This window comes from Gorilla gorilla, chromosome 12 (assembly GCF_029281585.2).
Source record: "Gorilla gorilla gorilla isolate KB3781 chromosome 12, NHGRI_mGorGor1-v2.1_pri, whole genome shotgun sequence".
Lineage (NCBI taxonomy): Eukaryota > Metazoa > Chordata > Mammalia > Primates > Hominidae > Gorilla > Gorilla gorilla.
This window is the reverse complement of record NC_073236.2, coordinates 91,055,962-91,172,394: the sequence shown is the minus strand read 5'-3', so window position 1 is coordinate 91,172,394 and position 116,433 is coordinate 91,055,962. Positions and strand designations below refer to the sequence as shown.

The 116,433-nt window shown below is 40.6% G+C and overlaps 1 protein-coding gene across 5 annotated transcripts; it reads right to left on the bottom strand.

The window, feature by feature from the left end:
- Window positions 1-1,654: 1,654 nt before the first annotated feature.
- LHCGR (luteinizing hormone/choriogonadotropin receptor) lies at window positions 1,655-75,047 on the bottom strand. Of its 5 annotated transcripts, none has more exons than XM_004029219.4 (11): window positions 74,792-75,047; window positions 50,516-50,587; window positions 48,442-48,516; window positions 44,969-45,043; window positions 42,915-42,989; window positions 42,749-42,826; window positions 31,997-32,065; window positions 26,959-27,033; window positions 16,623-16,808; window positions 12,232-12,312; window positions 1,655-6,827 (listed from the first exon to the last, which is right to left on the bottom strand). In XM_004029219.4, exons 1-11 carry the CDS (start codon window positions 74,956-74,958, stop codon window positions 5,675-5,677), a joined length of 2,106 nt encoding a protein of 701 aa, XP_004029268.2. In that variant the 5' UTR covers window positions 74,959-75,047; the 3' UTR covers window positions 1,655-5,674. The 5 variants fall into 5 exon arrangements, with proteins under 5 accessions (XP_004029268.2, XP_055233839.2, XP_055233838.2 ...); XM_055377864.2 differs by lacking the exon at window positions 16,623-16,808 and adding an exon at window positions 45,441-45,515 and having other exon boundaries at window positions 74,792-74,988; XM_055377863.2 differs by lacking the exon at window positions 48,442-48,516.
- Between the last annotated feature and the right edge of the window lie 41,386 nt (window positions 75,048-116,433).

Sequence of the window (116,433 nt, the reverse complement as noted above, 5' to 3'; positions counted from 1 at the left end):
TTTAAAAGCCCTGTAAGTCAGGAGAGTTTACCTGAGACTTGGCTTTGATATCATATTACTTTTACTTTCAGGAACCTCTTTATTATGTCCGAGGTAAACATATCCTATTGCATTTTTATAACAAAATACTCTAAGTTTCTTAAGTTCTTATAAAGACAGTCTCTTGGCAAATGTCATTTCTAAGCTCTTTTATAGGTAGAGAAATTTCTATGTCAGTATACTCTGAGAATTTCTCAAGTATTTTTGTTAGCATGCTGTAGTTCTTTCTTCCCTCCCTCTCTTCCTCCTTCTTTTCCTCCTCTCCTCTCCTCTCCCCTCCCCTCCCCTCTGTTTCTCCTCCCTTCCCTTTCTCCTCCCTTCCCTTTCTCCTCCCCTTCTCCTCCCCTCCCTTTCTCCTCCTCTTCTCTTTTTTTGAGACAAGGTCTGGCTCTATCACCCAGGCTGGAGTGCAGTGGTGCTATCTTGGCTTACTGCAACCTCCACTTCCCAGGCTCAAGAGATCCTCATGCCTCAACCTCCCAAGTAGTTGGGATTACAGGCATGCACTACCATGCCCGGCTAATTTTTGTATTTTTTGTAAAGACAGGGTTTTGCCATGTTGCCCAGGCCTGTCTTGAACTTGGGAGCTCAAGTGATTTGCCTGCCTTGGCCTCCCAAGGTACCAGGATTACAGGTGTGAGCCACCACACCTGGCCTATGCTATAGCTCTTTCTTACATACTTTCTTCTTTTCTCTGTAGACTAAGAAGATCTTGCCGAGTTCGTACAGTTAGTCTCTCAGGGACTGACCAACTGACCTTGTATGGTACATTTACCTATTTTATTTGATGTGCAGAACACCTCAGTCATGGCTATAATATATGTAAATAATCACCTCTGTAGCTCAGTCTCCATAGAGCAGCAAGAAATCTATTGACATACTCAGTTTCAGTCACTTAGGTTGTGTAGGAAAAAGAATAACTTTTAGAGTGAATAGCATCAGTTAATTGTGGTGGGTAAAAAGGGAGGGGATTTAGTGGGAGATTTTATTTTGACTCATATTAGTAGGTTAATATTATCCTCGTTTTCATGTAAATACACACTAAGCCAGGTGAGAATGTTGTGATTTATAACTAGAAAGCTAAATTATAAGTAGAAAGCCCTAGGTAATAACTCTTAGGGGGAAAAAGATAAAAATATTGCTCATTTTGAGGAAAACATTATTTCTAATTATAAACACATTTATTGAAATATTTGTGACAGAGATTCTTAATTTACATGTGGACTTACTACAATTTGAGGAAACCAAAATCATGCCTTTTACAGCAAATGTTATAAATGGAGGAAAAAATACCATTGCCCTTTAAAATCATTTTGTAAATTTAGATGAGTTATTCCAGATGAATTAACCCCTCTTAGCCATTTTGCAACCTACTAGTGATAATATCAAATGTTGGTTAAAAAATACAAAATAGAAATATAAATTTATCAAGTATTGCATTTTTACGATTTAGGTATGAGAGATTATACAGAATAAGGATACACATGTTTTCTATGAGACCATCTCATATAGGAAATGCTTCTTAACTAGGACAATTTTATTTTCAGTTATAAAAGTGAATCAGCTAAAAAATTATTAATCATCTATGATGTGTAAGACTCTAGATATAGTCGGAAACAGAGATGAGTGTATCACTAAAAAAACTCCTATCATAGGTGAATAAGCGGTGTGCTTGTAAAGATAATTAATAATACCCAGCAGTGTAGGGTAAGAGACAAATGAGTGATGCAGAGGACAAATGCTAAAGAAGTCCAAAGAGAGAGACCACTGTGGGTTATACATTATTTATGCCCTACTTTATTTTGTATAAAGGAAGAGTCTTGACTATAGTAGATTAAGGAGAAAGTAAAGAGAGTTTAATTTTTAAAAAATAAAAAAGACCGGGCACGGTGGCTCATGCCTGTAATCTCAGCACTTTGGGAAGCCAAGGTAGGAGGATTTCTTGAAGACTGGAGTTCAAGACCAGCCTGGGCAACATGGCTAAACCCCATCTCTACAAGAAAAAAAAAAAAGCCAGGCATGGTGGTGCATGCCTGTATTTCCAGCTACTTGGGAGGCCAAGGAGGGAGGATCACTTGAGCCCAGGAGGTAGAGGCTGCAGTGAGCCTTAATCACACCACTGTCCTCCAGCCTGGCTTACAGAGTGAGACTGGTTGTTTTGTTTTGTTTTGTTTTTCTTTAAGAAAAAAGGTTAAAAAGATGAACCTGTGGTTGTTTTAGGGCCTTAAAGGATGGAGGGAAGGACAGGTAAGGGGTAAGATATTCAGACAGTGAGAATGGCATGGGCTCCAGCATGGATATTCATAGGGCATGGCTAGGGAAAAGTGACTAGAACAGTTTGTTTCATGTAGAAAATCAGCAGGAAATAAAGTTAGTAGATTTAAAGTAGATCAGTAGAAATAAAGTTAGAGCTCTTTGAATGTTAGGCTAAGCTCTAAAATTTAAATTTATAGGTCTGATGAATTGCTCAGGATTTTTTTTGCAGGTATATAATAAGGTGAAATAGGATTTTATGACAATCAGTGGTAGTGGGTATGAGAGTATGGACATGGGAAAGATTGGATAGGAATAAAAATTAGGGAGATACTCCAGGAGTAAGGGGAAAAATGATCTGAGATGTGGGTGTGGCAATAGGAATACAATATTTTTTTCAGTTTACATTTACATGGGAAGTTTTTTTTTCTTTTTTGAGACAGGGTCTCACTTTGTTGCCCAGGCTAGAGTACAATGAGATGATCATAGCTCACTGTAACCTCGAATTCCTGGGTTATGTGATTCTCCTGCCTCAGCCTCCCAAGTAGCTGGTACTACAGGCATGTTGCCACCACACCTGGCTAATTTTTTAATTTTAATTTTTGTAGAGATGGGGTCTCGCTATGTTGTCCAGGCTGATCTTGAACTTTTGGCCTCAAGTGATCCTCCTGCCTTGTCCTTTCAAAGTGCTGGGATTACAGGCATGAGCCACCATGCCTGGCCCTGGAATATTAACTGGTGTAGAAGACAATTCAAAAGAATAACTGGTAGATCTTAGCAACTGAAGAATATGGGAATGAGAATGAGGGAGACAATAAACTGTAACTCCATGTGTTAAAACTTATAATGTAGAAAATAAACATCAGTTTTTGTGCAAAGGTCATGAAAGTTATTCAGAGTATGTGTACAAGTAGCTTGGTCTCAAACTGCATTTGAGTGTGTAATTTAAAGTTTCTCCACAAGAATAGATTTTATTTCCCTTTTTTTCCTTTGTGCTTTTTTTGCTTACTTAGCTGTTTTGGTTCTGGGATTTATATATGAAACAGAAAGTTTGTGTTAGGTATACAGCAACATGACTAATTAGTATTCAGTTATATTGCTGAGACAAATTTTAGAACACTAGCTTATGAGAGAGGCCTGCATCTGAATAAAGACAAGTAACTTGTTATGCAGCAGAAAAGTCAGAAATGTGAAAAACACAGTACAGAGAAGAGATTTTATAAAATTTATAATGTTATGATCTCTTTGAATCACTTTGCACAGTGGCATAAGGATTGAAAACAGATTGGATGTGTAGAGTGTCTAGTTATGTCTATACATTTATATAATAAAATCTCAAAGCTAAAAATTGGAAATAACACAGATATTCATTAATAGAAGAATAGAAACAATATTCTATTCATACAATGTAATACTAATCAGCAATATTCAAGCAGTAACATGGATAAGTAGCAAACACATTGGGTTGAGTCAAAGAAGCCTTATACAAAAGAGTATATACTATATGATTCTGTTTATATGAAGTTCTAGAACAGACAAACTAATTGGTGGGAGAAAAATAAAAAACCATCCTTCCCTGTGGGGCTGGGGGTCAGGAATTAACTGGGAAGGGGCATGAGGGAACTTTCTGAGGGTGATGATATTATATTACTATGCATTGATAGAAGTTTGGGTCAGAAGTTTGGGTCACATGGTGTATGCATTTCTCAAAACTCATTAAATGGTATGCTTAAGACTTGTCCATTTCATTATATGTAAATTTTATCTAGAAATGTAAATATCTTGGTTAGTAATAAAAGTGCCAAAATGTTTAGGGCCAAGTACTGATGTCTACAAATTACTCTGAAATGCATCAAAAATAAGATGAATTGATAAATAATGGATAATTATATACATATGTAATGAAGCTAATATGGTAAAATATTGTTGAACTTAAGTGGTGCTGTATGGGTGTTCACTGTACAATTCTTTCAATTTTTCTGCACATTTGAAAACATAATAAAACGTTGTGGAAAATTTAAGGAACTTTGAATGCATATTAAACCTTTAGATGACTGTTTTACCAATATGGGAGTCAGTAAAATACAGTGATTAAGAGGCTGGGGTCCTGAATCAGAACTTTGAGTTTAAATTCTATTAGTTGGATCTTTTATTCGTTTTGAGAACTTTGACAAATTGTAGGTTTTGCTCTCCTATAAAATGTGAATAATATCTACATCATAGAGTTTTATGAAGATTAAATGGGTTAAATTATATAACGTTTTTCAAGATGTTTGGTATAGAATTAGCTTTCAATAAGAGTTACTTTAAAAAAGTTAAAGGAGCATATAAAAAACACTGTAGTTAAAAGCATAGTTTTGTTGTCCTATAAGAGACAATTCTAGTAAGTAAAAATATCTTCCAGCAAATATTGAATGTCTTTTCCTATACTCTCCAAAGGATAGAAACGATGAAACTTAATTATTTTTAAATATTTAAACATTTTATTTCATTCAAATAAAAATATAAGCTCTAGAAAAAATTGTTTTCATTATATGTTTCATAACTTCAGAGTAATTCTAACTCAACACATTTGTAGTGTACCATTGCCAAGATCTTGAGGTAGGGAGCAGGAAAACAAAATGCACTGAGACAGGGTTCCTACTCATGAGGAGTTTACAGTCTACAGCTTAATGTTTCACTAAGCAAATAGGCTGAAATGTGCTTTCAGATGTTTACCTTAAATTATAAATAAGTAGAATCCAGATAGGGGATAGATAAAAGTCTCTATAATAGAACAGATAGAACTTTCTGTGGTGATGAAAATATTCTGTGTCTGTGCTGTCCAGTATGGTAAGCACTAGTCACACGTAGCCATTGAGAACTTGAAACGTAGCTAGTGCAACTGAGAAACTACATTTTTCATTTTATTTAATTTTAATTTAGCCCCATGTGGCTAGTGGCTACCGGATTGGACAGTGCATCTCTAGAGTGTGTTTTTCAAGCTACCTGAGGAAAAAGGCCAGTTATTTTAAATTTCTGATCTGTTATGAACTAATATTTTTATAGAATGCAATACAAATTACGAAAATGAAAAAAAAGATATGCAAAATACCTCCTCAGTTTTTTAAAAGATTCATCAAACAAAATTACTGTGTCAAAATTTCTATAAAAATTTCTAAACACTCTCAACTTCAGTATTTATGCCATGTAACAATGACAAATAGTTTTTAGTATGACAGTGGTCATAGACTACACTTTCTACTAGGTAGAGGTCTCTTGCCTAATGTACCTAAAAATAAATAATTTCCTAAATCCAACCCTTTATGTTAAAATTACTGGTACAGGTAATTTTTTTTACAGGTTTAAGAACAATTCAATAATGCAGTTACTGATGTAACAGTTAACACTCTGTGTAGCAAGTCTTGTCTAGGAGAGCTGTACCTTGACAGTGCAATGTGGACAACTTCAAGGTGGATTGAGAAGGCTTATTTGATCCAGTGAAGCCATTTTTGCAGTTGGAGGTATAAGCTGAAAAATCTTTCCTTCTATAAAGTTCAGCCCGACGTTTACAGCAGCCAAATTTGCTCAGCAACAGAAAGAAATCTCTTTGGAATGTCTTAGTGAATATTGCATACAGAAATGGATTGGCACAAGAATTGATGGGATAAAAAAGAACCAGTAAAACTTTAGAGTTGGTTACTGTGATAAGAGGTACTTTGAAGGCAGCTGAGATGGCAAAAAAAGAGATAGGTGCCATGCAGGTGAAATCGGTGAAGATGAGGATTGCCATTTTCTTAGCAATCTTTGTATCTTTATTGGTAGCCATTAATTCTGGGTTTCGAACTGCAAAATAAATTTTAATGTAGCAAGCACAAATTATGAAGAAGGCCACCACATTGAGAATCAGGATGGTTAATATATAGACTTGTGAGAGAGTGGTTTCCACATCCATGGGGAAGCAAATACTGACCTTCATGTAATTGCTGACACCGACAAGGGGCAACATAGCAATTAGAGAAGAAAAGAGCCATCCTCCAAGCATAATCAGAATGGCATGTCTTAATCGCAGCTTTTGGTCCAGGTGAATAGCATAGGTGATGGTGTGCCATCTTTCTAGAGTGATGACGGTGAGGGTGTAGACAGAAAGTTCACTTGCGAATACAGTGAAAAAGCCAGCAGTGCTGCACCCACTCCCTGTCTGCCAGTCTATGGCATGGTTATAGTACTGGCCCTTGGTTTGGGAATCAACTGAGGCTATGAGCAGCAGATAGAGCCCCATGCAAAAGTCTGCAAAGGAGAGATTGCACATGAGAAAACGAGGCACTGTAAGTTTGTAACGACTTGTCAGGAGAACAAAAAGAACAGTCATGTTTCCCATGATGGCTAGAATATTAATCAGCCAAATCAGGACCCTAAGGAAGTCATAGCCCATAATATCTTCACAGGGATTAAAAGCATCTGGTTCAGGAGCACATCGGGGTGTCTTGGGTAAGCAGAAACCATATTCATAGTCCCAGCCACTCAGTTCACTCTCAGCAAGCATGGAAGAATAACTGTAAGAAGAATTATTGGCTTGAGGTAAGGGATTTTCTCTGAGTATTAAAAAATTCAAGAATTATGTTTCTTTAAAGCCAAAGAAACAAAAGGAAACAAAGCCATAATAGCCTCAGCCTTACATTTATTTGTTAAATTATTTGAGAACTCTGATTTGATGTAGGAGTACCTTAAGAAGGGAATGAAAAGCCATTTAGACTATATATACACACACATATATACACACATATATACACATATATACACATATATACGTATGTACACACACATATACGCATATACACACATATATACATATATACACATATATATACTATACATACATACATATATATATATAACATTGATACAAAAACTTAATGAAGCTGTTTACAAAGGATGACTTTCTTTGGAAAACAAGTTTAGAAAGACAATCTATGCTTGGTAAATCTAAAATAATCCTTTCTTGGCGTTTTCTTAACTATTTATCTCTCATTTAGTTGCCAACCAAACTGCTACCAAGCTGTTCGTATGTAGTAGAACACAAATGGAATTGGAAGGCTTATGTTGTTGAAAGTCATTAGCTACTGGTGGACTTGTTTGCATTTAAGTCCCTAGCTAATCAAATAGTCCAATCAAGAAATAGAAACCAAGGATAGATTATTAGAAATTTAGGAGCAGAGGAAGAATATAGTTGTGGACAATAGGAAGAGATGATGAAAACATTGCTCTTTAGGGGTATGAGTCAAAGACAGAGGGAGGCTTAAGAGGTACTTTGTCCCTAGTGAAAGAACAGTCCTTCCTTTGCCACTCCTTTCCAACCCCACTGATACTTCCTGAGTTTAGGGTCTTTTCCTCTCTCTCTCTCTTTTTTTTTTTTTTTTTTTTTTTTTTTTTTTTTTGAGACGGACTCTTGCTCTGTCACCAGGCTGGAGTGCAGTGGCACAATCTTGGCTCACTGCAACCTCTGCCTCCCAGTTTCAAACGATTCCCCTGCCTCAGCCTCCTGAGTAGCTGGGACTACAGGCGCATGCCACCACACCCAGCTAATTTTTTGCATTTTTAGTAGAAACGGGGTTTCACCGTGTTGGCCAGGATGGTCTCCATCTCCTGACCTCGTGATCTGCCTGCCTCAGCCTCCAAAGTGCTGGCATTACAGGCATGAGCCACCACGCCTGGCCCAGGTTTTTGTCCTCTCTTATGGAGCAATTAGTTTTCTTCCTGATATCCTTTCTCCAATTTTAGCTCTCTCCCTAGTCCATTCTGTATGTTCCTTCTAGAATGGCCTTTCCCAAATACAAAGTTACTAATTTCACTTATCGAATTCAAACCTGCCCCAGGCTCTTATTGGCTATGAGATAAAATCCAAACTCATTGTGATGACTTCCAAGGCCCTCCTTGGTCTGGGTTCTGCCTATCTCTCCAACCTCATCTCTAAGAAGCAGTAGTGCTGCAGAATTCAGAGAATGGGCTCTGGAGCAAGACTGACAGGATCCATTCCTAGCATGGCTCGTACAGGCTGTGTAATCCCAGGAGAGTTAATTAATATCCGTGTGCCTCAAGTTCTTTATTTGCCAAGTAGGGATAATAATCATACCTTCTATGTTAGAGTTGTGCTAAGAGTTGAATGCATTCATACATGTAGAATGTTTAGAATAATTCTTGAAGCAATCAATATTAGGGATTCTTAAAATTAGCTCTTGCAGATCCCTTGAGCAACCTTCCCTTTGGTCACATAAAATGACTCATAGTTCTCTGAATAAGTTCTACTGTTTCACTCCTCTGTCTTTGTACGTACTTCTGCCTAGAATTTTCTTCCTTTCCTTATCTCTCTGGTGAATTCCTCCTCATCTGTAAAGATAAGCTCTTCTATGAAGGCTTTCTTGATTATAGTACCCAAGTATTATTTATCCTCCTGCCAGAGCTGCACTTAATACAATTGCAATTATCAAAACCTATTGCAATTAAGTGATGATGCATATCTATCTTCTTTAATTGTCTATTCACTTCTTGAAAACAGAGGACTAGGTTTTACTTATTTCTGAAATCCCAGTGCCTAGCACAGTTTTGGCTCAGAGTGTTCATTCAATACATGTTTGTAGAGTGAATAATTCTAAACCAGGATGATTCTAGCTCTGAAAGGAACTGAGAAGATACAGGGACAATGAGCACACAGCATGATGCATGTAGGCTCAACAAACATTTTTGTTTTTACCCATCTTCTGCTAATACAATCTTAGGAACTGGAGAAATGGGCATAATTTTGCTGTCAAGGCCATTACATATATGTATTTATAATACATTTTTGTATAATACGTGAGGAACCTTATGGTTCCTACATATTATTAAAAGCATATTTTTCTCTGCTTTCAAAAGCTAACTTCCCATGTTTTGTATTTTAAGTGCATACCTAGTTCAGTGAGTGGAGGAGATAATAAATTGGAAGAATACAATACTGAAGGGAAAGAACACAGATTTTTAAAAAGAAAAAAAATCTGTGACCTGGGACTCCGAAAATATGTTAGAGTATTGTGGAGCCCAGTTTGGAACCAGAGAAGGGCTGCTGCTATGTACAGAAGACCACATAGGAACCTCTCGTGTTTTATTATTAAATATTGTTATAACCAGCACATTTGTTTGTCCTCTTCTCACAGACATCAATATAATTATCATTTTTTTAATCTTTAAAGGGAGGAGATGGTTATAAAGAACTATTAAAGAAAATAGATCATAAATTTCTTAGCATTAGAAAGGTTTTAAGGCCGGGCGCGGTGGCTCATGCCTGTAATCCCAGCACTTTGGGAGGCTGAGGCTGGCAGATCACCTGAGGTCAGGAGTTTGAGACCAGCCTGGCCAACATGGCAAAACCCTGTCTCTACTAAAAATACAAAAATTAGCTAGGCGTGGTGGTATGCCCCTGTAATCCCAGCTACTTGGGAGGTTGAGGCAGGAGAATCACTTGAACCCGGGAGGTGGAGGTTGCAGTGAGCTGAGATCGTGCCGCTGCACTCCAACCTAGGTGACAGACTGAGATTCTGTCTCAAAAAAAAAAAAAAAAAAAAAAGGGTTTTAAAGGCCATCTCATTGAATCCTTTCATTTTATTGGTAACGAAACCAAGATTAAAGGAGGCAAGTGACTTGTCCAAGGTCTCTTGGGGATAGTGACAGTGGCAGCATGCGGTCTTCATAATCACAGTTCAGAGACCTTTCCCCTAACTTCACTCTCTCTCATTGTTTTTCAAAGTGTGGTCCTTGGATCAGCTCCATCAGAATCACCAGGGTGTTTGTTAAAATGCAGACCCCTGGCTTTACCCCAAACCCTGAATAAAAAATCTCTAGAGACACCGCCCAAGAATTTGCATTTTAAGTAAGTTCTCTGGATGATTCATACAAAATAATAGCCCTTGTTAAATTAGATGAAAACTGTCCAGCTATTCCTGATTTCCTTTACTCCTTTGCCCTTATCAAAACTACTTCAGCTGTTAGAAGCACTATTGTAAAACTTCTAAAAATTCTGCCATGATTTCTGATTAAATTTATATCAACAAGAGGTCAAACATGTTTTCTCACTTCCTCTCGCTGTCTGGTCCTTCGTCCTTTCTTTTTTTGCCCTTCTGGGCATATGTCTAGCAATTTTTCTCCCTGGTGATTTGTCTTCGGACTAAATGCCCACCTGCTGTTACTGATATTTGTGTCCTGGGATGGCTCCTGAGGGCAGCATCATGCTTATTGACAAAGCCCAGCACAGAGCTGTCTTTAGTATTAGAGGCTATGTGGGGAGTATGAATGGACTCACATGGGCTTAGTAATATTGAATCAGAGGAATGAGAGCTGTAGCACCGCTGCTCCAGTCACAAGAAAGAAAGGAGAAAAGGTGGGAATTTTAGGAGGACAATAGGGCCAACCATAGAGGTAAGGACACATTATCTTGGGGAGAATAGGTAAGCCTTAGTGGCTGGCTCTAGAATTTCTAAACTCTAGGGACTGAGGAATGGCTATCTGGTGGGAAGTAGGAGGTAGGAGGTTTATCATAAAATGCTTTCACAAGGAGAATGTTCTTTTTACTTAGATTTTATGTTAATTTCAGTTAGTTTTGGAGATGCTAGAGATTAGGGACCTGTCTTAAAGCAGTGATAGCATAGGAAACTTAAGGTTGTATATGCTCATTTGAGAAGGTTTATGGTGAGGACTGGTGAGGATTATATTGAGGATGGTTTAAAGTCTTCCTTCCCCTCAAACCACTCCTTGGTGCTATTATTAACTATATCCATAAATGTTTTCTTGATGATAAGAATAAAGTCATGTGGTTGCAAAAGAGTTACATAGAAGGTTGCTGATAGAATACTGAGCAAGAAGAGAGGGAAGGGTGAAGAAAAGGCCACTGGAGGATATGGGTGCCAGACCTACTGCGAGAAAAGGAAAAGAAGGAGACAGTAATACTTATTTACCCTTGGTGTTGTCGCATTGCTTAGCAACTTCCTTCATTCTCATGGTTCTGAAAGCCAAATGGTATTTCTGCTGTTCCTTACAGATGAGGAGAAAGGTCTCAAAAGGGATAAATTTTGCCAGCGATACTGTGTTACAGGAAGGTTACTTCCAAAGATTCATATACTTGGAATGGAACCCCAAAGTCCAGGGTCATTCCACCGTACCAACCTGAAGCATCTGTCTAACTTGGAGATTGATAGGAAAAGAAAAGAAGAGAAAATTTCAGAAAGAGATTGGCAAAGTATCTTAGAGGGACATCTAGTTTTGTAGTCTGGAGGACTCATGGGGGCATAATAAAACTTCTAAATCTTAGTAAATGTGCCGTAGGGACACTGGGATTATCTTTTGAGGCATGCTCTTTTGCAGTTGAAGATAAGTGAAATGCCAAGGCAGCCAGCATTTATAGCAGAAAAGTGTTATAAGTTAGTCAGTAAAACAGAGATGTAGCTTCCATCCAGTGTATGTGGTAGCGATAGCATTAAGACTCATTTTAAGCTCAGGAGCATAGTTGTCGAGGTAGCCTAAGTCTCCTTTAAGGGAAGTGGCTACTTTTAAGCTATGTTTGCAATTAGTTAATCTTTGTGGAATGTTGACCATGTGCATAGGGAAAATTCTTACAAATGAAGCTATCAGTTATATCAGCCTTTGGTGACATCAACATACCTGCAAAGTTTTAATTTTTGAGGAGGCTTTAATATAATTGTAGAATAAATATTAAGGAACATTTTAAAATAGTTTTTTTAAACAGTTGAAAGACATACCTGATCAACTTGACGCCAATTGCAAAGAAAAAATTCCCATTTTAAAACTATTAAAAGTTGCTTTGCAACAGCTCCCCAACCAAGACTTGTATCAAAAGAAAATAATTGATGCTGATAATAAGGTGCACACAGAACAAGATACGACTTCTGAGTTTCCTTGCATGCAAATACTTACAGTGTTTTATTATTCAGTTTCCTTACTGTGCTTTCACATTGTTTGGAAAAGTTTTCAGAAATGGAATGTGAAAAATTCTGTCTGAAAGAGAAGAGGTTAAAAAAAGCACTTGAGCTTTTGGTCTTCAGGCTAAATCTGATTGTGAGTCTATTTATGCTTTGTTCATGCAAATTCTTTACCTATTACACCAGCATCTTGTTCTGCACCACTGTCCTAACTGAAATGCTTCCTGAGGAGAGAGTAAAGGCTTCTGAATTGTCATTAGAGTGCTTCCAGCTTAGATAAAATGCTTCTGAATACTAAGCGTTTTGTGTGGGCACTAGAGATGAAAAAACTTAAATTTGTCATATTGAATCAAGGATTTTCCAATGATTACTAAAAGCTACTTTTATGATATATTAAGGTTTGCTCCTTACCACTCTCCTTTCCACATTGGCCTTAACAGTCATTCTGTGTTGATGGTTTTGAATTGTAACTGGGCATCTTTTTTGTAAGGATTTGAAGATGTTGGACCTGACATTATGATGTGAATTTCAGGTTATTTTTTCTTATGTGCAGAAACATACGTGGGTGCTCCCTACTCCTCCATCTTTCCCTCTAAGAAGTTTAGCCTGTGGAAAGAAGAGAAATACCAGTAAAATAAAATGAGGCCTGTTCTCACCTGGGGGAGCACTTACCTAGAGATGAAATTTAAGGGAGATACAAATGAATAAAGAAATAGGGTATAAGCATTCCCTTTTCTTCCACAGCCTTGCCAGCATCTGTTGTTTTTCTCATTGTGGTTTTGATTTGCATTTCTCTGATGATTAGTGATGATGAGCATTTTTTCTTTAGAAGACATACAAGCAACCAATAAGCATATGAAAAAATGCTGTTCTATTCATGCTGTTTGCCCATTTTTTAATGGGATTATTTATTTTTTTGCTTGTTGATGCGTTTAATTTCATTATAGATTCTGGATATTAGACCTTTGTCAAATGCATAGTTTGTGAATATTGTTTCCCATCCTGTAGGTTGTCTGTTTACTCTGTTGATAGTTTCTTTTGCCGTGTGGAAGCTCTGTAGTCTAATTATGTCCCACTCATCAATTTATGTTTTTGTTGCAATTGCTTTTGAGGACTTAGCTAAAAATTCTTTGCCAAGGCTGATGTCAAGAAGGGTATTTCCTAGGTTTTCGTTTAGGACTTTTACAGTTTGAGAAAAGGGAATTCTCATACACTGTTGGTGGGAGTGTAAATTATTTCATCCACTGTGGAAATCAGTTTGGAGATTTCTAAAAGAACTTAAAACAGAGCTACTATTCAACTCAGCAATCTCATTACTCGGTATATACCCAATGAAATAGATCATTATACCAAAAAGACACGTGTACTTGTATGGTCATTGCTATGCTATTCACAAAAACAAAGATGTGGAATCAACCTGGGTGCCTGGATTGGATAAAGAAAATGTGGTACATATATACAATGTAATTCTATGCAGCCATAAAAAATCATGTCTTTTGCAGTAACATGGATGGAGCTGGAAGCCATAATCTTAAGTAAATTTATTCAAGATTAAAAAACCAAATACTGCATCTTCTCACTTATAAGAGGGAGCTAAACACTGGGAACATATGAACATAAACATGGGAACAACAGGCACTGCAGAATACTAGAGGGGTCAGGGAAGGAGGGAGGCATGGGTTGAAAACTACCTATCGAGTATTATGCTCACTTTCTGGATGCAATATACTCATGTAACAAACTGGTACATGTACCCTCTGTATCTAAAATAAAAGTTGAATCAAAAAAATAGTGGTTGTCCACAGAGGAGGTCTACAGAAAAAAAACAACAACAGTGGTTTCTTCATAATTACAAATGCCCCTGATTGTCTCTTATTTCTTCTCTCCTCATATTCAGTGCCCTGATGGCATTCTCATGACAGTCCATCTTTGTTTTCATAGAGAATGAAATTTGCATCTTCTCTGATGAGACAATGCATTGTTTCTACACAGTTCATGCATATTCTATGAAAGAAGTATCATGCTGTTGACACATTATTACAAGGTTTATCAACTGCATTCATTAAGAATTTGGACATTATGGAAAAGGACAGGCTCAGAAGGGACTACTTCCAAAAGGTTGCTTGGTGAAGTCAAATCAAGTTTCCCTGAGGGAAGTAGGGTGCAAGGCCGCAACCAGAAAAGATATGTGACATTTGCCTATTTTCCTTTTCATAAGTTTCAAATAGACTTATATTGTAATAGCAATTTGTAAAACATCAGAAAATTGAATTGTAACACACAGAAAGCAGGTAAAACATGAATGTATAGCTCAATGATTTCTTACAGAATGATCACCTACGTACCCATTACTCAGGACAATAAATGAAAATAAGCCACACCTCCTCCCTGCCCCCGCCAAGAAAAAAGAAAAATGGGAAAAGAGAGCAGGCTGTGAGGGCCTCAACTTTTACTGATGAGGAAGGATAAATGAGGCAATTCAAATTGGACATTTCTATGTATTATTCTTCTACAATACTTATGAGACAATTCCTTGCAGGAATACTTTGTTTCTTTCACCTACTGGAATAAAAATCCCTGAACTAAAATTTTCACATGCCAGTGATTTCAGAAGGGGTGTGATTTCTTTGCCAAAAAATGTGGGTATCCAGAATCAGCTTTATCATAAACCAGTATCTCTGTCATTTTCCTAATTGTTCTCTCACCAGCTTTGCTCACCTCCAAACCATCCTCTACCTTGCTGCAAAGTGGTATTTTATAAAAGCAAATTTGAGTCATCTTGCTTAAAAGTCTTCATGGTTCCCCATCCTCTAAACAACCGGGCCTGGCACTCAGACCATCATGGCCCACATCTCCTTGGCTTCCTCTTCTGACTCATCGTCTTCCATGTGTCCATGTTTCAATTTTTCTGAGTGAGTTTCATCTACTGTCTCTTGCCTTTGTGTCTTCACATGAGCTATTCTATCTTCTTTGTCTGCTTTTTCTCACTCTGTCTAGACAACTCCTGCCTGTTCTTCAAGACTCAGCATAAATCACTTCCCTCAGGAAGCCTTCCATAATCCCTGCTGCCATTAGCAAACTCTTCTTCAGTGCTCCCAGAACACTCTGTTCTGTTCTCAGATCTGTCATAACATTTGCTGTGTTGGACTTAAATATTGGCTCTCTTGTGTGTTGCTCCCATACAGCTGTCTGTGACTTATCTTTGTAACCTCAGGCTTTCACACAGTATTTGAAACATAGTAAGTGCTCAGTTAATGTTCTGGAAGATCAGTTAATGGCGCATGACTCTGTGAATACAGCAAGTGTTTTGTCTTCTCACCTACCCAAAAAGCCTCAGGTGGAGCTGAACCTCCTATATGCAAGGTACAAATAATGCATACTGGTTGATTAATTATAAATAATTCATTTTGGTTGATTCCAAACAAAGACAGCAGCATCTGGTGTCACTCTCTCAGTGCCTTATCTAATTAATTGAATGGAGCCTATCTCCTTAGGCTGCAATAATAACCCTTTAGGGCAGTGTTGTTCCAACTGTGAGTTGTGTGACCCATTGGTGGGTCATGAAAGCAATAGAGTGCATCAAGACTGGCATTAAAAATAAAAAAAGCATAAAATAAAATAGAGTAAAATAAGAAAATATCAGCATATTACATATTAAAAAGTTAAGTATCACTCTGCTTTATTTCTGTTACATATCTGACATGTACTGGGTTGCAATACAAAAGTATTTGTTACTATGCATCTCAGTCAAAAAAGTCTGGAAAACAGTGCTCTGAGGAAAGAACGAAATTCTGCCACCGTGTACCCCACCCTGGACTAAACGGAATCAGATACCCACTACTGGCTGCAAACCATGCAGGAGCTCCTTCCCTTTCTGTTCCCATGCTAAGCTTATCTTTAGCTGTAATTCTATTCTGAAATAGAAGATGCTCGTCTACTAGGAGAGAAATAGTTTTGAAAACTTTCTGTAATATTTTGTGTCCATTTTTAAATTAAAGATTTAAACATTAGGTAAATTTTGCCCTCCTGAGGCTTCTTCCTTCACTTAAAAAAATGATGCTCTCTGATAAGGATTAGAACAAATCCTTTGAGATGCCAGTTTTGTACTCCATTCTGCAAATGCTAAAATGGCCTCTAATTCAGTTTATCCAGAATTGGCTACAAAGGTCTTCTAGCTGCAGGGCGAATCAACTATTTGGTAGCAGTTTCCACAAGGAAACAGAACAGTTTGTTTTCTTCTTGTCTATTTGAAAGTGACCCCATGTCTACGGAGCTGGCCAAGAAGGCAGGGAGTGAAGGGGAGTGGAGCTGTCTACTCATTGACTATTTTGAAATCTGAATTTCTGCCACAGCTTGGGTAGGCTTTACCTTTTGGTTTTTACTTACTCTTTTGTTGGCAAGTTTCTAAAAGCACAGCAGTGGCTGGGGTAAGTCAACGTGGCCTCCAGGAGATTGACAAATGTTTCTCTTGATGGCAATTTTTTTAGAGAATAGGATGACGTGGCAATTAGCCTCTGAATGGACTCTAGGCCATAGCTCGGCAGGGCCTGCAATTTGGTGGAAGAAATATCCCTGAACAATAAAGGGGAGAAATGCTTTTTATTTATTTATTTTATACATTTTTTTTTTTTTTTGAGACGGAGTCTCGCTCCGTCGCCCAGGCTGGAGTGCAGTGGCACGACCTCGGCTCACTGCAAGCTCCGCCTCCTGGGTTCACGCCATTCTCCTGCCACAGCCTCCCGAGTTGCTGGGACTACAGGTGCCCGCCACCACGCCCGGCTAAGAGACGGGGGTTTCACCGTGTTAGCCAGGATGGTCTCGATCTCCTGACCTCGTCATCCGCCCACCTCGGCCCCTCAAAGTGCTGGGATTACAGGCATGAGCCACCGCGCCCGGCCATATTTTATACATTTTATTCAGAGAATGAAACCTCCCCTCAACAATATTATCATTATAGGCTCTGAGGAATCTTTTCTCCATCTTGCTTTCCCCTTAATTCTCCATTTCAATTACTCTCACTAAGATCTGAATTCAGAAAAGCGAGTCCGTATTTTTTCTCATGTGCGCCTCATTATTCTTTTCAAGGTTAAGTATAACTCCTTGCACCTACCATAAATTTATTAGCATTTCTCTCTCTCTCCCCTCTTCCAACTCCTTTTCCCTACCCTCTCTCTTCCTCCCCACCCTCTCTCTTCCTCCACTTCTCTCCACTTAGCAGAAGTGAAATAACCACTTGCTTTATGCGGCAGCCAGCACATGCAGTTACATCAGCTTTTGTGCTCTACCCCAGGGGAAATTATTCAGGACTTCAGATGCCTCAGTCTTTGATTGATTAAGCCCTGCAGGAGAGGTTTTCATGAAGCATAGCCTGGTTACTTATTAAGAGCTGCTGTGTGGCATTAGCCATCATCTACCTAGGAAGCAGAATGCATGTTCTCTAATGCATGTTCTCTAATGCATTCTCTAATGCAGAATGCATGTTCTCTAATGATTCATCTGTTCAAAGCAAGCGAACACTCAGCCTTGCAAGCCGAACTGTGTGAAAAGCTCAGGCTTTGTCAACAAGGTCCTGAACTCTTTGGTTTTACTAGACTTGAGGCAATGCCCAAGAAAATTCCAAACACATTAAGTGTTAGGAGAAAAGAGTCAATGGGAATTAAACAATTCTGCTTATCTTCTAAGTGGCTGCTGCTGGTGCCTCACAAAACTTTTCCAGCAGAACAGCTCCCTTCAGCAATCATTCCCAAGACTTAGTGTTCAGCACATGGGAGGGGACCAATAGGTGATTGATGGAAGATGAACTTGACGACATGGAATGATGATGGTGTAGGCCCTCAGTGGAAAAATTAAGGCAGCAAAATTTGTCTCAGGGGCTTCAGACTTTCCTGCTTTTGTGTCCCTGTTGATTTAGGTAACCAGGGTTCTCATTCTGCTTTATAGGGTTTTTATCTCACACATGTCAGGGATTGAGCTCTTTGAAGATCTGGTGGCTTTTTTGTTTGTCTTTTGAGTGGGTACATTTAAAATTAGGCTCTTAGAAACAGTAAGGCCTCGTTACAAGGGAGTGAACCTCTGATAGTGGGTTTTCAGTCTTAGTAACAGACTAGTGGGAGAAATACTTTTTGAGTAAGGGTGGAGTGGATGCTTTTAGATACGATTCAAGTCCTAGGGGTATAATGAGAACAACCCCTTGGGAAGGAAGAGACCTAGGTCTGGTGCTAGTGTTTTGGACATGAGAGTGTAGGGGTCTGTAGTGCCCACAGTCACTTCTAAGGAGCTAACCAAGCAGCTCTTCAAGAAAATACTGTCATGCAGGGGTCTTGGGAACGCAGTGGGTTGGTTGTGTTTTGCACCTGAGCCAGAGGCAGCTCTCTTTGTTTGCCTAGTGACCAAGTAGATGGCCAGCTTGCTGTAACAGCTCTGCCTACAGTATGTGCTAAACTGGAGAGTATTCAGCCAACTTACAAGATTCGGAGTCTGCTATGCTTTGCATATGAGACGTGCAGAAAAAGACCCCTAGGATAAGGTTGCCAGAAGTTGAGAGCAGAGAAAGCAGCGGGCAGGAGCCACAAGGTAGTGGAAGTCATAAGTAAACAGAAGTTATGGGGTTGAGTGGATATTAGAGGGAGTTAGGATTGACAATGACAGAAGTTAGGAAGCAGAAAGATGTAGGAATTTTAGTGGTGGGAGTTAGGAAGTAGAGTCAGAAGTCGATAGTGGCAGGACTTACGAAGTAGACAGAGTGAGAACTGGACAGTGGCAGGAGCTAGGAAATAGGTGAAGTCAGGAGTTGACAGTGGGAGCTAGGAACTAGCACAGTCAGGGCTCAACAGTGGCAGGAATGGGAAGTAGAGAGTCAAAAGTGGATAGCAGGAAGGAGTTAGGAAATAGAGAGTGAGGGGCTGAGGGGCAGGAGCTAGGAAGTAGACAGACTTTGGGTTTTATAATGGTGGAAACAGAAAATAGACAGAGCCATGAGTTGATCTTGGCGGGATCTACAGTATGAAGAATAACCAGGACAGCTCATTTCCTTCCCTTGCTCAGAACCCCAAAGCCTCCCCATCTCATTAAAAAAAGACAAAGTCCATGTAAGTGACCACAGGCCCCGCCATGATCCAGCTCTCTGCCACATCTCTGTCCTTATATTCTGTGATTCCCTTCTTTGCTCACTCTGCCATAATGGCCTCCTTGCTGTTCTTCAAATACACAAGGCAAGATTCTATCTCAGGCCTTTGCTTTTGCTGTTCCCCCTCCTGGAACACTTTTCCTGCAGATAATCACGTAACTTGCTCTCTTAGTTCCTTTAGGTGTTTGTTCAAACGACACTTTTTCAGGATAGTCTTCCCTCACCATCCCCTTTAAAATAGTAATTCCCCCTCTCCAGAACTCCTTTCCCCCCAACCAAATGAGTTTTCTCCTCTACAACCAATAGCATTTGGACAACTACATATTTTATTTACTTATTCAATCCTTGTCTGTCTTCCCCATCCTATGAAGGCAGAAGTGTTTGTCCCTTCTTATTCTCTGCCATTTCCCTTATGCCTAATCCAGTGACTACCACATAGTATGGGTTCATAAGAGTTAGTGAATAAACGGATGAATAAACAAACAAATGAACTGGGTTACCCTGCTCACCATTTTTCTAGAACTTTTCTTGTTGTAAAATGACATGCCTGTTTATTGCTTTGCATTTGTTGTTGTCTCCCTTATGTGACTGTCATCTCGTTAAGGGCAAGGACCAGGGCTATTTTACTTACTACTGTCTGTTCACCATGGTGCCTGGTACACAAGATAGGTTCAATCAATGTTTGTTGAATAAATAACATCTGCTAGAGTAAGGTGTCGTGGACTGCCGCCTCTATGATGGGATAATTGGTCGCCCTGTGTGAGAGCAGCACAGTATCTGGAACTCTGTTGCATTTCTCCCTGAAGCCTGACTGCAGCTTCAGCTCTCTGCAGGATGTTGGATGTTTCACGTTGGATGTTTCAGGCTTTGTCAGATTCAATGTTCTATTCCTCCTAGCTTTCTCATGTATCTTTTTTTTTTTTTTAATACTTTAAGTTCTAGGGTACATGTGCAAAACGTGTAGGTTTGTTACATAGGTATACATATGCCATGTTGGTTTGCTGCACCCATCAACTTGTCATTTACATTAGGTATTTCTCCTAATGCTATCCCTCCCCCAGCTGCCCACCCCCTGACAGGCCCTGGTGTGTGATGTTCCCCCCCCGTGTCGATGTGTTCTCATTGATCAACTCCCACTTATGAGTGAGAACATGCGGTGTTTAGTTTTCTGTCCTTGTGATAGTTTGCTGAGAATGATGCTTTCCAGCTTCATCCATGTCCCTGCAAAGGACATGAACTTATCCTTTTTTATGGCTGCATAGTATTTCATGGTGTATATGTGCCGCATTTTCTTTATCCAGTCTAATATTGATGGACATTTGGGTTGGTTCCAAGTCTTTGCTATTGTGAATAGTGCCGCAATAAACATACGTGTGCATGTGTCTTTATAGTAGCATGATCCTTTAATAGTACAATCCTTTGCGTATATACCCAGTAATGGGATCGCTCGGTCAAATGGTATTTCTAGTTCTAGATCCTTGAGGAATCACCACACTGTCTTCCACAATGATTGAACTAGTTTACAGTCCCACCAACAGTGTAAAAGTGTTCCTATTTCTCCACATCCTCTCCAGCATCTGTTGTGTCCTGACTTTTTAATGATTGCCATTCTAACTGGCATGAGATGGTATCTCATTGTGGTTTTGATTTGCATTTCTCTCATGACCAGTGATGATGAGCATTTTTTCCCAGGTCTGTTGGCTGAACAAATGTCTTCTTTTGAGAAGTGTCTGTTCATATCCTTCGCCCATTTTTTGATGGGTTTGTTTGTGTTTTTCTTGTAAATTTGTTTAAGTTCTTTGTAGATTCTGGATATTAGCCCTTTGTCAAGATGGATAGATTACAAAAATTTTCTCCCATTCTCTAGGTTTCCTGTTTACTCTGCTGATAGTTTCTTTTGCTGTGCAGAAGCTCTTTAGTTTAATTAGATCTCATTTGTCAATTTTGGCTTTTGTTGCCATTGCTTTTGGTGTTTTAGTCATGTAGTCTTTGCCCATGCCTATGTCCTGAATGGTAATGCCTAGGTTTTCTTCTAGGTTTTTATGTTTTTAGGTCTTACATTTAAGTCTTTAATCCATCTTGAGTTAATTTTTGTATAAGGTTTAAGGAAGGGATCCAGTTTCAGCTTTCTGCGTATGGCTAGCGAGTTTTCCCGACACCATTTATTAAATGGGGAATGCCATTTGTTTGTGTCCTCTTTTATTTTGTTGACCAGTGGTTTGTAGTTCTCCTTGAAGAGGTCCTTCCCATCCTTTGTAAGCTGGATTCCCAGGTATTTTATTCTCTTTGTAGTAATTGTGAATGGGAGTTCACTCATGGTTTGGCTCTCCGTTCATTTCTTATTGGTGAATAGGAATGCTTGTGATTTTTGCACATTGATCTTGTATCCCAAGACTTCGCTGAAGTTGCTTATCAGCTTAAGGAGATTTTGGGCGGAGATGATAGGGTTTTCTAAATATACAATGATGTCATCTGCAAACAGAGACAATTTGACTTCCTCTTTTCTTAAATGAATACCCTTTATTTCTTTCTCTTGCCTGATTGCCCTGGCCAGAACTTCCAGTACTATGTTGAATAGGAGTGGTGAGAGAGGGCATCCTTGTCTTGTGCCAGTTTTCAAAGGGAATGCTTCCAGTTTTTGCCTATTCGGTATGATATTGGCTGTGGGTTTGTCATAGATAGCTCTTATTATTTTGAGATACATTCCATAAATACCTAGTTTATTGAGTGTTTTTAGCATGAAGGGCTGTTGAATTTTGTCGAACGCCTTTTCTGCATCTATTGAGATAATCATTTTTTTTTGTCATTGGTTCTGTTTATGTGATGGATTACATTTATTGATTTGCATATGTTGAAACAGCGTTGCATCCCAGGGATGAAGCCGACTTGATCGTGGTGGATAAGCTTTTTCATGTGCTGCTGGATTTGGTTTGCCAGTATTTTATTGAGGATTTTTGCATCGACGTTCATCAGGGATATTGACTTAAAATTCCCTCTTTTTGTCGTGTACTCTGCCAGGTTTAGTATCAGGATGATGCTGGCCTCATAGAATGAGTTAGGGAGGATTCCCTCTCTTTCTGTTGATTGGAATAGTTTCAGAAGGAATGGTACCAGCTCCTCTTTGTACCTCTGGTAGAATTCAGCTGTGAATCTGCGTGGTCCTGGACTCTTTTTGGTTGGTAGGCTATTAACTATTGCCTCAATTTCAGGACCTGTTATTGGTCTATTCAGAGATTTGACTTCTTCCTGGTTTAGTCTTGGGAGGGTGTATGTGTCCAGGAATTTATCCATTTCTTCTAGACTTTCTAGTTTATTTGCATAGAGGTGTTTATAGTATTCTCTGATGGTAGTTTGTATTTCTGTGGGATCAGTGGTGATATCCCCTTTATCATTTTTTATTGCGTCTATTTGATTCTTCTCTCTTTTCTTCTTTATTAGTCTTCCTAGCAGTGTATCTATTTTGTTGATCTATTCAAAAAACCAGCTCCTGGATTCATTGATTTTTTGAAGGGTTTTTTGTGTCTCTATCTCCTTCAGTTCTGCTCTGCTCTTAGTTATTTCTTGCCTTCTGCTAGCTTTTGAATGTGTTTGCTCTTCCTTCTCTAGTTCTTTTAATTGTGATGTTAGGGTGTCGATTTTAGATCTTTCCTGCCTTTCCTTGTGGGCATTTAGTGCTATAAATTTCCCTCTACACACTGCTTTAAATGTGTCCCAGAGATTCTGGTACATTGTGTCTTTGTTCTCATTGGTTTCAAAGAACATCTTTATTTTTGCCTTCCTCTTGTTATTTACCCAGTAGTCATTCAGGAGCAGGTTGTTCAGTTTCTATGTAGTTGTGCGGTTTTGAGTGAGTTTCTTAATCCTGAGTTCTAATTTGATGGCACTGTGGTCTGAGAGACAGTTTGTTGTGATTTCTGTTCTTTTACATTTGGTGAGGAGTGTTTTACTTCCAATTATGTGGTCAATTTTAGAATAAATGCGATATGGTGCTGAGAAGAATGTATATTCTGCTGATTTGGAGTGGAGAGTTCTGTAGATGTCTATTAGGTCTGCTTGGTCCATAGCTGAGTTCAAGTCCTGGATATCCTTGTTAATTTTGTGTCTCACTGATCTGCTTAGTATTGACAGTTGGATGTTAAAGTCTCCCATTATTATTGTGGGGGAGTCTAAGTCTGTTCGTAGGTCTCTAAGAACTTGCTTTATGAATCTGGATGCTCCTGTGTTGGGTGCATATATATTTAGGAGAGTTAGCTCTTCTTATTGAATTGATCCCTTTACCATTATGTAATGGCCTTCTTTGTCTCTTTTGATCTTTTTTGGTTTAAAGTCTATTTTATCAGAGACTAGGATTGCAACCCCTGCTTTTTTTTTGCTTTCCCTTTGCTTGGTAGATCATCCTCCAGCCCTTTAGTTTGAGCCTATGTGTGTCTTTGCATGTGAGATGGGTCTCCTGAATACAGCACACTGATGGGTCTTGACTTGTTATCCAATTTTCCAGTCTGTGTCTTTTATTTGGGGCATTTAGCCCGTTTACATTTAAGATTAATATTGTTATGTGTGAATTTGATCCTGTCATTATGATGCTAGCTGGTTATTTTGCCTGTTAGTTGATGCAGTTTCTTCATAGCATCGATGGCCTTTACAATTTGGTATGTTTTCGTAGTGGCTGGCACTGGTTGTTCCTTTCCATGTTTAGTGCTTCCTTTAGGAGGTCTTGTATGGCAGGCCTGGTGGTGACAAAATCTCTCAGCATTTGCTTGTCTGTAAAGGATTTTATTTCTCCTTCACTTAAGAAGCTTAATTTGGCTGGATATGAAATTCTGGGTTGAAAATTCTTTTCTTTAAGAATGTTGAATTTTGGCCCCCACTCTCCTCTGGCTTGTAGGGTTTCTGCTGAGAGATCAGCTGTTAGTCTGGTGGGCTTCCCTCTGTGGGTAACCCAACCCTTCTCTCTGGCTGCCCTTAACATTTTTTCCTTCATTTCAACCTTGGTGAATCTTACAATTATGTGTCTTGGGATGGCTCTTCTAGAGGAGTATCTTTGTGGTGTTCTCTGTATTTCCTGAATTTGAATGTTGGCCTGCCTTGCCGGGTTGGGGAAGTTCTGGATAATATCCAGGAGTGTTTTCTAACTTGGTTCCATTCTCCCCATCACTTTCAGGTACACCAATCAAACGTAGATATGGTCTTTTAACATAGTGCCATATTTCTTGAGACTTTGTTCGTTTGTTTTCACTTTTTTTCTCTTGTCTTCTTGCTTTATTTCATTAATTTGATCTTCAATGACTGATATCGTTTCTTCCACTTGATCTAATTGGTTATTGAAGCTTGTGTATGCTTCACGAAGTTCTCATGCTGTGTTTTTCAGCTCCGTCACGTCATTTATGTTCTTTTCTACACTGATTATTCTAGTTAGCCATTCGCCTAACCTTTTTTCATGGTTTTTTAGCTTCCTTGTGATGGGTTAGAACATGCTCCTTTGGCTTGGAGAAGTTTGTTATTACCCACCTTCTGAAGCCTACCTCTGTCAACTCATCAAACTCATTCTCCGACTAGTTTTGTTCCCTTGCTGGTGAGGAGTGGTGATCCTTTGGAGGAGAAGCAATGTTCTGGTTTTTGGAATTTTCAGCCTTTCTGCTCTGGTTTCTCCCCATCTTTGTGGTTTTATCTACCTTTGGTCATTGGTGTTGGTGAGCTACAGATGGGGTTTTGGTATGGATGCCCTTTTTGTTGATGTTGATGCTATTCCTTTCTGTTTGTGAGTTTTCCTTCTAACAGTCAGGCCCGTCAGCTGCAGGTCTGTTGGAGTTTGCTGGAGATCCACTCCAGACCCTGTTTGCCTGGATATCACCAGCAGAGTCTGCAGGACAGCAAGTATTGCTGACTGATCCTTCCTCTTGAAGCTTTGTCCCAGAGGGGCACCTGCCAGATGTTGGCCAGAGCTCTCCTGTGTGAGGTGGTTGTCAGCCCCTACTGGGATGTGTCTCCCAGTCAAGCTACATGGGGGTCAGGGACCCCTTGAGGAGGCAGTCTGTCTGTTATCAGAGCATGAGCACTGTGCTGGGAGAACCACTGCTCTCTTCCGAGCTGTCAGGCAGGGAGGTTTAAGTCTGCAGAAGCTGTGCCCACAGCTGCCCCTTCCCCTAGGTGCTCTGTCCCAGAGAGATGAGGGTTTTCTCTGTAATTCCCTGACTGTGGCTGCTGCCTTTGTTCAGATATGTCCTGCCCACAGAGGTGGAATTTAGAGAGGCAGTCAGCCTTGCTGAGCTGTGTTGGGCTCCGCCCAGTTCGAGCTTCCTGGCAGCTTTGTTTACACAGTGTGCATAAAACCACCTACTCAAGCCTCAGCAGTGGCAGATGTCCCTTCCCCCACCAAGCTCCAGCGTCTCAGGTCTGTCTTAGACTGCTCTACTAGCAGCACGAACTTCAAGCCAATGGATCTTAGCTTGCTGGGCTCTGTGAGCATGGGACCCAGCGAGCCAGGCACGGGAGGGAATCTCCTGGTTTGCTGGTTGTGAAGACCATGGGAAAAGCACAGTATTTGGTCAGGAGTGTATTGTTCCTCCAGGTACAGTCTCTCACAGCTTCCCTTGCCTAGGAAAGGGAAATCCCTGGACCTCTTGTGCTCCCTGGGTGAGGTGATGTCCTACCCTGCTTCAGCTGGCCCTCTGTGGGCTGTACCCACTGTCCAGCCAGTCCCAGTGAGATGAACCAGGTACTTCAGTTGGAAATGCAGAAATCACCCGTCTTCTGCATCGATCTCGCTGAGAGCTGCAGACTGGATCTGTTCCTATTCGGCCGTCTTGGAAACAATTTCCCATGTATCCTTTAAAACCCCTTTAACTGAGAGAGCCTTGCCCTAATCCTTGCATCCTCAGAGAGTCTGACAGCAGCTCAGCCCTGTCCAACCAAGTGCCAGGGGCATGCCAGATCTTTGGCCTTAGATTCCCATGAGTGGATTCCAGGTGGGTAGCCAGCCTCTTTGCCAGCACATGAGGCCACCCCCCATATTTGGTGTTAGGGGTTGAATTGTATCCTCCAGCTAAAATTCATATCTTGACGTTCCCAGTACCTCAGACCTTATTTAGAGATAGGGTCTTTACAGAGGTAATGAAGTTAAAATGAGGTTATTAGGGTGGGCTCTAATCCAATATGACTGCTATTCTTATTAAAAGGGGCAATTTGGAGATACCCACACACACACACACACACACACACACATGCACACACATACACAATGTACCATGTGAAGACTGGAATTATGCTGCCACAACCAGAAAGAACTAGCACAAGCTAGGAGAGGCCTGGAATAGATGCTTTCTTCACAGCCCTCAGAGGGAGCCAACCCCTGCTGACACCTTGATTTTGGACATCTAGCTTCCAGAACCATAAGACAAAATTTCTGTTGTGTAAGCCTCTCGGTTTGGGGTACTTTATTATGGCAGCTGTGATACACTTTGTCTTTCCAACAGCAGCCTTTTCAGGTGTAGAGGCTGATGTCTCACATATCAGCTTGGGGATGATGTGGAGGGACACCCTAAGCAGTCCTGTTGGGGTACACTGGGCAGGGAGGGGAGGCAGCACCATTCTACTCACAAGGTTTTCGGCCCTGTGGCCCCACGGAAGGCTCCATTGTGCATCTTCTCCAGATGTACGTTTTCCTTTAGCTCCCTGTGGGGAAGGATATTGCCCTTAGTGGAGTTTGTATCTCATGTGTAAGCATTCATAGCTGCATATACACATGTTTAGACCAACGTATGTGCATGATATATAGGGTTAAAAGGGGGAAAAAGGGTAAGTGGAGGGAAAGTGGGAAAAAGACAAGCTAGTTCTTAATGAAATTATGAAATTACTGGCATGTGTGTTGGCCACACCTTTTTTCTTCCATTCCGCCTTCACTTGGTAGAACTCTGTCCTACAACTTAAAGTACTCACCCCCTCCTATCTTGGAGTTATGAAAGTTTACCACCAGACAGCTGGATAAGGGTGAAAATGCTGCTCCAAGAGGCCAAGACTGAAGGGCTGAAGTGCAGCCTACTCTTTGTTAGCCTCTCAGTCATTGTGACCGTGGAGGTCTCAGAGTGTGCTAATAGTAATATAATGAAGTTTGCAAATACTTGAAAAAGTAGGGTCCATTCAAAGTTATCCCTTTTGTAATGTAATTTGCATTCTTTTTCTTTCAGATATGCATTTCTCTGTGGGTGAGAAAGAGGAGGACTTACAGCCTCTGTAGAAAATTGCCCCATGGGGCTGTGCGGTGTAAATGATCATCGCCAGGTGTATGTGTGTGTCATGGAAAAAGTGTTGAGGGCCTCTACTCTCAAGGCTGTGGAAGAAGCCAAAAGCTGTTATGGAAGTAGCTCCCTGAGGGCTCTGCTGCCTTGAGCTCAAAGTCATTCAGGCTAAACTCCTTAGGAGCAGCACAATCTGGTCCTCCTAGGCAGCCTCCTTTCTGGGCCTTTACACTGGTATCTCTAAGCACAGGCCCTTCTTTGAGTAGTCGAGGGAGCTAGAAGAGGAATCCCTGGGCTCAAGTCTGCCAGCCTTCTTTTGAGCACTTCCTCTCTATAAGAGAATGGTTGTGATTCACAGAGCATCTGGAAAACCATGGATGGTGGGAACAGTGTGCATCTATCATTGATGTGATGATTTCAAGCGTGGGAACATGATTCTCTTACCACATTACAGTGTACACAGCAAAACAAACATACTAACACTGATTCCCCGCCTTCATTGCTGTTTAAGAACTGCAAAAACCCCTGCATCTCACTCTGGGTGGCTGTTTTCCACATTTCTACTAAGCATTTTCTTTGGAAACCCTCAGCCCTTTCATCAGAATCCACCTGTCAATCTCACATCGTCCCATCCCCTGGGTGTATTTCTACTTTCAAAGAGATGAGATTGTCAGAATCAACTGCTGTTTAAAATCCAAATCAAAAGAAATTTTTCTTCCTAAACCTCCATGGCTCTTCTTCCTGATTCCGTTTGTTTTAATTATGTTCAGTTATAGTTATAAATCACTGAAACTGGGCTCTGTGAGCAAATTATTCTTGTGTCAGCCCAGTCAGATTAATTGTTCAAATTTCATGACAGAGCATTTCACACGTTTTATTAAAACTCAGATCTTTCTGTATACTGATAACTCTGTATTATGCAACTTGGTCAAAAAAATAAATCAATTTCCCACATTTTCCTGGGGGTCACTTTTGAGAATTCTCCCAATGACGTGACCTTGCGGTGTGAGAAGCACAGGCAGGATGACCTTTTGAAGCACAGGGGAAGAACCCACAAGCTCCGCCAAAGTTTTCCCAGCTTGGGTGCTCTGGGAACAATAGGGACTGACTCCTAGACCCCTCATGTGCCTCAGGGCCACCTTCTGCGGCTGCCCCTGTCTTTCCTGTGCTGCCTTAGTAAGTCAGGTGTTTGCAAACTTTGCAGGACTTCAGTATCGTTGTGTTCTGAACAACTTTGGACAGGTCTATTTATGAGGAAGGGTTGAATGTATCGTTTGAAAATTTTGCTTGACAGTTTTAAAAACTGCTCCTCCCCTGCTACTTAAACTCTTTAATGGGTGACCTTGCCCTTAGAAGAGAATTCAGACTCCTTTCCCATGGCTGCTCAATCCCACTCCATCTCCTTCATCTCCAGTCTCCCCCTTGCTAAAGACCCTCCAGCCACACTGGCCTCCCCTCAATTCCTGGGACTTACCAACTTAGTTCCTTTTCCAGCTCAGGACCTTTGCATATCTGCTCCCTCTTTCTGTAACGTGCTTCCCTCACTGCTGACACAGTGGAATCCTTGTCATCCTTCAGGCTCAGCCTAAATATCACGTCCTCAGTGAGGCCATCCTGGGTACCTTGCCTAAATTGGTCACCCCTCATACTCTCTCAGATCTCAGTAACAGGTTATTTCGTTCATAGTATATATTACCCTTGTAATAATTTTATCTATTATTTGCTTTTTTTTGTCTGTCTTTTCTGATAGAACAGAAACTTCATAAGGGCAGGGACTGTGACCTCTCTACCATCGCAGACTCAGTACCTAACATGGTGCTTAGTATATCAGTGGTGCTTAATAAATGTTTGTTGAATGAAATTAAGTTTGTTCTTGGCAAACTGACTCATGTTCTTGATTTCCTCTTTCTTGAAACAGTGAGATACAGGGTATACAGGATGTTGACTAATTGAACTTTTCATAGTTCATGTCCATTTTGGCATCTCTGTAACAGCTGAAATGCTGCTGACCATCTGAAATCTTCCCTCCTAAATTTCTGTTTTTCCTGACCTCACACAGACATACTGTGTTGGTTTTTCTCCCATCTGTTTTATTTTGCTCTTGCTTCTCTTGCTCATCTTGTTTCCCTTTAATTTAATATTCAGTTCTTTTATTTTCCCCCCTGTTCAGGTGACCTCAGCCACACAGGACTTCAGCTATCACCTCTATTCAGATGATCCTGGCATTTGTGTCTCTAGCCCTGCCCTACCCCTTCCAGCCTTCCGTCCTTCCTGCTAACAGATGAACCTTCTTTAAGCACTCATCTCATACTTCCATCTCAGAACTTTCAATGGCTTCTCACTTTCTGGAGAAGAGAGTCTAAACTCTTTACTATGGCATCTAAGGCCCTTCCTGTTTTGTCCCTAACTCGTATCTAGAAAGTATTATCTGCTGGTCTATGAACACATCTTATAATTCCTCCTCTGGACCATTCTTCTGGCTGTCCTCTGCTTGGAAGGCATTTTTCCTCTTTTTGCCTAAGTGATGCCCAGCTCAAAGCCCACCTTTCTCAGAGGTTTTCTATACTTTCCTTTCCTGCTGCCTTTGAAATCCCAGAGGACTTTACCTCTCTCTGGGGAGGCTTCATGCTTTGCCTTCTGTTTCAGTTAGTAGTCAATGTGCAGTTTATACACTATTTGGAGATGCTTCTTCCTATGCTGTAAGCTCCTGTAGGGCGACACTAGGACTTAATCATCTTCATTCCCCCTCAAAATACAGCATGTTTCTTCAAACACAGCTGATGCTTGGTAAACATTTGTAGAGTGAATAATGAAATGAGGCATCTGAGAGAACTGTGCCAGGAGATGATATAAATGCCTCTGATTTAAGTTTGTCAGAAATCGATTTAATTGGCCAGAGTGAACACTTCATTAACTTAAGGGTTTTTGTTAATGAATCTTTCATTAAGTCATCAAGTCAAAAAGTACATGAGAGCAAATTCACCCCATGATAGGAGAACAACTTTAAAAATTCTACAATTTCTTGAACACTTAGTATGTGCAACTATGCTGTGCTAAGCACACAAAAGTATAATCTTGTTGAATTGTTAACTTATAATTAATTATATTATATAGTATATAATAAATAAGCACCTACTGTATGCCAGGCACAGCGTTAAGTACTGAGGATATGAAATTTTCAAAACAAGCCTATTATTGGATCCATTTTATGAATGAAGACACTGTGGCTTAGATCGGTTAGGTAACTTGCTTAAGGTCATACCAGCTATTAAATAGTGGGACTGGAGTTTGAGTCCCCCTCACTCTGAAGTCTATTCTTTTAGCCACCAAACTATATAGCACATATCAATATAATAGAGGCTTTGGTTACATATCTATAATTAAAAATAAATAGCATATTGTACAGAATTTTGCTACCCAACATTAGACTGTGCTACCCAACTTCAGACTGACAGCATCAGCATCTCCTGAAGCTTGTTAAAATTGCAAATTCTCAGGCCCTACCTAGATCCACTGAATCCAAGTTTCTGGGGGTAGGGCCCAGGAATCTGTGTTTTAACAATCTGCAGATTCTTCGTAGGTGTGTAAAAATTTGAGAAGCATTAGTATAGATCATGGTTTATACAACTTATTGATTTTAAAAGCCTTTTTTGTTTATTTTCCATAATTTTGGCTTTAATTGAACTTTTCATGTGCTCTTAGTTTTTATTATGCACAAATTGCAGGGTGACTGTGACCTCACTCTGTACTTGCTATGGTTCAAATGTCCCCAGCCCCACAAACTTTGTGAATATGCCACTGTTTTAGAAGAGGATCCATAGAAGGAAAGAGAGGTTGAGAACAGTGAGGGAAACAGTAGCGATGCTCTTCTTGAGTTAAAGGCTGCTAACATCAAGAACTGGGTAGGGTGTGGTGAAAACACAAAGCTCCCTACCTTGTGGAAAATGAGCTTCCTCCCACACTAGCAGTACAGAGATGGGACTCTCTGAATGGGTCTGTTGTGGCTGACAAGACTGGTAAATGGTGGTGTTATCTGATTTCTCTGCAGTGGGGCCAGGGGAAGAATTTCTTTCTGAAATTCTGCTTCCTCTAACACACCATCAACCTGAGTGAGGGGTCTAGAGAGGGAGGCATTGAGGTGCAGGAGGCATAAAGTAGGGTGTTGAATATTGCAGTAAACTGTCAACTTCAATGTATCCAGGCTGCATCTGTCTTTGAAATCAGGGTGCTCTGGGGTTTCTAGCCAGCCAGTTGCCTAGTAACATGCATGAAACACTGAGGGCTAGCCACTTGAAAGTTTATTTTTGCCCTGAGTTAGTTGCTGAAGATTGATTGTGATCTTGTAGCCAGAGTAATATTTCATTTTTATTCGTGAGCTGGGGAAATAAGCAAATACTTACAGTGAAGTCAGTGTCGTCCCATTGAACGCATGACTTTGTACTTCTTCAAATCCATTTCCATATAGTTTGCTGAAGGAGGGAGGAGAGGGTTTAGGAATGGGAAGAAACTGAAAGAAACAGTTTGGAAACACATTTTTCCTCATGTAACATATATTACTAAGGTTATTACAGGCATTCATAATATCTAGTTCTCCATCATCACCACCACCATCAATTTATTAAGTGTCTATTAAGTGCTAGATACTTCATCAGCCACTCTATGTTTATTTTATGATTTGATCCTCATCATCATTTCCATTATACCGACAAGAAGCCTAACCCTCAGTGTGGTTATGTAGCTTGCTTAATGTCAAAGGAAAACAGTGGCATAGCTGGGATCCAAGGCCAGATATGTTTAACACTTAAGCCTTTCCTCTGGTTTTGCAGGCCTCTGTGGGCATATGGGTTTTCTGGGTGTTGAAAGCTGAGGGCAGAGGAAGCCTCCAGCACTGAGCCCACTTTTTTTTTTTTTTTTTCTTGGATGAGTATGTGGTTTTGCTGATGTCAGATTTGGCTCCACAACCAAGAAGATTTCAATGTCTGTAAACAGTTCTTTAAGACCATTAGTGGATAGTGAATCAATTTACTTGGGCATAACCAGCATTTTAAAAATCTACATAGAAAAAATAAAAAGTATTAGAGCATTTTGCAAGTGATTAGAGTATTAATGTTTATGAAATTTTATCCCACCATTTTTTATGGTATATACCTATAAATACACACACACACACACAAACACACACACATACATATATACTTCTACCCAGAATAAGACATAAGAGGATCCTTAGAACACAGATATGGGGAAATGTTTGAGCCACAAAGGAGTCTAGAGGGAATCAAGCAGCACATTTTCATTTTGCAAAGAAGGAAATAGGCTCAGTGAGGGAAAGTGACTTGTCTAAAGCCTACAACTGGCATAAACGGGACTAGGATATGCTTTGTCTGGGGCTACATCCAGCACATCAATTTTGCTGATTCTTTTTACTTTTCCTCCACTGATAACCTCATGGGCTACCCATCCTCTTCCTGCAGGATTGTATTTCGTGTCATGTTCTCAGTGGGGCCTTTGCTGGCTGCCCTATTTAAAACACCAATTTCCTGTTTCCCCCTACTTTCCCTATATTCCTTCCCTGATTTGCTTTGCCTCCATTTCTTTATCATCATCTGACCCATGATTACATTTTATGTTTTTATTGTTTACCTCCTCCATGAGAACATATCCTCCTGTATCTAGAACAGTTTGTGGCACCTGGGAGTATTACAGTAAATATATATTAAATAAATTGGATGACCAAATGGGAATTTCTTACCATAAATCATAGCCAAACAAGTTTGAAAGCTACTGCCTTGGATGGAAATATTTGTATAAATTCTTTGTGAATGATGATGTAAAACCCACGTGAGAAAGGGCTGTGGTGTGATGTAAAGTTAAGCTCCTTATATCTGCCAAGACCCTAACTTCCCTTTGCAGGATTGCTGGAAGCTGGCCAGGGACAGGCTGTGGGGTGTGACTTGAGAAATGGTTCAGAAACATGCTTCACTTGTTCCTGCTCTAGGTAGCTGTTGTCTGCAAGGCCTCTCTAGTCTTTTTTAAACAAAATGAGCATGGAGCTTCACTTTGTGGGGTGTGTGTATGTGTGTAACATCAACAGCATGTATGTACTCTGTGTGTATGTATATATGGTCTCCTTCCACCAACCCACAACACAGCTGAGACAAACCAACATATAAATAAAGGTGTGACTCATGTTGAAGTATAATATTTAAGCTCTGAAATTCAGAAATATAACTAGAGATTACAAAATAATTCTGAAGTCTCCTCGTTAGATTCAGTTCAAAGAGGGCAGGGGAGAATATTTAATTCATTTCTTAAACTCCTGGGGCCTCACAGAATGCCTGGTGCCTAGCTCAGTCAATAGCCTGAGTAAAGCAGCGGCTTTGCCCTTCCCCGGGAAGGGGAGGCTTCCATGGTTTCCCAGGCTCTCATATGCTTTCTTCTGAGATTCTTCAGAGTTTACAGCTTCACATACTAGCTCTCCCATATTGGATTACTGGATGCCACTTTCAATAGTTTTCATCCCCTTCTATATTGCAGAATCTGAAGCATGTTTCCGAACCATTTCTCAAGTTACACCCCACAGCTTGTCCCTGGCCAGCTTCCAGCAACCCTGCAAAGAGAAGCTAGGGTCTTGGCAGATACAAGTAGCTTAACTTTACATCACACCACAGGCCTTTCTCAGATAACTTATATTTCCATCTAAGTCAGTAGCCTTCAGAATTGTTTGGTTATGATTTATGGTAAGAAATTCATCTTACATATTCTCATTTGGTCATCCCATTCATTTAATGTATATTTACTGTAATACTCCCAGGTGCCAGGCACTGTTCTAGATACAGGAGGATATGTTTCTCTGGAGGAGGCAAACAATAAAAACATAAAATATAATCATGGGTCAGATGATGACAAAGCAATGGAGGCAAAGCCAATCAGTTTCACATACTAGCTCTACCATGTTGGATTACTGGATGCCACTCTCAGTAGTTTTCTTCCCCTTCTATATTGTGGAATCTGAGAACATAGGTACAGGGTTGATGCCTGTTGTCTTGCATAATTATACACAACCTTGTTGCTTCCTTAGAAGCTCAATTTCACCAGAATTTTTTAAAATTTTACACCTAGGATATTAGTCTTTGGCAGTCTCCTGCCATTTTAGGGGTTGAATTCCTTTATAGCAGTCTCTTTTAGATAAAGGAATCACACTCTTTTTTCTGAACTTCCTTAAGTTTGATTTCTTAGACTCTTGCCTGGTGTTTGTCAAAACTTTCTCCTCCATCCACTGAATTAGAATCACCTGGAGTTGCTTGTCAAAAATGCAGACTCAGACCTACTAAATCAGAAACTAATAGTGGTATCCAAAAATATGCACTTTTATAACAAGCTCTCCCAGTGAGCCTTCAGTATGCCAGTTTGAGAACCTTTGCCCTAGGGTATATCATAGGATGATACTGTTCTCATCATTCCCATGGGGCAAATCAGATGGTCATTGGCTTGGAATTGTGTCCAGAGTCTAGTCCCTGGATTGCTTTCTCTACCTTCTAAGTGATGATCGCACTACACATGTAGTAAATGAAGAAAAGATAGCCCTTGCTTTGTTTTCACCAAAGCTGCTAACAGTTGTCTAGATGCCCATTACTCATCATAGCTGCATGCTGCCCTGATCCTTGTTTGATACATGTTAGGATTTTGTGCTTTTCTGTTAGACTCACAGTGTCACAAGTGTACCCTTGTGGTTAAGTCTGCAGGCACTGAACCCAACTGCTTGAATCCCAGCTCTGCTGCTTACAATCTGAATTACTTTGGGCAAGTTACTTACCATCTCTGTACATTAGTTTCCTAATCTGAAAATATGATAATAGTATCAACCTCATAAAGCTATTGTAAGGACTAAAAATGTAAATATATGTTAAACATTTATAAGTAGGTTCTGGAATACAATAAATGCTTAATGTGTTGATATTATTATTATTATTATTATATTTTTCAGTAGCCTCCAGCCTTCTGACCAGAACAGAGGTAAAGGATCTCCCTTTCCATGCTCTGGACAGGATTTCTGTGAAATACAAGCATTTTGTTTAATTGAACTGTCATCCTTCTCCAATGAAGTAGGGGGTCTTTCTCTTCCTGGACAGAGCAAGTCAGGTCAGTGGCCTGGGCCGCACTAAATGTACTCACACGCTGAAGGCTCTCAAACACCTTTGGTCTGTACTAGCGTCATGGACTTTTTTGCCTTTAGACATTTTCCATGTCTTTTTTTTTTTTTTTTTTTTTTCTGAATAGCCTCATTCCTGCTTGTCTCAACTTTCTAAACAACGTGGCCCAGTGTTTCAGTTGCTCTTGTCTCTTTTCTTACCGGTCACACACAATAGAATGTGCTGCCTTGTTGTGATTAAAAGAGAAGCTTCCTTACTTTGGAGAAATTACAAATGTGAGTGGGAGACCTCATGCTGTCAGTCTTGCACAATGCTTTTAATGCCCTTAAAAAAACATCTGGAGAGTCACTTCAGATAACTTTTTTCCAAAATATCATGGTGTCAGAATTAAATGAGGAAGGCTTCCTTGGCTTTACTTTGAGGATTTTGTCACAGGCACAAAAATGAAGATTTTTCACCTCCCCCAACTTCTCCTCTATGACAATAGCTGTACCTAACTTTAAGGCATTGTCTAGGTTCTCTACTCAAATGTCAGTAACTGTGAATCAGACAGAATTGCACCTTTTTGTTCAAAATAAGATTTGGGCTTTAGATATTAATCACAGATGATACTCTAATTCTGAATGCTGCTTTATAATGAACCCCAAATATTCCTGGGGCTCTAAAAGCACTTCTGGGATTCTAATATTAACAGTATTAGACATTCTTCTATAGTTTCCTTTTGGATCACCTGGTTTCTGGATGATTTCAAAGAAGAAAGCTTAATTTATGTTTACAGATACTTAGGGTCTCAAAAAAATGGACCCATTGCTAAAAGGCAAAGCATACCGTTTTAGAAGATATCTTTTAGAAAATATGGTGGTATATTTGTAAGCAATTTTTTTTTCAAATGACTATACAAACAGCATTCTAAATAAAGGAAGTCCTAAATTCACCACTTTCTTCCCTATGTGGAACTTTGCTGAAGTCCTTTTATAGCTGAATAATTCCTTATGTATGAAGACACTTCTCTAGTAGATGTGCTGGCAGTGGTTAGATGGGTAACTGTGACCTGGTTACTACTATGTGCTGCTGTAACTCTAGTTATGAATCAGGGTCCCCCCATTTCTGGGGGTTCATAGTCTCTATAGCAATGGATCCCTCTCCCTGTATTGCTGTGCCTCCTGCCTCTCAGCAGCACTGAGTTTTCATGTTTCCTTCTACCTCAGCCATGTTCATGTCAACTTATATGTCTTTACTATATGTAATAATAAAAAGGGTGACAGGCATCAGAAAGAATGATAACAATAAAGGATTCTAGGCCGGGCATGGTGGCTTACGCCTGTAATCCCAGCACTTTGGGAGGCTGAGGCGGGCGGATCACGAGGTCAGGAGATCAAGACCATCCTGGCTAACACAGTGAAACTCCGTCTCTATTAAAAATACAAAAAATTAGCCGGGCATGGCGGTGGGCGCCTGTGGTCCCAGCTACTTGGGAGGCTGAGGCAGGAGAATGGTGTGAACCCAGGAGGCAGAGTGTGCAGTGAGCCGAGATAGCGCCACTGCAGTCCAGCCTGGGTGAAAGAGTGAGACTCTGTCTCAAAAAAAAAAAAAAAAAAAAAAAGATTCTAAAATGTTGAATAAGTTTTTTGAAAAATTCACATTCTATAGTGATACTCAAAAACAGACAGACCAAGAGAGAACAGGGAAAGGGGGAAAAAAGTAAGCATCTTCTTTACAGAAAGGTGTTGGCTAATACATGTAGAAGAATGATAGCATGTAAAAACTACCATTTTGTGACTCCCTTTGTAACAACTGAATAATCAGTGGAGGCTGAAACCATTGGATGAAAAGTTGTTGGCCAACTGAATAGTCACACAAACTCAAAGTGTACCACCGTAGTTTACTTATTAATGACAGAGGAAAATGTGCTCTTACAATAGAGATCTGGCAGTCACTGCCTTAAGCAAGCAGCCAAGTAGTGGGACAGTGTGACATAATGTACTTCCTGGTTTGATGTAGTGTGAGAGACACAGCACCCCCTTTGCAGTGTTCTTGTAGGAATATTTTACCTGAATCTAGACATGGCAATATAGTCAGCTGAATCCAGACAACTGTCTTGGGCTCCTCAAAGGATCCTATGTCATACAGAACAGAGGAAGGAAGCTGGACAGTTTGGGAGATGGGGGAAGATGTGGGTAGTGAGGATGGGAGGACAAAGGGAAATAATAGTAAAAATGCAATGCATAAACTTTGATTGGAGTCTTAGTTCAAAAAAATCTATAAAAGATATTTTTATTGGAATATGGACTGTAGGTTAGATAATATCATTCATGTTGATTTTCTTAGGTGTGATGGCATTGTAGTTATGTAGAATGTCCATGTTTTAGGGAGATACATGCTCAAGTATTTAGGGATGAAATATCATGATGTCTATAAACTTCTTTTGGATGGCTTGGCAAAAGGGCAGTGTGTGGTATATACTCACATACATAGAGATGGAGTGGTGTGGCAAGCTGCTAATAGGTGATGAATCTACATAAGGTGCATAGGGGCATTCATCATACTGTTCTTTCCATCTGTCAATTAAAAGACAAATGGAAAGTGCCTCAATTTGTCAGTTAAAAATTTCAAAAAAAAAAAAATTTAAAAGGAGATGATGAGATGTGATGTTTTCAAGATGGTCTGAAACAACTGGCCTGCTCCAGGTTGCTAAGTATGAGCTTTTAACTGTGATTAATTGTAATTGTGGTGATTGTGTAGTTGACACAAAGTGATTTGATTCACACAAGGAGGTAGTAATCCCTTTGAATAAACAGAGACAGAGGTATGTCAAAGTGGGATGACCTGACTAAGGCTGCTTGGCTGGTTAGACACAGAGCCAGGACTGAAGCCCAGACTCCCTGTTTCAACACAGTAGAGAGACCCAGCAGTCTCTCTACTGTGGCTTGTCATGGGTGCAGCCTGGAATCGTCATGCCTTTCCAGACATCACTTCTCTGTAGGGTCTTAGAAAATTAATTGCTATGACCTTTCCATTTCTTTGTGGAGTTAAGATGTGAATCAAGATTGTCTCTTTTTTTGAGACTGGTATGACCAATCACCTAGAATATTTTGAAGGTAGCACAGCTAAATTCTGCTTATTTGGGAAGGAGGGGCATTTAAAGGTGGCCTCTTGAGGAGATTTAATGAACAACCAAAGTGGCTATAAAGGGACATAAAAGCGTAATGCATAGTTTTAGCATTAGCCCCACTGAGTTTCTCCAGCATCAAGTGAAGTGTTTTGTTTTCATTAAATGAGCTCACAGTTGGTAAAGATTTGGATAGGGGGAGGGCAAGACAGGTTCTACAAAAAGCAAAATCTCAAATACCACTAATAATGAAAAGAGAAGGCTTGCTTTCATTATTTTCTAATTAGAGAGTTGAACTTTATAGCTGAGAAAATAAGGCTTTCCTCTTTAAGAGTAATACCCTTTTTCCAGCAGGCTGCTCCACACGATCCTTTGCTTACAGAGGGGCCCATTCAGCAGAGAACAAGTGCCAGGCAAATGACTAATCACTCCCCTTCCAGATGAAGGGCCGAGAATGAGAAGGGGGATGGAACTACAATCTCCCACAGGCTCTCTGGGAGAGATGGAGCCTCAATCTTTATTAACTTCAGCGTGGGGGAAATTACACCCTACTGGCATGCACTCTTTTTCTTAAAATCATGAGCAACATAAGTTAATGTCCCTGTCATAAGAAAACCATGAAGCTCTCTGTGCACATACTGAAGTATGATGTGTGAGAAGGAATCTTTGGTTACTCTCTGAGTCTGGTGCGGTGGCCCAGTCTTGTGAGCTCATAGTTACCTATGGATTATCCCAACATTGATTTTCTTCTTCACCCTCCTCCATGTCTTCTGCCTTTTCGTTCCTACTTCACTCCACTCCCATCATTGTACATTTACCTGGGAGGAATACCTATTGGTCTCTGATTATTTTTAGATTTAGATCAAAGTTGAAGGGAGTCGTGGATATTTGTGATCTTTGAATAAAGCCTACTCTATTGAATAGATTATTTTATTACTTTTTCCAGAGTTACCTCCAAGCCTGTCTCCTTGTCCTGGCACTTAAGGGTCTCCGCAATTCAGTGTCCTCTCCATCTCAGCCAGTTATCTAAACTCACTTTCCATTCCTTAAACAGCATGTTTACTCCCAAGTAGTAGCCTCACCCTGTTCTCCTCCTGCCATGCTTTTGCTCCTGCCATCTCTTCACTTGGATTCCTTACTCTGCGTTTCTCTCTATGTTGTGGTACCACATAATGGTTAAGAACATGACTCTGGAGCCATACTGTCTGGGACGAAATCTTGACCTGAGATAGAGATACTTAACCTCTTGATGCCTTGGTCTCCTCATCTAAAAGTAGGGTTGATAGTTCCTATTTCATAAGGTTGCTATGGGACTTAAAAAGTACTTAAAAACAGTGCAGGTATTTAATAAGGGCTACATACATATTAGCTGCTATTTTCACATTTACCCATATAAATGTTACTGATTCCATGAGGTCTAATTCAAATCTGTTAGCTCTACCATAAAGCCTCTCTGACTTCCCCAGCCCAAAAGGACTTCTCTAAGATCTTATTTCTAGGTACCACACACTCTCATAGTGAATATCTACTAGCTTGTATTATTATTTTATTATTTTATGTTTTCCCACTCATTGAGACTATGAACTTCTCGAGGACATGAATCTAATCCTATGTCCTTTGTGTTCTTGATATAGACATATGGGGAGACCCCAAATCCTAAGGCATGTGATATCACCTCATTCGGAATTTGTTTGTTGAATACCTTGTTTTTGGTGGGGGACATGATGAATGAGTAGTTCCAGATCCATTATGCAATTGTGAGTTGAAAACACTTTATAAGCAGCCGGTAGAGCTGTGGTGTGTGAGGGAAGTGGCAGGAGTGGAGAGACTGTTGAGAAATATTTCTAGGATCAACAGAATCTCTTTCCTGGTGTTCAAGAGTTGCAAGTAAAAAGTATGGGTTATTTTTGAAATTATTTTTGGTTGCTGCTCTGTGTTCTTTTGATTGCAGTAATCTGAGATGAAGCTACATGGTCACAGCTTTGTAACATGACAATTATACATGTAAAATTACACCTACACAAAGTAAAAGTACTATACAAAGGCAGTGCACCAAGGATACCAAATTTTAGAATCCAGTGATATAAAAGAGAGTCCTCTGAGATGATCTCTTCTTTTGCTTCACATCTATCTCTTCATTTCAGAGTCATTCCAATCCATGTTTTCTCTTTTTTCTTTAAGGGTGAGCTCCTTTATTGCCTCATCACAATTTTGCCATGGGCTGTAACCAAAGCAGAAAGAGTGAGAGGGATATGGATTTTAGGAGCAGAATTAAATCAGGGTCACTGGGCTTTAGGTATAAAGAAATGAGGCCGGGAGGTGGTGGCTCATGCCTGTATTCCCAGCACTTTGGGAGGCCGAGGAGGGCAGGTCATGAGGTCAAGAGATGGAGACAATCCTGTCCAACATGGTGAAACCGTGTCTCTACTAAAAATACAAAAATTAGCTGGGTGTGGTGGCACACGCCTGTAGTCCCAGCTACTCGGGAGGCTGAGGCAGGAGAATCACTTGAACCCAGGAGGCAGAGGTTGCAGTGAGCCAAGATTGCGCCACTGCACTCCAGCCTGGTGACAGAGCGAGACTCAGTTTCAATAAAATAAAATATGCTGCCCAGGATGCTGCTTCTGAATGGTACAGCAGTGGAGGGCTCCCATGTGAAGATGTATGGCAGGGATTCCAGAGGGAAGGAAGTCTGGCAAGTGTCCTGTGAAGAACATGGGTTGAGTTATCTTAGTGGAGTGCTCCTCAAACTTTAATGTACATGTGAATCACTTGGGATCTTGTAAAAAGCATATTCTGAGTTAGTAGGTCTGCGGTAAGCTATTTCTAACTAGAGGATATGGTTTAGATCTGTGTTTCCACAAAATTGCATTACAAATTATAATCCCCAATGTTGGAGGTGGGGCCTGGTGGGAGGTGACTGGATCATGGGGGTGGTTTCTCATGAATGGTTTAGCACCATCCCCCTAGTGCTGTTCTTGTGATAGAGTTCTCATGAGATCTGATTGTTTAAAAGTGTGTGACACCTCCCTACTCTCTTCCTACTGCTCCTGGCCATGTGAGGTGCTGACTCACCCTTCACCTTCCATCAGTATTGTAAGTTTCCTGAGACCTCCCCAGAAGCTGAGCAGATGCCAGAATCATGCTTCCTGCAAAGCCTGCAGAATTGTGAGCCAATTAAAACCTCTTTTCTTTATAAATTACCCAGTCTCAGGTAGTTCTTTATAGCAATGTGAGAATGGACTTATACACCAGCTCTCAGAAGATGCTGAAGATGATGGCTCATGCTTTGAATAGTGAGGCCTTAGGAAACACCATGAAAGGGATAGCCTGGTAACCTGATGAGTAACTGTCAAATAAAAACACATTTTTAAGCATTAAGGAATAGAGAGAATGAGCATAGATAGTGTTGCTTCAGAAGCAAAGTGAGAGGGACCCAAGAGGAAGGCGAAAATGAGAGAGACAGAGCAAGGTCCATTGATCAACTACTTTTCCTACTTGGAGAATATCCTTCCAAACTCTTCTCTGTTGAAATCTTGAAATTTCTATGCTCTTTTTAAGCCAGGAAAGCCACTCCTCTCTAGACTGTGTCTTCCCAGCCTTAGAGCATTCTTCATTAATGCAGTGAACAATTTCATAAGTTTGAGACTCAGTCACTAAAAATACTCAGGGCCTGTTTGGTTAAACTGAATTGGTTGGTTGGTTGTCTTGTGAACATATGACCCAGTTGTGATCTAACACAACTCCCTTCACCCTTAGCATTTTAGGTTAAGAAGAATGTCACCAGTGAGTGAGGAATGTGGTAAAACATGAGAAAAAGCTCACCCCAAGCTAGTAGTGAGACTAGCAGGAGGCTGTATGGCAGAACACAAATCTGGGAGTTTACTCACAGTGTTACAGATTCATTATTCATCCCTTGAAAAGCATTTCCTGGTATGGTGGTTATGTGTAAGTTATCACAAATTTCCCTTGAGGAAAGAAATGAGAAATATTTACTTTCTAAATTTTAGCTGCAAATAGGAAACTGTTATGCGTAGCAATCAGCCTGGTACTTACAGAATGAAATTTGATTCAGAGGAGAAGATCTTCGTAACATCTGGAAACTTTCTGATGCCTGTGTTACAGATGCTCCTGTGATTAGGGACAGGGTCGTGGTGTGGGCAGAGAGTGGGTAAAAGTGATTGTCATTAAGACATAAAGATAAAAAGAGAGTACAAAGGCATTTTGCAAATACAACTTTCACATTAAATTTAAAAATATTGAGTTTGGTGTTATCAGGACTACTTTTAGCTGAGAAAGATTGCTGCAATTTAGAAGTCCCTCATGCTATGGGAGAAGATGCTCTAATGACTCCTATTTAGAGACCTGGGGACTGGGGCCAAATTTAAAGGTCTTTTTCATTTATAATTCTAGCCTGTCTTTTCTTATTAAATCAATCACGTTTTCCCGTATTGCATTCCACTTTCTTTTGGTAATGAGTTTATTACATGCTCTTGATAGTTCGAGAAAGCATCCTTAAATTTTGGAGCAGGTTTTGATTCAAATACTTCAAGAAAATTAATCTTTTATGATAAATCCATATTGCTCGTTATTAAAAATCTTCCCTTATTTAGCTACCTTGCAATTCAGGAAGTTCTTCTTTGCATCTCATTGAAATCACTAAACATTGTTTTGGTGTTTGGAACTATTCAAGGCTCTTCTTTTCTTCCCACCTTTTATTTAGCCTCTGAAGAGGAGAGAGGCTTAAGTGATAGGTGAAATTGAAGAATATGTTATTACAAGAATGGGGCTCCCTCAGAGTCTAGGCATCTGGATTTCCACACTGGAGTTTTAGATTCACCAGTCATGGGATCTGGACAACTAATATGAACTGTCTGTCACCCTCGTGACAATGAAACAAAGCCAGGTTTCTCTTCTGGCTCTCTCTGGTTCTCCTTCTTATCCAAAAGCCCAGGTCACACTGGATCTCTGCTCTGTCTACAGCTGGGGACAGCAGTGTGGGATTAGACTGCAATGTGTACTTGGGTTGGGTGAATATCACAGTTTTGGATGAAAATACTATTTAATAAAGACAACAATTCTTAGATAATAAGAGGCTGCAGTGGTCAAATTTGGTTCTGGGAGTTTCTTATGTTTTTTCAAAGTAGTTGATGCTACCGTATGCTTATGTGCCCTATAGACACCCTGGAGGTTTGGAAAAACAGAACACCTGAGTTTGGAATTGTTCAGTGTTAGAGTTAACAAAGGAGCTATGCCAGTTCCAGTAGCAGCTCTTGTAGAAGGCCCCAGAGCAAGACTGATGACGTGAAGTACCAGAAAGATGTCCCTTCTCTCTGTTTTCCTTTTTTTGGGCAGTGATGGGAGGTGGGCTTTACATTCTCTGAGGAGTTTATGAAATTTAAAGAAAAAAGAGGGATGTCTGTTTTAGGGAGACTTAAATTTTTCTTTGTGAATAGGGATGACTTGATATGTGAAAAGATCCGTAGTGATAAATTCATAGCTTTCAGGAATTTTGGTATTGCTGACAAGGCAATGATTGTGGCAGGCTACAGTGGTACTCAATTTCTAACGCTAACTGACAGACATAGTTAGAATTAATGGGAAGTGGAAAATAATGATTTAGTTTATATGGCACAGTGTCTACCTTAAGGCAATACTTAAAAAGTTTTCATTTAATGAACAAATGAAAAAAATGAGATAAAGGAGATCAGAAACTCTTAACCTGTGATGAGAGTCAAATCAGAATTGCCACTCTCACTTTCACCTACTCTCTATTCACCTCAGAGATTCTGATTCACCCTTTTTAAAGTGTTATGACCTCCATCTCCCATACCCACTGTCAACCTTGAAAATCACTGCAGAGGGGTGATGTTCTTCCCAGGTGGTTAGGACTGATAAAATGTTGGGAACCACTTACATGTATGCAAAAGCACCCAGCTCGGTGGCTGACAAGAAATGACAATTAAATTTAAATCAGAAGGCTGAAGAGGAACATGCAAATAGTGCCATGTATATGGTTAAACAAAATCTTTCCAACCTTTTCCTTGTTTTGATTTTCATCAGATGCCCATCTTCCCCTCCCCAATTGCTTAAAAAGGAAAATTTCTCACAAGTATTTTAATCGGGGAAGATTTATAAATGCTCCGGGCTCAATGTATCTCAGATTTTTGGTGTTCTGGATCAGTCTGTAAAGAGAGAGGGAAAAAAAAGCTGCTGTTTAATAGATGTGTATTGTTTGAAATGTGTGAGATCATGGTCACCAGAAGTTGCTGGCTGAAAATGGCATCAGCAAAAGCAGGCGACCTTCATATGCTTGGGAGGACCCCTAGCGACTCTGGGGATGGAAATGGCTTGGTGAGAGCCAGTTCCCTATTTCCAGGAAGCACTGCTCTCAAGCTTCTAAAGAGGTGGGTATAAGGATCAGAGCAGGGAGTCTGTCTCTGCACCCTCCCACCCCTCTCCCCCACCACAGACAGCACTGACATCCAGGGCTCCTGGCCAAGTAGATTCTGCCCCACTGTGGACCCTGTACACTGAGGGTGATGAGAGATTCCTCTCAGGAGAGATGAGCAAATTACCTACTCTCCCTTGTAAGCAAACTCGTCCTCTTCATATTGGCCGGCAATCACATGAGCAGTTATACCGAGGGGCACCAGTCTGTGGAATGGCACAGGGCAAAAGCCAGAGGCTTGAATTTGGGGGATTTTATACTCATGCTGAAGATAATTTGCTGTGTCATGATGTCCAGCCTCCTAACTTCCCTGAGCTAATGTCTCTTCTGTAAAATTGGTATAATAATATTACATAGTCTTCCTGCCTCACAGGTTAGTAGGTTTTAAGTAATAGAACAGGTAGAGATAATATGAGGCAGGGTTTTGCAAAGTATAAAAGTACAGCCATACACCACCGTGATGTTATTGCCCTCCCCGCCCAACTCCCTCATTCCCCTAATTACTGTGACTCTACAAAAAGTAGTCACCATTGCTAAGTCCTGTCTACTTTGTATTCAATAAAAGGCCAGTAAGTGCCTTTGGCTTTCTTAATCCAGGTGACAGCCACCTGAGGAAATAATAATTACCTTGTTCTATAGAGAGAATGTAGTATATTGGTTAGGAGCATGGGCTCTGGAGTCAACTTGGTTTTTCATTCTGATTTTACTAATCATATGGCCTTAGATATATCACTTTAAGTTATCTGTGTCTTGGTTTCCTTATAGTGTTGTTTTTGAGGGATAAATATATGTGTCTGGTTCACAGTAAGGCCTCAACCAGTGTTAACAATAGTTATAATAGTTGCTGAAATTAGGAAGTTGAATGATTTGTCTTCGGTCACACGGCTGAGAAGTAGAAGAACTTGGATGTGACCCAGTTTTTCTGACCCTCAGTTTAGTGCTTGTTCCACCACACTACAGTTACCCACCACTTGTGCCTGTTTCCATCTTCTCAGCCCTTTTGATTCTTCAGATGTGAGTGATATTTTGTTGTAATTATTTCTACAACAACTGAGTCAAACAATCATAGGCCATATAGAGCCTTATGTGGGTGGGATGGAAGGGACTTTTATCTCTAAAGGTCTTTTGGGCTGGGTGTGGTGGCGTGCATCTGTAGTCCCATCTACTTGGCAAGGAGGTGGGAGGATCACTTGAGCCCAGGAATTTGAGGTCAGTCTGGGCAACACAGTGAGACCCTGTATAAAAAAAAAAAGATTAAAATAAATTTAATAAAAGAATTTTGGGGCCTGACCTTAGCCCAGTCATTCATTCATTTAACAAACATTTATTGGGCACCTACATGTGGCAAGCATCGTTCTATGTGCTGGGAATACAGCTGTGAACAAAGCAAAAGAAGCCTTCATGGAGCTAGCATGCTAGTCTTAGGACCTTCTTTGGGAATCCATAAACTTCCCCTGAGAGTGCTTTATGTTTCTTTCTGTTGACGAATGTTGCTTTGCATCACGGGAAGCTTTATTTATCATTAGCTGCCCTGGTGGTTCTCAATATAAGCTGTGTTTTAGCATTACCTGGGAAGTCTGTTAAAACTGCAGCTTTCCAGGTCTGGGATAGGACTGTCGTCTGTAATTGTAATGAGCCCAATGTGTGATTCTGCTTCTCAGCAAAGTCCAGACTATGTCTTTTGCGCTTACTCATTATTTTGGATTTCTCTGTAATTGGTGAGTAGTCTCACTTCCCTGGCTACACTGTCATCTCATGGTGGACATTTATATTTTATCTCTTCTGTATTCCAACAGCATTTGGCCCTGTATTGGACACATGGTAGTTGCTCACGTACTTACCAATTAATTATTCTCTTCAGGTAATTATTCACTGGGTCATTTATAGGGGGACCCTGTGGTATAGTGGAAAATCTGGAGCTTTGAAGAAAGACAGTCTGGGATTGAATCCCAGTCCTGCCATGGTCTAAAGCAAGCTCGTCCAACCCACAGTCTGCATGCCACATGTGGCCCAGGATGGCTTTGAATGCGACCCAATAGAAGTTTGTAAACTTTCTTAAAACATTATGAGTTTTTTTTTTTTTTAAACTCATCAGCTATCGTTAGTGTAAGTGTATTTTATGTGTGACCCAAGACAATTCTTTTTCCAGTGTGGCCCAGGGAAGCCAAAAGATTGGATACCCCTGGTCTGAAGTGTCACATTGGTCAAGTTTCTGTGCCTTTCCAAGCCTCCATTCCTCCCCCTAGACGAAAGGGATAATTACCCCCACTCTGCATGGTAGCTGTGAGGATTAAATGACACAACATAGAAGAAATGCCAAGCACAGAGCTCAAAAAATGTTTGATGCTAATACTTTTCCCCTTCCCTAACTTTTGAAACTCCAAAGTAGGTAAAGTTTGAGTGCTCTTCTGGAAACTCAGGTTTGGACCACACAAAGCAGCAGTAGGGGGCCTGGTGTAGAAGTCACATGCATTGATTTCTAATTTCAGCTCTGGCACTAACTTGCTGTGTGATGTCAGGCAAGTAGGTTAACCTCTTCAGGCCACAGATTCATCACTTGAAAACTGAATTGAACCAGTCTTTTCCTATCCTTTTTGTGATTTTTTGGGGAAATGATACTTTGGCAAGGGTTGTTTCTAAGAGTTAATTCCAAAACATCACAATAACAACAACAAAACCCAATAAACCCAACACACACATGCCTATCACACAACTTTTACACTGTAGGTATTCAAGAAACATTCACTGAATGAGTGAATGTGCCAAAACAGCCCCCAATGAACCAATTTATGATCTCTAAGCTCTTTTCCAAATTTTCCCACTATCCCAAGTACTCCATACCCTCCATAGGCAAGAGCTACTTGGCAGGAGTTCATAATGTCAATTTTAATTTCTATCTTTGTGTTGTGATGTTTCAGAGTTTATACAGCTCCCAGGGAGAAGCAGTTGTCACCATAGCAACCTACAGGCCACTGCAGTGAGAAAAATTAGTGCCTGCCCAGACCTAGTAATTGCTGTAGTCTTTTCCTTTTGGATTCCTAGCAGTGGATGCTTGAATACAAATACCAAGTGGGCTCCAGCCAGTGAGGGTAATAGTGTACAGCAGTAAACTGTCTGTTAGCTGATGCTTACATTTCAGACAAATTGAGGAGGTTGTCAAAGGCATTAGCTTCTATCCTTTCCAGGGAATCAATCTGAGAGATTTCACTAGGGAAGAGAGGAGGGGGAAAAAGAGAAAGAAACATGAAAGAAATGACCGTGTCTGCATGATAATGAGCTATGTGTGTGACCCAACAACTGGGGACACCACTGTGTCCCCCTGAAAAGAACAAGGATGTGCAAGTTGTCCCCAAATCATACAGTGCTAACATCTCCCTTTAGGAGCACTGATGGGCACCTACAACCCAAGTGCAGTTGAAATGCAAGTTTTAGTAGCCCCTGTTTATGTGACAAGTTTTTCTCTTGTTTATCTCTGACTCAGAGCCACTGGTTGTTAGAATTGCATAGGCCCTTTGAGAAAATCTAGTCAGATTCCCTTGTTTTACAGCTCTGGAAATTAAGGCCCTGAGAGGAGAGGCAAATAGTATTTATATTAAGGTTCAAGACTAGGATATGGATCTCTGGGTCCCAATTCTGTCACTCTAGTGAGGCTTTAATATGGATTGAATTGTTTCATAACTCTTAACCCTTAATTTCCCAAAATCTCATGCTGAGGCCGTTGCAAGGTGGTCAACTCCTGCACATGGTATCCGTCCTGAATTACCATTACCTACTTCCTTGACTGTTTTTCTCACTTGTGAGCAAACTGAGGACAAAGAGTATATTGTATTCACTTCTGAATCCTTGGTGGCTTCATGTTGCTTGGCACAGCGTTAAGAGTACAAAATGAATGAATAAGTGAATGCAGTAATGAATAATTGAATTTTTTGAAAACAATACAAAAATAAAGAAACCAGTTTTGTCATATATGATTCGCAAGCATGTAGGTAATGCCAATGTTACCCTAAAATCCCAACATACGCTACCATTTCCTGCCAGTTGAAAAAAAAGTCTCAAATTCACAAACTGTACATTTGCTTATTTCTAAGGTTAAGGCTCACTGAAGGCTTCAGACTGATGAGAGCATTAGCCCACAGAAAGGCAGAGCCTAAGGTAGCTAATGTCTTTTCTTAACAACACAGGAATGGATTGTTCTTGGCTGATTCATCTTATTCCTACCTATTGGTTTGCTTATTTAACTGTAGCTCCTTTTCTCAGTAGGAGGTCTTAATGCATTAAAGGTTATCAAAACTCAACATTCCAACTTGAGAGCAGAAGAGTGTGGGTTAAGCTCAAGTAAACTGACAAGTCCGTAACCTGCAGGGAATTTCCTATAATACGCAGTAATTCTTGAGGAATTATTTTAAATATTCTAATTGCTTACTAATACCCTAAAGGGCAATAGAGGTTCCCAAAGGAGCTAAGATCAATGCTGTAGAATCTTCTTTAGAGATGCAAATCTGCTTCCAAAATCCAGTGGATTGTTAAGATTGGAGATGCACTGTGAGAACTCAATGGCCATGAGGTCCTTTGACTCAGGCTAATATTAAGAAAGATGCTGGAATACTGGGCCCTTGAGAACATTCTCTCTCCAAGTATGGGAACTTTGGTCCTAGAAGCTGAAACCCAGAAACAAATGATCGAAGTTATGTCTGACAAACATGAGATCATACTGCATTGTCCAGGTGCTTTACACTTTTGATAAATGCCTTTCATCAATATAGTTATAAATACTGTGTTTTTGTCATATACTTATATTTTAGATATAAAGATTATCTTCTGATGCACAATAAACTTCCAACACATTTTTTTTCCTATGTGGGTGTTATCTAAAAATGTGACACAAGGGAATAGCTGCTCTAGCAGAAGGAGAATTTTTATGATTGGAATCTATCTTTTTTTCTCCTTAAAAGGTATATCATCACTTATAAAATGCATTCAGTTCTTTGAAGCAAGGTTAATTATCTGGATTTTAATGACTCTTAAAAATCATACCTTTTCTTCAAAGGTCTCTAGTTATTATTTGTATTACAAAGATAAAAATATGCGAGTTTCCTAAACACAATTTCTTTCCTAGAAAAATTATCCCCTTTCAAATGTGTTTTCTCTTAGAAAAAATTCATTATTCCAATTACGAATGTCTTTTGATATGCAGTAACTTACTTACATTTTTATGACCTCATTAAGTCCTCTGAAAGCTTGAGATGGGATCACTTTGACAGGGAGGTAGGCAAGTGATCTAGAAAAGAAAAAATGAAATCCAAGAATTTAAGATTTATGATAGGGTGCCTTTTAAGTTCATGAATAAAATGGGTATGTGTATGTGTGTGAGAGACAGAGACTTCAGAGTTCCCAAGAACTGGATTCAGGCTGAGGATTCTAACTTAAATCAATGAAGAGATGTGCCATGACTTATTCTTGGTCTTTATCAAAGAGTGTGTAATTTTGTGGTTAAGATTGTGAACGTTGAGATTAGGCATACCTGGACTCAAATCTTCGCTGTCCCACTACTTGGCTATGTGATTCTAAGCATGTTATTTAAGCCCTCCAGCTCAGTTTCTTTGTCTGTAAAATTGCAATAATAATTCCTACTTCACAGGGTCATTGTGATAATTAATCAGGATAATCCATGTAAAGAACAGGGCTTGGCACCAAGTACATAGTTAAATAGTTGTAGAGTGATCCTATAGACTTGATTGGGAAGATGGACAAAAACTATGTTGAGTAGAGTGGAGAAATTAATGATGAAAATACAACTGGAAATCATGCAGGCAGGAAAACAGAAGATTCATTAAGAACATGCTCCCATCTTGATCTCTACGGTCTTTCCCAGGTAGCCTATTTCAATATTATTCCAAAGAGACAACTTTGATCCTATGGTTAACTCACATGGGCATCTCATGTCATTTGGGGGGAAAGTCTATGAGATCATTTCCTTCAGGCATTCACTTATACCCACAGGAAAAATCTAAATATTCTTGAAATTGAAATTAAAGCTATGCTGTACTTAAGATTTGAGAAAAGAGTGACACTCAGAAATGCAAAACCAGTATAGGAATGATGTGTGAATGCTAAAGGAACTGGAGGTTAAGATAACTCAGGAGAAAGCAACTGCAAGGCAGGGATGAACATGCAGCCAACATTTATTGAGTATCTACAATGGTTTAATGTTGTGGCCCAAGGACTGGCAGAGAGGAAGGGAGTGGGCAAGGATATTTCAGGTGGGAAGTGAGTATGTGAGTATCAGGAATATGAGAACAAAGGTGAAAGATGCTGTCTTGTTTTTAACATGTCTATGCAGTAGAGACTGCTTTAAGCTGCTAGGAAAGAACACCTCCATGATGGGCAGATGAAAGTAAGATTTCTTACAATCCCAGAAGGGACTTGCTACAGTTGTAAGCTACTGTGTGAGTTATACACACCCATTTGTGACCTTCTTTTACTCACTCAACAATGGTGTGAGGTGGGAATTTCTTTTACATAGCAGAAGAAATTGGGTCACAAAGAGACTAAGTAACCTGAACAAGGTTACAACCAGGCAGAATGACTCCAGACATCCTTTCCCTGTGCAATACTGGCCAAAGCATGTCACTCTTAATCCAATGTCTTGGTGAGCAAGGTGGAGGGACAGACATTGCAACCTTGCTTCTCCTGAGAGGAAGCATGTCACATTCGCTCTATTTCTTCTGCAAAGCAGTTTACCAGCCATTCCTCCCTAGGTGCTAATAGGGAGGAAATTTCATTTCAGAAAAATGTTTTCACTCAATAATCTCTTAGAAATGATATAACCTAGAGAAAGTAATCCAACTTTGGTCTCTGATTCTATTCCCGAAGACATTCCCACCAAGGACATTGTTTAACACCTAAACTCATTTAACAAAGGATCCGAGAAGAACAGGGACAGTGTGGGGAGAAATCTTCTTGTGATGGCATATTTGCTTCCTATATTTCTTCTGGAATCATGTTCGCTTGGCTTCCTGATTAAAAACACAGTTTTATTGCTCTCTGTACTGCCAAACCAATAAATTTACAGAAGAGAAAGCTGTATTCCACTGTACCCCTTGCAGCGTCAATAAAACTGACAGCCAAATTCTGATTCCAGAATCTTTATTGCTGGGGATAATGCAGTGCAGAACATATTTTGGAGAGTGTTTACATAAAAGCTTCAGCAGAACCCTTCAGAGCTGTTTATTCATGCAAATGGAGCCCAGAAGCTGAAGTATCTCAGCAGGCAGCCTCCTTCTCCAAATGGGAGCATGGTGTGACTCCCAGAGGAGCAGTTTTGTTCAGATTTGATCAGGGAGGTTGCCTGAGCTTTTGATTGATGTAGGGAGGAGGGATGAGGAGCAAAGGTTGGACAGAAGTGCAAGAAGCTGTAGATCATGCAATGGCAGTCTCCAGTGGCTACAGAAGCAGCCCTGGTGCAAGCTGAAATTTTGCAGCGTTGATGTTGATGCTGCAGAGCAGGAAAGGCAGCAGTGGGGAGAGTGAAACTAGAGCCTCCCCTATAAAAGAGACACCAAGAGAACAGCAGGTGACTTTGTGGGTACGGCTGGGTCAAGAAAGAGTCCTGGGGGCCAGGGAATGGGGAGAGAGGTGGGGTTAGGCAGGTGCACTGTGCTTTTCACAACAGATGTGTTCCCATGAGGCAACACAGAGAATGTGGTCCTGTGAATCCAAAACCATTTTCCCTACAGACTTATATGGTTTTTTTTCAGAAATGTCACATCTTCATTTCTGATTCGTCTTTGATGGGTAGCAGTTCCTAAGCATTCAAGTATCTGTCTCCAGAATTTATTAATAAAGTTTATGATTTGTTGATAACTGTTTGAATGTACTCCCTTTGAAGGTGCCCCACTGTCTATTGGATGCATTTATGATTCTTTCCATGATGCCAGAAACTTTTAGCAATGTGAACAATGATCTTAATAACCCTGCAATTCCACTCCTGTATACATTGAGAAAAATTCTCAAACTGATACTTAAAGGAATCTTGTACAAACGTTTTCTTCACAGCATTGTGGCATCAGGGGCTTGGAGGCAACCTGGGTGTCCATTACTAGGTGAGGGAGTATGTAAAATTTGGACCGTACACACCTAACTGAATAGGAGAGCCTGTAGAAGTGAGAGTCTAAAGGCATACAGAGTAGCATGGGTGGATCTTCAAATCATGGAACTGAGAGAAACAAGAAATTACTGAGATATAATATACTGTTTGCAGAATTAAAATATATGTAAATGAAACACTAGACATTAACCTCCTCCTGCACATGAGCATACACTAGGATTGTTATCTAAGGTGAGTTGAGAGGAGCAGAAGTGGGAGAAGGAGATAAAATAAATAACTAAAAACAGAGAGGGACTTTGAATGGACTAGTGAAAATGTTACTTGAATGAAGAAATATGATCAACTTAACCCTCTGTACTAGAGAGACAAATGGAAAATAAAAAAGGTTTATTTTGATGTATTGGCAGCCTGCTTGCTTACCTTTCTTCCTCCTCCTTCCTCTCTCCCTTCTTCCCTCCTTCCTTTCCTTTCCTTCATATTTTTTTGGAGTTAGGCATACTTGTATTCCAATATTTTGTGAACTATTGTGGAAAGGTCTAGTCGGTATCATTTGATATAGAGCAGAAGCCAAGGAGAACTGAGGGCAAAAATGCCTAAGGCAAGGACAGTTCAGCAGCTCTGCTGTCCAGGGTCAAAAAAGGAATGAAAGCTATGCATAAAGCAAAGAAAATAAAGGAAGGACAGAGCCCTTTCTGTCTCAGCAAAAGAGAGTGATACACCACAACTATGCAACTCAGATGGGTGGTAAAGAATTAGGGTTACTGGGCAAATATGAGGTTGAACTTGCAGGGTGGAGATTCTCTCTTGAAAGGTGAGACGGCTGTGGAAAAATATGGCTGTAGAACTATGCAGCTACTTAAATTTATTATATTTTCACAGTCTTTTTTGCAGTTTTGAACTTTTGTTTTTAAATAAATTGATGAGGCAACGCAGGTGGCACCTTGCCCAAGTGCCTTTGCCACAGATCTTGAAACAAATGCTTCAAATGGATTACAAAGTCTGCGTTAGCTTCATCAGCTTGGAACTTCCATCTACTCATTAATCTCATCTGCAGGTCCCCAACCCTTCTAGTTGTGTGTTAAAGTTGAAATCGAAACAGTCTGTACTCCTTAGGGCTGGAATTAAGTCATTCGTCCTAGTGCTGGGATCTTGTGATTGGTCATGACTCTGGCGAGGCTTGTGCATCGTCTAAACTGGACCCAATAATATTAATATTTGGAGGGCAGGAGTGCACCTGCAGTGCCTTCCCACATGCTATGCTGGTGTTTGTTTTTGTCTCGATTTCTTATTCTGTAGCTTGCTTGGTCTCCCCAGAATCCATCTAGGAGTAGGGCTTCTCTTAGTTCCTGCCTTCTCTTTTTCTCAATCACCAGATCCTGATCCCTGTATCTCTACCCCTTAGGGAACACTGCTGCCCTAGAACAGTTCCTGGTTGCTGTCTGGTTAGGGTCAAGCTAGTATCTCTTACTGCTTAGTTCTGACTTTCAAACTGGGCCCCTTGGCACAGAGGGTGACCCTGTGTTAGGACAACCCAGTGGAGTTGGGTTACTTTCTGTAGTGGATACTGTGGTGGGCTACCCAAATCACTGTTTAGTACTGATGCACCAATTTCACCAACTGCTAGGAAAGAGTGGGTGGCTGAAGCTCTCAGCTAAGTTGCTCTCCTAGAATTATGCTTATAGACTGATGTGGTTTGGGTCTGTGTCCACCCAAATCTCATGTCAAATTGTAATTCCCAGTGTTGGAGGTGGGGCCTGGTTGGAGGTGATTGGATCAAGGGGGCAGATTTCCCCTTTGCTGCTGCTCTTATGAGAGTGAGTGAGTTATCATGAGATCTGGTTGTTTAAAAGTGTGTAGCACCTCTCCTCTCTCTCTTCCTCCTGCTCTGGCTACATGAAAATGTGCTTGCTTCCCTTTTGCCTTCTGCCATGATTGTAAGTTTCCTGAGGCCTCCCTAGCCATGCTTCCTGTACAGCCTGCAGAACTGTGAGCCAACTAAACCTCTTTTCTTCGTAAATTACCCAGTCTTGGGTATTTCTTTATAGCAGTGTGAGAGTGGACCAATACACAGACCAAGATTGCTACCTTACCCAGGATTATGTCTTCTCTTTTGGGCAGCCCTCATCCAGTGACTGGACAATGTATAGAATAAAGGCCCAGCCCCCTTGCCTCCGGGTGGGACTACTCAGAAGGACCATCCTATCTTTAGACCTTCTTCCTATCAATTCTTACCTGGGCCCTGACTTGATCCCCTTCCCAGCCAAATCCAGTTGCCAAGCACTCAGTGCAGCTGTGTCAGAGTCCAGTGACAGGAAAATCTACAGCATCCAGATAAATCTAATTACCTTAAAGAAGATAACGCCACCTTATCATGTCCTCCCTAGTGGTTTCTAATGTCTCCTGGGTACCCAGGATTGGGGCTTGGGCCCCTCTTCTTTTTTCTTTTGAGTTTAATGACACAGATGGCCTTGGAAGGAGCCAATTTGTCCAGTTTAATTTTTGTTAACTAATCCTCAAAGTAATGTTACCTGGAGAGCTTCAGTCAGGTGGGCTCTAGTGTCCCCCTTTAAGAAAACAGAAGATTTGTTTTGTATGTTATATGTATTAAAAATTAAAAAAAATCTGGAAATCCTTGCTTATAAAAACCTATCAATTGGGAGACATATGCACTATCAAATATTTCTTTGTTCTACAGATGGATTTACTGCAGGGTTGCTTTAAATAGCAAACTCCCTGGGTGAATGGAAAATAGAGTTCAATTGACACACTCTCTCTTTTTAAGGACAGGTATTGCATAAAGCAAATTATAACTGTAGGTTTCTCACCTCCCTTTGGTTTTTCAGAGCTTGAATACAAGATGTTTCCCAGGGCAGGGCAGCCTTCTGATGATCAGGCTGAGGAGGTGCAGAGGGAGAGAAGAGCGAGGGAAGAAATACAGCACCAATCTGGAGTCTCCAAAGACTGTATAGGGTCTTTGGTCACTTGCCAGAGCTTTTACTTTTCCTTCTGCCCAACACATGGCAGAAGTGAAGTGTTTTTATTCACTACCTTCTAATTGTTGTTAAAAATGCCAACTATATTATTGATTTAAGAAAGCTACAAACATCCATTCATTTTCCACAGATAATGAGTTTATTGCTAGAGCTACATCCTGAATTCTGAAACACTACAAAATCAGATGAAGGGAAAAAAGAGAGAAATCAGAGACAGTTAAAGCTTTTTTGCCTAATGAACTTGTTGAAATGGGAAGAGGTTTATTTAATTATTTAAAATCAAAAGAATTTGGTGTTTTTGTATTTATTAAGATCTTGTTCTACACTTAACAGTGCCTTGAGAAGTTCTGTGTTCTTTTCAAAGCTGCTCACAATGATAATAAACTTGCTTTCATCTTAGAATAAAATAAAAATAGCTTTCCTCTTTTGAAATGATTTTAAATCTTCGAGCTTTCAAAGGCATCGGTCTATTTGGTGGCTTCATTACAGGGAATGTCTTCACTTGTTGGCCTATTGTCTTCAGCATTTACCTAGAGGGAGCTGAGGCTTCAGTGTTAACTGAAATATGAAGTCAGTATAGATGAACATCCAATATGTTAAGCTTTACACCAGAAAACTTTGGAACAGTCTTTAAAAATACATCCAGGTGGTTTTGATTATTGTTGACTGCTCCCTGCAGTTATTGTACTAGGCTCAAGGAGTCAGAGAGAAAGGGTTGCTTACAAGTCATTTGGTCCAACCCCTCACTTTACAGAGAAAGAATCTTAACTTAGGAAAAGGGAAATGACTTTTTTGAAACCACATGGCAATTCAGAGGCAGATCTGGACTAAAGCATTAGTTTCTTCCTTCCTGATTTGGTGCTGTTGTCCTCCAACAATCAAGTCACATCAGTACTGTTCATTTGGATGTTTGTCGATACACTCTACTACATGATCCTCTGTTTTTTGTGTGTGAAACCTTAGCCTCCTGAAAAGAGCCATCAGCTTCTTGAGGACATAGCTCAGTTTCAAAATGCAGCTCAAATCCCTGCTTCTCCATGAAGCTTTGGAGCCTACCAGAATGTTTTTTCTCTTCCTCTATCCTCCTCTACACTTAATTACTACACTATTTTTTTCCCTTCAGTATTATTTGAGAATTTACCAGATGCCATGCGTGAACATTTCCTCTGTTCTCCATCGAACACCCAGTCTCTGGTAGATTCTGCTTTCCACATTGTCTCTTGCTTCCAGCCCCTTTACTCCTTACACACTGCTACCCTTGGCCATTCTTTTCTCCATCTGGACTATTCTAGAGTCCCCTAATTGGTTTCCTGTCACTCCATCGTTGCTTTCCCCTGACCAATCTAGATTACTCTTCCTGACAACTCCTGCTATGTCATTCTCATGTCAAGCAGCTTCTGTGCCACCCCCTCGGCCAACCTATCTACAAATGTCTCAGCCTGGCATTCAAGGCTCAATCTTTATTCACCAGTTGTATCACCCACTCTTGCCCTCATGTAACCAATACACTAGACTTGCACCGTCTCATAAGGCAGCCATTAGCCATATGTGGCCACTGGGCAGTTGAAATATAGGCCAGTCTGAATTGAGATGAGCTGTAAGTATAAAATGCATACCAGGTTTTGAAGACTTGGTAAGAAAAAAGAATGTAAAATAGCTCAGTAATTTTTGTATTGATAACATTGAAATGAGAATATTTTATACAAACTAGACTAAATGAAATGTTTTATTCAAGTTAATTTCACATTTTGAAAACTTTTTAAATGTGGGCACTAGAAAATTGAAAATTACTTGTGTGACGCACATTATGTTTCTACTGAACAGCACCTCCCTAGGCAAATCAAACTATTTGTACTTCCTGAACTTGACTCACACTTCCCTGATGTCATTCATGGTTCCTACTGTTTGGCACATCTCCCTTCTCTGCTGGTCAAATTCTACCCTGGATTAAAGGTCCATCTCAGAATGCAAATCAAAACCACAATGAGATACCATCTCATACCAGTTAGAATGGCAATCATTAAAAAGTCAGGAAACAACAGATGCTGGAGAGGATGTGGAGAAATAGGAACACTTTTACACTGTTGGTGGGACTGTAAACTAGTTCAACCATTGTGGAAGTCAGTGTGGCGATTTCTCAGGGATCTAGAACTAGAAATACCATTTGACCCAGCCATCCCATTACTGGGTATATACCCAAAGGATTATAAAACATGCTGCTATAAAGACACATGCACACGTATGTTTATTGCGGCACTATTCACAATAGCAAAGACTTGGAACCAACCCAAATGTCCAACAATGATAGACTGGATTAAGAAAATGTGGCACATATACACCATGGAATACTACGCAGCCATAAAAAAGGATGAGTTCATGTCCTTTGTAGGGACATGGATAAAGCTGGAAACCATCATTCTCAGCAAACTGTCACAAGGACAAAAAAACCAAACACCGCATGTTCTCGCTCATAGGTGGGAAATGAACAATGAGAACACATGGACACAGGAAGGGGAACATCACACACTGGGGCCTGTTGTGGGGTTGGGGGAGTGGGGAGGGATAGCATTAGGAGATATACCTAATGTTAAATGACGAGTTAATGGGCACAGCACACCAACATGGCACATGTATACATATGTAACAAACCTGCACGTAGTGCACATGTACCCTAAAACTTAAAGTATAATTAAGAAAAAAAAAGGTCCGACAATTTGAGAAAGATGGCTGAATAGGAACAGCTCCGGTCTACAGCTCCCAGCGTGAGCGACGCAGAAGACAGGTGATTTCTGCATTTCCATCTGAGGTACCGGGTTCATCTCACTAGGGAGTGCCAGACAGTGGGCGCAGGTCAGTGGGTGCACGCACTGTGTGCGAGCTGAAGCAGGGCGAGGCATTGCCTCACTCGGGAAGCAAAAGGGGTCAGGGAGTTCCCTTTCCTAGTCAAAGAAAGGGGTGACAGATGGCACCTGGAAAATCGGGTCACTCCCACCTGAATACTGCGCTTTTCCAACGGGCTTAAAAAACGGCACACCAGGAGATTATATCCCGCACCTGGCTCGGAGGGTCCTAAGCCCATGGAGTCTCACTGATTGCTAGCACAGCAGTCTGAGATCAAACTGCCAGGTGGCAGCGAGGCTGGGGGAGGGGCGCCCGCCATTGCCCAGGCTTGCTTAGGTAAACAAAGCAGCCAGGAAGCTCGAACTGGGTGGAGCCCACCACAGCTCAAGGAGGCCTGCCTGCCTCTGTAGGCTCCACCTCTGGGGGCAGGGCACAGACAAACAAAAAGACAGCAGTAACCTCTGCAGACTTAAATGTCCCTGTCTGACAGCTTTGAAGAGAGCAGTGGTTCTCACAGCACGCAGCTGGAGATCTGAGAACGGGCAGACTGCCTCCTCAAGTGGGTCCCTGACCCCTGACCCCCGAGCAGCCTAACTGGGAGGCACCCCCCAGTAGGGGCAGACCGACACCTCACATGGCCGGGTACTCCAACAGACCTGCAGCTGAGGGTCCTGTCTGTTAGAAGGAAAACTAACAAACAGAAAGGACATCCACACCAAACACCCATCTATACATCACCATCATCAAAGACCAAAAGTAGATAAAACCACAAAGATGGGGAAAAAACAGAGCAGAAAAACTGGAAACTCTAAAAAGCAGAGCGACTCTCCTCCTCCAAAGGAACGCAGTTCCTCACCAGCAACGGAACAAAGCTGGACGGAGAATGACTTTGACGAGCTGAGAGAAGAAGGCTTCAGACAATCAAATTACTCTGAGCTACAGGAGGACATTCAAACCAAAGGCAAAGAAGTTGAAAACTTTGAAAAAAATTTATAAGAATGTATAACTAGAATAACCAATACAGAGAAGTGCTTAAAGGAGCTGATGGAGCTGAAAACCAAGGCTCGAGAAATACGTGAAGAATGCAGAAGCCTCAGGAGCCGATGAGATCAACTGGAAGAAAGGGTATCAGCGATGGAAGATGAAATGAATGAAATGAAGTGAGAAGGGAAGTTTAGAGAAAAAAGAATAAAAAGAAATGAGCAAAGCCTCCAAGAAATATGGGACTATGTGAAAAGACCAAATCTACGTCTGATTGGTGTACCTGAAAGTGACAGGGAGAATGGAACCAAGTTGGAAAACACTCTGCAGGATATTATCCAGGAGAACTTCCCCAATCTAGCAAGGCAGGCCAACATTCAGATTCAGGAAATGCAGAGAACACCACAAAGATACTCCTCCAGAAGAGCAACTCCAAGACACATAATTGTCAGATTCACCAAAGTTGAAATGAAAGAAAAAATGTTAAGGGCAGCCAGAGAGAAAGGTCGGGTTATCCTCAAAGGGAAGCCCATCAGACTAACTGCGGATCTCTTGGCAGTAACTCTACACACCAGAAGAGAGTGGGGGCCAATATTCAACATTCTTAAAGAGAAGAATTTTCAACCCAGAATTTCATATCCAGCCAACCTAAGCTTCTTAAGTGAAGGAGAAATAAAATACTTTACAGACAAGCAAATGCTGAGAGATTTTGTCACCACCAGGCCTGCCCTAAAAGAGCTCCTGAAGGAAGCACTAAACATGGAAAGGAACAACCGGTACCAGCCGCTGCAAAATCATGCCAAAATGTAAAGACCATCGAGACTAGGAAGAAACTGCATCAACTAACGAGCAAAATAACCAGCTAACATCATAATGACAGGATCAAATTCACACATAACAATATTAACTTTAAATGTAAATGGACTAAATGCTCCAATTAAAAGACACAGACTGGCAAATTGGATAAAGAGTCAAGACCCATCAGTGTGCTGTATTCAGGAAACCCATCTCATGTGCAGAGACACACATAGGTTCAAAATAAAAGGATGGAGGAAGATTTACCAAGCAAATGGAAAACAAAAAAAGGCAGGGGTTGCAATCCTAGTCTCTGATAAAACAGACTCTAAACCAACAAAGATCAAAAGAGACAAAGAAGGCCATTACATAATGGTAAAGGGATCAATTCAACAAGAAGAGCTAACTGTCCTAAATATATATGCACCCAATACAGGAGCACCCAGATTCATAAAGCAAGTCCTGAGTGACCTCCAAAGAGACTTAGACTCCCACACATTAATAATGGGAGACTTTAACACCCCACTGTCAACATTAGACAGATCAATGAGACAGAAAGTCAGCAAGGATACCCAGGAATTGAACTCAGCTCTGCACCAAGCAGACCTAATAGACATCTACAGAACTCTCCACCCCAAATCAACAGAATACACATTTTTTCAGCACCACACCACACCTATTCCAAAATTGACCACATAGTTGGAAGTAAAGCTCTCCTCAGCAAATGTAAAGGAACAGAAATTATAACAAACTATCTCTCAGACCACAGTGCAATCAAACTAGAACTCAGGATTAAGAATCTCACTCAAAACCGCTCAACTACATGGAAACGGAACAACCTGCTCCTGAATGACTACTGGGTACATAACGAAATGAAGGCAGAAATAAAGATGTTCTTTGAAACCAATGAGAACAAAGACACAACATACCAGAATCTCTGGGACGCATTCAAAGCAGTGTGTAGAGGGAAATTTATAGCACTAAATGCCCACAAGAGAAAGCAGGAAAGATCCAAAATTGACACCTTAACATCACAATTAAAAGAACTAGAAAAGCAAGAGCAAACACATTCAAAAGCTAGCAGAAGGCAAGAAATAACTAAAATCAGAGCAGAACTGAAGGACACAGAGACACAAAAAACCCGTCAAAAAATTAATTAATCCAGGAGCTGGTTTTTTGAAAGGATCAACAAAATTGATAAACTGCCAGCAAGACTAATAAAGAAAAAAAGAGAGAAGAATCAAATAGACGCAATAAAAAATGATAAAGGGGATATCATCACCGATCCCACAGAAATACAAACTACCATCAGAGAATACTACAAACACCTCTACGCAAATAAACTAGAAAATCTAGAAGAAGTGGATAAATTCCTCAACACATACACTCTCCCAAGACTAAACCAGGAAGAACTCGAATCTCTGAATAGACCAATAACAGGATCTGAAATTGTGGCAATAACAAATAGCTTACCAACCAAAAAGAGTCCAGGACCAGATGGATTCACAGCCGAATTCTACCAGAGGTACAAGGAGGAACTGGTACCATTCCTTCTGAAACTATTCCAATCAATAGAAAAAGAGACAATCCTCCCTAACTCATTTTATGAGGCCAGCATCATCCTGATACCAAAGCCGGGCAGATACACATCCAAAAAAGAGAATTTTAGACCAATATCCTTGATGAACATTGATGCAAAAATCCTCAATAAAATGCTGGCAAACCGAATCCAGCAGCACATCAAAAAGCTTATCCACCATGATGAAGTGGGTTTCATGCCTGGGATGCAAGGCTGGTTCAATATACGCAAATCAATAAATGTAATCCAGCATATAAACCGAACCAAAGACAAAAACCACATGATTATCTCAATAGATGCAGAAAAGGCCTTTGACAAAATTCAACAGCCCTTCATGCTAAAAACTCTCAATAAATTAGGTATTGATGGGACGTATCTCAAAATAATAAGAGCTATCTATGACAAACCCACAGCCAGTATCATACTGAATGGGCAAAAACTGGAAGCATTCCCTTTGAAAACTGACACAAGACAGGGATGCTCTCTCTCACCACTCCTATTCAACATAGGGTTGGAAGTTCTGGCCAGGGCAATCAGGCAGGAGAAGGAAATAAAGGGTATTCAATTAGGAAAAGAGGAAGTCAAATTGTCCCTGTTTGCAGACGACGTGATTGTATATCTAGAAAACCCCATTGTCTGAGCCCAAAATCTCCTTAAGCTGATAAGCAACTTCAGCAAAATCTCAGGATACAAAATCAATGTACAAAAATCACAAGCATTCTTATACACCAACAACAGACAAACAGAGAGCCAAATCATGAGTGAACTCCCATTCACAATTGCTTCAAAGAGAATAAAATACCTAGGAATCCAACTTACAAGGGAGGTGAAGGACCTCTTCAAGGAGAACTACAAACCACTGCTCAATGAGATAAAAGAGGATACAAAGAAATGGAAGAACATTCCATGCTCATTGGTAGGAAGAATCAATGTCGTGAAAATGGCCATACTGCCCAAGGTAATTTACAGATTCAATGCTATCCCCATCAAGCTACCAATGACTTTCTTCACAGAATTGGAAAAAACTACTTTAAAGTTCATATGGAACCAAAAAAGAGCCCACATCACCAAGTCAATCCTAAGCCAAAAGAACAACGCTGGAGGCATCACACTACCTGACTTCAAACTATACTACAAGGCTACAGTAAGCAAAACAGCATGGTACTGGTACCAAAACAGAGATATAGATCAATGGAACAGAACAGAGCCCTCAGAAATAACACCGCATATCTACAACTATCTGATCTTTGACAAACCTGAGGAAAACAAGCAATGGGGAAAGGATTCCATATTTAATAAATGGTGCTGGGAAAACTGGCTAGCCATATGTAGAAAGCTGAAACTGGATCCCTTCCTTACACCTTATACAAAAATCAATTCAAGATGGATTAAAGACTTAAACGTTAGACCTAAAACCATAAAAACCCTAGAAGAAAACCTAGGCATTACCATTCAGGACATAGGCATGGGCAAGGACTTCATGTCTAAAACACCAAAAGCAATGGCAACAAAAGCCAAAATTGACAAATGGGATCCAATTAAACTAAAGAGCTTCTGCACAGCAAAAGAAACTACCATCAGAGAGAACAGGCAACCTACAAAATGGGAGAAAATTTTCACAACCTACTCATCTGACAAAGGGCTAATATCCAGAATCTACAATGAACTCAAACAAATTTACAAGGAAAAAACAAACAACCCCATCAAAAAGTGGGCAAAGGACATGAACAGACACTTCTCAAAAGAAGACATTTATGCAGCCAAAAAACACATGAAAAAATGCTCACCATCACTGGCCATCAGAGAAATGCAAATCAAAACCACAATGAGATACCATCTCACACCAGTTAGAATGGCAATCATTAAAAAGTCAGGAAACAACAGGTGCTGGAGAGGATGTGGAGAAATAGGAACACTTTTACACTGTTGGTGGGACTGGAAACTAGTTCAACCCTTGTGGAAGTCAGTGTGGCGATTCCTCAGGGATCTAGAACTAGAAATACCACTTGACCCAGCCATCCCATTACTGGGTATATACCCAAAGGACTATAAATCATGCTGCTATAAAGACACATGCACACGTATGTTTATTGCGGCATTATTCACAATAGCAAAGACTTGGAACCAACCCAAATGTCCAACAATGATAGGCTGGATTAAGAAAATGTGGCACATATACACCATGGAATACTATGCAGCCATAAAAAATAATGAGTTCACGTCCTTTGTAGGGACATGGATGAAATTGGAAATCATCATTCTCAGTAAACTATCGCAAGAACAAAAAACCAAACACCGCATATTCTCACTCATAGGTGGGAATTGAAAATGAGAACACGTGGACACAGGAAGGGGAACATCACACTCTGGGGACTGTTGTGGGGTGGGGGGGAGGGGGGAGGGATAGCATTGGGAGATATACCTAATGTTAGATGACGAGTTAGTGGGTGCAGCGCACCAGCATGGCACATGTATACATATGTAACTAACCTGCACGTTGTGCACATGTACCGTAAAACTTAAAGTATAGTAATAATAAACAAATAAAAAATTAAAAATTAAAAAAAAAGGTCCGTCTCAGGTACTACATACTCTATGGAAAGGTTTTCATCACCAGTGGCACTTGCTTTCTCTCTTGAAGTCCCATAGTGTGGTAGTTAAGAGCGCACACTCTGGAGCCAGCCTGGGTTCAAATCAAAATTTCACTTCACATCTATAAAATGGGTATAATCTAAAAAATCTATGTTTACATAATACTAATATAGCATGCAATACAATATGAAGACTCAGTAAGTATTTTTATTAATAATTCACAGCTGCTTACTGTGAAAGATTTAGGCCACCTAGGCTACATTTAATGACATCTCTATTTCCTTGGCAGGGGGTAGGTGTGGATAGGTTCCATACTTAGGAATTGATTCTTCTGTTTGTCATGGGTCAGTCACTTTTAAGTCTATAGCGTGCCTATGGCTTATTCCTAAATCTTGACTTTCCTCTGATTAGGACAACTGAGAGGGAGAATAAATACTCTCAATTGGTATCTTTCTTCTGGGCTCTGTTATCTCTTTTAGGACTCTTCTGATAGCCTTTTTAAGAAGTGATAAAGAACAACCTTCAATTAAATATTTCAACTCTAGAGAGCCACTCTGCAGATTTTGCATTTGAGCATTGATTGTTTTAATGATCAGTCAGTTGAAACTTTCCCATTGGAAAATGCAATTTGAGTGACTCTCCTCTAAGACAGCCATTCCACAGCACCCAAGATGGTGTGAGGAGTTTATGTCTTATCATGTGAACCAAGATGTTAAGAAGATTCCTGGATAATGGATTTTTCATGTCATTTGTGCAACAAGTAAATTAAAAATATAAAGCCTCAGAGGAAAATGGTAAGTATATCTTAGTCCTTACTCAAAACCCATTTAACATTTTCTAAAGAAACAAAGCAAAATAACCCAATCTCTATCTCCTTAAACTAGAATTTGTCTAGCAATAATATAACATGACAAGAATAACTCTGGTAAATAAAACTACATGTTGCGTTCTCCCTGGGGAATGTCTGCCTCACCTGTAATGATTTCTTGAAAATATTTTTCAGAAGCTGAGAATATTATGTTGCCAAGGCAGTGACATTGCAGATATGCTTCACGAAGCTCTTTCATTAAAAGTGCCTCTTTCCCAACACTTAAAACCTTTTTTTAAAGTAAATATGTAAAAGTTGGTTGCAACTGATATACTACATACTTTTATTTATTTTTATTTTTTCTTTTACTTTTTTTTTTCTTTTTATGAGGCAGAGTCTTGCTCTGTTGCCGAGGCTGGAGGGCAGTGGTGCGATCTTGGTTCACTGCAACCTCTGTCTCCTGGTTCAAGGGATTCTCCTGCCTCAGCCTCCCAAGTAGCTGGGACTACAGGCAAGCACCACCAAGCCTGGCTAATTTTTTGGTATTTTTTAGTAGAGACAAGGTTTCACCATGTTGGCCAGGCTGGTCTCAAACTCCTGACCTCAAGTGATCCACCTGCCTCAGCCTCCTGAAGTGTTGGGATTACAGGCGTGAGCCACTGTGCCTGAGAATGGGTTTGAAGTACCTGAAATTATTGGCCTGTGTGCCTTCACTTTTTACTAACTTATCCCCTCTGGTAGCAACCATTATGAGGTTGCCTGTATGAAAAATGCCCCCTTCTCTGGAAGTACCTCAGAGCTCGACACATTATGGTGGAAGAATCTTGCTGACTGAGCAGATTGATTCTATGCTGGGTGTGCTTGGGTCAGTCAGATTCTCTTTTTGGGAATTTGAAATTTATAAAAGAGGGATAGAGAGGAGTCGTTTTTGGAACTGACTCCTTGTAAATCTAGGGAAAAGCTCCCTGAGCTCCTTTTGCTAAGATGCCAGATATTCTCCTTACATCTTCACAGCATACTTCTACCTTCTTATCCTTCTATTAAGTTAATCTCTTATGATTAAAATGGTCAGAATTGATTTCTGGTGCTTGCAAATGAAAAAAGACTTACCCAGAGCCCCACCCAAAGTTTCCAGGTTGAAGTAATCCACTATTCTATGGACAGTCCATAACACAGGGCATATGTTGGTGCTCAGTGAGAGGACCGAAGGCTTTGAATAGCGATTCCTCAGTGGTCTCTCTAAGCTGGCCAGAACTGAGCTTAGGGGATAACCATGTTAGCCCAGCTGCCTCTATAGAGAATGAGCCTTAAAACACTCAGAGGAAGTTCAAATGACACTTCCTCTGAGGCCTCTTTGTTACTCTGGCTAGAAGAGATGATTCCCTGCTCTGAACTCCTATCTTGTTTTTAACCTTTATCTAGCCTTTATCACATTCTCCATTTCCCTGTAGTCATTTGAGAAGAAGATACCTCTTCTACATCTGGAAGACTATAAGCTCCTGGAGGGCAGAGACGGTGTCTTTGGATCCTGCATGCTATCTTGTACATTTCAGTACCTAGTTCCTGAGTGGCCAACAAGTCTCACCTGAAGGCTTTCTGTGTGTCCAGTCTGAGGCTTAGGGATGGGGAAAGGGGGGAGGAAAAGATCCAGAATGGGCTTGGATGCTTTAGCTGGGCAGCCAGGACCAAAAACAGCCAATAATCAGGTATTAGGAGGTATGTGTCAGGGGCAGCTAAGTCTGGGCTGAAAAGGCCAGAAATTAGACTCAAGGCAATAATGAGCTCTGCTATTTTGGGATTCTAACTTATTCACTTTCCAGGTTGAGAAGACCTAGTGGGTCATTTTCTCTAATTAACACCTCCCAGGAACAAAACTGTTCCGTCAGGCTTGCCCCTTGGATGATAGATATTTACTGTTCAACCTCACATATGGGCTGTGGGTTTTTTAGTCTTCTCTGCATCATCAGATTATTACAATAATACCTTGTAGCTATGTGAAAACTTTATTTCCATACTTTTGGTTTTTTTTTTTTTTTGTCTCATTTATCTTCACTATATCTGGTCCCACTCAGGGACAGGAATCATCATGTCCCTTTTACAGACAGCAAAGAGATTTTATCATTGAGCCAATACCTACAGTGCAAATTAGGGAAAGGGGACCTGGTGCTAGAACCCAGTTCTGCCCAGTCTGTCCTGTTGATCAGTTTGAATAATTTGGGGACTGCATTGGGCCCTACCCTGTCACACCACAGCATCCCCACCTCTGTGGGCTCAGAAATGCTGTCTGCTGCTACTCATGAGGTGCAATTAGGAACCCAGGAGTAGCCTAACCTCATTACATCAGAGTCAAGGACAAATGTAACAGCAGCAAGGGATTAAATCTCCATTCTGAAAGTTGAGTTTTATTTATAAATTGTACTTTTCTGAATTTGGCTGAGGTGGCATTAAGGAGCTGAGGTTCAGGGCCACATAGAGAGCAGCTGTGAGTGGTTTGCCAGGAGGTGGTGTCATCTTCCAGTGAGGCAAAAGCTGGGAGTAAATGAGGACCCTGTGGAGAAGCAGCTAGAAGCTGCCCACCAAGTCAGAAAGCCCACCTGCCTGGTGGGAGGGATTATTTTAATTCCTTTCATAAGAAGAAAAGCTGGGTGGGAATTTGCTAAAATCTGCATTAAATATGATTTTTCTGCAGCCAAGGGGAGCTGCCGGAACAAAGCACATATGCTCCCATGGAGCCAGCCCTCTCAGCTGTGGAAGTGAGCAGCAGGGCTTCTCTTCACCACTGTGACTCAACAGGCTTTAAAACCTCAAGTATAAGATCAGAATTACACATGGCCAAGACAACATTTGGTGTAGCCACTCTGGGAGATTATATTTTGGAAAGAGACCTTTGTTGCCTCATTTCAAGACATGAAAAGAAGCCAACTGAGGGGCTTAGGAAGAAGATAGAGGTGGGCAAAAGAGCAGAACTGGAGCCCTGAATTAATGTGATTTACTGCTTTTGAAATAAAAAAAAAAGAGAGAAGAAAAACCCAAGGAATTACTGCTCTCCAAGGAGGGAGCTGGGTCCAATGCCAACGAGATCTGTGTGTGAACCTTTTGGCTCTACACTTGCGTTGAGATTTTGGGAACTCTGTTGCTTGTTTTTTAGTGTCTTGCTAGGGGCTATCATTCACTTTCCCCAGCAGGGTGATTTTTAAACAAATAAAATCTAGTCCTTCCTGAGCTTCTCCCGAGGAGTCTGTGTATCAGCAAGGTCAGGTTTAAGAGTTGCCTTGAAGGCATGGCTGGGAGAGCTGAGTCAGAACTAAGGTTCAAGATTAACCTCAACCTTGGGCCTTTGTTTCTTTAGGGGTGGTTGTGGTGGTGGTGGGGGTAGGCTAGGGAGGTGGGACATAAACTTTCTTAATTCTGAGATTCTTTGGCTGGCCCAGATTTAGGAAAGCTGAGGGTAGGGCCAAGCTGTCTTACTTGCAAGAGTGTGGTAGTCTTCTTTCTGTCTGTGGATTCTTTCCTGGGGGCTGTTACCTTGTGTGCTACACCAGGAGGCCATCTGTCTCAATTCAGGCTGCCTTGGTGGTTTTTGTTTGCTTTCAGTTTGTTTTTATTAAGGAATCTTGGGCTGGGGATTGATTCTTCCCTACTGAGTCTAAAAAAATAAAATGAAAACAATCTAGATGGAATATACTGATATAGGTAAGCTTCAGGTCTTGCTTCCCTGAAGTTGATATGTCTGCTATTTCCCATTCAAATGATAGACTGGAAGCCTACAAATTCTGTTATAGGACCTGGATGCTGACATAACACAAATAACTCCCTTCAGAACCTATAGCATTTTCTCACTTCCCCATTTTCTAAAACAGAGATTTAAAAAATAACATTTAGCTGTAATACATGCTAGCTGATGTAGACATGCTTCTTTTTTGCATGAGTTAATTGTTCCTATTCAGCTATCTCAGTTTAATCATGAAACTCAGTAACACTTTAATTATACTACATGTGAAATTCTGGGAACCCTGAGTTGAATGACATTTCTTCAGGTGGTTCTTACTCTAGCACAATGATTCAAAACCGAGGGGTGGGGAGGAATTTCCCCCTGCCCCCTCCGGGGGTCATTTGCCAAATGCCTAGAGATACTTTTGGTTGTCACAATTTGGGAAGGCAGCGCTCCTGGCCAGGGATGCTGGAAAACATTCTACAAGGTACAAAACAGCTCCCATAACAAAGAATTATCTGGCCCCAATTGTCAATTGTCAATATTGCTAAGATTTAGAAACCTGCTCTGGCAGAAGAGGCACATGTTGAACAAATGATTGCATTATGGTGAGATATGTACAAAAATATATGTAAGCCCAGGATATTGAAGTGAGTATGTGGATGGGGAAGATGGAGGTGGAGTGGGGGTGGGGCAGTGGGCATCAGGGAAGGCTTCATGGGGAAGTGACTCCTAATCATGGTTTTTACTTAATGCCTTTGCAACCAATCATCAAATAATGGCTTTAATTGAAAGCTTATTAGTCAATAACTACATATTGGGATTTTTTTTCTTTTTGCACAACGTCTGAGTAATCAAAGCTCTCTAATAACTTTATGTCTTCTCTTAAGAAATATTTCCCCCCCAGCCTGGGAAGAATTTATTCAACCTTCTTCCTTGCTTCTCAGCAACGAATCTCTAGTCGATTTTAACCTGTGGTTCTTCCACCAGGACCCCTCTTTCCTTCTTCACAGTTCAGCTTCTTAACACTTGGCCCATGAAGCCTTCCCTTGGAGACTTCAGTTCATAGTGATTAATTCATTCTGTGAATTCCTTAGAGCCTTGTTGTCTTTCTCTCTACACCTATACCAGTCTCTTGGGGGTGTGTTTCCACTTAGATTGTGGGCTTCTCAAAGACGCTACGGCACTGAACACTGTTTTGGACCCTGATTTACACTGCAAGTGAGAGGAAGAGGAAGACAAGAAAGGTGTGAGGAAAGAGTAAGGCTGGATTGATATGAACATTGCATTAGGTTGGTGCAAAAGTAATCATGGTTTTTGCCGTTGACAGTAATGGCAATTACTTTTGTACCAAGCCAATATCTTGCCAAGGCCTCTGGATTATGTCTTCAACAAAGTCTAAAAGTTTAATTTCTGTTCAGTAGGTACAACATGCAAAAAATAAATTGCCATAATTATTATTAGCATTTTCTTACTAACAGATTTTTCAAAAGCTGTTTCCATATCAAGCAGATCAACCTTTCTGTAGTCATAGAGACAAAGATCTTTATATAGCCATGGGCAAGGTGAGATTTTTTTCTTCTCCTCTTTCCAGTTGCCTAGAACTAATAAGAAAGGAAAGGAAATTTTTTAAATCAGTTTTTTCTTTCATTTTTTTCCCCAGTTAAAATGAGTGAAATGTGGGAGGTTATTTTTTGTATCACATTTTAGATTTTAAATACCTACGTTTTTCATAAAATATGAAAGGGGAGGAAAAATTTGAACGATGCCATTTTCAAAATTTGTAAGCAGCAGGCTTGTCAGTGATAAGCAGCTATAATCCATGTACCTTGTTTTTTTTCTTCTTCTTAAACCAAATAGTGAACTTCGGATGGAGGTCTTAGAAGGTAAGGTTACTAGGACCCCAAATGACTAAAGCATAAACTAACATCTATTGAGGGACTAATGCTGAATCCTAAGGTGCTCTGTGGTACTTGCCTCCTCCAACCCTGAGAACTTGGAGCGCTCCCCTTCTCTCTGCAGAGGCAAAGTCTATGATAATGTAGTGCAAGACCACATCCTCTCTTCCTGGAAGCCTTACCTCATAATTTAAGCTTTCTTTTTTTTTTTTATGAACTGATAACTTGCCATCATAGCAGTTTTCTGTCTCATAATTACTGTTTATCATTTCATGCATTCATCATCAAGAAAAGAGGATTTCAGTATGAACCTGTCCACTTTTCCTGTACTTTGTCTTAATATTGAGTTATTCCTTTACCCATAGGTCTTCTTCCCTCAGGACTCAAAGCTTCTTATTCTTTCTAAGGTTAATCTTTCCCCCATGTTGTTAGACTGATGCTCTCCTCCTACCCCCACAGAGATCTGACAATTAACATTCCTCCCTCATTCCCTGTATCTTCAGTCTGTCCTCCATGGATTCCTTCCTGCAGTCCTCTTTGAGGAAAAAAAAAAAACTTCCCTCAATTCTGCTTATTTTCCATCTGCCTCTGGGTTTAGGATTTTGATTTTATGCCTTTTTGCAATAAATAGGTGTTATGCCGGTTTTTGGCGGGGGGGGGGGGGGGGGTGGGGGGTGGGGAAGGGAAGTGTATGGCACAAGGACTTTTAAAATGTACTTTTCCCTCTCTAAGACGATACCTCCCTGGAGAGCTGTGCCTTGGTTCTCAAACTTTAGTATGCATCAGAATCACCTGAGGAGCTTGTTAACATGTAGCCTGCTGGACCCCACCCCTGGAGTTTCTGATGCAGAAGGTTGGGGCTGAGGCCTGAGAATATGCAGTCTAACATTTCCCAGGTGATGTTCATACTGCTGGGCTAAGACCATACTTTGAGAAATATCGCCTTGAAGTAACAACCCTCCCTTTGCTTAACATGCACCTCTCTTGTCATGTGGATGTTGGTGTCACTATGTTGTGCCAAAAGTTACCCTGTTTTGGCCTGCATAGGCTCAACCTCCACAGAGTGACAAGGGCATCTCTTGAAAGATGAGGGCATCTCTCAACCATCTGGTGCTCAGGAAATGAAACCTTGTGAGGGTCACCACGCTTGGCTAAGGAGGCTAAATGACTGGCAGAGGATGTTCCTGGTGGTGGATGCTCACGGTCTCTACCCCCAAACCTAGTCAGCCCTATCAGATATTTTTGAGGGGTTCTAGGATTCTTGAAACCCTGCCGAAAGGCAGCAGGAGAAAGTGGGATTTTTAAAAAAATTTACTTCAGCCTTTTCCAGGGAAGGGGGTCCCCTCCTGAGAACAGCATGTGGCAGCAGGAGCCCTTGAGAGATCTTACTGAAAAGCCAAATTGAAAAGGAACTGGGACTTGGCCCACCCATTCATGCCCCCAATGGGAGTTCTCTGTTGAGTACTAATTTTGGAGAAACTGTGTGTGTGTGTTTTATTAAGAAAGCGGTAGTTTTTCTTACAAAGATGAGCAAATTTAAAAAGATAATTAATAGATAAAATCCTGAATTGCTATTCAATAGCTGTGAGACCTTGAGCAAGTTATTCCTTCTCCTTGGATCTCAGTTTCTTCTAATCTGTATGATAAGTAGCAGGCAAGTGAGAAAGTCTGTTAGTAGTACAGTCATTCTTAAGAGCAACATGGCATGCTTGTCAGGGACAGACCAGGGCTGGAACTTGGAAGGCCTGTTGCATGAATTTGTGGATTGATTGAAACAAATTCTATCAGCATGGTCCATTCCTTCAGGGGAATGGACCTGACAAGATAATTAATGGAAACTAATTAATATAAACCCCTCAACCCTTTAACTGTATCTCTCAACCACAATTATTCCCGGAAGGCCTTTAACTTTTCTGCATGAAGAAGCCTGGCCTGGCAGGGAGGGTGAGTCTCCTCTATGAAACGGGCCCGTGACAGACTGTTGGGGGCTCAAACGAAATGGCAGAGGGGGTGGTCTCCTTCCTTCCCCAGCACAGAATTCCATCATCTCTAATTTTTAGGACATGATCAAGACCTCTACCAGCCTTTTAGATACTCTTGTCTTTTGTCTTTTTTTTCCTTTCTTTTCTTTCCTTTTCTCTTTTCACAGCTGTATTCAGATGTAAATCCTACACTATAGAATTTAAAGTGGACAATGCAATTGTTTTTAATATGTTCACATGCAACTGTCTCTACAATCTAATTTTACAAAAATTTCACCACCCCCCCGCCCCAAGCCCATACCCACTGATTAGTAGTCACCTACTGTCCCTCCCATCCGCCTCCCCAGCCCTGGTAACTACTAATCTACTTTCAGTTTATCTGGACATTTCATGTAAATAGGATTATAAAATATGTGGTACTTTTTTTTCTAAATAGGAGAAAGGAGACCTGATGACACCCTAATAGACTAGTACTAAAGGCTCCCCTTCTCCTCTTTACCCCATTACTCCAGAAACAACGCCCTGCCCCTGCTTGCTGATGTATACAATCCCTCAATCAGGCCTGTGAGTGTGGAGGTGGTGCGCGGGTGCCAGCGGCAGGGCACAGGGCCTTTGGTCCATTAGACCATGAGACTGAAGTTCAAGCACATCTGGGCACGGCGGAGCAGCGGCTTGTATGCTCACTAAGATGCCCGTGTGACTGCCAGCAGTCAGTTGACAGATTAGGTCACCCTTGGCCATAGGGCCTGAGCACTCCATTCCTAGAGGACCACAGGGTGCCAGAGCCCACATTCACCTTCCCTGACGTGGCTGACCCAAGGCTCAAAGGCCTGTAAGACTTCTCTGGCAGAGACCCCTGCCAGAGGAGTTGAGGAGCGTCACACCCATATTCCCTTCAAGCAGCGGCAGAGAGCAGGCCTTCCCCTGAGGCTCCTGAATAGTTCTACTCCCCCGGCCACAGCCCCAACCAGGGGTAAAGAATGGGGCTGGGGCTCTCAGAGGCATGGAGTGGTAAAAACAACCACCCAGCTTTGGGTTCTCTTCACCCTAAAACGTGGGGGAAATTTGATAGGGCAAAGCGTCTTTCTCCAAGCTTCCAGGGAAAGGGGGCCAAAGGAGTAGGGAGGAAAGGTGGCATAGAGCGATGGAGGGTCCTGCATCAAGGGGGCCGCGACGGGAGCGCTGTGTACTCACAGTCGAGTGAGACCGGCCGTGGGGCCGGGGCAGCGCAGGGCGCCGTCGGGCACGCAGTTGCAGGGCTCAGGGCAGAGCGCCTCGCGCAGCGCTCGTGGCAGCGGCGGCTGCAGCAGCAGCAGCAGCAGCAGCTTCAGCAGCTGCAGCGCCGAGAACCGCTGCTTCATGGCCGGCGAACTGGGCTTCTGCGGCTTGCCAGTGTCTTGGACGGCCTCTGAGTGCGGCCCGCACCCCTCTCCCCGCCCCTTGGCTGCCCTTCCACACACCCTTCCCTGCCGGCCCGCCCCTGCCCTCCCCCTCTTACCGCGCACCCCGCTGAGTCTGCTCTGCCTTGACCTGAGACAGTGCCCAGTGACCCAATAACCTCCTTCCTGCTACTTTCCCCTGTCTTGTCCCCTACCATCTGCAAATGGCCCTAGCTATAGCAGGTAAAGAGATTTAATGGCAAATGTTTTGGATTAGAAGTGGGGAGTTCTGAATTGAGTGAGTTGTGACGCTTCCCGGAACCCCTTTTATTTCATTTGTGAAAGGGTCCGATGGATACTCGCTATACCCTCATCAGAAGGCGTAAGAGTGCCTAGCTCAGACATTTTTCCTCTCTTTTATCCTCAACCCCTAATCCTTTCCCCTTCTCTTTTACCACATCCCTCCACTCTACAAGTAATCTTTGCCCATCCTCCCAACTGCCGCAGTAATTTCTCTTGGTGGTAAATGCTTTCTTATTTATGGTATAGCTATTTGGCTTGGTCCTATATCTCTTCTATAGATTGGGAGGTCCTTGAGAGCAAAATCCAATTCAGATTTATTTTTGTATTCCTTCTGGCTTCTACATGGTAAGTCCTCAGTAAAGATTTGTTGAATGAATGAATGAAACTGCCTAATACTGGTAGCAGCTGCCCCATAGAAGGCCCAGGATAGGCTAGGCCTTGTAACAGGTGCTCTGCCTCACATCATGTTTAAGCTCCACATTGAACTAGTAGGGTGTTTGCGATGAGAAAAATGTCCCAAGAGGTATGTGGCTTCCCTGAAGTCACACGGTTTTAAAGTAGTGAAACCTGGAACTCATGTCTATCACCTACCATCTCTCACCAATGCAAAAAGCTGCTATGATCTACGTACCAAGGAACTTAGAAAGAAGATAAAATTTTATGGTAATCATGGGGATCCATAATATCCCCTCTTTGATTTGATCGTTTCTTCCTTCCAAGGATTCTGTTTGGATTCTGGAAATCCTAGCAGTTTTGCTGGAAGAGGTGGACTTTGAAAGCTGGGAAGGCATTTAAGGCTTTAAAGAGAGGAAATATAAGAATAGATTTCTTTCATTCTGAAGCCAGTTCTCAAGGATGGGCTCCTTCATTCACCATTCTACAGTCTGTTGCTCAAGGAGGGTAGATTATTATTATTTTAAAAACTTGTTTGGCTTTGCCCACATTGTGCTAGATGGCACAAAAACAATGCTCATGGCTGTAATATTGTCTTCTCTGGATCCTCTCTTCAACTGTTTATAGATGACTCCTCACCCTTTAATAGCTCTGCATGGGCTGTCCCCACTGTTTTCTCTTCTTTTTCCATTATTCCATTAGATAAACTCCCAGTTGTCCTTCAAGACTCAGTCTAATGTCATTTCCACTTTGATTCTTCTCTGAGTCATCCTAGTTGAGTAGTTGTGGCCATAACACCTGGTTCTACAGCCTGTAATCTAACACACTGTAATTGTGGGTTTCATTTTGCTTTCCCCTCTCTATTCATCTTAATATCAACAGAGCATGTCATAGCTTCTAGCTCCTAGTAGGTGTTCCATATGTGTCTGTTGAATAATAGAGTGAATAAGTGAGGCCCAGATTTGTAGTGGATGCTCAGTAAACTATCTGAGAAGAGCTTGATACCCTCACTTGCTTTATTCTCAACCACGCTAGATCTATCTGGATATGTATAAAGTAATTATACATGACGACTTTGGGTGTCATGTTCTCTGTTCTCTTTTAGTTTTGTCAGATTTTGGTAGGGAAGTTGGGGTAGGCACTGGGATTTTTAAACGTTTTCACCATGTATCTTGAATGGAAAGAGAGAAAGAATGAATAACTCAAGGTGCCTGAATGGCTTTTCTTTCAAGTCTCATGTTTTACGTGCCTTTTTTCTTTTTTTAACCCTGTAGCGTACCTGTTATATATAAAAAAAGTTTGCTCCCACCCACCCCTGAATCTTTGAAAACAATGGATATTCCAGAAGAATCATTTAATTCTGTACTCAGTAGGAGGACTAGGCAATCAGAACACTAGGATTTTCCTTCTGTTTCTGCTGTCAATCATGAGATTTGCCCTTCAGGCTCTTCATCTGTAAGAAGAAGGGTTGAAGTTCACTATCCCTAAGGCTCTTCTGGCTCTAAAGATGCAAGGACTTTCTAAGCAGCTCCTATAGAATTGCTAGTGGGAGGAATTGGATTGTATATATTGACTTCTTATAACTTGTCTTGGATTGGAAATAAAATCCTGTTTATGAGGAGTTGAGGTTGTTCGTTTGGAAGAAAGCTAACAACTGTAATGAATTTTCATAAAATTTTACTATCTAGATTAATTTCAGTTGGATCTTAATTATCACATCAGTTCTTGCAATGTAACTATTATAATAAAATCATATTGATTCATTTGTTATAATCACAAAAGTTTGTTACAATGGAATTTACCTATCTTATTCATTAATACTCATTATGAGTGAGTATTTTTAAATCCAAAGGACTTTGTTTCATTAACTATGCTTATAGCTACTTTGTCAGAGAACTTCAAACCAACATGACCCACAAAGATTGCTAATTACATTTTAATGACAAAATAAAGTTCACAGAATTCACAAATATTTTATCCTACTTTAGAGATAGAAAAACATACTATCTGACACCGTAACTCAGAAATTGCAATTAAAACTCTCCAAAGTTTTAGAATGGAGCTTCTCATATTTTAGGGTGCAGAAATATCATTTGCAAAGCTTTAAATACGAAGATTCCTAGAACTTTCCCCATGAGATTCTGATTCCATAGATATAGAGTGGGATCCAATAATCTGCATTTTAACAAGCTTTCTCATGTAATTTTGATGCATGTAGTCCTAGAGCACAATTTGAGGAATACAAAAATGGAAATTCTAGAATTAAATTTGCCTGAAGAAGACAAAGCTCAAGAATCTTTATTAAGGACTTTGAGTGAAGCCTAATAATTTTGATGCATCTTAAAAGAGACCTTGATGTGTATAAGCATAGAAATAGTATATTCTGTGTACATGTGTTTAAATGTCTAAAATTATTTAATTGGTTATATTGCTGAAATTTATTTATTTATTTATGGAATGAGCCATGTTGCAAAATCGTGGAATCTATTTTCTTTATGCCACCCTAGGTCAAAACTCAATAGCATCTGAAGTTACATTAACACATTGGAGTTGAAAGACATTAGCAAAGTAATTTTTAAAAAATTTTTTACTTTTTAAGTTCTGGGATACATGTGCAGAACGTGCAGGTTTGTTACATGGACATACCTGGGCCATGGTGGTTTGCTGCACCTATCAACCCGCCATCTAGGTTTTAAACCCCGCATGCATTAGGTATTTGTCCTAATGCTCTCCCTCCCCTTAACCCCCATCCCCCAACAGGCCCCAGTGTGTGATGTTCCCCTCCCTGTGTCCATGTGTTTTCATTGTTCAACTCCCACTTATGAGTGAGAACATGTGGTGTTTGGTTTTCTGTTCCTGTGTTAGCTTGCTGAGAATGATGGCTTCCAGCTTCATCCATGTCCCTGCAAAGGACATAAACTCATTCTTTTTTATGGCTGCATAGTATTCCATGGTGTATATGAGCCACATTTTCTTTATCCAGTCTATCATTGATGGGCATTTGGGTTGGTTCCAAGTCTTTGCTCTTGTAAATAGTGCTGCAATAAACATACATGTGCATGTGTCTTTATAGTAGAATGATTCATAATCCTTTGGGTATTCCCAGTAATGGGATTAGCAAAGTAATTTTTAAAACCTTAAGTAGAATAGGCAAGGTTTTTTGATTATTGAACACATACCCTGTTAGTATAATAACTGGTATTTCTTCTCACTTAAAAGCAGTGGTTTTACCTTTCCCTTGGAAGAAAAGGTGAATGTAGGCAGAGGAAGAAAAAATTGCTTAAGAAGAAAAAAATACAGTTACATCTCTGAGCTGTTCACCTTTTTACCTGGGGTAAAAAAACTAAACAAAACAAAATAAGGAGAACAAAAAAGACAGTCCATGAAAGTTACACTCCAAAACTTCATGCAAATTCTTTATTGCTTGTTTAGAAATTTCATCTCCATTTCACTGTCTACATAATGTAAAATCAGAGCTGTGATCATCTGTGCCACCTCCCACACAGCCCTGGGGTTCTTGTGGGCCTCAGGAGGAGTTTGAAGCTGCAGGATGATAGGAAGCTGGGCCGGTAATTGGAATGTGATGATTGGTCTGGGGCATGAGAATCCTACACTAAGGCTGATGGAGAGAGAGAGTTGGAGAAGGGGCCTTGCCTTTTTGGTCATGTTGCTGGAAGGATGTGAATGAATTAGGGGCTGCTGTCCTTCTTGTCTCATGGAAAAAGCCTATTTGTGCTGGCAACAACTAGAGGAAAGTAGAGATGAGAAATAGATGGGGGCAAGCAGTCTTGTTAATGTCCTTTGACTTCATGGAACTGGTCATGCCTGAGGCCAGCTCTACCCTTGGACTTCCTAAGTAATGAGCTAACACACTCCCCTCCTGCTTAGTCTAGTTGGAGTTGAGTCTCTCTCACTTGCAAACAAAATTCTTCATCTCTACTATCAGCCTTGCTGTGAACTTTATTTAACCTGCCAACTTCCCTCATCCCTTCCCAGTTAGGAGAGAAATAGGCCTTTTCTATTCTTATTTCTGTCATAGGACTCATTATAGGCATAGTGAATTTTTCCCCTTTGCATTGACAGCATTTATCATCGTACTTCTAGGAATAAACAAGTCAAATGAGTGAATGAACAAATGAATGAGTGCACAAAGAAGTAGTGTGGTAGAATCACGTTATTCCTCTTTGTAGAGAAACTGCATTTTGTTACATAATTTACCTAACATCATTTTTCTTTTAGGGAAGGCCTCTTACTGAAAACTTGGTTTAGCAATTAAACTTCAAGCTAAAATATTAGACAGAGGCAACACAAGGAAAGTGAGAAAGTTTTCTGAAATGATGATATAAATCAGCAAAGAAACAAGATTTGATTGTTTAAAATCAGTGTCGAATTAATTAAAGAGTGTGCTACAGCAGCCGTCCCCAACCTTTTTGGCACCAGGGACTGGTTTTGTGGAAGACAGTTTTTCCACGGATGGGGTGGGTGGCTGGTTTCGTGTTGAAATTCTTTCATCTCAGATCATCAGGCATTATGTTCTCATAAGGAGCATGCAGCTTAGATCCCTTGCATGTGCAGTTCATGATGGGTTCATGCTCCTATGAGAATCTAATGCCACCGCTGATCTGACAGGAGGTAGAGCTCAGGCAGTAATGCTTGTTTGGCCATTGCTCACCTCCTGCTGTGCAGCCCGATTCCTAACAGGCCAGGCCCTGGGGGTTAGGGAATCCTTGTACCACAGGATACTGTTTTTCTGCCAGGCTAATTAGCAGTATTTAGGGGAAAGGGACCAAAACTCAAGAAATTTGAGGAAAATTGGGTTAAAAAAGTTAAACAAGGTTCTTTACTAAAGAGTTTTCCAGAACATTTTTTATTTTCATTTTTACTTTAGAGTTGGGGTCTCACTCTGTCACCCAGGCTAGAGTGCAGTGGCATGATCATAGCTCATTGAAGCCTCAGCCTCCTTAGTAGCTGGGACCACACCTGACTAACTTTCTTAGTTTTTTTATTTTTTTGTAAAAAATAAAATGAGGGTTTTGCTTGTTGCCCTGGTGGGTCTTGAACTCCTGATCTCAAGCGACCCTCTTGCCTTGACCTCTGAAACTGTTGGTATTACAAGTGTGAGCCACTGTGCCTGGCCTCTTGAGAACTTTTAACATGCATTCTGGATCTCCAAGAGGGCCACAGTATATGCAGGAGACTGGTGTTTCTTTTTTTTTTTTTTTTTATACTTTAAGTTCTGGGGTACATGTGCAGAACGTGCAGGTTTGTTACATAGGTATACACGTGCCATGGTGGTTTGCTGCACCCATCAACCCGTCATCTACATTAGGTATTTCTCCTAATACTATCTCTCCCCATGCCCTCCACCCCCACAAAAGGTCTGGGTGTGTGATGTTCCCCTCCCTATGTCCATGTGTTCTCATTGTTCAACTCGCACTAAGGAGTGAGAACATGCAGTGTTTGGTTTTCTGTTCTTGTGATAGTTTGCTAAGAATGATGGTTTCCAGCTTCATTGATGTCCCTGCAAAGGACATGAACTCATCCTTTTTTATGGCTGCATAGTATTCCTTGGTGTATATGTGCCATATTTTCTTTATCCAGTCTATCATTGATGGGCATTTGGGTTGGTTCTGAGTCTTTGCTATTGTGAACAGTGCCACAATAAACATATGTGTGCATGTGTCTTTATAGTAGCATGATTGATAATCCTTTGGGTATATACCCAGTAATGGGATTGCTGGGTCAAATGGTATTTCTAGTTCTAGAACTTTGAGGAATCTCCACACTGTCTTCCACAATGGGTGAACTAATTTACACTCCCACCAACAAAGTAAAAGTGTTCCTATTTCTCCACAACTTCTCCAGCATCTGTTGTTTCTTGACTTTTTAATGATTGCCATTCTAACTGGCATAAGATAGTATCTCATTGTGGTTTTGATTTGCATTTCTCTGATGACCAGCATTTTTTCATATGTTTGTTGGCTGCATACATGTCTTCTTTTGAGAAGAGTCTGTTCATATCTTTTGCCTACTTTTTGATGGGGTTGTTTTTTTCTTGTAAATTTGTTTATGTTCTTTGTAGATTCTGGATATTAGCCCTTTTTCAGATGGATAGATTGCAAAAATTTTCTCCCATTCTGTACGTTGCCTGTTCACTGTGATGATAGTTTCTTTTGCTGTGCAGAAGCTCTTTAGTTTAATTAGATCCCATTTGTCAATTTTGGCTTTTGTTGCCATTGCTTTTAGTGTTTTAGTCATGAAGTCTTTGCCCATGCCTATGTCCTGAATGGTAATGCCTAGGTTTTCTTCTAGGGTTTTTATGTTTTTAGGTCTTACCTTTAAGTCTTTAATCCATCTTGAGTTAATTTTTGTATAAGGAAGGGATCCAGTTTTGTAAGGAAGGGATCCAGTTTCAGCTTTCCAGATATGGCTGGCCAGTTTTCCCAGCACCATTTATTAAATAGGGAATCCTTTCCCCATTGCTTGTTTTTGTCAGGTTTGTCAAAGATCAGATGGTTGTAGATGTGTGGTGTTATTGCTGAGGCCTCTGTTCTGTTCCATTGGTCTATATCTCTGTTTTGGTACCAGTACCATGCTGTTTTGGTTACTGTAGCCTTGTAATATAGTTTGAAGTCAGGTAGCATGATGCCTCCAGCTTTGTTCTTTTTACTTAGGATTGTCTTGGGTATGCAGGCTCTTTTTTGGTTCCATATAGAATGTAAAGTAGTTTTTTCCAATTCTGTGAAGAAAGTCAGTGGTAGTTTGATAGGAATAACATTGAATGTACAAATTATTTTGGGCAGTATGGCCATTTTCACGATATTCTTCCTATCCATAAGCATGGAATGTTTTTCCATTTGTTTGTGTCCTCTTTTATTTCCTTGAGCAGTGGTTTGTAGTTCTCCTTGAAGAGGTCCTTCACATCCCTTGTAAGTTGGATTCCTAGGTATTTTATTCTCTTTGAAGAAATTGTGAGTGGGAGTTCACTCATGATTTGGCTCTTTGGTTGTTATTGGTGTATAGGAATGCTTGTGATTTTTGCACATTGATTTTGTATCCTGAGACTTTGCTGAAGTTGCTTATCAGCTTAAAGGGATTTTGGGCTGAGATGATGGGGTTTTCTAAATATGCAATGATGTCATCTGCAAACAGAGACAATTTGACTTCCTCTTTTCCTAATTGAATACCCTTTATTTCTTTCTCTTGCCTGATTGCCCTGGCCAGAATTTCCAATACTATGTTGAATAGGAGTGGTGCGAGAGGGCATCCTTTTCTTGTGCCGGTTTTCAAAGGGAATGCTTCCAGTTTTTGCCCATTCAGTATGATATTGGCTGTGGGTTTGTCATAAATAGCTCTTGTTATTTTGGGATGCATTCCATAAATACCTAGTTACTGAGAGTTTTTAGCATGAAAGGCAATTTTGTTGAAGGCCTTTTCTGCATCTATTGAGATAATCATGTGGTTTTTGACATTGGTTCTGTTTATGTGATGGATTACATTTATTGATTTGTATATGTTGAACCAGCCTTGCATCCCAGGGATGAAGGTGACTTGATGATGATGCACAAGCTTTTTGATGTGCTGCTGGATTTGGCTTACCAGTATTTTATTGAGGATTTTTGCATTGATGTTCTTCAGGGATATTGGCCTAAAATTTTATTTTTTTGTTGTGTCTCTGCCAGATTTTGGTATCAGGATGATGCTAGCCCCATAAAATGAGTTAGGGAGGATTCCCTCTTTTTCTTTTGTTTGGAATAGTTTCAGAAGGAGTAGTACCATCTCCTCTTAAAATTTGGCTGTGAATCTGTCTGGTCCTGAGGTTTTTTTGGTTGATAGGCTATTAATTACTGCCTCAATTTCAGAACTTGTTATTGGTCTCTTCAGGGATTTGGCTTCTTCCTGGTCTAGTCTTGGGAGGGTGTATGTGTCCAGGAATTTATCCATTTCTTCTAGATTTTCTAGTTTATTTGCATAGAGGTGTCTATAGTATTCTCTGATGGTAGTTTGTATTTCTGTGGGATCGGTGGTGACATCCCTTTTATCATTTTGTATTACATCTATTTGATTCGTCTCTCTTTTCTTCTTTATTAGTCTTGCTAGTGGTGTATCTATTTTGTTGATCTTTTCAAAAAACAAGCTCCTGGATTCATTGCTTTTTTGAAGGGTTTTTGTGTCTGTATCTCCTTCAGTTCTGCTATGATCTTAATTTTTTTTCTTGTCTTCTGCTAGCTTTTGAATTTGTTTGCTCTTGCTTCTCTAGTTCTTTCCATTGTGATGGTAGGGTGTCGATTTTAGATCCTTCCTGCTTTCTTTTGTGCGCATTTAGTGCTATAAGTTTCCTTCTACACACTGCTTTAAATGTGTCCCAGAGATTCTGGTACGTTGTATCTTTATTCTCATTGGTTTCAAAGAACATCTTTATTTCTGCCTTCATTTTGTTATTTGCCCAGTAGTCATTCAGGAGCAGGCTGTTCAGTTTCCATGCAGTTGTGTGGTTTTGAGTGAGCTTCTTAATCCTGAGTTCTAATTTGATTACACTGTGGTCTGAGAGACAGTTTGTTGTGATTTCTGTTCTTTTACATTTGCTGAGGAGTGTTTTACTTCCAATTATGTGGTCAATTTTAGAATAAATGCAATGTGGTGCTGAGAAGAATGTATATTCTGTTGATTTGGGGTGGAGAGTTCTGTAGATGTCTATTAGGTCTGCTTGGTCCATAGTTGAGTTCAAGTCCTGGATATCCTTGGTCACTTTCTGTCTCGTTGCTGTGTCTAATATTGACAGTGAGGTGTTAAAGTCTCCCACTGTTACTGTGTGGGAGTCTAAGTCTCTTTGTAGGTCTCTAAGAACTTGCTTTATGAATCTGGGTGCTCATGTATTGGGTGCATATATGTTTACGATAGTTAGCTGTTCTTGTTGCATTGATCCCTTTACCATTATGTGATGCCCTTCTTTGTCTCTTTTGATCTTTGTTAGTTTAAAGTCTGTTTTATCAGAGACTAGGATTGCAACCGCTGCTTTTTTTTTTGCTTTCCACTTGCTTGATAAATCTTCCTCCATCCCTTTATTTTGAGCCTATATGTCTCTTTGCATGTGAGATGAGTCTCCTGAATACAGCACACCAATGGGTCTTGATTCTTTATCCAGTTTGCCAGTCTGTGTCTTTTAATTGGGGCATTTAGCCCATTTACATTTAAGGTTAATATTGTTATGTGTGAATTTGATTCTGGCATTATGATGCTAGCTGGTTGTTATGCCCAGCTAGCTAGTTGATGCAGTTTCTTCATAGCATCGATGGTCTTTAAAATTTGGTATGTTTTTGCAGTGGCTGGTACTGATTTTTCGTTTCCATGTTTAGTGCTTCCTTCAGGAGCTCTTGTAAGGCAGGCCTGGTGGTGACAAAATCTCTCAGCATTTGCTTGTCTGTAAAGGATTTTATCTCTCCACTTATGAAGCATAGTTTGGCTGGACATGAAATGCTGGGTTGAAAAATCATTTCTGGCTGGGCACGGTGGCTCATGCCTGTAATCCCAGCACTTTGAGAGGCCAAGGCAGGCAGATCACAAGGTCAGGAGATCGAGACCGTCCCGGGCAACATGGTGAAACCATGTCTCTACTAAAAATACACACACACACACAAAATTAGCCGGGCATTGTGGCACACACCTGTAGTCCCAGGTACTAGGGAGGCTGAGGCAGGAGAATTGCTTGAACCTGGGAGGCAGAGGTTGCAGTGAGCAAAGATCACACCACTGCACTCCAGTCTGGGCTACAGAGTGAGACTCTGTCTCGAACAAAACAAAACAAAAACTTATTTTCTTTAAGAATGTTGAATATTGGCCCCCACTGTCTTCTGGCTTGTATGGTTTCTGCTGAGAGATCCACTGTCAGTCTGATGGGCTTCTCTTTGTGGGTAACCTGACCTTTCTCTCTGGCTGCCCTTAACATTTTTTCCTTCGTTTCAACCTTGGTGAATCTGACGATTATGTGTCTTGGGGTTGCTGTTCTCGAGGAACATCTTTGTGGTGTTCTCTGTATTTCCTGAATTTGAATGTTGGCCTGCCTTGCTAGGTTAGGGAAGTTCTTCCGGATAATATCCTGAAGAGCGATTTCCAACTTGGTTCCATTCTCCCCGTCAGTTTCAGGTACACCAATCAAAACTAGATTTGGTCTTTTCACATAGTCCCATATTTCTTGGAGACTTTGTTCATTTCTTTTCAGTCTTTTTCTCTAATATTGTCTTCTCACTTTATTTCATTGAGTTGATCTTCAATCTCTGATATCCTTTCTTCCGCTTGATCAACTCAGCTGTTGATACTTGTGTGTGCTTCACAAAGTTCTTGTGCTGTTTTTCAGCTTCATCAGTTCATTTATTTTCTTCTCTAAGCTGGTTATTCTAGTTAGCAATTTGTCTAACCTTTTTTCCAGGTTCTTAGCTTCCTTGCTTTGGGTTAGAACATGCTCCTTTAGCTTGGAGGAGTTTGTTATTACCCACCTTCTGAAGCCTACTTCTGTCAATTCATCAAACTCATTCTCCGTCCAGTTTTGTGCCCTTGCTGGTGAGGAGTTGTGGTCCTTTGGAGTAGAAGAGGCATTCTGGTTTTTGGAACTTTCAGCTTTTTTGTGCTGGTTTCTCCCCATCTTCATGGATTTATCTATCTTTGGTCTTTGTTGGTGATATTGATCCTGTTCCTTTCTGTTTGTTAGCTTTCCTTCTAACAGTCAGGCCCCTCTGCTGCAGGTCTGCTGGAGTTTGCTGGAGGTCCACTCCAGACCCTGTTTGCCTGAGTATCACCAGTGGAGGCTGCTGCCCAACAAAGATTGCTGCCTGTTCCTACCTCTGGAAGCTTCGTCCCAGAGGGGCACCTGCCAGATGCCAGCCAGAGTTCTCCTGTAGGAGGTATCTATTGGCCCCTACTGGGAGGTGTCTCCCAGTCTGTATACACTGGGAGTCAGGGGATCAGGGACCCACTTGAGGAGGCAGTCTCTCCCTTATCAGAACTCGAATGCTGTGCTGGGAGAACTCTGCTCTCTTCAGATCTGTCAGGCAGGGACATTTAAGACTGCTGAGGCTGCACACACAGCCACCCCTCCCCCAGGTGCTCTGTCCCAGTGAGCTGCAGTGGGCTCCGCCCAGTTTGAACTTCCCTGTGGCTTTGTTTACACTGTGATGGTAAAACCACCTACTGAAGCCTCAGCAATGGTGGTTGCCCCTCCCCCCACCAAGTTTGAGCGCCCCAGGTCAACCTCAGACTGCTATGCTAGCAGCGAGAATTTCAAGCCAGTGGATCTTAGCTTGTTGGGCTCCGTAGGGGTGGGACCCACCGAGCCAGACACTGGAGAGAATCTCCTGGTCTGCCAGTTGCGAAGACCATGGGAAAAGCACAGTATCTGGGCCAGAATGCACCGTTCCTCCCTGTACAGACTTTCACGACTTCCCTTGGCTAGGAAAGGGAAATCTCCTCACCGCTTGTGCTTCCCAGGTGAGGCAACGCCCCACCCTGCTTCTGCCTGCCCTCTGTGGGCTGTACCCACTGTCCAACCAGTCCCAGTGAGATGAACCATGTACCTCAGTTGGAAATGCAGGAATCACCTGCCTTCTGCGTTGATCTTGTTGCGAATGGCAGACCAGAGTTTTTCCTATTCAGCCATCTTGCCAGCTACCAACCTGGTGTTTCTTTAAGAAACTTCAAGAATACTGACTTGGGAATACACTTTGAGAAAATGAACTTATTCACAAATTTTCAGGCACATGGATTTTATGGCAAAGAACCCCTTCACTGATCTGGAAGCCAGAGCTGACCTTAGTATCCATTTAGCAGACTAATGTGTGGGCCTGGTGAGGACAGGAAAGATCATCCGGACTCCTATTCTTCTCCCCTCCATACCTCAATCCAGATATTCAAGGTCTAGAAATTCCAATGTTATCAATATATTCCTTGAGGGCATTGCCCTTTCCAGGCTACTTTTTGAATTGAAAATACAACACAGGGTGGGAGCACTTTGAATCAATTGTATCTTCATCTGAATTATTTGTTTTTAGAATAAGTTTGGAAGACCCCAGGGTGGTGTGAGGATACTGGATATGTAGAGCATAGGAGGTGGGCCCTCTAAAGGGAGGGGAGGAATCCCCATAGGAAGCTTCCCCCCATCAAAGCTGTGCCAGGAAGTAGACCCTACATATGGCTTTCTCTCAGATGCATTCAGAACCCAGAGATTAGGGGGAGTGAAGGAAACCCATGTTTAACTCTTGGCTTGCTTTGAGTGGATGCAATGGCCCTCTTTTCTCATCCTCTTCCTCAGCCTGTATAGGGTCTTCTTTCAGGCATGCTGAGACGCTGCTTGCTTGGATGCCAGCTCTATTAGAGATGCACTATCCGAAGACCTGCTGCTGATAATATCTGTCACATTGAATTATGCCTTCTGGGCATCATGTGGCATGCAGACAGAGAGGCCAGTCATTACCCTAGGGCTAATAAGGCCCTTATCAAAAGGGGAATCTCCTTCAAAGAATAGTTTAGAAATAGCAGGCGGTACTGAATTTTGCATGTGGGGCTGATAGTCTGTAAGAATACTGCTCTTGTTTTCAGGAAATGAGAATTCTTTCGGCAAAAGGAGAAGGTGATTTGCAGAAGTGCTGAGCATGCCTGAGAGAGATGGGAGTAATCAAGACCAGGAGTGCCATTTGGATGTGCAGAGATGAGGTGACATCTGCCTGGAGAGATTCAGGAGGCAGCTGAACTACACTCATGTAAAGCAAGAGAAACACTAAAATGGGAGAGACAAATTTGGGAATCCTACATTTGTGGTTGTCAAAGTTTAAGAATCACTTTTGAGAAGTTCCTTAAGAGATGGATTGGGAGGGTGCATTGGGAGATTCTGCTTCTGTATACTTGATGTCAGGACAGGAAATGTGAATTTAAAAAGTGTCCGAGGTGACTTTTATGCAGGGAGGAGGGGCCCCAAAGGCCTTCTGAAAAACACTTCTTCAGATTGATAGAGAAACCCATGGAGAAGAAAAACGGCTAAGGACGGCACCATGGGAATACCTGTGCCCACACTGGGGAAAAGGAGGAATCGGAGGAGCCAGGGAAGAAGGTGGAGTAGGAGCCATCAGAGAGATATGAGGAGAGTGGAATATGCAGTGAAATCGACCATCCACCTAAGAAACCATACAAAGGACAGGCGAAAACAAAGTAGTTTATTCCTCCTTGAAATTAAGACATGAAAATTAAAACCTTGTGTATGACTTTACTCCTAAATTAGCCAAGAGGAAAGTCACTTAAAGGAAGCACCAAATGGCAGAGAAATAATTATAAAACATGTACTCATGCATTTAAAATGATTTAAGCCTTTTGGAAAGCAATATGGTAATTCCCATCTAGAGCCAGGCATATGTGTATATCCCACAATCCAGTGATTCTAGCACTGAGAACTTTCCAAAGAAAATAACTGAACACAGTAAATAAGCCATAAGAATGAAAATGTTCATTATAGCAGTATCTATATGATAAATTTGAGATACCCTGAATACTCAGCAACATTACAGTGATATAAAGACATTATGATTCACTTAATGAAGTATGCAATAATTTAAAATGACAATTTGGCTAATTTAGAGATATAGAAAAAGTTGTATATTGAAAAACTTAGAATACAAAGTAAAACTTATATTGTAAATACAACAATGTAAGTATGTTTTTTGAGAAAAAAAGGAAAGTAATTTCCTGTCCCAATTTTGTACCTTTAAGTCAGTTAAGTATGTGTACCATTTACCTGGTAGCCTATAAAGCAAGCCGTGGATACCAACTGGTATTCTTGGCAGTTATAAGGTGCTCAGATGGCTAAAATAGCTGTGTAAATATCCTAAATCCCGTCCTCTCCTTATTGAGTTGGTTTCCAACTCTTCTTTCTTTGTCTGGTTTAGGATGCTGCCTATGACTCTGTACTTTATACTAGCATCTGTTGTTTCACACTTCTTTTACATCCTTCTCAGATTGCTTGGACCAGCTCTCCCAGTTTCAGATAATCTCAGATATTGAAGCCCACTCTAACAGCCCTGTAATGAAAGTACTTGTGTTTAAGTTTTTACTTATGAAAAATTACATCAAAGCAATGTTCATGGTAAAACTAGCCAAATGGCTTTTAAAAGCTAACATTGTCAGCACTTTGAGAGGCTGAGGCAGGAGGATTGCTTGAGCCCAGGAGTTTGAGACTAGCCTGGGCAACACAGAGACACCACATCTCTATAAAACATTAAAAAATTAGCTTGGCCTGGTGGCATAAGCCTGTGTTCCCAACTACTTGGGAGGCTGAGGTGGGAGGGTCATCTGAGCTGGGGAGATCAAGGCTGTAGTGAACCATGATCATGCCACTGCACTCCAGCCTGGGTGACAGAGTGAGACCCTGTCTTTAAAAAAAAAGCTAATAGTGAAAAATATAATACTTGCCTGCACAGTTTCTGTAGATAAGAAGTTTGGTGAAGCTTAGCTGATGGAGGATGGACAAGGATCTGGTGGTTTAACCTCTCTGTATATAGACTTTCAATTGATAGATCTGTTTTTAGCTCCACACTGTACCCCTACCTTATTGCAATAACTTAAGTCTCCAAGACCTGAGACTTTCTGCTAATCCAGTTCAATGCTTATCAGTTCCTACAAATTCTTTCTGTAGGGCTTTCAGGGTATCCTGCTACGCTGACTACTGCTCATCCATCTGTGTGCCTTCCAAATATTTGTTAAGATCTTTCACCTACAGTTGTGCATTAGTTCAGGTCCTTCAAGAGGCAGATACCAAGATGATATTAAATGTACAAGGATTTTGTTAGGGAACTGCCTGTGTGCGAGAAAGTGGTGGTGTGGGGGGAGCCAGAAAAGACTTGGAAAGCATCAGACTGAAATGAGAATGAAGGAGAGAAGAAAGGAATGCTGAGTGGAAATGTCCTAGACCACAGTGCAGTCTAAGGAAAGTTCAACAAGGCTGACAAGAGTATTTGAGTCAAAGCTGGCTGTTGGACCCTGGGAATGGACCTGCCTCAATTTCCCCAGCATACTCATTGAGTAATGATTAGCTGGGAGCTGCCCTGGGGAAGCATGGCTTGGGTCAAGATCAGCTGTGGATGTAGCAGGATTTCAGAGCCCAGCAGTGGGGATCCTTGGTCAATTCCACTCCCATGGATAGGGGCATGAGTAGTCTCATGGCAACCAAAGATTGTTTTTTTCTCCCTTTATCTTTTGGGTGTGTTCCTTTTATTTGGGGGAGGGTATATTCTTTAAAGAAAAATATTTTAGTGGTGTTTAGGAAAGGAAAGGAAATAAATGGTTACATTTCAACGTTCATTTGTTTTCAAAATAAATTAAAATGTTTAATAAATATTTAAATTAATTAATTCATTTACTAGATAAATTAAATGTTTAATAACTACTTAAATAATTATTTTATTTAAAATAATTTTCCTCCAACATTTCTGTAATATGTTTATACTTTTTAAAAAAGTTTAAAAGAGGAGAAGGTGATCAGAAGTGTCAGGCAGAAAGTCGGGGGAAGATGGAGGCTGAGAAAGCTTGTGTGACTTGCTAATTAGGAGGTTGGTTATTGGTGAACTTATTGCTGATTCCACTGTTATGGGGTGAAAGCCAGCTTGAAAGAGACTGAGTAGATATAAAAGAGTAAGTAGGTATAGAGCAGTCTGCCAAGAAGTCTGGTAGTAAAGGGAGAACAAGGAAGACAGCATTAACTTAGGGGTGTGCTTGGTACTTTAAAACATATTTCAAAGGAAAGGGTCTTTTTTTTTAGGCTAAGAAGTTCCTAACAGTTTTATTAGTGGACATAAAAAAAGCCAGAATGGAGGAAAAGATTGAATATGCAAACAAGAAAGGACATGATTGTAAGAATATGGCCTAAGAGGAGGCAGAAGAGGAAACAGGGTCGCGAATGCATGCGGAGAGCTAGTTCAAAAAGCAGGAGGGCCATCTCTCCTTCAAACGTAGGAGAAATGAGATGCAGACCTAAAGATGCCTCAGTGGTGTATCAGGATATCTCTTAGCTGCATGAAGCAGGAAATTGACTATTGTGGCTTAAATAAGTAGAGGTCTAAGAGGTAGGCAGTCTAGCATTGATATAATGGCAATAAGATACTGCCAAGGATTCAAGATGCTTCCATCTTTTCATTCTATCATGTTCCATGAAGGAATGAATGAATGAGCAAAATAATGGAAGAGAACTATCATACTTCCATTGAGACTTTTTTTCTTTCAGTGAAAAACAATGTGAATGATCAAACTGTAGCAAGTTGGTTAAATAATCTAGTATGTTAACAATTTGAAGATCACATTGCTTTTTAAAAATATGTGAATGAAGTAGGGATGTGAAAAAATATAGATTATGTGATATTGAGTGAAATAGAACCTTAAAATAATATGGACATGTTTATTGCAATTATGAAAAATTTGTATCTTACAATATTAAGGAGGACCATTGTATCTTGATTCTCATTTAGCTTTTGTGTTAAGGAAGGCTGGATTTTTTTCTTTTTTCATTTATTCTGTTTATAGTTCACTATAAAGTTGTTAAAATATATAATTACAAAATTTAAAAGCCCATATGGAACTTTCTTTGAGCTCATCTAGAAGAAAGACACTCCTAAATGCAAGCATGGCCATCAAAATATCATTGCATTGTACACACACGCACACACACACACACACACACACACACACACGGATAGTCACTACATTCTGATAACTAACTAACTTCCAACTGGAATATTGGTGTGGTTCATGAAAGCCCCTTTGCCAAATCTCTCTCTACCTCCTTCACAGGCCTGTGATTCTTTTTCTGGGGAGCAATGTTTTCTTTGTTTGAGGAGAGGCATCATGATCTTCTCACTACATGTAAATGATTATGTCTTCCTAAATGTAGAGTTTTAATATCTGTGAAGGACAAAGGGTGCAGGAAGGAGAGGCTGGGTACACTTGAAATGTAGCCCCTTCTTACTCATGCCAAAGTTGAATCTAGATTCTCAATTCAAATGATCTTCCATCCCTCACTTCTGAATTATCTCCCTTCCTTTTATTGGTGCAAGGAATTACGGGGCTGGGCATGGTCTTCTGTTTACCCTCCTACCCTCCATCAGTGACTTTAAATCATTCCAATGAAGTAAGTACCTCCTATTTTTAGGCACTAGAAGAGGATGTTCTTCAATATCCCTCAATCATACATTCTTTTTTCTGACAAAACTCACCCCAGAAATACTTCTTTGAGCCAAACTTCCTAAATTCCTTACTTGCAGTGTTACAGCTTGTTTCTTGTTGGATTGCCATCAGAGATTAAGAATTCGTAATCACATCCCTTCAGAACTTTTATCTGGAAGATCTAACATGGTGAGGGATTATCTTACCCTCCTTTACTGGTGAGACTCAGAAGTCTAACAGTGTGCTCAGACACCTAATAACTCAGAGGCTGATGGATACTCCTTGTAGGTTTTAGTTTCCACATCTGAAAAATGAGGAGAGCAATATCTACCCCCTCCTCCTCACATGGACTTTGTAAAAACCCTGTAAGATAATATGACTAAAAGTACTCTGGGAAATATAAACAAATTCAAGTTATTATTTAAATACTTCTCTCTTTTCCTTTGAGTTTTGCTTTGCTGCAGTTTCATCCTCCTTTTCTACAGTACTGGCTTTGCTGTAGAAGAGGAATGGCATGGCATTCTGTCAGAAGCCACACAGCCCTCCAGCACCCTCCCTCTGCATCTAGCTTGCAGCTCTGTTCCATCCTCAGCATTAATTTTTAGGTTTGAATGGATATCCTGGCTTACATGAACTCAGGTTACTCTCTTCCTTAACCTCCTGGTAACCTGCTAAATCCCTGCAGACATATTGTTCTCAACTGGGGGCATTTCTCTCTCCTTTTCTACTGACAAGGGGATATTTGGCAGTATCTGGAGTCATCTTTGGTCATCACTGCTGGTGGGTAGTGCTACTGGCGTGTAGTGGGTAGAGTCAGGGATGCTGCCAAACATCCTAAAATGCATAGGACAGCTCGTTTCCCACAACAAAGAATTATCTGGTCTAAAATGTCAGTAGTGCTGTGGTTGAGAAGTTCTGCTATAGATAAAATTCAATGAAGTACATATTCTTCTCCCTTCCCCTTCCTTCCTTCCTTCCTTCCTTCCTTCCTTCCTTCCTTCCTTCCTTCCTTCCTTCCTTCCTTCCTTCTTTCCCTCTTCCTTCTTCCTTTCCTTTCCTTTCTATTCCTTTTTTCTTTCTTTCAACAGCTGTATCAGATATAAAGGTATAATTGATATACAATGACCTGTACATACTTAAAGTGTTCAGTTTGATGATTTTTGACATCTCTACATGTAAAACCATCAGTATAATCAAGAAAATGAATCTATCCATCACTCCCAAAAGATTCCTCCTGCCCTTTTGTAATTCTGCCCTCCTTGGGCCACCCATCTCAGCTTCCCAGCCCCAATCAACCACTGATTTGCTTTCTCTCACTTGAGATTAGTTTGCATAGTCTAGAATTTTATATAATTTGAATCATACATTATGCACTTTTTTTCTGGCTTCTTTCACTCAGCATAATTATTTTAAGATTTATCTATGTCATTGCTGAACTACTTATTCTTGAGGAAAGATAAGCTGTTGGTTAAGAACAAAGGGTTATGACTCCTGGGTTTTTGGGTCATTACTAGACACTCTTTTGATGATTTTACTTCTTGGATGGATGCCTCACTTAGCTGTTCCTTCCCCTGCCCCCACAATCAATTTTCCTTATCACAGTCTTTAATACCTGGCTGGTGAATTACCTCAGTTGTCTTCTAATAGGAGACTTCTGTCTCTAATTTCTACTCCCCTTAACTTATAAAACTTCATTCCCTTTTTTTTTCTCTCAAACATAATATTAAAGAGCTAATTTGTGGGATACCAGTTTGGGAAATGGTGCCCTGACATAGCTATTTTGTTTTTAAAACTCTACATTTCAGACTTAATCCATGTGCAGTATACACACACACACACACAGAGAAATGAATCTTGAGACATCATCTCTAATCAGCACAGCTTACCTGTTTTTTGCCTACTTTGGTGCTAAGAATCTTTCCTGGAATTATATCTAGTTAAGGTGTCCATATTTAATAATAGGAAGAATTCTTTAACCAGGGGCTTTGAAGACCATAAAAAACAGTTAATGATAATGAAACCCACACATTATTATGAGAAGTATGTAGATTTTACTACATTGTTAGCCTAGACATACTTCTATACAGCAATGACATATGGTTTTGAAGTGGAATTCTTGAATAAATCTCAAGTTGCTCCTTTCAAGATAACTGAGAAAATCTTGATTCCTAAGAAAACAGTCCTCTTTATCATCTGTTCCACAGTTTTCTTTCCCATTTATCGTTATATAGGATATGGCTCATTCTTTTCTCTTCCCACACAGTCTTCTGTGGGGTTGGTCATTTCTTTATATTAACGCTTATATCACTTTTCTTCAGTCAGTTATTGGTATTTGTATCTGCAAATGCTCCAAGTTCATTTTAAGCATCAAATATAATTAATATTGCTGAGGATGTTTTGCTCTTCTCCTGGCAGCTTGTTACTTGGAATGCTCTCTTCTGTTTGTGATAGGCATTGGTTGTTCTGCCTACCCAGTATCCTCTTCATTTGGTAATAGTACTGTGTTCTTTTTTGGTGTGGGAGGACGCTATGTCCCCTCTTTAATGTGTTTAGTTAACATAGCAAGATTTCTGAGAGGGGGCGAATGGTGAACCTAGGGAGGCCTAACCTTAGGTCCCTGTGTTCTCAATGGTATATATATCTTTTTTATCAGCAGGGAGATACCAGGGTTCATCATGGGCAGCAATGACTATGATGGACAAGAAGATAGAGGCCCTAATCCTAATTTTCTGAGCACCATGGAAGCTCCCTGGATTCTAGGGAGACCTTGAGGAGAAAGAAGACTCCTGTAAATGCCTGACATTGAAATTCCTGCAAGTCTAGGAGCATATGAACTCAAAATGGAAATTAATTTGATTTAATAAAAATAAAGAAGGAGAATTGTTTTGGCATATCCCAGTTTGTAGACTGAGATTCATAATGGTTGTAGGCACTTAAAAATTATCATCCATAGATTAATGAGTTTACTGAGTGCCATCTCTACTCCAAACATTATTAGCAAGACTTTCTGTGGGTAAAGCAAAGACTTATATGGCCCTGCCTCAGTCTTCTGAGAACACGTAGCCTGCTTGGAGACAGAATATTCAAATAGGTAGGAGGAGGTTAATTTCTTACAAGTGGTAATCCATCAGGGTCTGATGGCAATTTAAGAGCTACCACCTGCGGGCGCCTATAATCCCAGCTACTCAGGAGGCTGAGGCAGGAGAATGGCGTGAACTCGGAAGGCGGAGGTTGCAGTGAGCCGAGATCGTGCCACTGCACTTCAGCCTGAGGGACAAAGCGAGACTCCGTCTCAAAAAAAAAAAAAAAAAAAAGGGAAAGAAAAAAAGAAAAACAAACAAACAACAAAAGCGAGCTACTACCTGTACCTAATTGGTAAATGAATGGCCTGGTCAATGAGCAGTGAGTTCAGCTGTTATCATATTAAAGGGAATTGAGAGAAAAAAAGAAAAACAATAAGAATTTAATGTCTTTTGTTTTACTAAGAGTGATTTTGTAGGGCTGAATTTTTATTTATTTTTTATTTTTGAGATGGAGTCTTGCTCTGTCTCCCAGGCTGGAGTGCAGTGGCACGATCTCGGCTCACTGCAAGCTCCGCCTCCCAGGTTCACGCCATTCTCCTGCCTCAGCTTCCCGAGTAGTTGGGACTACAGGCGCCCGCCACCACGCCCGGATAATTTTTTTCTATTTTTAGTAGAGACGGGGTTTCACCGTGTTAGCCAGGATGGTCTCAATCTCCTGACCTTGTGATCCGCCTGCCTCGGCCTCCCAAAGTGCTGGGATTACAGGCTGAGCCACCGGCTGATTGTTTTAAGGAAAGGAGCAGTTTATTTCTGCAGCTCACCACTTCCCAGGGAGCCCATGCTTTGTGAGCCTGTGGTCTCAAGAGTTCCCCATCCAGAGTGGGGAGTCAGGCCACTGGAACAGCCTGCAGAAATCAAGCAGGCGGGTAAAGTGCTCAAAGATGTTTTGTGCTCGCCTTTTCCCCGTCTTCCCAAATATGCAGCACTTGTCCAGGTCAATGTCAGAGGAGCTTATGTTCCTGTTAAGCAATAAGACCCAGTAGGCAGAGAATTGCTGTGGAATTAGGGGAATTCAGAGTGACTTTGTATGTCAGGGACATGAGCCTCTGCTTCCATGCTAGTTTCCAGCACAAGGTTGTTTGAAAGCCTTGCTTAAAAAAAAATCTCGAGGTATGCCCAACTTGGAGCTCTCGGATCTGATGTAGGCAAAGTGAAGAGATCAGATCAAGTCCCTTAGTTCTTTAGAGATCTAGGCTGTGAAACTGGGTGACTAGGGAAGGGATTTGAGTCATGATAGTGTGGAGTTAGTCTTAGGGCGTTCTTGGACAAGACATGACGTCTTCTTGGAGCTTGGTTTTACTGTCTTAGTTTTACGGTAAAATGACTACAAGAATATGGGCAGAGCTTTAATCAAAACCAAACACAAACATCTAAATATCCTACATTAATACATTAAGGAGTGGTCATTTGCTTTTCAATGATAGGATTGCCCCCTTTATAAAAATTCACAGTAATATCCATTTATAGGGCAGTTGAACTTTCATTTGAAAATGGAATTTGGTTTGCAGAATGTGATTGTGTTTTCAGCTTTTAAGGAAAATATCAGTTGTAAAAAGGGAGTTCTGCATGTCTTCTTGCTCTGTACCCCTTTCATCCCTCCATGCACTCCTCCTTCTCATGAAAACTGTGAAGATAATGTCTACATGGTACTTAACAGATGTTTAAGATCTGAGCTAAAAATCCAAATTGGTGATAAGCTCATCATCAAAGATGTACTGGGGCTCATTCTCCAGTGCCTTCTGGATTGGGAGGGGAGAGACCTGGGATCTGGTCCAAACTTTGCCTCAAAATAGCTGGGTCCCTTTGGGTAAATCTTAGAATTGTAGAACCTTTGATTGGAATAAAATTAGGGATCATCTTATCCAACCTTCTTTTGATGAAAGTATTTCATCTACAGCATCCCCAACTGAAGAGTATCTAGTCTCTTCACGTTCTGGGCCTAAGTGTGTTCATCCAATGAGAGGAACAGGTCTCCATTTGAATCAGGTCTGAAAATGAGGCCAGGAGAGTCAAGAAACTGGAGGCCAGGACTCTGAAGACTAAATGTAATGATATCAGAGTTTGTCAAGGGGCCAAGCCCTAGGTATAGGGTCTGAGGAAGACTCTCTGGGGAATAAAACACTACACATACCTTCCCTCTTCACAGGTCCATCCTCCTCTGGTCAATAGATGGGGAAGAGTTCTGAGACTTTTAGACACTTAACAGTTTGACCTGAAGCTGCTTACAGCTCTACCTCAGCATTTCTAAAGAAAGACAAAGTCAGGATGTCAAGTGAGCTCTCTTCATATTTGAGCTAAACATTATTCCAAGGTTGTGCAGCCTCAGCTGGCCTCTTGCCCTTTGCTTCACATCCTACCTCCTCCTTCCACCCTCCCACCCCCACTTCCAGCTTTTTTACAGCATGCAAACTGCAAACCTCAAGGGCATGCAGTTGAGTCTGGCTGAAATCTGCTGAGTATTTGCAGGGTTTATCTGAGGAAGAACCTTTGGGTCATTGTCATGGCAATTTTGATAATCCTGACGACATGCAGATGTGACTGTTCAGGGCAATCTGAGAATGCCTCCCACTTTCTAGCCTCAGCATTGCTTGGGGCAAATGGAGCTTGCTTACTTGCTTACTCTTTTTTTTTTTTTTTTGTATTCCTGTGCAAATAAAATAAAAAAGAGTTCACAAAATTTCAGTTATAAAAATCCTGTGCCAAAAAAGTTTTATCAAAAACTTCATCTGGAGTTAGAAAAAGATTCTAAGAGGGTTGGATGAGTCACCAACAGGGCTGGACCAATAGTCCATTTCTGCATATTGCTTATTTGTTCTCCGTTAACATGTCTACTCACCCTTTCCAATACCACCCACCCTCCCTACTCCACTCAGATCCAGAAAATGAACTCAAGGCTAGGGATCTTTTTCAGTCATCTCTTGATGCCTCCAGTGCTCAGCACCGTGCCTAGGAATTCAGTAATGTTTGCTGGATAAATGATGAGGTGGGCATAAGATAGCAGAGAGATTTGCAAGGTGACCCCTGATAAACAGAGATTGAATGAAGGTAGGGATTGGTGGTGTGAAGAGACACGGGCTTCTAGGCTTTGAGTGTTAGCCAAAGCTCTTGAGCATGGAATTGATGCCATAAAGATCAATTCCAATAAAAATATACCTGATGTCAAAATGTGTGGAGAACTAAACTTGGAGAGAGCTTAGAGGCAGGGAGACCAGCAAAGAGTATCAACCTGTTTTCTTGAAAAAGTACAGAATGGAGAAGAAAGTGCTAGGGGAGCCTAAAAGAGACGTGTTATTGCAGGTCCATTTATCTGCCCAGGAGCACAGCCAGGAAAGATTCAAATACCTAAAGAGTTGGGCACCAACTTGTACATGAATGTTCACGGGAGCGTTATTTATAATAGCTAAAAGTAGAAACAACCCAAATGTCTATCAGATGACAAATGAATGAACAGTATGTAGTATATTCATGTAATGGAACATCATTTTTCAATAAAAAGGAATGAAGTACTGATACATGCTCCAGCATAGATGAACCTTTAAAACATTATGCTAAACGAGAGAAGCTAGTTGCAAAAGGACATATGTTGAATTTTTATATTTTTGTGAAATGTTCAGAATAGGCAAATCCATAGAGAGAAAAAGTAGGTTAGTAGTTGTCAGGGGCTGGGGGAGGGAGAAATGGGTAGTGACTGCCTATGTGTGTGGGGTTTCTTTTTAGGGTGATGAAAATGTTCTAAAATTACATATTGGTAATGGTCGTAGAACTCTGTGAATATACTAAAACCCACCAAATTATACATTTTAAAAGGGTGAATTGTATGATGTGTGAATTAGGTCTCAATAAAGCTGTTATTAAAAAAGAGTAGGGCTGGGCTGGGGCCATGACCACCGTCTTCACAGACATCAAGGAGTCCAGCACCATGTTGTTGAAGATATCCTGAAATGGCTGCCTGATTAGCAACGGCTGTACAAGGGTGACCAGCTCCTGGTGATGGCAAGACGATGCATGAATTTGGCTTCCCCAGCCACAGGCCACAGCTGCAGTGGGGCTGGCTTTCTGGGTCGGGTCAGAGACACCTATGAGGCCCTGCACATCGAGCCCTTCTTCAGCCCACCCATGCTGCCTGATGTGATGAATCCCCAGGACTCAGGAAGCAGCACCAATAAATAAGCCTTCCAGTGAGGAAGGCTTATTTGACCTACCCCAGAGAGGCCTCAATAAAAGATAATTGGGTATCTAAAAAAATAAGTAAATAAATAAAAGAGCCATCCATCTGACCTAAGAGTTTAAGTCTCTTGGGCTTTGGAGAAGAGTCAGCAGGGATCACAAAGAATAAGAATGAGCCATCAGACCCTTGAAGCAGGTTGTTCATGTTAGTAAGTAATTGTGTGTGTGTGTGTGCAAACTAATTCACAAGTCCACAAGTGGCTGTCTTGTTTTCCTTTCCATTTATTCCAAATGTAAGCTAGTCCAAATCCAGCTTGGGCAGGGTCCACTTGATTCTGCAGAGTGCTCCACAACTTGCCCTAGCTTCTGCTAGCTGCCTGCCAGTAAAGAAACCTGAGGGATACCCTGGGCTCTTGTTCCATATGGCACAGGAATCTTTAAGAAGCATCTGCTCCTCATTATAGCCGCTTGTTATCTAGGACTCACTCTCTGCTGGAGGACAATTTTGAGTGACAGACACTGTTTTGTCTTCAAAATGGCCTTTCTATTAGGTCCTAACTCATGGTCTTTAAGTCAAGCTGTGAGCCATGATGCCATTAAAATGAGAGGCTTCCTTGGAAGCTGCCAGTGCTGTGCTGGTAAACCAGCTCTCTGGAAAAGAGGTTAAGTAACTAGGAAATGGCAGAGCCAGACAGGACTGGAGCCTCTGTCTCTCAGACTCCAAAGCAGATGCTTTTAATCACTGGACTGCTCATAAGACACATTGGTTCATAAGTTCCCTAACTGAAAGGTCTTCAGAAAGGAAATTGCTCAAGCCATGAGACACCTTGGACTAAATTAAGCTGAGAAAGTGGGTGTCATTCTAAAACTATGGCTGATCTCAAGCTACTCATGTGATGTCATTGAACGCAGAGTGTGGATGAGAGGAGCATGGTTGGCTCTTGAGAAGTGGAATGAGCCTTCTCCAGCACATTACTGCTCTCGGCACAGCCTGGCGGCTCTTGCACCAGCTCTTCAGATACATTCAGATGGATTTATCCATGGGTATTCTGAACACATGAAAGGTTTCCATTTTTTTTTCTTGTTGCTTATTTGACACTTGTGTAGGCACACAGAACAGGGATATGTTATTAATGAGGAAATAATGTGCAGGTTTTGATGTAAACCAGTCCTACAGCAAGCTACTGACAGAGATGGTTATTACATTCCAGATTTCTGATGGACACCATTTGTTTGTTAGCCTGTAAATTTTTGAAAGCATATGACTATGTAGAGTAGATCCATATAAGTTTATATGGAACATAAATGAAAAGAGTGGACTTATTTTTACATCTTCTACTAGGTTCCAGGTTCCTGCTCTTCAATGTGGTGGAGAGACCTGAATTTGGGCATGCCATCAACTACTTTTCTTTGTGTTTTTTTTGTTCTAAATTAAAAACTCAAGGAAAAACTATCATCACAATCTAATTTTAGAACAATTTTAAGAACCTCTAGAAGAAACTGTGTACGTTAGCACTTACTCTTTTCTTCTTGTTCCCTTCCCTCACTCTCCTGATCCATCCCCAGGCACTACACTACTTTCTGTTTTTATGGATTTGCTTATTCTGTACATTTCATATAAATGGAATCATACAGTATGTGTATTTTTGTGTGTGTCTGGCTTTTCTTCACATATCATACTATTTTCAAGTTTCCTCCATGTCATAGCAAGTGGCAGTACTTTATTCTTTTGTATTGCCAGATTATATTATGTTTAATGGATATACCTTATTTTGTTTATCCATTCATCGTTCAGTTGACATTTGGGTTGTTTTCACTTTTTGACTATTACAAGTAATGCTGCTATGAACATTTGTATACAAATTTTTAGGTGAATGTTAGTTTTTATTTCTCTTGAGTGTATATCTAGGAGTGGAATTGCTATGGTAACTCTATTCTTAACTGTTTGAGGAACTGTCCAACTGTTTTCCAATATGGTTGTACCATTTTACAGTCCACCAGTCATTTATGAAGGTTCCAATTTCTCCACATCCTCAGCAACACTTCTTGTTGGCTCTCCTTTTGATCATAACCATCCTATTGGGTGTGAAGTTACATCTCATTGTGGCTTTGATTTGCCTTTCACTAATGATTAATAATATTGAACATCTTTTTATGTGCTTATTGGCCATTTATATGTCTTCTTTGGAGAAATTTCTATTCAAATCCTTTGCCCATTTTTATTTCTTTGAGACAGGGTCTCACTATGCCACCCAGGCTGGAGTGCGATGGTGTAATCATGGCTCACTGCAGCCTCAACCTTTCAGGCTCAAGTGGTCTTCCCCACCTCAGCCTACCAAGTAGCTGGGAACACAGGCTTACGCCACCATGCCCAGTTGATGTTTTAAATTATTTTTGTAGACATGGGGTTTCACTATGTTGCCCAGTCTGGCCTCCTCAAACTCCTAAGTTCAAGCCATCCACCTCAGCCTCCCAAAGTCTGGGATTATAGGTGAGAACCCCGTGCCTGGCCCTCTTTGCCCATTTTTTTTTTTTTTTTTTGAAACGGAGTCTCACTCTGTCGCCCAGGCTGCAGTGCAGTGGTGCAGTCTCGGTTCACTGCAAGCTGTGCCTCTGGGGTTCACGCCATTCTCCTGCCTCAGCCTCCCCGAGTAGCTGGGACTACAGGCGCCTGCCACCATGCCCAGCTAATTTTTTTTTTTTTGTATTTTTAGTGTAGACGGGATTTCTCCGTGTTAGCCAGGATAGTCTCGATCTCCTGACCTCGTGATCCACCCGCCTCGGCCTCCCAAAGTTCTGGGATTACAGGCGTGAGCCACTGCGCCTGGCCCCCCTTTGCCCATTTTTAATTGAATTGTTTTTCTGTTTGTTGGGGAGTTGTAAGTGTTTTTTATATATTGTAGGTACAAGTATCTTGTCAGATATATAATCTGCAAATATTTTTTTCCCATGCTATAAGTTGTCTTTCCACTTTCTTGATTATACCATTTGGTGCACAAAAGTTTTTAATTTTGCTGAAGTCCAATTTATCTATATTTTGTTGCTTGTACTTTTGGTGTCATATCTGAGAAACCATTGCCTAACCTAAAGTTACAAAGATTTCTCATTTTTTTTCTAGAGACAGGGTCTTGCTCTGTCACCCAGGCTGGAGTGCAGTGGCATGGTCGTAGCTGACTGCAGCCTCCAGCTCCTAGACTTGAGTGATCCTCTGGCTGCAGCCTCCTGGGTAGCTAGGACCACAAGTGCATGCTACCGTGCCCAGCTCTGAAAGTTACAGAGATTTACTCCTGCGTTTTCTTCTGGTAGCTTTGCAATTGTAGTTCCTATATTTAGGTTTATTTTGAGTTAGCTTTTGTGGACGGTATGAGGTAGGAGTCCAATTTTTTATCCAGTTGTCTTAGCACCATTTCTTGAAAGACCATCTTTCCCCCAGTGAATTGTCTTGGCATGCATGTCTAAAATCATTTGTATAAATATGTTTGTTTATTTCTAGACTCTCAGTTTTATTCCATTGACCCATACGCCTGTCCTTATGTCAGTACTACACTATCTTGATTTTAAAATTATTTTACCATTAACGGTGTTGGATATTCTCAAATACTTTTTCTGCATCTATTGAGATGATCATTTGGTTTCATACTTTATCATATTAATACGGTGTATTACATCGATTGACTTTGGTATGTTAAACCAACTTTGGGACTCCTTTCTTGCTTTCAAGCCTTTAGGATTTGCTAAGCCCGTGAAAAGTTGAAAAAGCCTGGTTGCTGTCTTCTGTTGCTTTTTGAGGTTTTGATTTTGAATTACGGCTAGCCTAAAGGTAAGAATGTGTAAATATCTTGCCAAACTTAATCCTGAGATTTACTCCCAGGAGGAACTGGGATCTGACAACTATGTATTCTTTAGGGGCAACAAAATGAATGGTCATCTTGTCCAAGGGATCAGGAGTAGAGGTAGCAGAGCTAGATCTGGTATATAGTGAAAGGTGTTGGAGCTGGGAAATTATAAATGGTCTGAACATGGTTGGGAGTCACAGGTGTGTAAAGCTGTGCCTTGGGCAGGGGCCAGAGTGGAGGGAAGAATGGGCAGAATGGAGCAGGAGACACTTGATAAAGTCAGAAAAAGAAAATCTGGAACCATATTGTTTTAGAGCTTTTATACCACTCACCTGGGATTGATTGTCTCTGTTAGGCTTTTAATATATTGTCGCCCCAGTCTCTTCTCTAGGATGACACTGGACTTGTCTCAATATCTGCTCCCAGCAACTGTGGCTTTATCAGTCCGTGCATATTCCCTACATCTGTCTTTGGCTACTGGGTTGGTTTGTGGCTCAGTCAGTGACTGGGAAGTTAGAGGCTCCTTCCTCCAAGGCCCCAGACTATTGATGATCAGACACCTCTAGGTCCCAGGAGTTGGTCCTTTTGCCTGATGCCCAACATGACTGTGGGTGGATTTAAAATAGCATCCACTTTCTTGGCTTAATTTCGTCTCAGATTCATCTTGGCCTGGGTCATTTACTTTCTGAAGGATGTACAGCTGGGGGTCTTGCAAAATAATGTGAGTATTTCATGGGTGAGTTGGCAGTCCAGTGACTGAGACTACCAACTTTGGAAACCAAGAGACAGGAACCCTGCCATTTTCTATTTAACCTCCTCTACATCTCAGTTTCCTTATCTGCAAAATGGACATCCTATGAGTATCTACCTCACAGATTTTATTCAAGATGTACATGGAGTTCAAAAACAGTGCCTGGTCTATGAGTGCTCAATAGCAGCTGTTGCTATAACTAATGATGATGGTGGTACAAGTGATCTGGCCCCTCACTCTCCCCTGATGATTATCTGACATAAGCCCAGTTTACTTTGGAGAGTAGAGTGAATGGCTTTCTGGCATGCACATAAAAGTGGGAAAACAAGAAAAGAATGGAAAAATTTGTTGACAAGTTTGTGTGGCTGTGCATAGAAAATAAGCTTGCATTTGCATTTGATTTAGTTTCTCCAGTCAAGAAAATGCTAATGAGTATGAATAAATGGTGGTGCTTAATCCTGTAACTTAAGAGGGAAAAGAAGTCATTAACAAGTTTATTATTAGTATTAATACTTACAGTAATCAGGCTCATTTGTAGAGGCTAATTAAAAGTAAATGTCCACATGAAAAAATACTGGATTTAAATTAATGAAAGCCAGAGCCCCAAATATTTAAGATAATCATTTGTGGTACCAAAATAAGATTAAAGTGATTAAATTATTGGCAATATTTAAACAGGAACATGTGTATGTTTTATCTTTGTCCCTCTAAATAAGAATGGGGAGTAGGGATTTCCAAGTCTGATTCCTCAATAAACACTTTTCAGTTTTCTTACTCAGATATTAGTAGTTTCATTCAACAACTTTTGTCCCTTCTCTGACGGTCCCATGGATTTTTACACATTCTAGCAAGACCTTATAGAAATGTTTCAAATGAAGACTCCTTTGAAGCAGCTTATCATGAGTCATTCTTTGTTAGCTTATAGTTATACTGAAATTAAGCACTTAATATCAACTTATACATGACGTGGCAGATCCTGGCAGGTCATGAGGGCTCTTGGAAGAAGTATATTGCTTAATTTTTCCATGCTGCCATTCAGTCACCTGCTAAGACATCAAACCTCTTAGTGATGGCATACCCTGTTTTAAGAAATATATATTTTCCAAAAAAGGAAATGTTTTCAAGTTAAATCTTACTTTAAATGGTATAGGGTAATTCTTCCCTTAACTTCATTGTCTGGTGAATCTTTTGGAAAGAGCTGCGAAGGGTTCCTATTTCTTATGCCGTCAGTGTTCCTTTTCCTGCCTCTTCCCTTTCTGCCTGGGAAGGTGCTCAGGTGATTCCAGCATCCTAACATCCCTCCCTTGACAAAGGGGTTCTCTTTTTTTCCTTCCCTCATACTGCCAGACCTCTCAAAAGAGTAGCTTGTTCCTGCTGCTTTCATTCCATCTTACTTCATAGCAAAGACTTGGAACCAATCCAAATGTCCATCAATGATAGACTGGATTAAGAAAATGTGGCACATATACACTTCATTTACTCTTTATTCTTTAACTCCTCACCAAATGTGCTCTTGAAGAGATCAATGAAGTCCTCTGCTCAAGCCACTTCTCCTTGATCATTTCGTCCTGCTCACTACCCACTTCCTTCTTGAAATACTTTGTTCTTTTGGACTGAATACTGCCCTCTCCTGTGATCCTCATGTGAGAGGTGCCCTCCCTATACATGGAGGAAAGAAGCACACTTATCCCTGAAGACAACACAGGGATGCTAAGAGAAATCTGACAAAACAAACCTCTCTGTTTCCTCCAGTTTATTACACTTAGCTCATACTCCCTTTGTCTTATTTCATTTCTTCACAGCTTTCCACTCTTCATCAAACTTAGTATAAAAACACTCAGTTTTGACCTCTTCTTCAGGTCTTCATTTTCTAATAAAAGCTCCTGTGTCACATAGACCTATGACAAATAAATTAGTATGTTTTTCTTTTGTTAATCTGTCGTTTGTTACAAGGGCTCTGGGCAATGAACCTACAATGGGCAGAAGGAAAAAATCATTTTCCTCCTCTACAAAGGAAAAAAGCAGAATATGAGGTTGAAAATGTAGATTGGGCCCAGATCCTCCAGATATGCCCAGATATACCTGTACCACAGTGGAAAGAGCAGATTAAGCTCCTTCCAGGGTTCCTACATAAAATGGTGCTGATAAAATCCTACCTCTCCTGCTGATACAAACATTAGATGAGGTCATACACACAAAGCAGCTAGCGTAGTGTCTGGCACATGAAAAGTGTTCAATGAACGTTTGTGGTAAACTCTGAATAGAGTGCGTTAAAATGAGGACAGTCACGTGATCATGACTATGCCTCCAAAGTACTTAATTGATGGCAGTGGAGGCAGGAGGCAGTAAGACTAGATGCTACAGGAGACTGTGGTGAGGGGCCTGGGTAAAGAAAGTAATGCAAGAGAGACAATGAGTAAGACTTGGCACTGGGTTGGAAATAAGGACAAAGGAGAAGGGGTCAAAGGTGACAATAAGGTTTCAAGTTTGGTGACTGGCAAGAAGATAGTATCATTAGCAAACATAGAGAACACGTGACTTCAGTGTTGGTTGTACCAAATCTGAGATTGTCCTGGAAACTTTAAGAAGAGATATCTTGCATGCAGTTAGAAAATCAATCTAGTGCTTGTGAAAGAATTCTGGACTATAAATAAAGATGTGAAATGAAACCACTCTCTCTTCACACATGTTCTATGTTCTCCTGCTTTGTGCTTTTGTTGGTTCTGTTTCCCCACTTAGAATGCCCTTCCTTCCTTTCTGTACATATATAAAATCTGGCCATCCTTCTGGGCAATCTATTTTAGGAAGCGTTCCTTAACCCTCACTATTTAAAAGCTGTCTCTTTTTCTTCCAAATGGTCATAGGGCTTTATCTCTGCTCTTCTTAGCAGACATAATTATCTACTTGCATTAAAAATACCAGGATTCTATGCATATATATTCTCCCCTGCTAGGCTGTAAGCCCATGGAGAACAGAGTCCCATATTTTCCATCTTGATATCATCCTGCAATAGTGGGCACACTGCCTTGCATGTAGTAGGAATTCAGTAACTATTTGTAGTATGAATGAATGAATGAGGAAATGGCATGAACTAAGTAGGAGACTGAGTTGTAGGGCAGTCTTCCAAATTTATTAAGTCACCAAAATTTATCTTTGGATATCTAGGTGCTCCTTGCTGGGCCCATTATCCTTTTTCACAATGTTTCCTTGCCATTCTTTACTTTAAGCACCTAGGACCCTCCTACTCTCCCCATTTCTACCAACTTTGTGACCCAAGGCAAGTCACATAAACTCTCTCAGCCTCATCTCCCCAGATGTAAAATAAGCACGATGTCAATATGTCCTGGGTTGGTGTGAGGATTAAACATAAGAATCCTACATAAGTAGTTGTGTAACGTGTCTAGAAAGCACTAAGCATGTAGTTCACACTCAGTGATTGTTGTTTATTTCCTCTCAATTTTTTCCCCTAAAAAAGTTGCATTCACAAAAAGGTTTAAAGACTAGTAAAGATGCTTAATGAGTTACCATTCTTTGGAGTATTTGCATTTTAGTTTAGTTAATTAGCTCAATCATTCATTTCTTTATTCCATATTAATGGATTTTTTTGTGGGCCTCTGTGTATTTCAGAGACTGTGTTAGCTTTAACAATTAAAAATTAAATAACAAAATATTTGGTGTCAGATGTTACTTAAATTTTACCTAGTAGTTTGAATCCAAGCACACAGACCTAGAAGGATATTTGAGTTGTTTTAGTAGTACGTTATACTTCACAGTATTAGGGTATCTTTCCTTTTTGAAAATTTCACTATTGATGGAATTCCTAACTTGAGAACTTTATTATCTCTGAAGGCAAGGATAGAAGGAGAAGAAAGTAATGCAAGAGAGACAATGACTAAGACTTGGCACTGGGTTGGAAATAAGTGGCAGCACACTAAACACCATAGTCTTTCCAAATGTTGCTGTTTTGTCTTAACAGGCCTCTGTTTTTGTAATGTAACTATTTGACGGAGGTACATTTGGCATACTTCTCTGAGGATCCTGGACCTCATGATAAAATGATTCTGAATATCCTGTGCTGAGAGGCACTGTGAGCAGCCAGTGATTTCCTTGGTACTGCTTTAGCCATAACAGAGATAGGCCTATATGCAGAGCTAGGGGAATTCAGGAGACAAGACATCGAAGGACTGGGGTTGCAGGAGGGTGTTGGTGATTAGAGCAGGGACGCAGCCCTTTTGGATTCCTTAGCACTTTTTACACAACCAAAGGGCTAAAACATTCTCCCAGTGTCTTTATAAAAAATTATGGCATAATTTCTACTCACGTTACAGGTGGGGAACTCAGAAGCATAGAGAGATTCAAGGCATCTTTTATCTGGCTCCACTGTACCTGTTCCTTTTTATCTTCAGTCCCTTAGTATCACCGACTGTAGCCATCACACCACCTTTTTTGTTATTCCCTAATTGTACCATGTTTCTCTCCCAGCTTTCCGGTAGAAGAGGGAGGTATACTGATCCCAATTTACAGATGAGAAGACTGCAGCTCAGAGAGCTTAAGCAACTTGGACTAGCTCACCTGGTTTGTCATGGCAAGTCTGGGACAGAATTTCGGCCTACTGACTGCTAATCCATTTCACTTAACCTCCCTCCTTTCAGACCTTAGGAAAGCAGAGGTCCTAGGAGGACCCCTCAGTGCATATTGAATCTCTGCACCCACGACAGCAGACACAGCAGATGGAAGAAGGAAGGATGCACTACCTATAAGGCTCTACTTATTCCTTGCCCAAGGATTCTCCTCTTGGCAACTTAATCACTTTCTAGAGTCAGCATTTAGTGATGGTTGTAAAAACACAAGCAATTTAGCACACAACACTCTGAACTGTAAACTTGGTAAATAGGATCAGGGGGAAGATTTAAGTGGAAAGGACAAGTGCTATAAAGACTTAACACGAATTCTTTAGGCTTCACAGATAAAGCAGATAAAAGATCCATAACCACAGGCAGGAAGTGAAAGGAAAATCCTAAATCGTTAAGATGCAATGAGGTCCCGCCACAATTCATTAATCAGATCATCCTCAGGGGCACTGGCTCAAGAATTCAAAGGAACCCAGAGCAGGAAGGCTTCGATGGCCGCCATTTTAGATGAGAGCAAGGTCTTCCTGGCAGGCATGGATGTGTCGTCCTCTCAATACTACCATTTCTCCTTTGACCAATTCTTTCTGTTTCTATATGGCAGTATTATTTGCTGTCTTGCTGTCATTTATACTTTGCTCCTTTTCTTTCTCCTCTCTGCTTCTCCACTTTCCTCTCTTAAAAAAAATCCTGTTCTTTTTCTTCTCCACTTTCCTCTGCCTTTACCATCTCTCTCTCACCTTCTCTCCACATATTTCAATTTCCCACCCTCGTCAGACTCTCCTTGGACCTGCTTTCCTCTCTTCTTCACCCTCATTTCCTACTGCCTCGCATATTCTCCCCGTAGGATGCAGCACTTTCTCCAGCCTGCTGTGTGCAAGCTGTGTGTGGGGGCGAATTCACTCAACACTCTTCTTTGTCTTTCTCACATTTCTTTTAGCATTTTTGTATGACTGAGAGAAGCAGAGGGGTAGAGCATAAAATAACCAGTTAATTTGGTCCTAAATTGTTTTCTTTTATCATTAAATTAGATGTCCTCAGATTTCTTTGTAAAATCCAAACATAAGTAGGCTGAAAACTATATCACTGTTCCTTTGGAAATTTAAAGGGATGCAGTTGAAGAGAATATTAACTATTATGAAATGTATTTTTCTCCTCACAGATTTTCTGGAAAAAAAAATGCTGGTATGACTTTTCACTCTCCTATTCTCTGTCCTTCTCCTAGAAGGGATGTAAAATATTTTCAAGAATTGAGCAATACTTTATTGCAATTTTTGTACAGTTTTCAAAGTAATTGCCCGTAAGTGGAAAGGAAGAACTAAAGAGCTTAGGAGCAATGCAGTGCCACTTTTAATAAATCAAAAGGGAGGGAGAGTGGGTATTGTTAAGTGACAGAAGGGAAACTGCTCAGAGAACAAACTGTCTCTCTCTCTCTCTGTGTGTGTGTGTGTGTGTGTGTGTGGTTATTGTTGTTTCTGCAGCATCTTGAAGATCCATTCTAGTCTCATGAGTTTTCTACAATTGCTGGCAAGATTGTAGTAGGACGAATATCTGTGCTCCCTTTCATAGTAAAGTTCTGGATGAACCCAGCACACGTTTGGCTGCAGTAAAAAAGCAATTTTTCATACACCAGGGGGCTGCAATTTGAGTATTGTAATGATTAGTGATTTCCTTCAGTTGCAGTTGACCGCCTGCTCATTTTTATATAGTAAATGTAAAAAGGAAAGGGAAAAACTTGACAGTGCTGGTTGATTGAAATTCCAAGAGGAACTTTCATGCAGATAAAACACTGAGAAAAGCCAGGGTGCTGGGAACTTCAGAATGAAAAAAGTGAGAAATAGAGAAAGAAAAAAATATCGTTGAAAGTTCCCTGAAGTCTTGCTGATTGCAAATAAAGTGTATGTGCGCTTTAGGCTGTTTGATGTGCTATCTCCATATTTAATGGCTTTTCATCTTCTCTCTAGTATCGTGTTCTCTCTTTTCTTACTTCCTTTCCCTTTTATTTTCCCCATCTGCCTATCTTTCTCCTTCTCCTTTCTTTTCTTTTCCTCTTTCCTTTTTCTCCAGAAAAAAGGCTATAAAATGTCTCTCGAAGAGGCAGACTCTATAATGGTGCCTGGTTGTCATGGAAACACACAGATTGCAAGACCTTGAGTCCTGCCACCGTGATCTAGGATCAGACCCTCATTGGGTCAGAGGCTAAGGCTGTCCCTAGAATTTCTGGATAAGGGAAACCAGGAAATATAATGTCATTTGAAATATAAGTCGGTGCCCACAGATAAAAGCTAGGAAAAGTGGCATCTAAATAGTTGTTTCTTTGTTTTGCACTCTTCATAATTACATTTGCTGTTAAGAATATAGATGAATGAGGCTGTCAGTGTGACTGAAAAATAAGCATAATTGCAGTATTTTCTTATTATTCTTTATTTGTAAAGTGATATGGTTTATGTCTCTGGGGAAGGGTCGCAGTTTGAAGATATTTTGCCAACTCTCTCATATCAAACCTGGTGCAAAGAATTGCTTTTTCAATAGAATAAGAATGTTTGGTGATTTTATATATGCCATCATCATCTTTCTTCTCCTAAATCAGTAACATCACACTTTGCAAAGTATATCAAATTTTATCGAGATTGTTTCATATAAGCCCAGTATTTCAAGCTAGGTAATATGGTGTCACCTCTGTCTCAGACCAGGTCTCTAGAACACTCAGTTTTCCTTTCTCTTCACAGCTCCATATGGCACCAAAGGTCATATCACTCTTAGAGATTAGGTACTGTTATGGATAGAAGCGAAGGCAATGGGCTAATTGGGTGAGGACTGAGCAAGATTCACTAAGACCTGTGACCTCTTTTTAGTTTGGAAAAAATCTCATTTCTCTTTTGATTTATCTCAGAGACACTCCTCTTTTCTTGTTTCACCTCCTCAGCCCCCATACTGATTCTGCTGTTATTCATTTGCAATGGACTCTGATGACCCCAGAAGCCAAAAGCTCAAAACCGTTCAAAACCCATCCTTTTCCTATGATGGCCAGAGAGTTTGCTCCTTAAATCATCCTAGAAAATAAGGGAAGTAGTTATAGTCCACTCTTCAGAAAAACAGTAACAATGAATGTAGTTAAGTTTCCTCTTAAAACAGATGACCAATATTTTGACCATACAATCTATAAAGAATACTCTTTCCTCCAACTAGTTCAGCAAGCAGATTGAGTGATAAATGCATAAATGGTAAGAGATTGGTGAATGCTCCTGTCAGGTGACATATTTTACTCCATAGGATTTTGTGAGGCATGTCTGATTTTGCAGAGCTCTCAGGAGTGGAAGGCAGTCATTGCTCCAGTCTGTGACAGCTCACCAAGGGCTTACTCAAACAATCTTTAGCACAAGCCAGTGTAGGCAAGCCTCAATTGCCCAGATACTCCTTTAGCAGATGGTTCTCTCTACCAGTTATCCCCCTATCAGCTGTGTCAAACCTCAGCTTTATACTGGTTCTTTTCACTTAGCGCATAAAAAACTCAAGACTTCTCTATTCTTAAAAAAAGAAGAAAAGAAAAAAAGAAAGAGGGAAAAGCAAACAAAGTCCAGTCCTTAACATCATGCCTCTCTTATTAACCACTTACTACCTTTCTTTCCCTTAGTAGCCAAAGTTTTTTGTTTGTTTGTTTTTTCCTGCAGCACTTATTTGTTTATTTTTTATTGAGGTAAAATATACATAAAATAAATTTACCACTTAATCATTTTTAAGTGGATAGTTCAGTGTTGTTGTGTATATTTACATTGTTGTGCAATCATCACCACTATTTTCAGAACTCTTTCATGAAATTCTGGCTGGGTGCCATGGCTCACACCTGTAATCCCAGCACTTTGGGAGGCTGAGACGGGTGGATCATGAGGTCAGGAGTTCGAGACCAGCCTGGCCAATATGGTAAAACCCCGTCTCTACTACAAAAAAAAAAAAAAAAAAAGAAAAAGAAAAAAAAAATTAGGTGGGCGTGGTGCGCATCTGTAATCCCAGCTACTCAGGAAGCTGAGGCAGGAGAATCACTTGAACCTGGGAGGCAGAGGTTGCAGTGAGCCTAGATCATGCCACTGCACTATAGCCTGGGCCACAGAATGAGACTCTGTTTCAAAAAATAAAAAATAAAATAAAAAAATAATAACTCACTGTTCTCCCTTCCCCACCAGTCCCTGGCAACCACCATTCTACTTTCTATCTCTATGCCTCTGACTAACTGTCACTACTCTAGGTTCCTGATGCAAGTGGTGTAATATGATAGTTATTTTTTTGTGTGTCTGGCTTATTTCACTTAGCATAACATCTTCAGGGTTCATCCATGTTAGAGCATGTGTCAGAATTTCCTTCTTTTTTAAGGTTTAGTAATATTCCATTATATGTATATATCACATTTGTTCATCTGTTCATCTGTTGATGGACATTTAGGTTGTTTCCTCCTTTGGCTAGTATGTATAATACTGCTACGAACAGTGCTATATCTGTTTGAGTCTCTGCTTTTAGTTCTTTGGGGTATATATTCAGAAATGGAATTGCTAGTACAGCCAAACATTTTACTTTTGTTTTGCTTTTCAAAGTAATCAAATTTCATAGTTTTGAAAGTCAAAAAGTTATAGACAGCTTATAACAAAGAACAGCAGTCACCTGCCCTGCCTTTCTTCACCCAGACCGCTTCTTCAAAGTCACCCACTTTAAACTCTTCAGCTGTTTGTTCTGTTTACCATATTTACAAATTTCATATGGATTTGTTGATTTTCCTACATTGGCCATTATACTCATTTCCCATTATAGAAGATAAAGACTTACTTCTTACATATCATTATGGTGGAGTCTTTGAAAAAGTGGCTACAACAAATTATCCCATCCCTGTATGCATACCCTTTCCAAAGTGCCTTTGTAGCTACTCCTGTCAAGAGGTAGGATCTGTTTTTCTACCCATACAATCTAGACTGGCCATATGATTTCCTTTGACCAAAAGAATGTTCTGGCAATGACCCTGTGGGACCTCTAAACCTAGACTTCAAGAACCATTTCACCTCTGCTCTTGGAACACTGCTCTGAGGCTGTCATGTAAACAAACCCGATCTGACTGAAGTGTGATAAGATGCTTGAAACACAGACAAGACGTCCTAGCTGAGGCTCTTAGGCCTACCAGTAGACAGCCAGCACCAGTCCCAAAACATGAGTGTGAGGTCATCTGGAGTCCCCCAGATAACAGCCATGGGGGCGAAGAACTGTCTGAGCCCAGTCCAAATTGCTAAGCTACAGATTCATAAGCAGACTTCAGTTGTTTTAACTAAGTTTTGGGATGATTTATTACCCAGAAATAGATTTCTGGTGTTATTCATTGCTCATGCATATTTCATCACCTTGTATTTTCCTAATATAATTTTATAATGCATTTGATCACATCTATATTCATTATTTTCATAATTAATAATTGTCAACATAACCACTGTGTTAACATTGCTCACTGCTGAGCCCAGAGCTATGTTATGAATGAGTCAACTTTTGGTTCTTTTTGTTGTGTTATTAAATTTACTTACCTTTCTTCCAGTCTCTTGCTAAGTCTTCCTATATCCTTCAATAACTATAAAATTATTCTCAATCCAATCTTCCACACTATAAGCCTATCAGAAAATCTATCACTTTTATTTTCTTCTGGAAACCTGTCTCTCAGAGCCTTTTTCTTTTCTGCTTTAATCTGGACTGGCTGCTCTATAAAATGGCTGCCCAGCTGTAGTCATGGGATTTGCTTTCTTGTTATAGTGGGAATTCTATTGACCTCCTTTATCCTGTGCCCACTGTTGTGTGGCTCCCATATCTTCCTCTTTGTTTTTGGCAGTAATTATTTTGTTTTGTAGGAACTTACCCTCTAGAAGTTTCCTGAGAAAGAATGCATAAGAAGTATATTTTTTGAGACCTTGCATGTAAGGAAATAACTCTATTTTCACTCTTGATTCACAGTTTGGCTGGGTATAGAATTGTAAGTTAGGCATTTTTTTCTCAGATTACTTTGAAGACATACCTCACTGTCTTCTAATTTTCAGTGTTGCTGTTGAGAAGTCTGATGCCATTCTTATTTCTAGTTCTTTGTATGTCATTTGTTTTTTCTTCTTAGAATCTTTACTTTATACTCAGGATTCTTAAAATTCATAGTCATGTCATGCTGTGAATTTCTTTTTCATCATTATGTTGGGCCTTTGGACTTCTTAATCTGGAAATTTGTTTCCTTCAGAAATACTCTTATATTTTTTTCTTTGACAATTCCCTCAACCATCCTGTATTTTCTCTACTTATTAAGAATTCCTTGTTTTGGATGTTTGACTGCTTAGATCTCCTAGTTTTTATTGATATGTCTTTTTGATTTACCTCCTATGAGATATCCTCAACTTTGTCTTTTAATTCTTTCTTTTTCTTTTATTTGAATGCTACACCCATGTATTCAACTGTTTGCACATCTGCATGAGGTTGTTTTTCCAGACTTTCCTAATTCAACCTGTCCAGGACTAAATTCATATTTGGCGAAAGTCCTTGTTGTCTGTTATCTGGCTGAATGGAACTACCATCTTTCAAGGAAACCCAGCTATCATTGACACCATTCATACTCATAGCCTAATTGAAGTCCTGTTTATTCTTCTTCTTTAATGGTTCTTTAATATTAATTGCTCTTTAACACCCCTAGCTCTGCCCTAGCTCAGGCCATTGCTGTATCGTTCCTGCATTATGACAATGCCCTCTCCACTTATATCTCTGATTCCTGGGTGACTCCAATCTAATAGATTTTTATATTGCAACCAAACCTTGAGATTAAATTCAAGCATCATTTTCCCCACCCTTCACTATGCAGGCTCCTGTTCTACATTTTTTCTTACCTCTATTATACTTTTCTTTTTTTTTTTTTAATCTTGAGCATTGTCATTGTCTATTCCCTTGCTTAGCTTCTACCCTAGACCCTGAATGACTTTAGGGCAGGATAATGGTTGTTAGCAAGTTCACAATAAATATTTATTGCAAAAATCTCTACCCCCTGAGGTAGAGCATTTGATTTTTGGATTACTCTTTCTGTTAGAATATTTTCCCGCATACTGAGCTGG

What these genes read in the sequence shown, in the direction of transcription:
- LHCGR (XM_004029219.4), bottom strand. Translation starts at nt 74,958, where the DNA reads ATGAAGCAGCGGTTCTCGGCGCTGCAGCTGCTGAAGCTGCTGCTGCTG. An exon ending in CTTAATGAGGTCATAAAAAT is followed by an intron (nt 48,517 to 50,515) that starts GTAAGTAAGTTA and finishes TCTCTTCCCTAG; the next exon opens with TGAAATCTCTCAGATTGATT. An exon ending in AAACTGAATAATAAAACACT is followed by an intron (nt 6,828 to 12,231) that starts GTAAGTATTTGC and finishes TTCTTCTTACAG; the next exon opens with TTATTCTTCCATGCTTGCTG.